Raw genomic sequence first — 137,506 nt, forward strand, 5'->3', positions numbered from 1 at the left:
GTGTGTGTGGGGGGGGGCGTTGTGGGAGGAGAGGGGTGCCCTGTGGGTGTTTACCTGAGTCCCAGTATGTGTCAGCATGTCCCCTTGGGAAAATTGGAACCCTCAGTGGCCCTGACCACTCTCTAACAGGCTGAGGCCTCATAGGATGATCGTGTGGGGGGAGCAGAGAGCAGGCCGAGTGCCTGAGGGATCTTCCAGAGAGAGCAGCAGGGCTGCTGGCAGGGGCCTCGGATGCCAGGCTGAGCACTGTTGGGAGCACAGGGTTCTGAGTGGGCTGGGTAAGCTCAGGTGAGCACCAGGATCACGTGGCAGCTGGTGAGAGGGTGCGTGGAGAGCTGAGGACCAAGGCCAGGAGACCGGTGAGGCAGTGAGGGGTGGTGGGTTGCCCCAAGTGGAGGGGCTGCAGCGGTGGGGAGCAAGTGTGTATGAGAACCCACTCATCGGTCCTAGCGGTGGGGAATTTCTGCCTCGCCTCCAGCACCCTCCTGGAGAGACCTTCCCAGGATGCCCGGGGAGCGGGCAGAAGCAGCTCTGGCCTCCCTCTCTCCGATGGAAAAGCCGGTCCTCACGCCAGGCAGCCTCTGGCACGGTCTCCCTCTGCTTGGCGCTCCACAGATGGGCAAACACGCGGGCTGTGCCGAACCCGCGGCCCCTGAGGCTGGTTCCGGGCAGCCCCGGGGCAGGACGTCCTGTTTTCCTTTGCAGGGTCTCCGAGTGCCCACGCTTTGCCAGGCACTGTCAGACGCTTGGCACGGGACTTCGTTTAACCTCAGAGAACCCCGAGGAGGCGCTATTATCCGCTTTCGATCGATAAGGAAACTGAGACTCCTCCAACGACTTGCCGAGGTCACAGGACGATTAAATGGCAGAGCTGGATCCAAGTTCAAGGCTGCCTGACCTCAGCGATGACTCTTCTCATCGTGGCCGTGAGGGCCCTGGGATCGGCAGGAAGCTGTGGGGTTCAAAAACCCCAGGCCCGGGCCCAAGGCTAAGGGGACACAGGGAGGACACAGGGCCCGCGTCACAGGGCTCCGGTAAGGCTCCACAGGGACCCCGGCCACACGGGGAGCAGACAGCCCCCGAGGACCAGACCCCAGCACCCTGGGCCCCTGTGAAACAGGCCGGTGCTGCATGGGCAGCCCATCGGCTCCCAAACACCCTGCTGCTCCAAGCAGGAGCCACAGGACTTGCTCAGCAGCCTGAGCCAATCCTGCCCCCCTCCCTCCCTCTCATTCCCCCCAGAGCTCCTCCCACCGCGGTCCTGCTCAGACCTTCCCAGAAATGCAAGCACAGCCAGCTGGCGAGAACACACACCCAGAGGCACAGAATATACACGCAAAGTGCTGTCGTCTTAACTCAAGAAAGGGCTTTTTATTGTTTTTTAAACTCACTTCCTGAGAAGTTAATTTTTAAAACACTCTTACGGAGTTTACTCATCGCTTGTGCTACATTCAAGAGCGAGGCCAGCCCGAACCCACGGCGGTGGGGTCAGTGCGCCCCCGGGGCTGTGGCCTGGCCACCGAAGCCGCCGGGCTCCCCTCGGAGCTCTGCCAGGGCAAGTCCGATGGGCGTCGCCCCCTGGAGACCCCGCCCGCCGGGCCCCAGCGCAGAGACGCTCAGAAGCAGCGTGCAGGTCGGTGACCGGCCTCCCGTGAACTCTGATAAAGTGTTCTTACAAACAGTACCGAGCCGTCTCCGTAAGCCCTGGTTGCCATGCCTTGTGGAGAGGAGCCGGGGAGGAACGTGGACCCGGTGACTATGGGCCACATGCCGCTCCGGGTCTTAAACAGACGTAGAAACTATGTTACAGATGCATGTGCCAGGGCAAGACATGCGAGTGTGCTGTGCAGCAGATGGGCGCGCACATGCGTGTGCGGAGGCGCGGCGGGCACCCACGGGCACGGAGACGCGCGGGGGAGCCTCCTCCGGCCCGGCCTCCCTTTCCTTCTGGGCACAAGTCCTCCTCCTGTGAGATGAAGCCCACGCCGGCCGCTGTCACCCTGGGTTGGCCCACGTGTGCAGGGGAGGTATCTGAGTCCTCTTTGCTTTCCTTCGGAGGTCAATCTCTGGAGCATCTCGAGGTCAATCAGCGCACACCGAGCCATCGAGTAGTCCCACGGGTGCCAGTATGTCGGCCCCCGCCTGGTCGAGTCGACACGCACACACCCTCCAGCCCTCTGGCTCGGGGCAGGCTGGATGACGACCGTCCTGGGTGAGGCAGTGGCCTGCCTCTCCATGGCCACCTGCCAGAGTGCACACCTCACCAAGGCCCCGCTCTAGGGCGGCCTTCACCACGGGCAGTTTGTCCTTCCCAGAGGGGGAAGCCGGTTCCAGGGTTGGAGACTGGGCTCCAGTTGCTTCGGCATCTGCAAGGCCACGGCCCTGGGAGTCCAGGGCTCTCGCGCCACGCTGGCCCCTGGTGTCCCTTCTGCCGCCACCGCTCCGAGGAGCCACAGAGGGAGGGATGCGGGCAGGGAAGACGCGGTGTTCCTGGCTCAGGTCTCAGCTCAGAGTCTAATTCAGCCCTTTCTCTGGCTAGTGCCGGGTGTGCCACACCATCCAGCAAGGTCAGCCCAGCTCACCTGGGTGCAGGTAAGGGTGGGGTGCACTAGGAACCGCCCACAGCTGTGGAGAGGCCGTTTGCCGTTCCCAAGCAGGTCTTGGTAGCCCCTTGCCCCCATGTTAAAAACAAAAGCAAAAGACAACAAAAGGAGAACGGGGATTCTCCAGTACCGGCCCGGGCCCCAGCGAGGCCCCGGAACACCCATCGGGGATTCAGAGACTCCACACCAGCGTTCTCAGCAGCGCCCCCCACCGCTGCCGAGGTGGCAGGGCACACCCCTCCGTGTGCGTGGCAGCCGAGCCCGGCCTGCCCAGCCCCAGCAGGGTGTCTCTGAAGCCGGGGTAAGCCAGGCCTCCTCCTGCCATCTTGGTTTCTTGCCTTCCGCCTCTGGGCCTTGCCGATGAGCCACGGGCTCCCTGGGGGGTAGCCAAGACTAGGAGGAAGGCTCGAGGGAGCCCTGCCCTCCAAACACCAGATGACACGCCTTCCCATCCTGTCTCAGACACGCGCAGAGGTCATGCAGCATGACGGGGGAGGGGAGCCAGGAGAGGGTCCACGGCCCCCAGCCCCCTGCCTGCAGGGGCGGCGGTCGGCATGAGTGCAGGGGCCTTTGGAGGCGCAGGATGAGCGTGCTGCTGGCTGGCCCTGGGCGCATGCAGGGACTCAGGACGCAGTCTCGTCTTCTTGGACGCCAGGGAGCTCCGGGCTCTTGATGCCTTCGCCACACCCGTTTTTCCTGTTCGGGGGACCCAAGGGGCAGAGGGACCTCAGGGGTCAGAACACACACTCCTAAAGGACACCCCCCCACACACACACACTCACGGGCATCCCAAGCTCACCTTCCTGCATCGTGGCCCCCTGCTGGTCTCCCTACCCCAAATCGTGGCTTACAGCACTCCATGGCTCCCTGTTGCCCAGAGATGAAGTCTGGAGCCTCACACGATCTGACCTGACTGACCTCCCTGCGCCCTCACAGGCCCTCCATGTTGGCCTAGATCAGCCCCCACAGTCTCAGGAGGGGGGCTTTGGGTGTACGTCTTCTTTGTCTTGTGCACAGATAGAGTGACCCGTCCATCTTGGGATGATGTCACACGTTCAACAGATTCCAGTATCTGACTTCCCCCTCAAGACCTCACTTTTTAAAATGACCAATGAACGGGTTTGATATCTTAAAAAAGGATCAATCCCATTTAACTTAACTGTAGAGCTTCAACAATGATCCCAAGGCATGCAAAACAGAGTCAATCAGGGGCAAATTTGGGACTCTATTAAGATGTAAAACCTGCCTTTCAAAATTAAACTTGGGTCACAGAATCATAGAATTTCATAGCTGGAGAGTATTAGGCCCAAAACTTAAGAAAGGGAACTGGTCTGTCTCCCCATTAACATGTATATAAAAGGACAATGATTCCCTTCCTCACTTGCACTCCAGCCCCGTGCCAGGCATAGACTAGGTGGGTGCAGAATGTCTTTCGCCTGTGACTGGCCTGTCCCACCACTAGGGGGCGCTGAGTCACAGGCACTGAGCTTGGCCGTCCAGATGGCCAGGTTTGCTGGCATGGCTTTGACTATGCATGTAGTCCTGGCATAGTTAGTGATAGCTTCCTCTCTCACTCTCAGAAGTGGCTGCATTGGATGCTAAGTATGTGATCCCCTGCACTAAGCCCAATTCTATCACCGAGGCTTGCAGACCTAGAGGAGTCAGGGGAGTCCCTTCCCAGCCCTGGCCAACTTACTGAAGAGACAAGGGAATGGGAAGTTCAGTGACATCGATGCCTAGCCCTGACTCTACTCCTCACCCCTCACTGACCAGAAAGTTTGTCATGAGGAGGAAAAGAGGTCGGTATATGGACATCCCTGAGGGTAAGCAGCCTCTGGCAGGGAACAGACACCAGCTTTCCATGATGAGGGGACCCGGCACTTCTAAAGGGCCCACTCATGAAAGGGCGGCCTCACAGAGTCCTTGTCTGGGCTCCTTCTTCCTGAGAGGCCGAGGTACCTGCACTGTGTCTGGCTCCCTCTCAGGGGAGCACGCTTTCCCCACACAGCAGGCTGGAGACACAGCTCCTCTTCCTGGCAGCCCCCTTCCCAGCCAGAGGAAAGCACCCGCGTCCCAGGCCAAATGCAGGCCCAGGACCCTCGCCTGGCTTTCTGTCTGCAGCTCTGTGCGCAAACTCCTTGTTGGCATCCCCAACTGGCTTTTATTTCATTTTAGTGGGAGAAGATGGACAAGCTGAAGACCAGGCTCTCGGAGGTTGGAGGAACTGCTTTTCTGACTTCTAGCAGGTGGCGACCGCACATGCCTGGCTCACAGCGGGGAGCCTTCAGCAGAGGAGGGTTCCTCTTCCCTGGCCCGGGCAGCTGGCCTGCCCATGCTCACTTGCTGAACCAGCGTTTCCAGAGCGCTGACCAGGCACAGGGCCCCAGCAATGGCTGGAGGGAGCGTGGGCCCCTCGGGAAAGCAGCCAGCACTGCCCCACGCCCGGAAGTGGGCAGAAGTGCCCTCCCTCCACAGCCGAGCCGCCCTTCTGTGAGGAGCAGACATGAGGCCTTGCTGCAAACTCCACCGTGGGCTGAGGAACGAGGTGCAAACGGGGCACCTCTGAGGCCCAGCGGAGTCTCCCGCTGAGGAGACAGAGGGAAGCGAGGTAGACAGGGACCAGGACCAGGACCAGGACCAGGACCAGGGCGGGAGAGACAGAACCAGGGAACCCAGCCAGGCGGAGTTCCTAAGACAGCCCAGGTGGGCGGGAAAGGAGGGCACATGCGGGAGACATGTATAGATATCACCAAGACAGGCAGCTTGCAAATAACCAATCACAAGGCAGCAAGGCGTACAGCTAATCCCAAGAAGATTACTAAGGCAGAAGTCTTTGAGCCAATCAGAAGCTAGCAAACATTGTACAAGAGTGTTCCCCCCCCCCCCCCCCCCTCTCTCTCTCTTGTTCTCCAGCCTGCTAGGTTCCTGGCTCCTGGGCGGTGAGCCACCTGGGACTCTACTCATAGGACTAACAGATTTTCACCCACTTGGATGCTGAACTACACCCCCCTGCCACATGGAGCAGAGGCTCTGGACCCTGGCCTGCTTTGGGGACCCCAGCTGTTCCTTTTCCAGGACTGGCTTCTCTCAATAATCTCTGCTTCCACCGACCCCTTTTGTCTGCGACTCCGTTCTTCAGTTTGGCGAGACAACAAACTTGGACTCAAACCCCACAGTTTGGTTTGAGCTCAGCCTGCACAGCCCAGGGACGGTGAGCGTGGGAGAATGTGCCCGCCCGCCCCACCCCAGGGGGTGCCCTGCAGGTCTCAGCCCATCAGTACTTACAACAGTACATTCCCTGGAGCAGACGTGGATCGCTCTTCCTTCCGTGCTTGGGGCTCAAAGGGGTTCCCAAAGGAACGCTTTCTCAGCATGGACTTAACCAGGATCTAAGGAGGGCACGTCAGTCAGCAGGAGGGACACAGGCCCCGAGCGCCAGACCCACCGGCAGCCTCTGCACGGACCCCCTGGGGGGCAGCTGCTTTCAGTGGGCAGGGAAAGGAAGAGCATTCCAGCAGAGGGAAGGACAAGGGCACGGAGGAGGATGGCTGAGGGTGAATTCCGGGATTTGGCAGGAACCCGGTGCAGCTGGCGCCTGGGGGGCTCAGAGGCCAGAAGGAGACCTTGGGGGGCCTGGGATGCCAAGCTGAAAGTGGGTGTTATCCTGAGGGCCTGGGAAATGCCTTCGAGCCAAGGCGGGAAGGACGGAGTGAGGAGTGCTAATGCCGGACAGTGAGAGGAAGCTGTGCAGCGGCCTGAGGGCCATGCGGGAGAGATGGCTGCACCCGGGCTCTCCGACTCTGTCCCTCCTCCTGCAACAAGGAGGGTTCCAGGAAAGCCAGCAGAGCAGTGGCCTCTGGCCTAGCCTCGGGCTGGCCCACCAGGCGGCCTCCTAAACCCCCACGGGGCCCAGCAGAGAGCTAGTATCAGGCGATGGAGGCCCCTCACCCTCTTACCACTGTGGTCCAGCTGGGGATGAGCTTGACTGAGTTCTTCACCTCCTCCTCGGTCACCTCCACCACACTGCAGTGCTCCTCCTCTGAGGGGAGGGGCTCCTCCCCATTCTTGGTCACCCACGGGTGCAGCTGCGAAGTCGGGAGGGTGGGGGGGGGGGTCAGGGACACACGCACAGACACCCAGTGAGCAGAGGCCCATGGGCATGCCACCAACAATAGCCTTGCGGGAGCCCAATGCCCACCCACCCACAAGGCCTGGGGTAGGGCTCTCCACAGGAGAAACGGAGGCTCATGGCTCCCCCACCTTGATGTCTGGCACCCCGATTCTCCTTTCGGGATTCTTGTCTAGCATCTTCAGGATCAGGTCCTTGAGCTCCTCGCTGACCTTTGGCCTGAAGAGAGGAAGGAAGGAGATGAGGGGGAGATGGTTGGTGAGGATCCTTTCCTTCCCACCTCTCCCTCCCCATCCTGCTTCAGGGGTTCCCTGATTAGCACCCCAGGGCGGAGACACACCCAACCCTCATTGCTCAGACAGCAGGGGGGTACCCCCTGGAATAATGTGAAAAGAGTCACTTTATAAGACACCAGGACAGCTGAAACCGGTTTGGCTCAGTGGATAGAGCCTCGGCCTGAGGACTGAAGGGCCCCAGGTTCGATTCCGGTCAAGGGCATGTACCTTGGTTGCGGGCACATCCCCAGTGTGGGGTGTTCAGGAGGCAGCTGATCAATGTTTCTCTCTCATCGATGTTTCTAGCTTTCTACCCCTCTACATTCCTCTCTGTAAAAAATCAATAAAATATATTTAAAAAAAAAAAAAAAAAAGACACCAGGACATCTTTACCGCCACTCGCCGTCTTAGCCCCTCCTCCACCTGGGAGGCGGCAGGAAAGATTCTCACATGACAGAGGAGACCGAGGCCAGAGAGGTGAGCGGGTTAGCACATGGCTACCCAGCAGAGTGAGGGCAGGGAGGAGGGACTCAGGGGCCGGGGGGCCAGGACCGTCTCTGCCCAAACTCTGGGCTTCTTTGCTCCCATTCTTGGGGAGGCCATCCCTACCAGCCAGCAGAGGGAACCCACTCTTGGGACTGCTGGCCCTGGTGCCCTCTGCTGTCCTAGGTCCTGAATCCTGGCCGGGAGGGGAGAACGCCGGCCTGGCAGGGGTGCTGCAGGAGCAGAGGCCCAGGAGACAGGCAATGGCAGGGAGCGTGGCAATGCAGCTGCCTGGGGCTGCGGGGCAAGGAGGCTGCGCGTGGCAGGACCCAGACAGCCCGGAATGCCGGGCCAGGGCGGGGCGGGGCCTCTGCCTGTGGGCTCTGGGAAGCCTCGCACAAAGCTGAACATACGGTGAGGTTTGTTGTGCTTTATCGGGGTCAACCTGGCCCAACTGTGGTGGCTGGACTGGATGGAGGCTGGCAGCCGGGAGACCTCGGCAGGAGCCCAGGTGGCAATGCAGCGAAGAGATGATAAGAGGTGGACTCCAGAGGGCCTGGGGACCAGGCAGGCAGTGGGCATGGGAGAGCAGAGGTCACTGAGGGAAACCCTAGGTTGGCTTGTGACCTGCCTTGGGCACCTTGGGCAGATGGCAGAAGGGCCCTGAAGACGGAGGCGCCTTGGTAGCCAGTGTCATTATCAGAAGAACCGTGGATGGGCGGGGTGGCCTCTCTATCCAGTCCCTCTGGAGGGAGAGAGGAGGGACTGGCTTCAAAGCCCAGGCCTCACTGATAACTTTCCCCCAGGACAGCACACTGGCATCTGGAAACCCCTGCCCCCCTGTGTGTGGGGGGGCGGTGGAGGTTCCCCATGGGTCTAGGATCTAATTGGGGGTGGTGACCTGGCCCCCCCCGGAGGCCTTCTGTGAAGGAGCAGAGTGAATGTGTGACGCAGTCGCCCTGCCCACTCCCAGCCTCAGAGCTCCCGCTGCACAGAGATCCATCCGACTCGATGTCTCAGAGGCCCTGAGCCAATCCCTCCTCTGGCTGCTCGGGGCCCTCCCAGGAGCAGCACCCCCACCTCCAGACCTGCAGGCGGGGCCGGGGCCTTCGGAGGGCAGAAGCTCTCCCAGAGACCCGCCTCCCCGGGGTGGGCAGGAGCCGGGGCAGCGGGCAGACTACTCACTCCTCGGGAAACACCACGTCCTCCTCCTTGATCTTCCTGTGCAGGGCCAGGATGTAGTCATCGATGAACGGGCACTGCGGGGGAGGGAGCGGACGAAGGGTGTAGGCCCAGAGCCTTCACTCGCGCTGGAGGCCGGCCCCCACCCTCTAGGACCCCATTCGCTGGGAGGAACCCAGTCTCCCTTGTGCAGGGCCTGGCACACAGCGGAAGCTCAACAAACACTGACTGACCAAATCAGTCACCGAGGAGACCCTGAGGCAGGGTGTCCCCACCACCGGCGTTACCGCGGCCTGCAGGGTGGCCTCCACCGCCAGGCCTGGGGTCTGGGAACATGCTCACTGAGGTTCCGCCTGCCCCGCAGGGTGGTCACTAGAGGGGGAGCACCTGGGAACGGGGATCTCGGCCGAGTCAATGTTGGGTGTTCCCGAGGCCCAGCCTGACCCAGAGCAGGAGTCGAAACCGATCGGTTGAATGAATGACTGAGTGAATGTGTGTAAATGAATGGCATCAAGGGACAGGAGCCGAAACTGGTTTGGCTCAGTGGATAGAGCGTGGGCCTGCAGACTGAAAGGTCCCGGGTTCGATTCCGGTCAAGGGCATGTACCTTGGTTGCGGGCACATCCCCAGTAGGGGGTGTGCAAAAGGCAGCTGATTGATGATTCTCTCTCATTGATGTTTCTAACTCTCTATCCCTCTCTCTTCCTCTCTGTAAAAAATCAATAAAATATTATATATTTAAAAACAAAACAAAACAGGACAGGTCACTGAGCGTTCGGCTGGAGTGGTGGTGACTCCACCGTCCGTACCTGCCATCCCGGGATGCTTCCACATGAATCCCCTCCCAAGGGAATAAGAGAGACACAGAAAAAGCCTTTTTCCCCTCGATCTTGTCTGAGACAAGTGGCCTCTTTCAAATATCATGTCACGTTAGCACACAGAGGAAGGGCCCGCTCCTGTCCGCCCTCCTGGCTCGGCCATGGCGCCAGCCCACCCAGCACTCACCTTCCCGTAGACAAAGCAGTACAGCGTGACCCCCGTGGCCCACACATCCAAGGCCTGGAAAGAAAACAGCTCCCATCAGTCCCCCCAAAACGAACCAACACCCCTTGCCTGCCAGTTCCGGTGGGCTGTGGCGGAGGGCATGCAGGGCACTTCCTTCCTCGGTCACGTGCTCACTCAGCACACACTCCCAGGCCCGGGATCCACGCCCGGCTCTGTGCTGAGCCCTGGGACCCGGGGGTGACCAGAACAGGGCCCCTGCCCTTCAGGGATTCCAGGTTTCGTTGGAACAGGCCCAAGCTAGATACACTTTCAGCTCAACAGGCACAGACCTCTTTTACCCACAGGTCACACGTGCTGTACCCGTCACACAGATTCGGCCGGAAACGATGGTGCACTGAACGTACATGTGCTAGACCAGCTCGTCATCCCTCATCCCAGTGATCCCCTGGAGAAGCGGCCATAGACCTTCTTTCGGACCCTGCCCACGCCGAGGCCTAGTCCGTACCTCCCCTGACCCCCCACGCTCTGGTTCTAGCACGTGCTCCGTTTCCCCTTCTGGAGCCCCATCTCCTCTGCTGGTATCGGCGTTATCTCGTGGGAGTATATTCTCAAACCTCTACCTACATATTCTCGCTACAGATGCCTCATCTGAATCCAATCCAGCGACACAAACAGACGCACACTGACATCATCCTACAAAGTAACAGGCCTGTTCTCTCCCAAATGTCAAGGTCAGGGAAGAGAGAGGAGCTATACTCTTCCAGATGAAAGGACACCGGAGATGTGACAAGGGGATTACGCGACGGGCGCTGGATCCGGTCCTGAACCAGAACAAGACAGGCTCTGAGGAGGCATGGGGACAAGGGGTGAGATCTGAACAAGGCTGGTTAGATAACAGTCTTCCATCAGCGATACGTTTCCTAATGTGATCACTGTACTGAGGTTATATAAGAGAATGTCCTTGTTCTTAAAAAAAAAAAAAATATTTGCTGAGGTATTAACGATAAAGGAGGAGGAGGTCTCCAACTTAGCTCTCCAGTGGTTCGGAAGAATGTCATTCACTTCCACATAACTATGGGGAGAGTGGTGAGAAGGCACATAGGTCCAAATGTCAGTAATTTGTGAATCTGGGTAAAAAATTACACACACACACACACACACACACACACACACACATATGGTATTGTTATTGTAACTTTTTTCAGTAAATTTGGAATTATATCAAAATTGAAAATTAGCCCAGCTGACATGGCTCCGTGAATCCACTGAGTGTTATCCCATGCCAAGAGGTTATTGGTTCGATTCCAGGTCAGGGCACATGCCTGGGTTGCAGGCTTGGTCCCCAGTTGGGGGCGTGCAGGAGGCAGCTGATTGATGTTCCTATCTCCTCTCCCTCTCTTCTTCTCTCTCTGAAATAAATATATGTGTGTGTGTTTAAAAATTTAAAAAAAATCTCTAACTACACCCCTGACCTCTCTCTTGAGCTCCACACCCACACCCCACACAGGCATCCAAATGCCCTGAGAACGGGCACGTTGGGGACACACGGAGCTGCAGCCCCAGCTCAGAAAGCTTTGCCCGCTGCCTCTCACTCAGGAGGAAACCTGAACTTCCAGGCCTCAGCACTGCCCAAGCCCCACGGTGCCCCAAGCCTGTGTCCCCATGTTCTCTGGGCCCCACCTCCCCCTCAAGTCCTCCCCATTCTCCAAAGCCTACTTCAAACCCTGCCACGTCCAGAAGGGCAGAGAGCTGGCTGTCTGGGCTCTGTCTGCTCCACAGCCCCGTCCAAAACTCAGCACAGAGCAGCTGGCAGGGGCGCCTTGGGGACATTTTGCTGGGACACAAGAGGAGGCCAAAGTTGGGGAGTCTGTCGGACTCTAGGATGGGGTATTTATGAAGGCAGGGACTGCGTTCGGTGTCACCCCCGAGATATAGGACCCTGGCATCCTCAGTTTGGAAACGAGGCCTCGCTGCAAGCTACCCCACCCCTTCCACTGAGCCCCACCCCAGCCCCGGCCCTGGGAGCCACCTTGCCACTGAAGCTCTGGCCGGTGTCGGAGATGGCCTCGGGGGCCATGAACGCCGGGGTGCCGGCCGTGCTGGACAGCTGGGCGTCGTTCCCCTCGAACTGGTTGCTGACGCCGAAGTCGGCGATCTTCACGTGCCCGTCGTCCCCCAGGAGCAGGTTGGATGGCTTGATGTCCCTGTGCACGATCTTCTGGCAGTGCACTGCGGAGAGAGGCAGCTGGAGCGCCGACCGGCCGCGGCCCAGGCCCACGGCCCACAAGGGAAGCCTGTCTCAAGCCAGCGAGAAGGCGCCCACACACACTCCTCTCCGGAGGACCTCAGAGGAGGACTGCAGGGCCCTCTGCTCTGCTCTGCTCTGTTCTGCAGGGAAGGCACTGAGGCCAAGCCAGGCGGTCCAGACTCAGGACTGGACTCTTAGGGGCCTTGGGACTCCAAGTCCAGTGCTCTTTCCATGGCAATCAAGGCACCTGTTACTGGGGGGCAGGTCAGAGGAAACTGGGGGAGGGGAGTTCATAGGCCATCTCTGGCTCTGTGTACTGTCTGTAGGCCCAAAGCCTACCAGTCTTTCCCAGTCCCACCCCCCACCCAGACGGTCAGAGATGCTCCCTCCTTGGACTCGGGGTGGGACTGCAGGGCATCCTGCAGAGGCACTGCCTGAGCCCTATGGACTCTGGGCTGAAGGAGATCCAGGGAAGGGGGCATCGCAGGCCTCGGGCCTGCAAGAGTGCACGTGGCTGGGGAAGAGTCAGCCTTCGCTAGTGGGCTGGGAACTCATCCTGCTTCTTGGGCTCAGCACGGCTGGGAGGAGACAGGCAGCTCAGGCTGGGAGAAGGCACTGAGCCCGCCCCACTGCCATGCACTGAAGGCTCCCTCCTCGGCGAACACTTTCCCCTGGACAGACAGACCCAGGATGCTGGGAAGGAGGAAAGATGGAAAGGAAAACAGGAGAGAGGAGTGGAGGAAGGGAGGAAGGCTGGGGGCCAAGGGACGGAGTGAGAGAGAGTTCTGTAACAACACCACCACCAGTGGTCCCCCAGTGATGGTACCAGATGAGCACAGGGATGTGACGAATACCTATCCGTCTCAGGAGGCTGTGTATTTGACCATGGAAAGTGTCTCAAATCCTTCTCTCAAACCCTGGCCTCCGCCCGGAACATCAGGCTCTCTGTCCACATGGATATCCAGTAGACACCTCAATCTTTCTCAAGAAGACGTCTGTCTGATCCAGAACTCCATTTCTCTGCCGGGAATCCCCACCAAACAAACAAAACAGAAGACCCCTGCTCCTCCTCTAGTCCTTTCCTTTCCGTTAACAGCGTATTACCCGTTGCTCAGGTCGCTCTCTCAGACCCCACAGCCAGCTCATCAGCAAGCCCCATGGAGCCAACGCTAAGATCTATTCCAGATCCAGCTGCTCTCACAGCCGCACCACCGAACGTGCTCCATCCAGAAGCACCAGGCTGGACGCTCCCGCCAGAGCCTTCCTGGGTGGCCTCAAGTCTGCCTTCGAGGGGCCAGAACCACGAGGCAGTCCTCAGCACCCCGAGGCTCCGTTCTCCTGCCTGTCCAGCCCCTGGGCTCACCCGTCCAGCCAGGAAGCCCTTCACCTCGATTAGCTGGGTGTTGATGAGGCTTTGCCTAAAAGTCCCATGGGATTAGCTTGTGTTTTTTGTTTGTTTGTTTGTTTTTGGGGAGGTTGTTGGGGGAAAAGGAGGGTGGGAGACAGATCCTCAACTGAGAAGGAAGTCCCAGGATAGGAAAGGGGTGGAGGCCAAGCTGGTGCACCCACCAATGACCACCCCCAGAGTAAAAATGCCCCCTGCCTAACCCTCAAGGCCCTTGTTAGGGACTTGCTGCAAAGCCTTCCTCTCTCGGTGCCTCAGTTTCCTCATATGCACGAAGAGAATATTAATCTGGGGGCATCTGAGTGGCCCAGATGCAATGAAGACAGTCCTGGTTCCTGTCACCTCCCCTGGGCCCTCATCCTGTCCCCCCCAGGGCAAGACCATGTTCCTGACAAAACAAGCTAAGATCTTAGAGAGACGGGCCCCACTCCTGCTCCCCAAACCAGGCCAGAAGCCCAGGTGTCTGGGGGCCCTCCCCAGGACTGGTGCTGGCCACCCCACCTCCTGCGTGTCTCCTCCCCACCGCCACTGCCCTAATCCAGGACTCACCATCTGTCACTTGGCTGTGGAAGCAGCCTTGTCCCTGACCAGCTGGCCGCCTCCTGCCCTTTTGCCAGCCACCACACAGCTGCCGGACAGAGCTTTCTGAGGTGTAACCCTATCCCGCCTCTCTGCTACTCAAAGCCTGCGAGTTCACAGCACGCCAGGATGAAGTCACGAACGTCCTCCGTGGAGGCATTCCCGGCCCTCGTGCCTCCACCAGACTGAAGTTCCCCTCTTTCTCAAAGAGTCCGCACCCACCCCCTCTGTGCCTCTGCCCACCCGGTCTCCCTGCCTCTGCCCACCCAGTCTCCCTGCCTGATGTACTTCTCCCACCCATCCCGCAAGCCTGGCCAACGAACACCTCCTCATCTTCGGGGCCCCGATCCCAATTGGCATCCTCCAGAAGCCTCCCATGCCTCCAGCTTTGGCAGGCCCTGCACTGTACCAGCTGCCTGCTTAGATTCCTGTCCCTCCTGCGAGGCCATGACATCCCCCTGCCCCAGCTGTCACTCAGCAGGTCCTCCTGAGGGAGGGAGTCAATAGGAACAAAGGGACTTGGAGTTAGAGGCTAAGACAACATCCTCCCTCCTGAGCTCTTGTCCCTCAGGGCCCTTCACCATAAACCCACCCGGCCACCGCCCACAGGCTCCATGACAGACAGGCTCGGAGCGGCTGGACGCACATCTCTTCCCTCCCACACCTCTAGAGGCCCTGCAGAGAGGCTGAGCGTGGCTAAGAACTCAGCAGCGGAGAGATGCAGACAGAACACCCGCGGCGCTGGATGACTTGAAGACGACCAGGCATCGGGAAGACCTGGCGCAAGCCACGTGAAGTCTGACGCCACCCCACTAGCCTTTAAGGAGGTTTAGGCCCCGCCCCCAGGTCCATGGCCTCACCCCCAACTGAAGCTGATTGGCAGATCAGCACTGACTGACAACACCTGCTCAGAGCCTTCTCAGCTTGGGCTCCGCCCTCTCCGGTGTCTTCCACCTCTGTCCCCTGTCCCCTGTCCCCTGTCCCCAGTCCCCTGCCCCTGTCCCCTGTCCTAGGCAGCAGGCAGGCTGCCCTCACTCACAGTACTCCAGGCCCAGGATGATGTCCCGCAGGTAGAGACGAGCTTGTTCCTCCGGGAAGGGCTTGTCGCAGGGCACCTCCATGACGGGCCTGCGGAGGGCGGGGCGAGGGGTGTTGAGCGAGGCAGACAGCAGGTGAAGGGGAACAGGGGTGGGGACATTCGGGCCACTTGAGTCCTCCCAGGAGCCCTCTATCCTCAAAAGGGTCCCCAAAACCTAAGATAGTAGCTTTTTCCTCCCACATTTAAAAATACACAGACACCAAGACCCCTTCACAGTCACTGTAATTTCAAATTAGCTTTGTCTTAATTTCTGATGGGCATATTCCTTCTTCTAAGTACTGTATTGTCTATCATCAAACAGCTGTAAAGATGCCAGAGAGAGCAACCTTTTTCAAACGGCAGGTCCAGACCCAATAGAGAGTCATGAAGTCAGTTTAGTGGGTGACTACCCCAAGCTGGACCCTGACACTGCCTTTTCCCTGATGAAGTAGAATATATCCGAGTATATCACGTGTAGTAAGGATAGGCGCTGTTTTGTAAAAACTTTGGATTCAGTTACAGATATAAATGGCATTGTGAAACATATTTATCCCTTGGAATGGAGGTCAAAAACACATGAAAGGCCCTGGGCGAGCAGCTCAGTTGTCCCGATACCCCAAGGTGGCAGGTTTGATCCCCGGGCAGGGCACATACAAGAATCAACCAATGAATGCATCAATAAGTGGAGCAACAAATTGATGTCTCTCTCTCAGATCAATAAATTACAAAAACACACACATTTGAAAGCCCCCAAGCCTTAAAGGGACACCCCTGCCTGTCTCCTCCCCAAATAGGTCTTTAGGAGTCCCCCAGCAGAGCGACAAGTGATAGCCTGGGTTCAAGGCCTCAGGAATTAGGGCTTCCAGACCACCCAGGCCACAGTTCCATGGTTGCTGCTTTGCAATTACCCTGCGGCCAAGTAAGGCAGACACGAGTTAGATCCCTGGGTTTCATCAGTGACTTGCTGGGTCTCTTGCTGGACAAGCCACTTCCCCGCTCTGAAAACCTCAGCTTCCCCTCATGTAAATGGGAGTGAACGGAGTCCCACCCACCCAGCTCACACACGTATCAAGCCGAGGAAACTGTGTGCAATTTGAATACGGGTAAGAGAGGTAAGGGTTGAGTCCCTTCTCTACACTTTTGCTTGAGAAACACTCCATTCTACTCCTCTTCCATCAGAATCTTCTTTCCAGTTCTTCCAGGCCTGCCCCCCTTCCAGAGGCTCCCTGACTATTCCGGCCTCACTGACCTCTTGGTCTCTCATCGAGCCCCCGCCCCCCTCACCCCAGAGCTTCCCAAAGCAGGGCCTGGGCCTCTGCCTTCTCCCAGAGCAGCTGACCCTGGGACTAGGGACACAGGAAGGAAAAGGAAGGCCTGGGTGAGACTTGACCTGCCTGATCGGAATGGGGAACTTACCCCTTTCTCAGGAGGTCAAACACTGGAAGAAAAGAAAAGAGAAGAAGGTAAGCTGCAGCCAGGCTGGCAGAGCAAGTGATGCCAAGGCCCCTCCCTGCTCGGGAGGGTGGGCGAGGGGGCAGGCAACCTTGAGGGAGGGACAGGATGGGGGGCCCATGGTGTGAGAGGAGGTAAACGGGTAAGAGTGCGGTCTACTATGGACCTGCCTCATCTGATACAACATGGACCCCTTTTACGGGGAAAGGGGGGTAACTGAGGCTCAGAAGGGGCAGAAACGTCCCTAAAGGTCCGAACCGATAGGCACGTAGGAGAGGGAGTGGAGACTAAAGCCCGGGCCTCTCCTTTGTAAGCCAGTGCTCATTCCTTCTGCCCCTTTTCCTGTGGCCCCTGGAGCCCAAGCATGAACCAGGCACCAGGAACTTAACAGTAACGTTAGCATTCATGGCAAGCATGTCTTCTTGCATGTAATGACCCATTCGCTCCTCGCATCAACCCCATGAGGTAGGTACCATTATTACCTACAGAGCTGTCAGACAGGGTCTGGGAGCCCACATCAGGGAGCCTGCTTCTGGAATCTACTTGGCCCATGGTCTCTCTGACCGGCAGAGCGGGGACTTGGAGATGTCAGTTGGACTGTAACCGGATAGTGTGAGCCTGGCTCAGCGGGGCTGGGCAGGGGGTCCAGGGCGGAGATGTGTGATTTCATCCCTGGCCCCCTGAAGGCCGTTTTCTCCCCGAGGAGCCCGGGGACAGACCCCAGGGAAGCTGCTTTGGGAATGAGCTGGGTCACTCACCCAAATAGAGATTGTCCTCCGCTGGGTCATCCAGGACCTGGTCAGAGGGAGCAGACATGGGGGGAGGGCCTGAGGAGGCATGGGGCGGAAGTGCCAGCCCCAGCGCCCCCAGGATACTTTGCAGCTATCCACCGACAGATGCGGCCTCAGGAATCACAGACGCTCACCCTCGGTGAGGCCTCAAGAATATTCTGGACCAGCCTGAACTGACCCCTGAAGCCTCCTTGCAGTCCCTGTCCCAAGGTTGTGGAGGCCTCAGCCACACCTGTCTCTGGGCAGGACCCCTGGGTCTGTGCCGTATGGGACTCGGCACGGGTACCCACCCGCTCACCGCCACCTCCTACCTCGATCAGCTTCACCACATTCACGTGGTCCAGCTTCTTCAGGATGGCGATCTCCTGGTACACCCGCTCCAGGGGCAGCAGCTGCTTGGCTGGTCCTCCCTGGGCAGCCTGGGACCCTCTCGGGGGAGGGCGACCTGCGGCCAGGAAGGAGAGGCAGGCCCCAGCTGCAGGAGTCTGGGCCTCACTGTCGCCCGGCAACCAGCCTCAAGCAAAAACTTGCAAGACCATGGTCTTGTCGCCAACCCACCAAGCACATGCCCGCCACCAGGCCTTTGCTCACGCTGTCCCACCTCCACTCCCAGTCGTACCAAAAACTAGCTAGGGACTGAGGTCTCCTCCTCCTCCTCTGTCACCCCTTGCCCTCCCCCACAACCCCAGCTAGGGGCCCCCAAGCACAGGACCCAATAGGTACATACGTGGAAAGCCATACTGCTTCAGTAACTTCTTTTTGGAAAGAACTTTCATGGCCTGAGGAGGGAGGGGCAGGCATGTCACTGGTGTGCAGCCACCAGGGGGCAGTCCAGGCTGGCCACATGGGGCACCTGCCGTGCCACCGAGGGTGTGGCTGGGAGTTGTGAAGCCGGGTGAGGAGGTGGCCACATCTGAGTCTGGGCCTTACCCCTCCTCTCCGAAATGCCTTCCTGGAGCTCTCCCCGCAGAGGCAGCAGCCTCTGGCTGCCTGTGACCAGGGGCAAGAAGGTCACTTCCTCTGCATGCCCCTAGGGACAGGAAGTCCACTCCCTTCACAGACAGCGTGGTCCGCTGTCTTCCCAGCACAGCTCCTGCCGTCCCCCCCCCCCCCCCCAGGTTCCTCGGGCCGGCTCGGGCGCACCTCCCTCCCGCCCCTTTACTCACGTAGTGCCTGTCTTCACTTTCGTTATAGGCCAGCCTCACCACGCCATAGGCTCCCTGCGAATAGGCCCCGGTCAGCCCCGCTGGGCGGACACCCTCCCCCAGGGCTAGCTCAGGCTAAGGGGAGCCTGAGTACCCCTGGCCCCCTCCTCCCCCGTCTCATCTCCACTCCCACCACCAATGGGCTCAAATTTCAGACAGAGAGGGGGTTCTATGCCCTGGTACCTGCCCCTGCCTGCCTCAATGCCACTCCATGCCTCCCCCAGCCCCTCTAGTCTTCCATCAAAGCTCTGGGGAGCCCTGGCCAGTGTGGCTCAGTGATTGAGCATCATCTCATGTACCGAGAGGTCGCCAGTTTGATTCCCGGTCAGGCAGGGCCATATGCCCAGGTTAAGGGCTCAATATCTGGTAGGAGGCATGCAGGAGGGAACCAATTGATGTTTTTGTTTTGTTTTGTTTTGTTTTTCTCTCTCTCCCTCTCTTTCTAAAAAAAAAAAAAAAAAAAAAAAAAATCAATACAAACATATTTAAATAAAAAAAAAACAAAAAAAACCTCAACTCTGGGGAGTCAGGAATCAGGACCCATCTCCCATCTGCCCCACCCACACCAGTCATTTCCTACGAGAGACAACACTCTCCTCACCCCCAGGCCTGGGCCTTCCTGTCTGCCTCACATTCCCAGAGGACAAGGGACTGCCCCGCGCAGAGCGTCCTGGCAGCCTGCCTTCGCAAACTCCCGAACTAAACTCCTGCCGCTCCCGGCCAGCCCCAGTCCTACCTTGCCAATCTCACTCTGCAGCTTGTACTGGTTCAACTGCACACAGTCCTGAGGGGAGAGGAAGCATCAGGTAAAGCTTGATCCAGAGGCAGCACTGTTCTCACCTCGGGATCCTGTTCAGGGATCAATCCTGGGCCCAGGCCCCAGGCGTTTTCAGCAACCTTTCCAGTTGGGAGGGCGGAAACTTGGTGGTGACAAGACCACCGAGAGGGAGAGGCAGCCTCGGGAATGGGGAGCCGTGGCTGAGGAAACACGCACGGATTCCCGCCTGGACGCCGAGGTCTGGGAGACCCGCGTCTGTAAGGAAGCCATGAGCAAGCATCCCCGGGGGCGCTGAAGGGGAGGTCTGGATTGCACGAACAAGGGTGGGAAGAGGGACAAGAGGCCAGGGCCCTCGCTCAGGCAGCAAAGGCTCAGCCCCTGGAGGATACAGATGGCTCCGTCCTCAGGTTCACGTTCAGATCTAAGTGGCAAGGACAGAGCCGGGGGGAGCCCGGAGCCTGGCGGCTTCTGAGTCAGAGTAGGCTCCAGGAGGCAGGGTTCCAGGCGGGGTTCCAGCTGGGGAAGCCTCGGGGTGGGAAGACGCTGTGTCTGTCCTCAGATCTCTCAGGGGACGTCTGGGGGGACAGGGGCGGGTTTACTCCCAGAGCCGGGACTGGGCGGGGCCGGGGAGGGTGGGGGGTATCGATTGCAGAGGTTGGCTCAGTTGGGGCTTCCCTGGGTGGGAAGAGGCCTTATTGTGAGGTAGTGAGCTCCTCCACTCTGAGGGTATGCAAAACCAAAAGCTACCCCAGGGAAAGGCATAGAGAGGGTCTTCATGGAGGGCTGCCGAAAAGCTCGTGAGCGCCCCCCGGCGCTGCCCCACCGACCTCTGCATCCGAGATGGCCACGTGGTGGGACTCGATGGTGGGCCTCCGCCAGGCCCGCGGGGAGATGTGGCTGGCAGGCCCCGTGGTGTAAGGCCCAGCCTGGGCCTCCAGGCAGCTTCCCGCCGGCCGCTCCTGCAGGGACAGCTTCCTGGTGGAGAGGCTGGGTCGGGGCAGGGGGAGTCCTGAGGCGCTGCCTGGGATCATGGAGGCCGCTCTGGGCCGTGGCGGGGGCTCCACACCGTTCCTGGCGGGCCCGGGGCCACCGTCCGCCTCCTCCAAGCGGGCCACATCGATGGCTGCCACTCGCTCCACCAGCTCTGCCCGAGGATCCTGGCAGCAGACCGCGGGCCCCCCCTCCATGGCCACGGTCAAGGGGGTCCTCCGTGCAGCCTTACTGGGAACCTGAGAAATGAGGGCGGGAAAGGCTTCAGTTCTGGCCGTGGAGCCAGGAGGTCAGATCTCTGGGCCCTTCTCCCATTGTAGCCACAACCCTAGGAGTCCCACCTCCGTGCCTTTGCCCTCTGCCTGGGTTGCCGGTAGCCAAACGTGGACCCGTCCCCACACACTGGAGGATTTCCAGGAACTCATCTGGCTCTGCTGCACACCAGCCCTCTAGACCTCGGCGTTCCCACCCGCAAAACAGGCACATTCGTGTCCGCCTTGCTGGTTCCCAGGGAAGCAGGGAGGATCTGATGGTCTGGAGTCCGGACAGACGGACGCGGGCAGAACCCCGGAGGCCCAGCAGCCTCGGGAGAAGCAGAGTGCAGGGTCAGCTGAGGCCGGCATCCAGCCGACAGCCCAGTGACTCACCAGCCTCACCCCTCGACAGTAGACAGAAGAGCATTCCAAGGCTGCTGCCCGGAAGCTGAGCTGGGCGCTGGCAAATGCAGGGGCCCCGATGCTCCGGGCCCACTCACCTCCTCCGGGGAGGCCTCCTGGATATTCGAGCCCCTCACCCTCACCCCTCACCCTGGGGCTCCGGCCTCTCTCGTTCCTGCTGAGAGGCCTCTCCAGGGCCACAGGGCAAGTCTCCCATCAGCCCCTTCTCCGGCCCCGCAGAGCCTGCGGCCCAGAACAGGGCCCCTCAGGGGAGGGGCTGCTGCTTTGGTGGCTGTCGAGAGACTTCACTTATTTTTCCCAGTTTATTTGTGTGGCCACAATGTATGCCATCTGTTCAGGCTGAGATGCTCCCCCTGGCCCGGCCTTACCCCCTCCCTGGCCCTCCTGCCGTCTGGGCCCCAAACCAGGCCAGAGGCCAAGAACCTGAACCCCGAATCAGCCTCCAACCTCCAGCCCTCGCCCTTACCCTTGACCACAGTCCTGGGCTGCAGCTGGACCCCAAGCTGAACGCCGCAGACACTCAGGCTGGGGCTCCATTTCCTCCTCAGGCCAAGCACCGGCCCCACCCCAGCTCTACGCCCCACCCCCTTCCTGGGCCAAACAGAGGCATCTTCTCAAGAATAGGAAGTGAGTGACCCCCGACCCTCTGCCCTTCCTGTTTGGCGGTAACTTCCTCTGACCCAGTAGATCAACTTGGAGAACACGGGTCTGGCTGTTTCACCCCCTCATTCTCTTCCCTCCCCCCCCCCCCCCCCCCGTCACCTTGCTTTGACAGCTGTCAAGGAGGCAGAGCTCACCGGAGTCCACTGGCCACAGAGGAGCCCGGGCTGGCTTCCAGTCCCCCTTGCCAAACTCCTATGGGGCCGTGGGCAGGCTCCCTCCTGACTCAGAGCCTCAGTCTCTCCATCTGTACCAGGGATGCAGACCTTCCCTTCCCAGATTCCCTAGGGACACAGCAAGGCTTGGGAAAGGATCGTGGGTAAGGGGGCATCCCAGAGCCCGGAGCCTGGCACACCGTGTGGGGTGAGTGGAAGCCTGGAGGAGGCGGAGCTGCTGTTGACATGCGGAAAGGAAGGGAGAAGGGAACCAGGCTGGTAACAGGCAGAGAGGAGGCTGCACTTGGAGGAGGGAGTGTGGGGAGGGGGTGCAGGGGAGGGGGTCTGGGGGGGGGTGCTGATGAGGCTAGAGGCCCAGGTCTCCCTGGAGGAGAGGAGGAAGGAGAAGAGCTGGAGCATCAGGGCGGCTCGCTGGAAGAGCAGAGAAGGAATGAGTGAGTAGTCGGGACACGAGAGGCCTCCCTGGAGGAAGGGAAGGGGGGCAGTGAATGGGGCTCCAGTATCAGGGAGGCTTTGGGAACCAGGCCCTTTACAGGAAGGAAGAAGCCAGCGTTGAAGGGAGCCCCCCAAGCCTGTCCCCCTCACTCTGCGGGCCCCCTTCCTCCCACCAGAACACAAACTCCATACGCCGAGGCTCTTGTCTGCCTCGTCTCCGTAAAACCATGGGTGTCTGCAGCAGTGCCTGGCACAGAGCGGGAGCTTGGCAAGTATCTGCTGAATGAATGAATGAATGAATGAATGAATGAATGGTTGCCATAGTGATCAAGACAGCCCCATCCCCATTGGATGGGGAAACAGCCTGGGAGAAGGGACCCCAACCAGCGAAGGCCCCAGCCCACAGCAGGGAATGAACGGGTGTCAGGAGCTCCTGCCCTCTGGCCCAGGGCAGGCACCATGGGACCGGGGCCCCCACCCACAGAGGGCAAAGGGCAGAGGGCAAAGGTGGCGCTCGCCCATACAATTTGCATGATTTTCCTGAGGAGGCTGTTGTCCCAGCCTGAGGCCATCCTGCGTCATCTTCCTTTCCCTTTTCCCGGAGGGGAAAGAGGCCCAGCCAGGGTCAGGGATGGCCCTGGGGTCGCACAGCCAGTCAGGGCAGAGCCTTCTTGCCTCAGCCTGGGGCCTGGACCCGGTTTAGGCTCCGCACCTTCTTGGCTGCAAGCCCAGGGCCCGGGGCCTGCACCATGCGCCTGGGTTTTCCTCTCCTGCAGGATGGGGGGATGCACCGTCCCAGCTCCCCGAGCCCCCCGAGCCGGAGGCTGTGAGCAGGAAGGAGTGAGCGCCATGCGGGGCTCAGAGCGGGGCCTGCCACGGAGGAAGCCCCGTAAAAGCGAGTTGTGCTGCTGCTGCTGCTGCTGTTGTGATGGCCTGGCACACGCTGTCGCCCAGATGGATGCGCGGGCGGCACGGGGCGGCTGTGAGGGCTGACGTCAGGCCCTCCACCCTCCCTCCCGCCTGGATCGCATTCAGGTGACTAAGCACGTCTGTGCAGGAGGGAGGCCCGGGAGGGAGGCCCCGGGTTCCTGCCTCGTGTCCAGGCGACAGGGCCTGGCGCCCCAGCCTGTGCATGGGAGGGCACGTGTCCACACGTGAGACGATGTGCACAAGCAGGGCTGTGGACCTGGGGCAGCGACATGTGTCTGTGTGTGTGTGTGGGGGGGAGGTTGGGGGGACCCACACGTAGGCACACATTTGCATGGAGACAGGAATCCATCCGTGCGGTCTGTATGGGTGTGTACGTGTGACCACGTGCCCCGTGGGGGCCATGGGAACCTGAGCACAGGTCACGTTTGAACTTCCCACACCGTCACCTGCTCGCCATCCTGAGGCTGCCGGCTGGGCTGGGCTGGGCTGTGTGTCTTGGGCAGGCCCCAGGTCTCACTGGGGGATCCCTAAGGGGTCTCTCCATGCCCGCCCCAACCTTGGGCCCTGAAAGATGCTTTGTAGCAACGGATTTGGCAGATAACTAGGGACACCACAGGGACACACAAGAGTGGCTGGGACCCAGGCCCAGGTCAGAGTAAAGACTCCTCTGGGTGCGCGGAACCTCCCGGGGTCCAGCCTAGGCCCGCAGCTGCGAATGGTCAGGCTCAGGCCTTCGTGCACTGGGAAAAGTTACCCCAATCCTGACCTCACAGGCTGGGGCTGTGCTGTCTTAAGTCACTGAGGGTGTTAGAGCCTCAGTTTCCTCATATGTGAACCAGATGGATGGCTCCCATCCTGCCGACTCCCACAGCTATAGAAGGACATGGAAATGAAGCAGTTTGTGCCCGGGCAACGTGGCACTGGGATGTGCTGCTGTCAGGAAGCCACCAAGCAAGAGCCTCTTCTCTGCCCCCTGGCTCTGGCAAGGCCTGGCCCATTGCCCCCATCAGGAAATGCCCCCAGCCCCCAGGTGTCTGGCTATTCCCAAGGGATGCAGACTCTGGCTCCAGATCCTGCTTGGCCAAACCTCCTCCTTAGGATGAGTCCCATCCACCCGGGTCCCCGAGAGAAGGCCCAGAGCAGGCAGCTCCCGCCCTCATCACAGCTGGGTAGGCAGCGCTGGCTGGGACGGCCTCAGTCTGAGTCCTGGAAGGCTGCGGTGGACGCCAGGGCCAGGTTGAGCAGGGGACCAGCTGCGATCCAGAGAGCACAGGGCCTTGCTGGGCAGAGGACTAGCCAGATGGGAAAGATATGAGGAGGTGGTCTAGCCACCCGGGGCCAGACACAGAAGGTGGCCCCGACCTCGTCCGCCCGAGCCGTGTTTATGCTCCTGACGAGTGTTTGGATGGCCCAGAACGGGTGCCCTTGGCGGCTCCCGTTCCCCGCCTCTGCCTGGGATGACTCACTCTCCTCGAGGGAGGCCCGGGCGTCATCGGCTGCCAAGTCATGCTTGAGGATGCCTGCGGCGAGGACACCCCCTTGCACCGTCCCCGGGGAGGCCCCACGCACCAAGGTGGGCTCTGCCCGATGCTGCACAGCAACCCTCAGCACAGCCGCAGTGCCCTCGGCTGATGGTGTCCAGACCTCACCCTCTGCCAGTGCACCTCCTCCAGCCCAGCTCTCCTCAACCAGCTGTCTCCTCCCCGCCATGCTCCTGGGCCGCTCAGACTCCACAGGGCCCCGATGTAACTCGGCATGTCCCCCAAGTCTGCCCTTTCTCCTCTGTTCCCATTGCAGTGATGGCACTGCCACCCCCCCAGTCCTCCCAGGCCAGGAGCCCAGGAGCCCTCCCCATCACCCACCTTCTTCCTTGCGCCCCCCACCCCCACTCACGCTCCACTCTGGCCGCACCATGCTACCCCCAGCTTCCTGAACGGCAGACGGGGCTCTGCTGCCAGGCCTTTGAACAAGCTGTGCCTTCTGCCAGCAGCACACCTCCCCTCCTTTGTTGCCGGAGGACAACTCGGACATGTCCCCTGGGAGTCCTCCCTCCCGAATCTCCCCACTGCGGGGGGAGGAGGTCACCAAGGTGATTCTCTCTAAAAACCCAGAGCCAGCCTCCACTTTCTTTCCCAACTGCTTCGGCCACACAGGTCTCCCCGCTCTAGGTTCACATCCTGACCGAACCCCATCCCATCCTCCACACCAGTTCCTAGAGTAGGGGTGTCGAACTCAATCAGAGAAGGGGCCAAAATCTAAAATCCAGCCTAAATCGCGGGCCGAATGGTTTACTGAACAGTCATAAACTGACAATGTCATAAACTGACAGCGGAGTGCAGTGATGACAGCGCGGTGCGGGCCACATTGCAAGGCCTGGCGGGCTGGATTTGGCCCGCGGGCCTTGTGTTTGACACATGTGTCCTAGAGGGAACATCTCTATCATGCCAATACTAGTGGCCCAGTGCACAAACGCGTGCACATTGAAAGGAAATGAATTGAAGCTATATTTTAATATCGCTATTCGCCCTTTCTCTATAAGTGTCAACCAAATTCACGATCGACAATGACAGATGGAAACACAGGCATGCTATTGGTGCCAGCAAGAGTTTTATATATGACACACATGCGCGAGTCAGCTTAGCCTTTTATAGATATAGAACTTGCTTAATTATACCTGCTTTCTGATTTAGCTAAACTTTTTCCAGCCCAGTGAAGCAACCCAACTTCTCTTTCAGGTGATTGTCCGCAACACAGCAGTAAATATCAACACGAAGCAGATTATTATTGTAGATCACACAGGGAGAACAAAGGGTGAACTATTTAACTGCAGCAGTGTTTGACCATATTCTGAACAGTGAGAAAACCCGAAGTCATTTTCAAGGTCCACCATTTCTTACCTCTTTTCAGTGGGATCAAGTTTCTAAGCTTTCTAAATCTCCATTTTCCAGCTAATGGAAAGAAAACAGGATTCCACCGAGTCTCCTATCTACCTACTCCAGGACTTCTGTGAGGATCAAATGAGATGAGGCATGGGAAGACATTTCACAGACACTTGGTTAAAGTGTAAAGTGTTTGCACCTGACTATAAAGCAAGTCGTGTTCCTGGGCTGAGGACCTGCAAGAAGCCTAGTGGTCGCTAGGGAGAGGAAGCTGGGCGTTGCTATGTGATGTCCTTTACCAGGACAGAGGGAAGGACACTTAGCCTAGGAGCCTTTTATACAGATAGATGGTCACCATACTCCTGGACCAGGAACTTGGAATCTGGAGGACAGAAGGGCAGGAGACCTACCTGCAGACATTGGGGGCTCAGAGGCTGGGGAGCAGCCAGGGACACAGACTCCTGGATGCAAATCCAGAGCCATTCATTCATGCAGCCAACACTCACTGAGCACCTGCTACACGTGCTGGGAAATAAAGCAGCGAACCAAAAAGATCAAGGCCCTGCTTCCATGCAGTTTCATTTCTACTGGAGGCAAGAAGGAACAAACAAGAAAGCCTGCCATTAACAGATGACTCGTCAAGTGGTACCTACCCGCTATGGAGAAGTACAACAGCACAAGGGAAATCGTGAGGGGCTGGGGGTGTATTTTTGCAGTGTGGTCAGGAAAGGCCTCTCTGATGTACTGTCTGAGCGGGGTCTGAAGTGAGGGACAAAGCGGTGTGGGCACCTCGGAAGGGCATTTCAGGCAGAGGAACAGCAACTACACAGGCTGTGAAGGGGGACAGAGCTCACTGTCTGAGGCCACTGAGAGAGGGGCCTGGCAGCGATCAGTTACACCTGGGTGAGAAGGCCCCGTCATTCATTCACCGTGCCTGGCCTCAGGATGGCTTCCTGGAAGAGGTGGCACTTCAGCTCTTTCATGAACACGGAGTAAGGGTTTCAGAGGGGGAGAGGATGGAAGTTCACCCTGTCCAAGACAGAGCGCCATTTCCTGGCTGGGACTCAGGGGCTGGCCTGCAGGAGGGGGAGAGGGGGGAAGACAGAAACCAGAAGGACCTCAAAGGCCAGGGGAGGATTCTGAGCAGGGCGATGACTCAGTCCAACGAGCTTCGAAATGATACCTCTGCCAGCTGTGGGGCTGAGGGTGAGAGATCAAGAGGAGGTAAGTGCCACCAGAGTCTGGGGGCCTAGGACTCCGTCTGGCACACAGTGGGTGCACAATCTTAGGTGCTGGATGAAGGAGTGCGGGCTGTGGGGGAAGCCAGTCCCTTTTCCCTGGGACCCTCAAGGACACAAGCTGTGTGCTCGCTCCTCCTGCGCTCCTCGGCCCACTGGGCAGACAGCAACCCCCCTCTGCACCCACCGAGGTGCAGTCCTAGGACCTGGGACCTAACTTTCTCTCCACACTCCTGTACCCTCAAGACACACACACCCTCACCGGGAGAAGGGGATGCCAACATCCCTGTAACCAGCCCTCACACACCACTTATCCCTGTAATCCACTACCCCTCCCCCCTCCACACAACACACACACACACACACACACAGAGGCACACTCGTGTCCACGTGACACCCGCACACCCGCCTCCAAACACCACACACAGGTCCCCGCGCACGTGTACGCCCTCCGAGCCACCGGTTCTGTGCCCATCTGGGCCCCAGAAGCCGCAGCGCCCACCCGCACCGCCCTGCTCCACCCCCTTCCACCCCGCCCTGGCCCGGGGAGGACTGCGCAGCTGAGGCCACACTCCCCAACCGCCCCACTCAGCCCCCGTCCCCTACCCTCCAGCTCTTGAACGAAGAGTCAGGGGAGGGCCGTGTGGGAGGAGCGCTCCGCGCAGATCCACACGTGGGTGCCCCGTCCAGGCCCACCCCGCGGAGACACGGCCTCCCACCAGGAACTGGGGCGGCGGCGGGTGGGGCGCCGGGCGTGCACGCAGCTCCGCAGACCTGAGCCGGGGAGAGGACGCAGATGGCGGGGCGCCCGCGTAGCTGCGGTCCTGCTGCCGGTGCAAGAGAAGCAGGTTCTGGGGGACACCGCGCAGCCACGGCCGGCCCCGCAGATAGAAGCGGGGGGTGGGGGGGACCCCGCAGGGTAGAGGTCCCAGCTGTCCTCGTAGACTCGGCCTCGCAGATACCCCCCCCCCCCCTCCTCCCGTGCAGGCTTCCAGCAGACGTCCGGGCTTCCCCTCCCCTCCCGCTCCCCGATCCAGGTCCCCCCCCTACCCCACCCCCGGCAGACCCCTACCTCGGTGCCGCCGGGCGACGGTCTCCGCGGCCCGGGGGGAGGCCAGGCTCGCTCCCGAGGCGCGCGCCCCGCCCTGCCCGCCACGCCGGGGCCGGGATCGCCCAGCTCAGACCGCCGGCGCCCCGGCTCCAGGCGGCGCTCGCTGCCCCGCCCACCGCCGCACCGGACCCACGCTCATTGGCCAGGCCGCGCGGCCTCCCCGGCGCCGCCCAATCAGAGCCCGGGATTCCCGCCCTGCTCCTGGAGGGGCGGGGCCGCGGCGGGCCGGCGGTTCCCGAGGGGCCTTTCCCCCTGCAGCGGGGCCGAGCCTTCGACGCCCCCGGCGCCCCGAAGCAGTCTGGCTGGAGTCCCCCCCAAATCCTTCCAGCCCGGGACCTGGGCTTCCTATCGGGGGCCGGTGCTTCTCCCAGAAAGCCCTTTGTCCCCTGCAGTTTCGACCTGGCCTGGGCACCAGCGCCCCTCCCTCCCGGGGGCGCGGGGCTGAAGCGAGGTGCGCACTAGGGGAGGGACCGGGAGAGGTGGGCGACCAGAACCCGGGTCGAGGTTGACAGCCGGGGAGAAAGGCCTTGAATGGCAGCCCAGGGGTTAGCCATCTGCTGGGTGCGTCAGGGACACGGAAGCAATGTCGTATTTGGGGAAGGGCTCCGAGCAGCCGGCAGGACCGGCTTCGCTGGGCCAGAAGGGGATGGAGGGGACACTCCAGGACAGCCTGAGTCTCAAGGCAGCTGTTTCTGGGGACTCTCCCTGGCGAACTCACCAGCTCTTAGATCGGTTATGCTGTTCTCCAAATGTGAATCCTCTGACACCTCACCTTGCCACTTTGTCCAAGACACAGCCCCGTATCTCCCCCAATCCTGGCTGCTTCTTGAGTTTCTGTTTCCATCTGGGAGCCAGAAACTTGGGAGTCGCTGTAGGGCTTACCCCTTTCCCGCCCAACCAGTCCATCACCAAGCCCTGCCCATGCTGCCTCTTAAGTGGCCCTGGAACCCAGCCACTTCTCCCCACCTCTCTGCCCCTCCCTCAGCTCAGGCCACCATCGCTTTGCACCTACCCGGATTGCTGCAAGCAGCATCCTCATTAGCCTCCCACCCCCGTCCAGTCTTACCGCCCCATCCCAGGAGCCTTTCTCTACCTGGCAGCCAGAGACCTCTCAGAAACACAAATCCAGCTCGTCAGCTCCCGCTTAGGAATTGCCCATGGCTCACCAATATCCCAATAGGTTCAACCAAGCGCTCCATGACCTGTCCTAACCATCTGCCTACCTCATTTCAATACCCCTCTGTCTGGAACCCTTTCCTCTGACCTCCTCACCGCCCAGGGCCCAGTGTGGGTTACCAGCCCCTGCGAGGGACTTCCTTGTATGAGCATCTGTTTATCTGCCTGTTCCCCATTTGGACTGGGAGCTTCATGGGGGGCGGGGGGGGGGGGGGCGGGCTGTGCCTGATTCAGGCAGCACTCAAAAGATGTTTGTTAAGTGAATAACTAATTAGGTATGATAATTAGGGGGAGGGATGTGTGGGTTTGGAGTTCAGGAAAGAGGGTTGGGCCAGCAGACAGCTTTGGAAGTTGTCCAAAAGGATCCATAGCTGTAAGTAGAGCAATGGGTAAAGGTGAGATAACGCAGAGCAAATAAAGCAAGGTCCAAGGACAGAATATTCACTTAAAATATATATATATATATATATATATATATATATATATATATATATAATTTCATAGAGGAAGGGAGAGGGAGAGATAGAAACATCAGCAATGAGAATCACTGATCAGCTGCCTCGTGCATGCCATCTACTGGGGATCAAGCCCGCAGCCCAGCCATGTACCCTTGACAGGAATCAAACCTGGGACCCATCAGTCCGCAGGCTGACTTTCTATCCACTGAGCCAAACCAGCGAGGGCCAGAACATTCACTTTGAAGGAGGAAAGATTCTGAACGAGTTTTGACTTAGGGAACAGACATCCCACAGAAGAACCTCAGGGAAGACAGTCCTGAGCTGGTAAGTCCGATGTGCTCCACAGGCTTCCAGACGTGGCTCCTTCCACTCACTGCTCCAGCAACCTCTGGGCATGACACTCGTCTTCATGGCTCAGGATGGTGGCTAGAGCTCCAGCCATCACACGTATGTTCCAGGCAGTGGGATGAAGACAAGGATGAGGAAGAAGAGGGTAAAGGGTTTGCACCAGCTGCTTTTCAGAAAAGTTCCCAGAAGGTGTCACTTGACACTCTCACATTTATTTCATTAGCTGAAACTTAGTTACATGACCAGACCCAGCTGCAAGAGGAGGTTGGGAAATGCAGCTTTCATTCTAGGCAGCCACAAAATCTCCAGATCCGTGCTGTATCCCTGTAGAGAGAACAGATATCTGGGGACAACTAGGCGATTCCACTATTGAAAGAGAAGATAGGGCATTACTAGTGTGCCAGGCTCTGTGCTAGGCACGTTCACATCTTATCTTATCCCAACCTGAGTAAGGGCTATTATTGTCCCTGACACACAGGCAGAGGAGGCTCGGGGTGTTAAGCAACCTGCCCAAGGGCACACAGTGACCCAGGCCAGAGCTGCAGTTGAAACCTGTACTTACCCTGCACACCAAGCTTACTGGAAAGTCAGGAGAGGGTGAGTCCTAGGAGCTGCTGGAAGGAAATCTTTTGATAAAGGAGGACTTGCTCAACAGTATCAGAGGCAGACAGGCCTTGTAGGAGACAGCTAAGTGTCTACTTGGATTTGGCAACCAAGGTGCTGCTGGTAACTTGGCAAGGGCATCTCGGAGAAGTGGGGGCGGGGACTGGAGGCCAACCTCGGAGGGTGGGACAGGGGAAACTGGTCTTTCTGGAAAGGTAGCAGTGAAGGGGCAGGCGGAGCTAGCTGCAGGGGAACATGGGCCATGGGAGGGAGGAGGCACAAGAGGGGAGCAAGTGCAGGAGTGAGAGGGGAGAGGGGGCCTCTGCTGGGAGGTCTCTGGATTGGGTTGGGTACAAAATTGGAATCCTCTACTCATCTGGGAGGGAAGGGGGCAGGAGGTGCAGAAGCAGGGAGGGCTGGAGAAGGAAGAGAGGAAAGAAGACCGAGTTCCTGTGTTACAAACTCTGACGTATGGTCCCTGGCTGGGGAAGAGAGCAGAAGGCCAATCGGCTAGACTGTCCAATGTGGTAGCCACTAGCCATGTGTGGTGATTTCAATTCATTAAAAGTGGATAAAATAAAACATTCCGTTCCTTGGTTGCACTGGCCACATTTTAAGTCCTCAATGGCCACATGGGTTGGTGACCACTGTATTGGCCTGTTGGACGGCACGGATCTAGACAAAGCATGGTGATGGGGTTCCCAGAGACCCTGCGTGGTTCTAAGTTCAGACTAGTGGCCATGCCCACAGCAGGGCCCTGGAGAATCCTTCCACACTCATGACCTTCACTCATGACCTTCCTCCCCTCGTTGGGGTTCCCTCAGCCCTCCCTCCTGAGGCAGCCAGCCCCCTCCTCACCTCTGCTTTCATGAGTCCCCTCCTGAGCCTGGTTCTCTGCTTGTCACAGTGCCAGGCCTCCTGCGCATGGGAGGGGCTTGTGCGGGGTTGGGGAGAGCTCTGATGTTCAGGGCTGTGCCAGGACAGTGGCCCTTGAACAGAGGGGAGCTAACCCCCAGCACTGACCCTGCTGGTCTCAGGGCAAAGCATCAGCTCACCACTGCCCACCGACAGACCCAGAAGGACCTCAGAGGTCACCCAGCTCCACCCACAGTGCACGGATGGGTTTCAGAGAGGGCTGAGAAGAAAGTACAGAGGCAGAGGTTCGTCCTCATTCCTTTTATTGTACTCACCCGCGCTTTCCCCAGACCTCGTGTTCAGACAGAGCCGGGCAGGCCTTGGGGGCTGGGGCTGGGCCTCGGGCAGGGAGCCCAGAGTTTGGCCAAGGCTCCCACCGGGCCAGAGGTAGCTGAGTAAGGGTTCATGGCTGAAGGGCTGTCCTGGCCTGACACGCGTGGGGCGGAGGGGACACAGTATGGACCAGGTGTCTGTGCCTGGGGATGCGGGTGTGATCAGATGGTTGTGTTTGCAAGGCCCAAGCTGTTCCAATACACAGTGTGGGCAGAAGCGGGTGTGCATCCAGGTGAGTGTGCACAGGAAGGCGTGTGCACGGCGCACTGGGGGCTTGTGAGCACACCACACACCTGCTCGCTACCGGTACCTGCCAGGTGATGCGGGCCCAGGCTACGTCTGATGCCTGATCAGGAACCTTTTAAGCGAAGGTCCTTAAAACGGCCTGGGGAGTTTGCTCGCCTTGGAGATACTGGTGCGGGGGGGGGGGGCTCTGGGATGGCCCAGGGGCCTGCCAGGTGGCTAAGCTCCCCACGGAGAACCAGGCGGTCCTAGAGAACTCTCTGTGGTGCTGAAATGTCTGTACTCTCACTCGGCAGCCACAGCCCGGGTCTCCTTGATGGTTATAATGTGGCTGGTCTGAGGAACTGCTCTTTATTTTATTCCATGTTCATTGATTTAAATTTCAATAGTCACTGTGGCTAGTGTGTGTCGTACGGGAGAGCACAGGCCTAGAGAGGGGGATGTGGACCCAGAGAGGGAAGCACGAAGCTCCAGCTGGGAAGTGTGCGAGGGCCACCCAGCGCCCGCACCCCCTCCGCGCCCGGAGAGGCTGGGGCTGGGTGGGGTGTGCTCGGCGGGGTGCAGAGGTGGAGCCAGAGCTCAGAGCTGCGCAGGTCTCTCCCGGGTCCACCCTGAGCTGCCGGCACACGGGTGTCTTTCTGGCTGGGAGGGCAGGGGAGACCCCTCTACCCTGGCTGGGGCCCCACCACGGCCCCCCTGAAGCCTCAGGCTGCGTCCAGTCAGGAGCGGGGCCGAGGTCAGGAGGTCCTCATGTTCTCCTGCAGGCCCAGGGTGGAGCTGGTGGCCGCGGGGTCCCGCTCCCGCTGTGTGGGGGAGATTGGGGGAGAGAGGGGGGGGGGAAAGTCAGCCTCAGGGGAGCGGCTGCCTCCCCACCGCAGACTTAGGGGCCGAGGCCTCTGAAGGGCCTGACTCGGGGGGAGGGGAGGCACCTCTTACCGCCTCTGGCCCCATGTCCTCCGCGTACTTGAACTTCTTCTGCTTGTAGTAGTGCCTCTTGGGCAGGATGTGGAGCAGCAGCAGGTCACAGAGAACCGTGGCCTGGGGGCAGGAAGGCGGTGGCTAGAGCATGGGAATCCCTACTGTCTGTGAGGCCCTGACCCAATCCTGTCCTATCCAGACCGGGTCCTGGAGGGGGTGAGGCCCTGACCAATCCTGTCCTATCCAGACCGGGTTCTGGAGGGGGTGAGGCCCTGACCAATCCTGTCCTATCCAGACCGGGTTCTGGAGGGGGTGAGGCCCTGACCAATCCTGTCCTATCCAGACCGGGTTCTGGAGGGGGTGAGGCCCTGAAGCCCCTCAGGGAGCCCAGACTGCCCACCCCCCTGGGTCCTGCCCACTGTGGGCCTCAGTTTCTTCAGACACATTGTGTGTCTGGCGAGGGGGGGGGGGCTCAGTAAAGATGGACAATTACAGTCAAGTTGTGGGGTGAGTGACTTGTTGCTGCCACTGAGATGTGGAAGAGGGGATCTGACCCCAGCACAGTGACCCCATGTCCCCAGCACTTACCACCCCGAAGATGCCAATCCCAGAGCCGATGGTAGTCATTGTGGGGATGATGTCAAACTTCCCAGCCTGGTGGGAGATCCGGGATGGGGGGAGGGGGAGAAGGGTTAGCAGTCAGCAGGGGCCCAGGTGGAAAGGTCTTTTCTCAGAAGCCCTAAGGCCAGGCCTGGGGTCAAGGCAGTGTCCCTTCCGCTGTCCGCTGGCCCACTGCCTGCTGCCCAGGGTCTGCCTCTACATGGCGGCTCAGAGGCTGGTCAGAGGCCTGGGGTTGACCTTGGCTCTGCCTAGCTGGACTCAGGGAGACAGTGCGGGAGGTGTGGTCACAGCCGAAGGCCACCGTCAACCGCGCCCACCCATATGCTATTGGGAGGACTGCCGAAGGCCGCCCACCACCTCCAGTTGCCTGGAACCACAGAGGCCCAGCCGGCTCTCCCAGGGCCCGGAGTGTGTCCTGGCTGTCCCTCACGCTGTCCGCCACTCACCTTGCCGTCCACGAGGATGTCGAAGCGAATCCCAAACACCTTGAAGAGGTGCCGGTGGTTGGTCCCGTTCTCCACGAAGTACCTGGCAAACCTGGGGGAGAAGGGAGGTTGCAGCGGGGATGATGGAGAAGCATCCTCGGTGGGGAGCTCCCAGAGCATCAGGGATGCAGGGCCTTCGGGGCCCATGAGGATAGTCCCCCCCACATTATAGAGAGGGGGACCCCGGGCCTCGGGCCAGGAATGCTGTACTCTCCCCTCCCCCTGGCTCCGCAGGCAGCCACTTCCCCAGCCGGTCCTGCCCAGGGGGCCTCCCAGGGAACCAAGAGCAGGGCAGGGCTCAGGCCTCCAAGGTCTTGCTCCCTGCTGGCTCCCTGCGTGGTCACCCCCCGATGACGGGAGCTCCCCGGGCTCCTGGGCCCCCCTCCTGGGGACACTTGCTTGGATCTGGGAACAGAAACGCCCTCAGGACCCCCAGGGACGTGCCCGGTGGGGGAGGGGGGCGGGCAGGCACCTGAAGTTGAAGCCCTGAGACAGGTTCTTCTCCTCGTAGAGCCCGTGGAACTGGTAGACGGGCTTGCAGTGCCGCACATGCCAGTCCAGGTCGCAGTTCCAGTCGATGGTGATGCCGATGACGCCGCCCTGCGGGGACACGGCGCTCAGCCCTGGGGGTTGGGGGCGGGACGCTGCCTCTTGAAGAGGGAGCGTGCCCGGGCTTGGCAAGAGATGCTGAGAAACGGCTTCCGTGTGAGGCCTGTCACCCTCTCTGGCCCCGCCTCCCACCCACCACCCTCCAGCTTTTCTAGAACACACGGAGTCTCCCCCACTTTGGGGCCTTTGCACAGCAGTTCCCCCAGTTTCCCACGGGACCGGCTCTTCCTCATGCTTCTCAGAGCCAGGGGTCGGTGGGGAGCTGGCCCTCTGGAATTCCCAGGGTCTCCCAGGGCCACGGGCCGTGGGATTCGAGCTGCTTTTTAAAAAAATATATTTTATTGATTTTTTAGAGAGGAAGAGAGAGGGATAGAGAGTTAGAAACATCGATGAGAGAGAGTCATCAATCAGCTGCCTCTTGCACACCCCCTACTGGGGACGTGCTCACAACCAAGGTACATGCCCTTGACCGGAATCGAACCGGGGACCCTTCAGTCCGCAGGCCGACGCTCTATCCACTGAGCCAAACCAGTTTCGGACAAGCTGCTTTTTTTTTTTTTTTTTTTTTTAAATATATTTTATTGATTTTATACAGAGAGGAAGGGAGAGAGATAGAGAGTTAGAAACATCGATGAGAGAGAGTCATCGATCAGCTGCCTCTTGCACACCCCCTACTGGAGATATGCCCGCAACCAAGGTACATGCCCTTGACCGGAATCGAACCCGGGACCCTTCAGTCCCCAAGCCGACGCTCTATCCATTGAGCCAAACCGGTCCCGGCTCAAGCTGCTTTTATCTGCTATTTTAAAAACAGCGGGACCTCAGCAGACACCCCGATGTCCACATCTGCCCAAGCCCGTTCATTCTGGGTGCCTCCTCGGTGCCACCCCACACCAGGCCCCGCTGAGGAGACAGGCCTGACCCTGCCTCCCGGCATTAGAGGATAAGCCACCATCCGCATCCCACACAGGGGGCTGGGGGCGGGTTAACTGGGCCCGAGAAGCCTCCATTGGCTGGCCGATCCCGGGCCCAGCCCTCCCCGCTCGCCTGGCACAGTACCTTCTCGGCCAGCGTGCTGAAGCTCTGGCCCGACTCGCGCGCCACGTAGCCGAGGTGGAAGATGGGGCACAGCGGGTGGGAGGTCTTGTGGTAGGAGCAGTCCTTCATGTAGGTGGCATTCACCTCCTCCACCAGGTTGCGCCTACGAGGCAGAGGGCGTTGGCAGCAGCACAGTGCCAGCTGGGAGGTGCCCACCGCTCCCCGAAGCCCCGCGGACCCCTCGTGGGCCCAGGAAAGGCCCCTGCCACCCCGGGGGCCCGGAGAGGAAGCGGCAGGGGCAGGGGTGCCAGGTGGCCGAGGCCGGCAGACGCAGCCTCCTGGAGCCCCCTGCCCGCCCCCCTCTCTCCCACGCACCTGTTGACCTGGAAGCGCGGGAAGCTGATGCTGTTCTTGATGAAGAGCGTGAAGTTCTCAGCCTCTCGGAGAAGGGCGGGGCTGAAGGAGACCACACCTACTCACCACCCCTCCCCAGCAGCACCCCCAGCGCCCAGCAGAGCTTAGCAAGGTGTGTGTGTGTGTGGGGGGGGTGCACCCTCCCATGGCTTTGGGGTGGGGTGGGTGCTGGAATGATGGACTCTCAGGCCCTCTGACCAGGGGCCAAGGGAGTCTTTGGCCTGGGCTGCACAGATGGAGAGAGGGGAGGGTTGGAAGGGGGGGGGGGGAGGCTGGTCCTCTGAAGGGTACAGATCCCCTCTGTCTGGGCTCCCAGCTCCCTGGAAGGAGCGGGCGTTACCGTGGGATGCTGTCATCCACTTCCACGGGGCACCAGCCAAAGATCTCACAGGTCTTCACGGTGTTATTGAAGGCCACGCACTTGCCTGTGCGGATGCCTGGAGGAAGGGAGAAAGTCCTGGGTGCAGCTGGGGGCAGGGGAGACCCCCCCCCCCCCGGCTCCCTCCCAAGGACTCCCCCTGGATGAGGCTCCCCAAAGCAGAAGCCCGAGGACAGGAGTGCGGCGGAGTCTGGGACAGGTCAGGCCCAGGGCAGGATGGCGGAGGGGGGACGGCGGAAAGGGCGGCCTGGTGGGGGCAGCCTGGAGCTGGAAGGGGCTGAGGAGGGGCTGGAGGAGGCTCCTTACCCTGGGCCTTCCTTTCCACCTTCCCTGACGTGCAGTTACTGTCGTTCGTGCACACGCCCACTTCCGGATGCTGGGGGAGGGGAGAGCTACTGGCTCCAGGCCCCTGGGCTGGGGTCCTGAGAAGGGCCCCTCCCACCCCCGGGGCCCTAGGGAGGGCGTGGGGCAGCGTCAAAGGTACCATTGGGGTGACCCTGGCTGATGGCCTCCATCCCCCTCCGGGCTCAGGCCCAGCTGCTGATGCCAGCTGGCAGGGGTGGGAGGTGGGGGCTTGGGGTTGGGCCGGCACAGAGGCTCAGCATCCTGCGGGGCACGCAGCTGGGAGGGGAGCCCCGGCAGGGTCAAAGGCGGCCTGTTCCTCTGTGTGAACCTGTGCCTGAGACCCCCCACCCCACTGCGGCCCCCCTCCCCCGCAGGGAGCCCCCCAGCTTCCCCTCCTCTTCCCAGTGACCTTCCCCTTGGGGCGAAGGAGGGGGGTGGTCGGCCGCCTCACCTCTGCACAGTGGCCTTGGGCCTGGTGGGGGGTCACGATGAAATTGGTCATGACCACGAAGGAGCTGTCGCCCTGGAAGGGAGCGGCAGGGCTCGGAGCTGGGAGAACGGCCCCAAGAACCAAGCACCGCCCAGAGCTCCCAGCGCCCACACCACACGCAGCACAATCCTCCATACTGCCCCCGCCCCCACCCCCGAGTCAGCGTGCGGTGAGAGGAGCAGGCTGCGTGTGCCCGGCATCCACATTAGGGACATGGAAGCCCAAGCAAGGTGGGAGCTGATGGTCCCACGGGGGGGGGGGGGGGGGAATAGGAGGGAGGTGGGGGGGGGAGAGGGAGCCCAGCCCAGCTCTGAGCCAGGACTTCTGGGCGGAAGGAGCATCCCTGGACGGACCCAGCTCACCTGGGCTGGGAAGACGTAGTCAGCCACGTCCCAGACCTGGGGGCCCAGGCCCGGGAGCTGCGTCATGGCCAGACCCTTGAGTTTCACAGACACGCTGCTGATGAGGCCACTCGAGGTCTGGTAGCCCTTCTCATAGACAAAGACCCACCTGCGGAGAGCGGGGCAAAGGGGTCGCTCGAGGATGGCATGAGCTGGCACCAGCTGGACAGGCCGAGGCCTTTCCCTTGGCCTCTCAAGATGGCCGGCAGGGCCCAGTGGTTGAGCGTCAACCTATGAACCAGGAGGGCACATCTTGGGTTGCTCAATCCCCAGTGTGAGGTGTGCGGGAGGCAGCTGATCAATGATTCTCTCATTATTGATGGTTCTCTCTCTCTCTCTCCCTCTCCCTTCCTCTCTGAAATCAATAAAAATATATTTTTAAAAAAGATGCATTTTTTTTTTTTTGAAGTTCCACCATTCTTTTCATTCTGAAAACACTTATTCCCGGGAGGAGAGCCACTGAAGGACTCTGTCAGGTCCTTTTCCAAGAGCAGAATTTGCTGGTGCCTGAAGGCCAAGCATCTTGAACCCCAGTCCTCATGAGAGTTCTCCTTCCTCCCTGAGGTCCTCCCACAGAGACAGCAGAGCGTGACGCCGGACCTCGTGGGAGGGGCTCGGGCTGGAGGCCGCCCAGCTTTCCTGGGGAATCCTGCCTTCTCTCCCTATGCATTCTCCACTTTCAATCCGGAAGGTTCTGCGGGGCCCACCTCCCTCTTAGCCCCGGGGGTAGGCACATGCCAATCCATGTTCCGTCACCCTAGCAACGGCGATGGGTCTAAGGATGAGCACATGCCCTGGGAGTGCCAGCAGGGAGGCCAGGGTTTTCCTGGGAATTATTGGGGGAAAGATCCTCTCTGCTAAGCAAGGAGGCTCCAAGAGCAAACTGTGGTGAGTTATCTCTGCTGCCTCACAGAGCAAGCGTGAGCATGAAGCCAACGTAGAGAAAGCCAGGCCAGGAGATGGTGGGGGGTGGCAGACCCCTACCAGGTTGTCTTAGCACCTGGACCCAGCCATACCTAAAGCATGAGCCATCTACCTCTGGGTTTTTCAGTTGCCCAGAGGCCCGAAGCACAAAATCCGGGTGCAAGCACAGGCCTTCCTTACTCGGCTTCCCTCCGGCCCCCCGGACCAGGGCTTCCCCCGCAGCCCCGGCTTCATCCAGAAGGACGTCCGGTCTAATCAGCATATTACGCTTTTATTATTATAAATGAGCTAATAAATCCCCTTCCTTTAGGTAAACCAGTTTGGTTTTGGCTTCTGTATCTTACAACCGACAGTCCTGGAAACACTTGTGTCCGGAGCGTGGTTCTCTTCCTCAGATTCCTGTACACGTGTGTGTGTATGTGTGTGTCTGTGTGTGTGTGTCTGTGTGTGTGTCTGTGTGTGTGTCTGTGTGTGTGTGTGTGTGTGTCTGTCTGTGTGTGTGTGTGTGTGTGTGTCTGTGTGTGTGTGTCTGTGTGTGTGTGTGTGTGTGTCTGTCTGTGTGTGTGTGTCTGTGTGTGTGTGTGTGTGTCTGTGTGTCTGTGTGTGTCTGTGTGTGTGTGTGTGTGTGTGTCTGTGTGTGTGTGTGTGTGTGTGTCTGTGTGTGTGTGCGTGTGTGTCTGTCTGTGTGTGTGTGTCTGTGTGTGTGTGTGTGTGTGTCTGTGTGTCTGTCTGTGTGTGTGTGTGTGTGTGTGTGGTGTCCATGGTGCCCATCAGAGTTTGTGGCTTCGTATCCCCAGGACAAATCTGTGAGCGCACCTATGGGCAGGTCTATTTAAGCCCCCTTCACCCCTCACTCTATCACTCTACCCTCTGTCTGCCTGCCCAAGCAGAGCTCCAAGCCCCTCTCCTGTGCCCGGTAACGGAATTCTCCAGGCCTCCTGGTCCCAGGGTCACTGCTAGCTCTCTAGGAGCTGGCTCCCTGGTCCAGGCTGCAGGAAGGCAGCCCACCAACGACCTCCTCTCTCCTCCCATAGTCCATTCCTCTCGCTGCAGGCCCCTCGCCCTGCCAGGCCCTGGAGCCAATCCCTCCTCCCCCACCCCATGCCCAAGCAGGGTCACTGCTGCCCCCTGCAGGTCCCAGGAGGCAACAGGGACATGACAAAGCCCCCCAATTCCGTGTCCTGAACCGGTCTCACTGCCTCCATCACCTAGGCCCCGCCCTCCTCTGACTGCTTCTTTCAGGATGGCCTCTGGCTTTGTGCCCACTGGCCTCTCTCTGGGCACCCCGACCCCCAGTGTCCAGCAGCATTTCTCTCTTTGCCCCACGCCACCTCCTTACAACATAGATGAGAAAATGGAGGCCCGGGGAGCATCTCCCCAGAGTCAGAGGGAGCCCCAGGCTCAGGGCCCGCAGCCCGGGACTCTGCCCCTCCGCTGAGCGTCGGGTGTGGCCAGGAGCCAGAAGTGCGGGGCTGGGGGAGGAAGCAGAAGCACAGGAGGCTGCACGACGACGGGGCTGGTGCAGACACTCTTGGTTTTATGCCCTGGGGCCGTCAGTCCTGGGGGTCAATGGGAAAGATAAAACCTGGTACCTGTGATCTCAGTTCTGAGAGCAGAAGGACCTCGGTGCCAAACCCACACCCAGCCTCGCTGTCTCCACTCTGGGAAGCCATGGGCACCTCATGCCCAAAACTCCGGCAGTTTTTGAAGCTCCTCCCCTCCCAGAAGTCCTCTTTCCTGTTCCATCTCATGCTCAGCAACACCCTGCCTCTCTCCTCCGGGGGCCGCTCATGGGAGAGGCTGCACGTGGGAACGGCCTGGAGGCCGAGGTTCCGGCACCAGCTCTGCCACTCGCCGCTGCGTGGCTTCTGGCCGCAGACGGACCCTCTCTGAGCCCCGGCTTCCTCGGTAAAACGGGGGTGGTGACACCTCCCACCGAGACGGTTCATTCAGCAAACACAAGCAGGGCCCGGCCACGCTTGAGGGGGTGGTTGTTTGATTGTTTGGGGATCCCCGTGAGTTCCGTTCGATGAGTTAGCAGGCACGGGCACACAGCAAGCCAGTCTCCCGTCTTCACGGTCCCCTCTTCCTTCACTCATTCTTTAAATGTCCACCTGCCCCATCGGCCTGGCCTCCACCCCCAGCCCAGGCAGAGTCCCCTGCGAGCTCTCACAGACCCATCGTGCCCCAGGGTTCCCGCCTCCACTTGTTTACTCTCTCCCAAAATGCAATGCCATGCATTCATTTGTCATTCGACAAATATTTACTTATCAAGCCGAGCCCCTATTACGGGGTGGGGGAGTGGGGGGGACGGACATGGAATCTCAGGCCCTCGGGCCGTGTAAGGCCGGTAAATCATTTTGTCTGGCCCTGCCACGGCATTAGGGGCGAGCTAATCAATGTCTGACCCATTATAGCAGGCTAGTTTTTGCACTGATAAATCTGCATGGCCCCCGAATGATGCTGTCAATGTCCACACGGCCCTCGGCAGGAGGAAGGACCCCCACCCCTGCCCTGCTCTGTGCCAAGCACTTCTCTGGGCACTAAACATGCAGACGTGAACAAAGCAACCCAAAAGCCTGCACTCCCTGCTGGGCGGCACACATCCCTCCCCTCTGCCCCGGCCCCACCCCAGACACCCCGCAGAGTCCTCCGACCTAAGCCGACCCTCTGGAAAAGTCAGCTTTCCCTCGTAAAGGTCGACATGGAATTTCCACCTGACCCAGCGGTTCCATTTATAGGTATCCTGACAACATATGGCCAGGCGAAAACACGCACACGAATGTTCACAGCAGCGTTCTTCACGGGAAACAAAGGGGAAACAACCCAGATGTCCTTGACCCAACGAGTGGATAAACAACGCGGGTGCATGGCACCGAGCCACAGCGGGAAGGAGTACCGACTCACCCTACAACCCGCCGGACCTCACAGAGGGTGCACGAGGCGGGAGAGCCAGCACAAAAGACCACGCATGGTATGACTGCACTTCTGGAGAAGGTCCAGGGTAGGCAAGGGGCGTGGGAGGGGAGGGGAGTGGTTGCTGAGGGGCACAGGGGTGGGGGTAGGGGGAGGTTGAATAGCGAACATGTCTGAATTAGATCGTGGTGATGGCTGCACAAACTGGTGACTACGCTAAAACCCACCAAATGGTAGAGTTTAAAATGGTGAATGTGATAGCATGTGAGTTATATCTCAAAGTAAAAATTCAACAGGACCAACCAGAATGCCTCATGCGTCCACAGAACTTGCTCCTCTGGTGCCCCGTCTCCAGGCCCAAAAACCCAGGCATCATCCTCCTGCCTTCCTGTCCTTCATGCCCATTCTCTGGTCTCTCCGGGCCGCCCCTGGCTTTCCCCTAAGGGCCCGAGGGGTTTGCTGTGGGAGCTGGGAGGAGCTGGGAGGAGCTGGGAGGAGCTGGGAGGAGATGGGCAGCTCTGGCTGTGGGCTGGGAGGGCAGGGTGTAGCTCAGCCACAGGCAGGAGCTGACCAGACCTCACAGGAGCTGTGGGGCAGAGCAGACTCTGAGCCGGGAAGGAGCTGAGTTCAGAGCTGGGGCCCGTGCTGGGGTTCAGAGGCTGATCAGCATGCAGTCGACAAGCAAGTCACGCTGATAATTTGTTTTTAATTTTTTGAATGAGTTTCCAACCTCCGAAAACAAAGAGGCTCCTTTCACCTGTAAGTTCCAGTTTCCCACTGCTCCTAAGAAGGCAGAAACTCTGGCCGTGCTGGGCACATGCCCCATGCAGCAGCGAGGGGCAGGAGCTGAGTGTGGCCACCCTGGTGTGGGGCCTGCCAGGGTGATGACCTGTTGTCCACACTCACTGCCTCTGCCTTGGCCTCATCCTCTCATCACTGCTGCCTCTTCACAGCTGTCCTGCCTCTGGCCTCCACCCGGTCCCAGCACCTGCCCACCCCAGGCCTTCCCCGTCCAGAGAAAGGTGCTGGCGGGAGAAAGCCCACACTGCTCAGCCGGGTTCAGAGGCCTGAGCCAGTGGCCCCATTTCCTCTCCCTTGGCTCATTTCTTTATTATTATTATTTTTAATCCTTACCTGAGGGTATTTTTTCCATTAATTTTTTAGAGAGAATGAAAGGGAGATAGGACGAGAGAGAGGGGAGGAGAGGAGAGGAGAGGAGAGGAGAGGAGAGGAGAGGAGAGGAGAGGAGAGGAGAGGAGAGGAGAAAGAGAAACATCGATTGGTTGCCTCCTGCTTCCTGATCACACCCCAACTGGGGCCAGGGATTGAACCTGCAGCTGAGGTAGGTGCCCTTGACTGGGAATCAAACCCCAGACCCTTCAGTCCTCCGGCTGACACTCTAGCTACTGAGCCGCACTGGCCAGGGCGGCCTCGCTCCTTTCCTGCCCCAGGACCTTTGTCACACTTCCCAGCAGCCCTGCTGGGATGCGGCGGGCACTCAGCCGGGCTCCACCCATCAGGGCATTCGCTCCCTTGGCCACCACGATTGTTTCTGAGTTGGGTCATGACCCAACCGAGGCCAGGAAGCGGAGGACCCAGGACTTGCCCTGGAACTCTGGGAAGGAGATGTGCCCCAGGGGAGGCTAAGCTGCTGGGATGTCAGCTGGGGGCCGTTCTGCCTGGAGGACAGAGAGCCGGCTGAGGCTGAAGCCTGCGGAGGGGAGCAGAGCCGGGGCCGAAGGAGCAAGTCCTGGCTAGCTTCCCTGGAGAGCCCAGGCGGGACCAGCCTGAACGCCTCGCCTCCTGGATGGGAGAGGCAGAGCCTGCTCCCCCTGGGGCCTCCATGGCGGACCCCGCAGGCCTGAAGCCCGCATCGACTTCTCAGCTACACTCATACAGCTGGATCCGTTTCGCTCTCTAGGAACCAAAGGAGTTCTGGCTAGTTCCTTTCACCCGTAAGTTCCAGTTCATCTCCTTGTTCTCCCTCTGCCTGTCCTGCCCCCACCTCCGTCCCAGGAAGCCCGACACAGCACCAGGCATGGAAAAGATGCTGCAGAAATGTCTTCAGACCTGGCTGGGTTGCTCAGTGGTTAGAGCGTTGGCCCTTGGACCGAAGGGTCCATGTTTGATTCCTGGTCAAGGGCATGTACCTGGGTTGCAGGCCTGATTCCAGCCTGGGTCAGGGTGTGTACAGGAGGCAACCTCATCACTGCTGCCTCTTCACACCTTTCTCTCTTTCTCCCCCCATCCTTCCCTTCCACTCTCTCTAAAGAACCAATAGAAAAAAATGTCCTTGGGTGAGGACTAACAACAAAAAAGAAATGTCTCCAGTCACATTTCTCCCGGGATGGGTTTGTATCTGCTCTCATCCCTGGCCGGTGTGCTCTGGGATCCATTTGGAGGTCTCAGGAGCGCTTGACTCAAGAGCTGTCTGTGGGTGCACAGGGAAGGGGTGAGGGCTGAGGTGAGAGGAGGCCCAGGGGGCGCCTGAGGAAAAGTTGAAGGCTGGTTCTACCACTGGGTCACCTCCTCCAGGAAGCCTTCCATGCTCCCCTCCCCAAGCAGCATTCACAAGTCCCCTCGGACTGTCCTGTGTGCCCCGGAAAGATCATTCTCCCCGCTTGACCAGAACACCCCGGGCGGGGACATGTCTCAGCACACCCTTTTATGGGCCTGCGAGATCGTGGACGGCAGCCGCTCTGCCTGCACACCTCCAGTTATGGAGCGCTCATTGCTGCCCAGGAGAAATGCCACGACCAATTAACCAAATTTGAGCCAAAAAAAAAAAAAAAGTCTTTGCACAGCCTATCGGGGCCTCAGGCCCACCTGCTCCCTCCTCCTGCCCCGGGCTTCCCCACCTCGGCACCCGGTCCGCTTCTCAGCACCTCCGCCTCCCTGCCTGCCTCTCAGTAACTCTCCCCGTTTCTAAGGCTCAGAGCCTCTCTCTTCATCTGAGTGGTCGTCCTCCAAGGTCCCTCTGTCTGGCTCTGTCTCTGTGGCCGCCCATCCCCCACAGGGGCTGTGTCACTGTCTCTGGTGTCCGGAGCCTGGCATTTCTCCTGCAACACCCTCAGGACCAGACACACACAGACAGGGGCCTTGGAGAGCGGTGTGTGTGTGTGTGTGTGTGTGTGTGTGTGTGTGTGTGTGATTAAAGAAAGGCCATCCTTTCTCAGGAGAGAGAAACCGTTGAACCTCAGTGCATGCCTTTAGAAGGGTTTTCCCCACCCCAGTTCCCTGGGACAGTTGGGAAATTGAAGACTGAGAGTAAAACCAAATCCAGAGCCCTCAGTCTGCAGCTGCGGGCATTGGCCAGACGAGGGCGCCAGAGACAGCAGGAGCCCCAGCCCAAGCAGGGGTGGTGGAAGGGTGGGAGGCTGGACTTCTGGACTTGAGGCTGGGGCTGAGGGGTGCAGGAGGGACCCTGCCTCCCTGCTCTGCTCTGTGACTCGGTGGTCAGTCCCTGTCCCTGAGTGGGTTTCCCTTCCAGGATATCAAGGCCGACTTTGGAGCACACAGTTGGATTCATGTCCTGGTTCAGCCCTTTCCAGCCGTGAGGTAGGTCCAGGCTAAGTCACTCAGTGTCTCTGAGCCTCACTGATGCTGAGGAGGCCACACCTATTTGGAAACGGAGTCGCCTGTCTTAGGAGGGGGAAGGGGGGGAGGGGAGAGGGAGGTGGTGAGGCCCCATCACTGGAGGTCTGTGTTCAGGACTGAGGGCGGCTTGAGGCACACGCTGCAGCGGGGATGGGGTGTGGGGTGTGGGAGGACCATCCCTTTCCCTCTGACAGTCACACCAGTGGGCCCTGGCAGACAGGGGGCGCCACAGGCCACAGAGGACAGCATTCTCCCGCCTCCGGGTGAGGTGCGGGCAAGCCACCGCTCTCCTCCCTGCGGTGGATGCTCAGGCCCGGCTTGTGCCGGGCAGCATGCCGTCAGGGCCTGTTAGAAAGGGGCCCTTGGGAGGTGGGAACGGAGAGGCAGAGCCGGGCCCGGGGTCAGGAGGCCTCAGCTCTCACAGGAAGCCCCACTGCTCCTCTCTGAGCCCTGATTTCCCCCACAAGCTGAGACGACACTGCAGATGCCAAGCTGGTGGGAACAGGAGCTAGGAGCCGGAAGTGGGCCTTCGCCAGCCCTGGCTGCACCTGACCGCTCTCAGGCCTTGGGGTCAGGTGGGGCAGAGGGAAGGCTGTTGGATGCCAGAGGCCCTGGGGGACAGGCCTCTTAAGCTTCCTGGGCTCAGTCGGCAGTCCTGGTTTGGTCCCAGCAAACATGGGGACACGGAGACCAGAGGGGCAGGGCCCTCCGGACACACAGCAAAGCCAGGCCGGGGCTGCCAGGAGCCCCCAGACTCCCCAGCAGGGGCTGAGCTCCCCTCAGAGCCCTCTGAAGACTGACAGGATGGCCACCCCCCACCCCCATCAGGGGCACATGCACCAGGCACCCAGCCACCTCAGCCTCGGGGCATGCACAGGTGGGCGCCCGGTCCCAGGGACACACCCAGCAGACACACCCATTGGGCACACACTGACACATGAGGGCACACGTACCCACACAAAGCTCTGGGTATGACACATACATCCACACACACACACCACACACACACACACGTGTGTTCACACAAGCACACATGTGTGCAAGTCCCTGCCAGCTGGCCTTGGCTCCCGGGGCAGCCAGACTGATTTCGGGAAGACAGCCATGCACGGTCCCTGGGACACCCAGGCTGCAGGGGAGGCTGCCCCTGCTTCTGCCCCTGAACTCCTGGGACGATGGACAGGCCCAAGAGGCCCAGAAAGGAGCTGCCATCCCTGGGCCAGAATGGCCTCCAACCTTTGCCTGGCATGCCCCCATTCAGGCACAGGCGTTCTCACATACCCCGGGGCCTCTCCTTGAGGCCGGGCTGGTGGGAGTGGCTCTGCCTCAGGATGGCCTGGCTCCGCTGTGGGGTCTGGGGTAGAGGGCCCTGGCCCCGAAGCCACACACACACACACACACACACACACCTCGCTTCAGGGAACCGGTCCTAGCGAGTCTGTCCCACAGAATCCAGCGGGTTTGCCCTCGTTGCCCAGATGACCCAGCACTGGGGGCCGGGGGGGGGGGCCCACTCTGTACCTCACTCCGTGTCTCCCACTGGCTCCCATTCTGTCTCACCGGCCCCAGGTTTGTCGGGAAGGATGACCACCAGTGGAAAGGACGAGGGGCTCCCGGGGGTCCCCGGGGTGGGGGGGCCTCCCGGAGCCCAGAGGGCACAGGCCTGGCACAGAGGGTGGCAGGGAGGGGCCCGGACTCACCCGACCACGTAGACCAGCACCACGAGCTGGATGAGGCGGAAGATGATGCCCACCTTCTTGTTGCGCACCAGCACCATGCGGGGCGTGTCGTACTCGAAGAAGAAGGCGGCCAGCTCGTCCTGCAGCCGCCGCGCCATGGCGGCCGGGGCGGGGGCCGGGCCCCGCGCAGCCCCGGCTCCCCGGGTGCGCAACCACCACGGCTCCCGCGGTGTCCAGGGGCTGCCCTGCCCCTGACCCGGGCCAGGCCGGGCAGGTGGGGCCGGAGGTCAGGAGTCAGAGGTCAGCGGCAGGCGCTTGGGCTGGGAGGGAGGACCCTTGGGTGACCAGCGCAGCTTTGGGTCCCTGGCAGGCAATGGACTGAGGGACAGCCGAGCCTGTGGACAAATAAATTCCCAAAGATGGACGGGGGCGGAGCTGGCAGGGTCACCAGGCCCAGCGCTGCCCCGCTGGCTCCGCCCTGGCCCGCCGGGCCCCGCGGGGCCTCCGGAAACAGAAGCTGCTGGCAGGAAACCACGGCCACCCATCACAAGGCACAGATAAGCCGTCAGCCCCCCGCGAGCCGGGCTGGGCGGAGTGGCTGCAGGCCGAGCCCTCCCCACACCGGGGACCCAGCCCCAGAGCCAAATATCCTCCCCACCTTCAGCCCCGGGGCCTGTAGGCAGGACCGCAGACAAGGAAGGGGCCCTTCCGGTCCAGCGGCCGGACACTTCCTGCGCCCCCAGCAGGACCCCCGACCCCTGTCCTCGGCTACCCATCCACCCGTCCCTGCATCCAAGCCCGGCCCGGCCCAGGCACCCTCAGCGTCAGGCTGGCATCTCTACCCCTGGCCCCTTCCGCCGTCGGTCCCGCCCCAGCCACACCTCCCCCTCCCGGATGAGCAGAGGGGGGCAGGGGCAGGGGCCAGGCCAGGCCAGGCGAGGGCCACATCTGGTGCACATCGCCATGGGCGCCCTGAGACCCAGCCAGAAAGCCTGGCATCAAACGGGCTCGGTTACCATCCCTGGCTCTGCCACGTGTTGCCTGGGAGGCTTGGGGGGCTTGCCCGTCCTCTCTGAGCCCGCTTCCTTATCTGAGAAAGGGGGACCATGACGGGATTTCCCAGCAGGGATTTGTCCTGATGACACTGAGTTCAGAGAGCCTGAGGCCACTGTGGAGTTTGGGGTGCAGCCCCTCTTCAGCTCCCGCCCTTCACCCCAGTGCAGGCCCTGAAGGCAGGGGCCCCCAGGATTGGGTTAGGGTGGGGGATCCCCGTTAGCTCTGAGTCCTTAGAACCGGAGGCCTTCCTCATCCCCACCTCCTGATGCAGATGAAGAATGTGGAGCTGCCCTGGTCGGGGTGGCTGGGCTGGCCGGGCATCACCCTGGGCCCCCAAGTGCTGCTGGTTCAATTCCCCGCCAGGCCCATGAACGCATAAATAAGTGAAACCACAAACAGGCCTTCCTCCGTCTCTAACGCTAATAAATACACATTTTAAGAACAAGAAGCAAAGAGCAAGGAACTCAGAGAGGACACGGGAGTTGCCCAGGCTCACCCCGGGCTGTGCTGAAGGACCCGGCTGGAAGCAAGAAAGCCTCCAGGCCAGCCTGCAATCCCCGCTGCCTGCCCCGCAGCTCCCCGGGCTCCCTCCATGGAAGCTGGGAGGTGAGGCTGGGTGTCCTCGGAGCCGCTGTGTCCTCCACGTCCGAGCTGCCTCGGCCTGAAGGCTGATAGGAGTCTTCTTCCTGGCAGGCCTGGAGCCGGGAAATTGCTCTGGGCGAGGAGCCAGGCCCGGGCTGGGAACCCCAGCTGCCTGTCTGAGCTGAGCCACTTTCTGGACGACAAGGGGCCCCATCCCGCACCCCAGGCCAGTCACCCTGTCCAATAGCTCCGCCTCACCCCACACCGAGTTCCTGCCCATCTCAAGCTCCACAGTCTGCGGGACGCCATCTCCAAGAGGGCCGGCGAGAACCACATCCTGGGGTTTTTTTTTCCTAAGAAAAAATCCAGAGATGCTGGGAGTCAGAGCTGTGGCGGTCGCATCCCCTTGGACCGGTCATGACCCCGGACAGAAGGGCCCGTCGCCTTCCCAGCTGACCCTATGGCGCTGGGAGGAGCAGGCTCAGGACACGAACTGCTTGCAAAGGGGGGTGGGGAGGACACTGACACTGTGTCTGAGCCATCTGTGTCCCACTCCACTCACGTCCCCACTGGCACACCACGCTCAGGAGGGCGGCGGGTGCTCAACAAGGGAGGAAGGGCCAAAGGGGAGGGGGAGAGGGAGGGAAGTCAGGCAGTCATCCTCCAATCTGTGCCTGTCCCTTTCATACCATTACCTTGGCCTCCTCCCCCTCCTCCTCCTCCCCTTCCTCCTCCTCCTCCTCTTCCTCCTCCTCCTCCTCCCCCTCCTCCTTCTCCCCCTCCTCCTCCTCCTCTTCCTCTTTCTCCTCCTCCTCTTCCTCCATTACCTCCACCTCCTGCTCCTTCTCCTCTATCACCTTCTCCTCCTTCTTCTCTACCACCTCCTCCTCCCTCCCCCCTTCCTCCTCTGCCCCCCTCCTCCCTCCCCTCCTTCTCCCCCTTCTCCTTCTCCTCCAAGGATCCAGGCTTGCTGATGGGCAGATGGACAAATGGGCTGACGGCCGCCCTGCCTGGCTAAATTTAACAGCGCTGCGGAGTGTGGAGGGACCTGTGCCCTTCTTGGAGGCCAGCCCAGGCCTTTAAGGGGGGTGGGCTCCAGGGGGGCCCCATAGCCACTCAGACATATTTGCTTGAGGCACACACACATGCTGCTGTTATGGCCTCAGTTCTGACCCTGACACTCAGAAAACAGATTAGCAAGGCCCTAGCTGGTTTGGCTTAGTGGATAGAGTATCGGCATGCGGACTGAAGGGTCCTGGGTTCAATTCTGTTCAAGGGCACGTACCCTGGCTGCAGGCTCAATCCCAGTCCTGGTTGAGATGTTGTGTGGGAGGCAAACAATTGATATGTGTCTCTCTCTGTCTCTCCATCTCCCCTCCACTCTCTCTTTAAATCAATGAAAATATTCTCAGGTGAGGATTAACAAAAAACAACCCACAACAGACTGGTAAGGACTGTCTCATCCGGGATGTTATCACATCCGAAGGACGCCCAAAAGAAAAAGAAAGAAAAGCAATAACTTTTCTCTCCCCAAATTAATTTTCTTTTAAAATTTTTTTAAATATATTTTTTAAATGTTTGTTATTGTTGTTAATCCTCACCCAAGGATATATTTTCCTTGGTTTTTAGAGAGAGTGGAAGGGAGAGGTTCATTAATGTGAGAGAGACACATTGATTGGTTACCTCCCACACCCAGCCTGATCCAGACCAAGGGTTGAGCCACAACTTAGGTACCTGGAGTGGAACCCGAGACCCTTCAGTCTGCGGGCTGATGCTAAAACCACTGAGCAAACCAGCTGGGGACAAACTAATTTTCTTGCTAATAAGTCTCAAGAGTCACTGGTGAGATCAGTGTCAATCTTTAATGGTTCTTTTCTTTTTCTTTCTTTTTTTTTTTTTTTAAATATATTTTATTGATTTTTTACAGAGAGGAAGGGAGAAGGAGAGAGAGTTAGAAACATTGATGAGAGAGTAACATCCATCAGCTGCCCCCTGCACATCCCCTACTGGGGATGTGCCCACAACCAAGGTACATGCCCTTAACAGGAATTGAACCTGGGACCCTTCAGTCCGCAGGCCGATGCTCTATCCACTGAGCCACACCGGTTTCGGCTATCTTCGCTGGTTCTACGATGCATGTTTCCGTCTGAGGCCTGTGCTTTCCTGCCTCTGGCCCCGGCCCCAGCCTCCCCAGGTCAGACACCTGTGCTTATTCTGGGCGTGGGGAAGAGCAGCCTGGGCAGGGGTTAGAGTTTATGGGGACACGGTTCCTTCACCACCAGTAGGTGTTGTAAAACCAGCCCTGGGAGGCAGGCACGAGGACCCTCGTTTCACAGACGGGGAAACCGAGGCTCTGCAAGCCGAGTGCCTGGCCCACGAACACGCAGCAAGCAGCTCCCGTGTCCGCTGGTCGCCGGGAAGGAGGCTCCCCAAAGTCTGAGAGCTTGGCCCGGAGCCCACCCCAAGACTCTGGCACTTGGGTGTCTCCAGACCAGCCTTATAAGCCCAAAGGCTGGGTGTCCGGCTTGGGCACCGGCCAGGCCTTGTAGGGAGACAAGGCTGTGCTGCCAAGCGCTCGGCCGCAGGACAGCCTCCCCTGCCTGGCTAAATTTAGCGGCTCCGGAGCGTGGATGGGCCGTGTGCCCCTCCTGGAGGCCGGCCCGGGCCCTCGGGGGTCAGCACCGGCTCCACCGGGTCTCCTTAGCCACGGAGAGCTCCATCGCTGCAGGGGCCACACCTCTGTCCGCAGAATTCAGTGCAACGACCCCCCCACCACCACCACCACCACCTGGACCTCCCCTGGTGTCCCAGGGAGCCACCTCATAGATCCTCCCTTCCTCCAATTGATGGACAGACGTAAACTGCACCTGCAGCCAGACATTCCTGAGCACTGAACCACCAATCAGCACCTGCCAAATACCCTAAGCCCCCCCCCACCCCCCTCATTACTAAGTCCCTAGGTCCCTAATCACCAATCAGCGTGTGCTGAGTGCCCTAAGCCCCTTCCCCTGTCCTTAAAGGTGCTTGTATCCCGGCCCTCGTTCTCTTCCGCCCCTCTCTGTGGAAGCAGCCGGCAGGGGTCCTCTTCTCTTCTATAAAGCCTGTGTCCTGGCATCCCGGTCTCCGGCCCTCTTTATTTCCTCTGTTACCACCCAGTGCCGCACCCCTCAGCCTGGAGCAGGACCCCGAGCCGGCCTCACAGAGACTGCGGGGCGGTGGGGGAGTGGGCGCCTGGGCGGTGTGGCTGCAGCGCGGGTCCCCACGGTTGACTTCTCTCCGTTGCTCAGACCTTGTACTGCTTCTCTGGCTTCCTTTGTGCCCCCACCATGACCAGGGCCGGCGGGAGCCTCTCCTCCTGAGTGTCTGAGGCAGGGGTCCTCAAACTTTTTAAAGTGGGGGCCAGATCACGGTCCCTCAGAGAACTGGAGGGCCGGACTATATGAACTACTAATTCCTACTGTAACACCTCGGCTGCGCTCACTGCCCAAAAAACCTGGCGGGCCGGATCAGACTCCTCTGCGGGCCGCATGTGGCCCGCGGGCCGTAGTTTGAAGACCCCTGGCTGAGGCATCGCCCCCCCCACAGCCCTGGAATGCTCCTCCTCCTGGTCCCGTCCCAGCCTCTTCCCGCCCCTGGGTGTGGGTTCCTCACTGCCCCTCACACACCGAGCGCCCTCGGGGGTTGGTGGCCTCCCCATTGACTGAGGATGCCAGCTCCCCGGCACCCACAGGCCTCCCCCACCTTCCCCTCTTCCTCTTGTTTTTTTTTCCAAACCAAACTGTCTGAAGGGATACTTCCCATGCAGCTTAAAAGTGCACATTTCAGACACAAGGCATGAGTTTTTTTGTGTGTGTTTTTAAAAAATATATTTCATTGATTTTTTTACAGAGAGGAAGGGAGAGAGATGGAGAGTTAGAAACATCGATGAGAGAGTCATCGATCAGCTGCCTCTTGCATGCCCCCCACTGGGGACATGCCCGCAACCCAGGTACATGTCCTTGACCGGAATCGAACCGGGGACCCTTCAGTCCCCAACCTGAACTCTATCCACTGAGCCAAATCGGTTTTGACACAAGGCATGAGTTTTGACAAATGCATGTGACCCCCCTACTCGTCTCCTGGATGCTCCCTCTGCCCCGCCAGCCCCTCTCCAGTCCCAGCCCCCGGGGTCTGCGTGCTCCTGCAGGCTGCTCTGGACCCTCAGGGAGGTGGACTCGCACAGGATCCGCTCTCCCGGTGCCTGGCTTCTCTTACTCAGCACCAGGGTTTTCGGCGCCCTCCGTGCCGCTGCATATATGGGCATGCTCCTTTTTATTGCCGCCCGTTCCGTGGCATGGACACGCGGCTGTCCGTCTGTCCTTCCCCTGCGGACGGACAGCTAGGCTGTTTCCAGATTGGGGCTGCGGTGAAGAAAGCTGCTAGGTCACCTGGATTTGGATCTAGTCTGGGCATAGATCTTCATTTTCTGTTTTTTTTGTTTTGTTTTAAAAAATATATATATATATTTTATTGATTTTTTACAGAGAGGAAGAGAAAGGGATAGAGAGTTAGAAACATCGATGAGAATCAGATCAGCTGCCTCTTGCACACCCCCCACTGGGGATGTGCCTGCAACCAAGGTACATGCCCTTGACCGGAATAGAACCCGGGACCTTTCAGTCCGCAGGCCCACGCTCTTTCCACTGAGCCAAACCGGTTTCGGCCATCTTCTGTTTTTGTCCCTTCATCGCTCCCAGTGCAGCGCCACCTGGGGTCCCTCCCAGCTGTGAGGGAGCAGCGTAGGGACATGGGAGCACCAGGTCCTGGCGGCCGAGGGGGTCGGGGGAGGCCACGAGCGATTTGGCAGCTGCACCTCTGAGCCTGCGGGAGCGTGCCGGGCCTGCTCCGGAATTCCCTCCTGCCCCTGGCTCGGCGGTGAGGTGGGGAGCCTCTGTTTACCTTGGCTGCTCAGTCCCGGCCAGTAGGGCTCTGGGCTGGGGCTGGACAAGGCCAGACCCAGGCGGCCTGGCCCAGAGCCCCGGCGGCTGCTGGGAGCGCCCGAGGGGGCCCACCGCCTCCAAAAGCCCTCAGGGATCCTCTCACCTCCACGCCCCGCCTGTGCCCTCCGAGTGGCCGGCCAGCGCCAGGCTCTCAGGGGGCCTCGGGCTCCTGACCCTGCCTGGCCCGTCGCGTGGAGCTGGACGAGGAGGGTGGAGAGGTGTTGTGGTTGGAGAGGTCTGGAGGGCCCTTCTGCCCGCCCCCCCCAACAAAACCCTGGGCACCCCCGAGGGCCGGCCTGTCTCCTGCGGGCACAGCTGGCCTGGTGGGCGTGTGGCCTCTGGGACCCCGTGCTCAGAAGGGCCTGCGCCTGGCTGGCTGGCTGCCGTCAGTCATGGGATTCCTCCTCTCGGAGCAAGGGGCCCCCCATTCTCAGTGGGCACTGAGCCCAGCACATCCTGTGGTCCGTCTGCACCTGCATCCCCTTCCCAGGGCAGTTGAAAAGGTCTGGAACTTTCCCTAGTGAGTCCTCCCGGCAGCGGGTCCCAGGGGGTGGGAGGCAGGCGGTTTGCAGGCCCCGCGAAGTCAGGAGTGGGCCTCCCGCAGTGGGAGCTGAGGCTCCAGACTCTGAGCGGACAAGGCCTCAGGCAGGAGGCGCCATGGAGCTGGCTCAGAAGGGCAAGGAGCCGATGGCATCCGGGGCTCGAGGAGGAGGAGGAGGAGGAGGAGGAGGAGGAGGAGGAGGAGGAGGAGGAGGAGGAGGGGGAGGAGGGCAAGGAAACCGAGCGAGAGAAAACCCAGGGAGTCACAGGCCGACAGAGCAGCCAAGCCTGGGGCCCTCTGTGTCCCCGATAGTCAGGCTCCAGGCCCAGCCCCGCCCCAGGCAAGCTGTGAGCGCCTCCCAGCCTCAGGCTCCCCCGTGGTGACCTGGGAACGGTCCTCTGTGCGAAGGGCTTTGGACACACTGGGCAGGTGCGGCCCCAGGGAGGAGCAGGCCTCTCCTGGGCCTGGTTTCCGAGGAAGACAAGGATCCCTGCTGTCGACGGGGGCGCCTCCGACCTTCGCTGAGGCTTTCTGGGGGTGGGGGTGGGGGTGGGTACAGGAGGGGGACCCTGGGTAGATGAGGGCAGATGGTGGGACCACTTTCCGGGAACACAGACGTCCTCCTGTGTCCCAGGCACTCAACCTTTATTTCACCAAACTGCACGTCAGCAGGCAGGTGAGGTCCTGCCCCCTCCCTCCTCCCGCTAAGATCTCCCTCACCACCTCCACCTCCCCCCCGCCCGCCCCGCACCAGGGGGGCCCACCCAGCTCTGCCTCTCTCGCCCCGCCAGAACCTGGGAGCGAGGGGAGGGGTGGGGAAGGGGCCACAGAACCTGCAGCCCACTAGTCATCAAGGCCGGCAAGGGGCTGGATTGGGGTTGGGGGCGGTGAGCGGGCAGGACAGGAATGTGAGTCTCGATTGCACATGAATAATCACTTTGTACAGGCGTGGGGAGAGGACACAGCCATTTACTCAGGGCTTTCTTCTACAACTAATTCTTGCCAGAGGGGCACAAGCTGGGTTACAGGAACACTCTGTCCGTCCGAGGCTCTCCCTCGCCCGATCTCAGAGGGAGAGAAGGGCCTTGCTCAGAGCCATTCGGAGCCACGTCGTGTGGGGTTGGGGGCCAAGAGCCCAGGGACTCAGGATCGCCCAGCCAAGCGGACCACGAGATGGGCCTGGCGTGGGCCTGGGTGGGAGGGCCTGGCTGCCAGGGACCCGGGCATCCGAGGTCTCCGCTGCCAGGCACACAGAGGGCGGGCCCGGGCCCTGCTTGGTAGGCAAGGCAGCAGCGAGAGGACCCGCGTCGTCTGCTGAGGACAGAGAACCTGAGTCCAGGAGGGAGCCGAGCAGAGGCGGGCAGGCTGGCCGTCTCCCAGGAGAGGTCCAGGCCTGGCCTCCTGCCCCCACTCCTGTCTCTCTCTGACCCCTCGGCTCCCGGCGCCATAAACAGAGAGAGGCCCGCGCTCTCAGGAGCCGACTTGGTGGAAGCGGAGCCGAGTGTGTGTGGGGGTGGCCTGTGCACAGCTGGGCCCAGATGTCCCCCCTCCCCCTCCAGCTGACCAGCTCCCAGGCCAGGCACTGAGGGAGAGGTCACGGCAAGGGCGGGGCCTGGAGGAGTCCTCTCCGTCCGTCTGGAGAGCCTGGCACCACGGAAAGCCCAGCCGCTAAGCAAGGAGGTGCTCATGGGTTTGGGGGTGCGGGGCTCTGCGTCTCAGGACTGGCCACCAGCTCTGGCTTCTGTGCACTCTGGGCAGGCCCCTCCCAGGCCAGAGCTTCAGGGGCAGACGGAGAGGGGACAGCGGCCACGGGGACGGGACCTGGCCCTCGCAGCCTCGGCCCGTGGGGCTCATGAGCGTGGTGGCCGGCGTGGTGCAGGCGGGAGCGGGCGAATGCTTGGGCGCCGTCAGTCTGAGGTCCGCGCTGGAGTTCCCCACTCTGCCCCGGGCTCACTGCCGGCCCTTCTCTTCTGGAAGACAAGCCGGAGAGCGCGTTAGGCTGCGCGGTGAGAGCATACATCCAGCTGGTTCTTTCTGCCTTTCCGCCACCACCCTTCCGCCACCACCCCCACCACCGCCGATTCCCCCACACCACCCCGCTCAGCAGCCCCCGCCCCTGCGTCTCCTGAGCTGCAGCCCACGCTCCCCCGGACGCCCGGGCGCCTGCACGCCACGTGTCCCATCAACCCCAGCCCACCCCCAGGCCACCCTGGTGCGTCGCTTCTTGTTTTTAATTTTTTTAATTATTATTTTTTTCGCTTCTTGGTTTTAATTTTAAGAACCACAGTCCAGCATCATGACAGCTAGACACCATGGCGGCCTTGACCCTCCCTAGCTCATAAAGCCAGACCTGCTGATTTCCCCACCCTCATCTCACCTCCTCTCTCTCTCTCTCTCTCTCTCTCTCTCTCTGTCTCTCTCTCTCTCTCTCTCTTTCTCTTTCTCTCAATCTCTCTCAGCTGCCCCAGGTGCAAGGCCTCTCAGCCTGCCCTCAGCTGCCATCTTACCTCACCCCTACCCCCCACCCCCCCCACCCCTGGCGTCACACCTCAGGTTCACCCCATCAGCCCCTTGGGGTTCCCCACGGCCCTCAGAGCAAAGGCCAGGCTGCTGGGACCTCCCAGGTGGGACCCACTCGGCCTCTCAGGCGTTCCCTCCCCTCAGCCCCACCCCTGGCCTCTGCCTGACAGCTGCTCAGCCACACCTGGGAGAGCCAGTGGGTGGGGCAAGAACCCCCGCCCCCCCGCCCCCACAACCCCTGGTGCTGACCCAGGGTCCACAGTTCTCCCCAGGACACACCCCACAAACCACGGGAAGCCATGAGCATCGGGCCTCAGCAAAACTTCCCTAAAAGGCCACCAGCCTGGCTTGGGAACGTAACAGGGTCCCCTCTCTCACCCCCGCCCCGTCGGCTTGAGGAGGCCCCAGGGACCGCAGCCGCCCAAGGAGAGCGGTCTGGGCTTCCAGCGACAGCAGGCACCACCTTTTAAAGCCAAACCTCTCGGGGACCGGGGCCAGCATCTCAGGTTAACGGTGGACGTGGGGCTGTGGCCTGGGACTAGCTCGTCCTGGGCTGGGCCTGGCCTTGTCCCCTGACCGACCCCTCCTGCCTTTGGTTTCACCATCTGTCCGCCCACCCTCCATGCTCGCCCCATCCCTCCCGTGCTGCCCCCCTCGTGGCTCCCAGGGCCCAGAGGACAATGTCCAGGGCCCTCCCCTTGGCACTGGAGGCCGTGTCTCACCTCTGGCCTCACCTCTCTCCCCTGCTCTCCAAGCTCCAGCCCCACGAGGGACGCCGACCTGCTCCTCCCGCCCTCCCCCAGCTCCGTCCTTCCCAGCCCGTCCCCTCGGCCAGGGCCCCGCTCCCTGCGCCTGTGCCCAGCGTCCGTCCTCCAGCAGCCCGCGCTGGGCAGTGCCCAGGACCCCGGCTGTCTGTCCCTGTCGGCCGAGGCGTGTTCTCACCTTTGAGTTTTGTCAAGAAAACGTGCCGAGCCCCTGGGCCGCGGTGGCCGCGTCGGGGAGGCTCTTGAGGAAGACAGAGAAGCTGCCCGGGCCGGCCACAGGCCCAGGATGAGAGGCTTCACGGGGGGAGTCCGCGGTCCAGGTGGCCCGAGGGTCTCCTGGTGAGACCGCCCTGTGCTGCGGCCAGAGCCGGGGAGCCGTGGGCTCCCGCGGACGGGGTTTTAGGCCACAGTCCCGTCCCCTATCTGCACCCTCCCCCCCAGGAGCGCCCTCGGAGGGTGGGTGGGCCAGAAAGACCCACCCCAGGCGCAGAATGCCTCGTACGGCTCCTCTCACCGCAGACACGGCTTCCACTCCCCCACCCGCGGGCTCCAATAGGCCCTGCTTTGTCTGAGCACCCGCGGGCCCCCCCACCCCCCACAGGCCGGGCCCCCCTCTGCCCAGATCTGCGGGGGGCCAGCGTCTCCGGAGAGGAGGACAGCGTGTCTCAGCCTTTCTAATAAAACGAAGTATGTGCGGCACCCAGGAGGGCGGGCGGCGCGGGAGACGGGGGATCGGCCGTGACAGCACAGCTCTATTTCCAGCCTCCCGGCTCCCTCCCCTGGGGCCGGGGCACATTCCTGCCGGGTGGCCCCAGGGACCCAGCTGCCAGCCAGGCCTGGCCACTGCCATCGCGGGGTCTAACCCCGGCTTCCAGCGGCCTGGCCTCCTTGGCTCCGGGTCCCGGGAACCAGGAATTTCTCGCTCCAGCTTCCTCGCGCTCCAGGCCGGCTGACGGCAGCGAGGCGATGCCCGGAGCAGAGCCACCCCCTCGGCGGCCCTCAGGCTCCGGGCTGCTCCTCTACTCGCTGCCCCCACCCCCACCGTGCCAGCCTGCCCTCCATTCAGAGGCGAAGGCAGACCGAGAGCTGTAAGTTCAGAAATAGAGAGCCACCCTCTGCCCGCCCACAAGGTGGCACCCGAGAGGCCAGCCCGGCAGCTGCCCACAGAGGCCGGGAGGCTGTCCTGAGAGAGCGAGGCCATGTCCAGAGACGTCGGAGGCCCGGCCAGGGAGGGCCCAGTGAGCCCGGCGGGGCAGGGCTGGCGGCCGGAAGGTGAGCGAGGCAGCGTGGCCCTGAGCAGCCCTCCCGCTGGCTCCCAGGGTCCCTCCCCCTGCAGACACCTCGGGCCCCGGCCATCAGAGCCCCTCACGTCCCCCACAGCCACAGCGGCTGACGCTGGCACCGCTCGCGGCACCCGGCTGGCCGAGGAGGGCAGGGAGGGGGGCTGGGCTCCGCTCACCGTCCACGTGGTGCCGGGACAGGTACTTGAGGGCCTCGTCCAGCAGGATGACGGGCAGAGATATCTGGAGCACCACGCCCCACTGGCGCCCGCTCAGGGGGGTCACCTGGAAAATGAGCTGCGGGGGAGGCTGGTTAGAGGAGGGCTCACCCCCCAGGCCGCGGGCGGGGACTCCCTGAGGACGCCCAGGACTCCCTCCCCCCGAGGCCCCGCCCCAGACCCCCGTGGACCCGCTTTCTCTGCTGGAAGTGCCTTCCCAGCCTCCTCCCCCCCAGGACCGACCCCCCTGGGCGTGTGGGCAGTGAGAGGGATTCCGCACCAGGGAAGAGTGTAATCTGCCTTCCTGTCCCTCCCTCGGGGGACCCCACCCCTTCTGTTCCCCGAGTCTGTGGCCCCCGATGTGGGGACCTTTCTGGAGGGCGGGGGCTTGTCCTGGGCTGAGACAGGCCCTGTGGGGTGACCCTCTCAGACCAACCCCCCCCCCCCAGTCCTCCCGGCCCCCGGCCCGGGGCTGGAGTCAGAGGACGTGGGCCTGGTCACCCCGGGAGCCGCAGAAGGGAGCCGGGGGGCACCCCACTCACCGGCAGGGGCGGCACGAGCAGGATGAGGAAGTGCAGGGCCATGGACATGATCACAGCTGCCAGCAGCCAGGGGTTCAGCCAGGGCGGCATCCGCAGCAGCGACTGGTTCTCCGAGACGCTGCCGAGGACACGGGCGCTCACCTGGGGCCAGGATGCAGGCAGCCCCGCCGAGGGCACCGTCCACCCGGGAGGGGGGGGGGAGAGGGGGGTGCAGGGGTGGCTGAGCCTCCGAGCGCCCCTAACGGGGTCTGAGGACGTAGCACTTCTGGGCGGTCAGTTCGCCTGCAGGGTGAGTCACTGCTGCCCGCTCAGCCCACAGGGGCCTGGACCCCCCTTTCTGTCCCTCAAACCCAATTCCGGCCCCTCTGTTTCTTCAGACCCCAGACTTGTTCTCTGGGTCCCAATTGCGGCCCTGTTGACTCGTAGAACCCTCTTCTGGATCCCTCGGACTCCCAGGCCCCAATCCTGGACAAATCTGACCCTCAGACCCAATCCTGGGCAAATCTGACCCTCAGGCCCCAATCCTGGGCAAATCTGACCCTCAGACCCAATCCTGGGCAAATCTGACCCTCAGACCCCAATCCTGGGCAAATCTGACCCTCAGACCCAATCCTGGGCCCCCTAGCCCTCACGCTACAATCCTGGACACCTCTGACCCCAATCCTGGGCCTCACCTGACCCTCAGCCCCCTCGTCTGAAGCCTCGGCCGCCACACCCTCACCCTCAGCCCCCTCGTCTGAAGCCTCGGCCGCCACACCCTCACCCCCAGCCCCGGGCCCCTCTGCCCCACTCACCTGTTGAGGGCATTGCACATCTCGATGGTCACCAGCACAGACAAGGCCATGGTCGTGGGGAAGCGGGACTCGAAAACCTCGCAGTCGATGCCGGCGAAGAGCGGGTTGTCCTCAGAGCACTTCAGGAAGTTCCGCTGGGGGAGCGGGGGTGGGGTCAGGCGGGATCAGGTGAGGTCAGGCGGGGTCGGGTGAGGTCAGGCGGGGTCGGGTGAGGTCAGGCAGGGTCAGGTGAGGTCAGGCGGGGTCGGGTGAGGTCAGGCGGGGTTGGGTGAGGTCAGGAGGGGTCAGTTGGGGTCAGGCGGGGTCAGTGAGGTCAGGCGGGGTCGGGTGAGGTCAGGCAGGGTCAGGTGAGGTCAGGCGGGGTCGGGTGAGGTCAGGCGGGGTCGGGTGAGGCCAGGCGGGGTCGGGTGATGTCAGGCGGGGTTGGGGAGAACAGCGGTCAGGGACGGACGGCGCTGGTGGTGGGGAGAAGGAAGCCTCACCCACTTCTCGCCCACATCTGAGGGCTGAGTCCACACCACCAGGGAGGAAGGGCTGCCCCGGGGCTGCTCAGGGAGGGGGGCTGGCCAGGGGGGTGGGGGGAAGACGGCCAGCACTGTGCCAGGGAGAAGGGCAGACCGTCTGGGACAGAGAGAGTGGGTGGCATGAAGCTGGGAGGACAGAGGGGGAGGGGAGCTGGGCTCAGGGGGAGGAGGTCCGGGAGCGGGGCTGGTGATGAACTGAGAACACCGAACACGTCAACATTCGGAAAATGAGTAAAATGATGCTTGAACGGAGCCCACCTTTGGTGGGTAGAAACGAGTGCACATGCCCTGTTCAGCACTGATCCGTTCGATTCCGTCCATCCCTCCTCCATGTATGCCACTGGCATTGGGCCCCGCCTGCCCTGCCCTTGGCTTTTGAACTAAGGAATCGGCTCGCTGTCTGCCTCCCTCGTCATCGGCAAGAAGCGCTCAGGGTCGCTAAGGAAGTGGCCCTGGCCCGCGCGGCCCCCGGGGGGTTTCCTCCACCGGAAACCTCGCTCACGGAGCCGCTGTGACAGGTGCAGAACCGAGGCGCCCCCCCACACACCTTCCTACACCCCCCCACCCCCGTGAGAGCCTGGCTCGCTCCCCTCCGCGTCACGGGATGCGTGTGAACAAGCGTGTCCTGTAACGTAAGTCTGTCCTCCAGAGCTTCATCTGAATGCAGGTCTTTGGAGCTAAGGGTTTAGAAACTGGGGCCATGGCTGTGAGAGTAACCCTCAGAGAGAAAGAGAAACCGGTGAGATGGCAGCCGTCTGACCTCCACTTTCCCACACTGCGCGACCGCGGGGGAGCTGACTCAGCCGGCACGGGCTGCCGCGGGTGAGAAATGACAGACGTCTGTGGCCTGGCTAGGTGTCTTAGTTTAGTAGAAAGAGGTAGCCCTGGCTGGTGTGGGTAAGTGGTTAGGGCGTGGTCTTGCTCACCAAAGGGTCAAGGGTTGGATATCCGGTCAAGAGCATGTACCTGGGTTACAGGTTCGATCCCCACCCCATTCAGGGCTCGTGCGGGAGGCAACCGATTCACGTGCCTCTCTTACAACAATGTTTCTCTCTCTGCCCCTCCTCCACTTCTACTCTCTCTCTCTCTCAAAAAAAAAAAAAAAAAAAAAAAAAAAAAGCTCAATGGAAAAAATATCCTTGGGAGAGGATTAACAATTTTTTTTTTTAAATAAAATAAATAAGTAAAAAGAGAGTCTTATGTCAAAAGTGATTTTCCCAAAAAGCTAGCTCCGGGATTTGGGACAAGTGCGTGTTTTCCTTGCTTTGAACATATAGTACCTTAACCCACCCCAGACGCTCCGGCCACCGCAGTGGCCCAGGGGCACACGTGCACGCGAGCAGGGCACACCTCCCTCTTGGCCCTTCTGAGCGTGCACAGGGAGGAAACCTGAACAGTCACAGCACACGTTTCAATGAATCTGTTGCTCTTGCCTTAAGTACAGGGGAGGTACTTAAGGCAAGAGCAACAGGGTGGGGTGCAGACCTGCTGGGTTTCACCTGCAAGCACTTGCCACACACGACGGGACCGGGTCATGGGTCACAGGAAGGCCTCCAAACCGTTTCTCAGAAGGTGCTCGGGCCCGGCACTCTCACACAGGCTCACGGGGAGCCCCTGGGGAAGGGGGGCCCGTTTCTTTGGGTGAAGCCACTGCCCTGCGTCCCCCTTGCCTTTGCCTCTATTTCCCTTTTGCCTTGCCCTGCGAGGCTCCTCTGGGCTTCATAAATGTAATCAACACGTATGTATATATGTGCTCTGTGGGTCTAAACACTTTGCCATCCATCCTCTCCACGCTGTGAGACAGGGACGGTTCTCCCCTTCACAGACGAGGAAGGCAGCTGGAGGCTAAGGAGCTGTCAGTCCACGTCACACAGCCAGCCTGTGGGAGCACTGCCTCCAGCTCCGCACTCTGCACTCCGTGCTCCATGCTCTGTGCTCCGTGCTCCGCGCTCCGAACCACCCTGCTGCCTTTGGGCGGCTTATTCCAGGAAGTCGGGGGCTCTGAGCTCCTCTCCCGAACCTCCAACAACCAGAGCTGAGAGTTCTAGCTTAGGTCTAACCCCGGGCCGCCTCTCAGTCCCACTGCCACTGCCTTGTCTCTGCTGCAGGGCTTCCTGCCCTGACACGTGACTGCCCGTTTCCAAGGCTCTCCGGCTGCAGGCAGGAGCTCTCTGCAGACGCCGCCTGCGCGGGCACCGCCACGGCCCCGGGCCTCTGTGCCCGGCACAGGCGGCGCCCACCAGCCATTAACTGGCCACGTGGGTAAGGGAGAACCGGGGTGGCGGGAGGACTGTGGGGAAGGTGGCACCGAGAAGACGGGAGGCCGATGGGTAATTAACATGTGCCTGGCGTGACTCCCAGGTGTCTGGCTTGGGTGACAGGCAGAGAGGGAACCCGAGATGGGGAGGGAGGAGAGAGATTATTTGGGGGAGGATAACAGATCTGGTTTTGGAAGTGGCGAGCGTCATGGGTCTGTGGGGTATCCTGGAGGAGACAGCCAGCTGGACATGTGGGTCTGGGTCAGGAGGTGGGGAGGGGTGATGTAGGTCCTTGGAGATTTGGGGTCCGCAGTATAAAGGGTGGTAATAAAGACGGGGCTCCGTCTTTATTACCACCCTTTATACTGCGGACCCCAAATCTCCAAGGACCTACATCTCTCTCTGGGAGATGTAGGACCCCAAATCTCTCTCTGGGAGAAGGCAGCTGAGGGGTGGTCAGCACAGCCCCATCTCCACCCTGGAGCTCCCACTGGCTGAGGTGCCCGAGTATCTGCCACCTCCTGAGGGCTGGGGGCACCAGCCTCTGGGTGAGAGCCGGGCCCATGCCCTACACTGCTGCCCACATGTCCCTGGGCTGCCTCAACCTGGGTGGGGACAGCGGAGAGCCCCTGAAATCACAGGCTCCCCACAGAGGGCCGTGATGGTGGCCCAGCCCTGGCACTGCCCTCGGGGCGATCCACTGCCACTCCAGGGATGGGGCCGGAGTCAGGGCCCCTCCCGCAGGATCTTCTGTCTGCAGGGAAGTAGCACAGGCGGCACTCCGGAGGAAATCCCGCGTGCCTGCGGATCGCGACTTTCAACGACAAACCCACAGAACCGCCGGAACGCTCTCGCAAGCAGAGGAGATACCCTGGCCGCTCAGACAGAGGGACAGACTGACGGACAAAGGCTGAGGTGTCTCCTTGCCTGCTTCCAGAACTGTGCTGAGCTAAGAGAGCCCTGTGAGTGCACCTGCCAGCCAGGGGGCTTCGAGAGGTCAGGGGGTCCCTTCTCTGAGAAATAGGTTGGGGGGCAGGAACCCGGCAGGCTCCTGGCCTCCTCAGTTTGACCCTCTGCCTGAAGTTGCATCCTTTAGGGGCTCATCTTTCTGAGCCTTCACTACTTTGGGGGGCTCCTCAATAAAGGTAAGACACTCATGGGCAGTCGTGCCCCCGGTCCCCCCCAACTGAAAGCCTGAGAGAGGGAACAGCCTCGTGTCCACTCGGGGGCCGGGCTGCCCTCCGAGCTTCGCTCCCCAGCTCTGAGCGTGGCTCCCCAGGTGGTGAATGTCTGACTGTGTGAATGGGGGTGGGAAGGGACAGCCGTGGGCCATCCCGGGGTTCTGGACCCCCTTCCCCTGAAACTCCAACTCGGAAATCCCCCCAACAGGCTCCCTGGCTGTCACTCACCAGCTGGTAGAAGGTGATGTGAGGTCCGTCGGCATCATACAGGAACCACCAGGTGGCGGCGGCCACAGTGGCCAGGCCCACGTACACTGCAGGGAAGGAGGGAGGAAACCAGCTACAACGGACAGCTGTGGTTTTCCGGCATCCCTGTCCCCTCCCCAGTAACTTCCCGTCACCATCTCCCCCTCTCTAGGCCACAGGAGCCAGCAGTGGGCCCTGACTGGCAATCGGCGTGTCACAGCCCTGGCCACAGGACTGGCTAGGAGATAAGCAGGTGAGACAACGTGAACCAATGAGAACAGGCCAGACTTTTATCCTGCTACCGAGGGAGTGGTATGATAACGAGCTCTTTCTCCTATTGAATTTGGGGTTGCAATGGAGCAAGCACGAGGGCTGGAGCTGCCATAGCCATTCTGCCAACCACAGAGGTACCTGCCTGAGAGTGGAGCTGAGGCAGAGCCAAAATATGCCAGTGCTGCTACAATCTGAGGCCTGGGTGCAGCCATGCCTGAAGCAGGCTTTTCAGTTAGATGAGCTCACACAGTTTCTTTTGGTACAAGCCAGGCTGAGTCACACTGTCTGCAGTTTGCAAGCCTTCCTGATAAAGGGTCTTAGGAGACTCCCGGAACCCCACTGCGAGCTGGGGTCCCCCCATTTACCTCCAATAGCCAGATACCGGAAGAAGAGCCAGCCGCTGATGAGGGCCTCGCGGGGGTTGCGGGGCAGCTTCTCCATGATGTCCAGGTCTGGAGGGTTGAAGCCCAGGGCGGTGGCAGGCAAGCCGTCCGTCACCAGGTTCACCCAGAGCAGCTGCACGGGGATCAGGGCTTCGGGCAGGCCCAGGATGGCCGTGAGGAAGATGCTGGAACCAGAGTCGTAGGCTCCAGCCCCCGCCAATGGAGTGCCCAGCTCCCGCCCTCCTCAGCAGCCTAGCCTCGCCCTGCTAGTGCTGACGTGTGTGTGTGTGCATATGTGTGTGTGTATGTGCATGTGTGTGTGTGTGTGTGTTAGTGAGAGGGGTGTGTGCACAGCTCTGCCTCGCACTGGGCCCCCTGGCTCCCCCCGTCCCAGCTCTGGAGCTGAGGCATAGCTGCTCCTCAGGCCTCTTCTGCTAGGACAGAGTCCTCTTTGGGGCATACACAGGTGGTCGGTGATGCCCACGCATAGACACATTTGTCCACAGACACGAGCAAACACCCAGCACAGGCTATAGAGCCCCACAAACACAAGCATACACCTATACGCTTGCCCCACGTACAGAGATGCAGAATTCACGTGTCCAGGCAAACATGAGCTCCCATTCTCCACAGCCATCTCTCACATGCTAACCTAAGCGTGTACACAGCTATACACCCGCACAAGTCCCTGTGCCTGTACTCACCCCAAAGATGCAACAGAACACAGGTGCACACACACACACACACACACACACACACTTCTCACTAAGGCACACACAGCATGCGCACTCACCACGGACACACACAAACACATCACTGCCCAGAGGTGGGGCTAGTTCTCCCATTTGCATGACTCTGAACGTGGGAAGGCTAGGGCTGGAGGGATGACAGAGGACTTTTCAGGCACCTCCTTGGGGGGCTGGGTACACCAGGGCCTCGAGTGACACGGTGTCCCCATCCTGGCCCACCTGAAGGGAGACCCGGAAGGCCCCAGCCAGGGCAAGTCACATGCTCCTCCGTCCCAGCAGCCCCATCCCAGGAACAGGCGCTTCCCAGGTCCAGAGGGCTGGGAAGAGGGGGCGGAGCCTCACCAGACGACCTCGCCCACGTTGGAGGAGATGAGGTAGCGGATGAATTGCTTCATGTTGCTGTAGATGGCCCGGCCCTCCTCCACCGCAGCCACAATGGAGGCGAAGTTGTCATCTGATAGGACCATCTCTGCTGCCGACTTGGCCACGGCTGTGCCGGAGCCCATGGCGATGCCGATCTCTGCTTTCTTCAGGGCTGGGGCGTCGTTCACCCCATCTCCAGTCTGGAGACCAGGTTAGGGGGGTTCACATCTGAAACCGCTCCCTTCTATCTCCCCAACTCCCTTCCACTCAGCCTATCCCCAAGCTCAGAGGATGTCCCCACGGAAGCGGACAGCTGGACGGAACAAATGTGGGGTCACGAGCTTAGAAACGGGGCTGAGGATGAGGCTGAAGGGACGGGAAGGACAAAGTTGGGGAGCAGACCAGGTCTAAGGCCAGAGGAGATGGTGAGGTGGGGATGGGCAGGAGCGTGGGTCAACAATGAGGGTGGGGATGAAATTTAGTTTGGATGGAGAGCAGAAGATAAAGTTTCTGTTAAGGACAAAGTTAAGGGCAAGTCAGAAATGAGGTCAAGGTTGTGGCTCAGGTCAAGGACCAGGTAAGTACTGTAGTCAAGGGGAAGGTCAGGGTCAAGACTGGACTCAGGCTCAAGATTAAAAATTAGATTAAGGTAGAGGTCAAGTCAAAGTTAGAGGCCAAATCAAGGCTATGGCCCATATCAGGAGTGATGTGATGGTCGAAGTTGGCATTTAGTCAAAGTCAAGATTGGAAGCCAGATCAAAGTGGAAGTCAACATGAAGTATTGGGTTGGGGAAATCAAGATCAATGTCAGGGATCAGGTCAGGGTCCAAGTAAAAACTGAAACACATACCAGGGTTGAGCTAAAAGTAAAGAATCAAATTCAGATGGTCAAGGTCAAGGTCAAGAATTCAGTCAAGAATAAGGCTTCAAGTAATCAAGTCAAGGTTGGTGCCCAGTTCAATATCCAAGTCCAGGCTGAGCCACAGGTCAGGATTAAGGTGAAAGTAAAGGACTGGGTTAGGCTGAGGTCAAAATTAATAGCAGAGGCTAGGTCAGGGACGAGGTCTCAGTCAAAAGTGATACAGGGTTGATGAATGGGTCAGCAATTAAGAATGAGAGGGGCACATGCCCAGGTTGCAGGCTCGATCTCCAGTAGGGGGCGTGCAGGAGGCAGCTGGTCAATGATTCTCTCTCATCACTGCTGTTTCTATCTCTCTCCCCCTCTCCCTTTTCCTTCCTCTCTGAAATCAATAAAAACACATATTAAAAAAAAATGAGAGAGAAAACTGGGCTCACACCCCATGTCCATGCACAGGGGAACGAATAAACTGTGGTGTAGTCACACAATGGAATGCTACTCAACAATTTAAAAAGCAATCATTGCCCTAACCAGTTTGGCTCAGTGGATAGAGCATCGGCCTGCAGACTCAAGGATCCCAGGTTCGATTCCGGTCAAGGGCATGTACCTTGGTTTCGGGCACATCCCCAGTAGGGGGCGTGCAGGAGGCAGCTGATAGATGTTTCTCTCTCATCCATGTTTCTGAATCTCTCCCTCTCTTTTCCCCTCTGTAAAAAAAAAAATCAATAATTTTTTAAAAAGCAATCATCTACTGTAACCTCAGCAACACGGATACATCTCCAGAGGAAGAAGCCAGACACAGAGGGGTCCATGCTGTGTGACTCCATTCCTGTGAAAATCCAGGGCGGGCAGAACTGCCTTGGAGAAGAAATCAGCGCAGCGGCTGCCTGTTGCTTGTTTCGGGCGAGGGGCCTGCAGGAGGAGCACTGATGGCAGTGCTCCCCGGACGGGTTTGGATGACACGGGCGTGTCATTTGCCAGCACTCACCAAAGGAACGGCATGCCTAACACGTGTGCATTTCCCTGCATGCACGTTTTACCTTAAAAAGGAGAAAGAGCTGAGACCGGTTTGGCTCAATGGATAGAGCGTCGGCTTGGGGACTGAAGGGAGCCGGGTTCGATTCTGGTCAAAGGCATGTACCTTGGTTGCGGGCACATCCCCAGTAGGAGGTGTGCAAGAGGCAGCTGATCGATGACTCTCTCTCATCGATGTTTCTAGCTCTCTATCTCTCTCCCTTCCTCTCTGTACAAAATCAATAAAATATATTTAAAAAAAAAAAAAAAAAGGAGAAAGATGGAGCCGCAAGCACTGCTCTCTGAGCATGCGTTCTGAAGCACGTGAGGGCGAAGGGTGCGGATGCCTACAACTCAGAAAGGCATCTAACCAAGATGGGCTGAGGAGGGACCAACGGACAGGTACGCGCCAAAGCCACGACAGCAGAAGGTGACTGGCAGCACCTGGATGGCGGGCAGAGGAGCTCCGCGGTCCCGTCACCTCCATGTGCCTTGGTGTGGAGATGTGTGGGTCAGACTACGCCGGGGAAAGTAAGAATGGAGCCGAGGCAGGGGTTCACGGTGGCTCCCTCCGGCCGCGTGGCCTGTGCCCCCCCCGCCCAGCCCGCCCCCCGCAGCCCCCCTCCCCCGGCGCCCGCGGAGGCCTCACCATGGCGGTGATCTCGTTGAAGGACTGCAGGAACTCCACGATGCGGGACTTGTGCGCGGGCTCCACGCGGGCGAAGCAGCGGGCGGTGCGGCAGGCCTGGCGCTGCTGCTCGGGGCCGAGGTCGTCGAACTCTCGGCCTGTGTAGGCCTTGCCCACCACGTCCTCCGCGGCCTGGAAGATGCCCAGCCGGCGGCAGATGGCCACGGCCGTGCCCTTGTTGTCCCCCGTGATCATGACCACGCGGATGCCCGCCCGGCGGCAGCGCTCGATGCAGGCGGCCACCTCCGGCCTCGGAGGGTCCAGCATGCCCACGCAGCCCACGAAGGTCAGGTCCGTCTGCAGGGAGGGGCAGAGGCCGGTGGGGCCGGGCCCCTCCTCCCCTGGCTGCCCGCGCAGCTGCTGCGGGCAGACGCCTGCCCCCCCCTTTGCACACACACACACACACACACACACACACACACATGCTCCGGGCCGCGGGCACGCACCTCGTACTGCACGAACTTGCTGCAGTCGTCCAGCTGCATGTCTTCCCTCCTCGGGGGCGCGTCCCGCGTGGCCAGCGCCAGGCAGCGCAGCGTGTCCGAGCCCGAGCCCCAGTCCCGGATCTTGGCCAGAATCTGCTCCCTGGAGGTGGCGCTCAGGGGTACTGTGCGGCTCCCCACTCGGACTGAGGAGCAGCGTTCGATCACACTCTCCGGAGCCCCCTGCAGCATGGGGAGGGGCAGCTCTGTCAGTCAGGACCCCGCTCCTCCCTCCCTCCCGACCGAGGAAACAGAGGCCCCGATATGGGGAGAGGCCACCCGAGGGGACACACAGCCAAGCAAGGCCCAGAATCTCCTCTGGAAGCTCAGGGTGGGGACCGAGGGGCCCCTGGTGAGAAGACCCCAAGGGGATGGGCGGGTCATGGCCGCCATGGGCCTGCGCTGACGGCAGCATTTTGGGAGAAAGGGGGACCCCAATTCTGTAGGGGGTTCAGCAGCAGGAGGCAGGCTGGGCCCTGCTCGGGCCAGAATGGAGCCACGCTGAGGGTGTGGAGGGCTGGCTCTGAGAAGGTGACCTGGGGGTGGCAGGCTCCTCAGTGACCCCGAGGTTGCACCTCAGACCTCCCCCCACGCCTGGGAATCGCCCTGAACATTCCATCAGTGCTTCTCCCTCTCCCCAAAGGCGGGCTGCGCTCTCCAAGACGCCCACAGAGGCCTTTTGTCCCCACAGGGGCCGAGCGCCACCGCAGGGAATGTCAGGGCTGCGATTCCTCCTCCAGGCTCCGAAGCAGCGGCAGGAGGTGCTGCGGCAGACGTCTGGGTGGGATGGGGCGGGTTCCTCTCTCTCTGGGAAGGAGCACCACCCACCTCCACACCCCAGTCAGAGGCACGGGGCTTCCAGCCCAGCCCTGCTATTCAGATGGGGAGACCGAGCTCCACAGCACAGCCTGGGTGACCCCAAGGTCGTGTGGCCAAACGGTGCCTCTCAGCCCAGAGCTGGGACCATGGGGAGGGGCACGCCTCAGCCCCATCCCTGGCTGCACCTCCACCACGTCTGGATCCGCTCCCAGCACCGCCCCCCCCTTCCCGCCCCAGGCAGGCAGCCACCCTGGTCCCGGGGCCATTGCTGGACGGTGGGCCTCACGCCTCCCTTAGTCCCCCTCAGCTGCAGCCTGTGCTCTTCAGAGGACGGGAGACCAGGGCCCCCAGGGCCCCCAGCACAGAGAGGCCCCCGCCAGGGGGAAGCTCGCACCTTCACAAACATCTTGCTGCCCTGGGCCGCTGGGCCGGGGCGGGTGGGCGTGCAGTACACCGACATGGACTTGCGGTCTCGGGAGAACTCCAGGGTGAACTCCTTCCGCATCAGCTGGCGGATGACCTGTGGGGCCCGGGCGGGTCAGGGCTGGAGGGCAGAGCCAGCGACGTTCCCGCCTTCTCGCCAGCTGCTCAGCCCCCTACGGAGCCCCTTGCAGTGGAGGGACGGCGGCGTCTCTCCTCTGACCGGGCGTCGGAGGCCTCCCTCTCCCTCTCCAGCCCCAGAAGTGCCATCGAGTGGCCACTTCCCCGCCAGGCTGTGCGCCTCCCAACCCCGAGTCTCTGGCCTCACTCGGCGTTTTCCTCCATTTTCTTCCCGGCCAAGCAGCACGAGGGTCTGAGGTCCTTCCTCCTCCCAGAAGCCTCCCGGGGCTGTGTCCGCCTCTCACCCCTCCCCGGGTGCCCAGGAGGCCCACCCCACCCGCTCACCGCGTTGCAGGCGCCGGCTCGCTCCACCCGGGACAGGCCCTGCAGGCTGGTGTCAAACACGTTCATCTTCTCCACCAGGCAGGTCAGCGCCGTCTCCGTGGCCTCCCCCACCTTCTCATACACGCCCTTGGCCTGGCGGGGCCGGGGCACAGGGGTAAGGGAAGAGGTAAGGTAAGGTAAGGGGCCAGGGGCACAGGGGTAAGGCCCCCAGAGGGCTCCCAGCCTCACCTCCCCTACGCCCCCCCCCTTCCTGCCCCTGGAGCTCCCTCTGCCCGTTTACCTGTGGCCTCTTTGGCATCAGACCTGTGGGCCCTCCCCAGCCCAGCTAGCCTGGGGTCTGAGTGGGATCTGGCGCTGACTCTCACCTTCCCTTCTGACCCTCCCTTCTCCGGCACCAAGACCTCTCCCCTGAGCTCTAAGCCCGCCTTGTAACCTCCCTGCCCTCCGCCCCTTTCTCCTGGCTCCTCCTCAGCCTCCTTCCCAACTCCTTCCTCCTTGTAAATACTGCTCCTTCCCTCTCACTTCTTCCAGAGGTCTCACGTGGCCCTGCCTCCACCACCCTTCACGTGATCTCAAATGCTGGAGCCCAGCCAGCCGAGACCGCCTCCAACCTCTCAGCCCCCCCTGAGCTCCCAGCCCCCCTGAGCTCCCAGCCCACCTGTCCAGGTGCTGCCCGCTGGACTTAGCCCTTCGGGGACCGTCAGGCCACCTCTCCTCTCCCTGGAGATGCTGCCTTAGTCACTATAGTTACAGTCCCAGCCGGGAAGCTGCCCTGACTTCCACCTCTTGTTCATCGAGCCAGTGACCAAGTCCCAGGACCTTGGCTCCTCAGTCTCTCTCCGGCCCTCCCTCTTCCCTGAGGCCACGGCCAGCAGCTCCCTGGCCTGGGTGACCACCTCAGGCTCCCTGGCTCCAGTCCTGCCCTGCCTGTTCTATCTTCAACACAGAAGCCTGGGTGGCATTTGTAAAGGCAAATCTGACCCTGCCACTCCCCTGGCGAAAGCCCTTCGGTGGCTACCGACTGGCCTCAGCCTGGCATCGGGCCTGGCCTGGTGTGGCCATGTCCCTCCCCGCACACAGGAGCAGCCGCCTGCCAGCCACCGGGAGGGGCACTCACGCTACATCTCTCCAGGCTGGTGTGGTCAGTCTGTTCGCCTTCCCTGGGCCGTGCCTTCTGCTTTAGACACCCTCCCTGGCCCTGCAGCCCATGACATTACAGACCCCCACAGTCCAAGAGGCCCAGGGTTCCACATCCAGTCGAGAAAGCAGTTGGTGTGTGTGTGTGTGTGTGTGTGTGTGTGTGTGTGTGTGTAGGGGTGGCAGTGCTCCTGGGCAGGTGCCACCCGCCCTGGGAGCGCTGAGACCCTGGGAGGAGGTCTGTCCCGGGGAGACGGTAACACGGAGCAGCGGCCCACCTCGTTGTAGTCCAGGGCGGAGTCGTTGCACAGGGCACAGATGGTCGCCAGCTCCACCAGCCCATCGAACTGCCCGCAGCGCACCGGCTGCTCCCCCTGCAGCCTGAGGAGCCGGGCGGTCAGCACCAGGGCAGGCCTGGCCCTGCGCCGGGAAGCCCCGCCCCCACGGCCCCTCGCCCGGCACTCACACTTGGCCCTCCGGGGTGTAGGTGGTGCCGGAGATGGTGAACTCGTGCAGGCGGCACGCGCCAGCTTCTGCCTCAGCGACCACGAACATCTGAGGACGGGAGCACAGGAGCCTGCTGAGAGGGGCCCTCACCTCCCTCCTCCCTCTTCCCTCCTCCCCGGCAGCCAGTCTGAACAAAGCCTGGCCCCAGGCTGGGGTCCTGTGGGCCCCCATGGGAGCCACCGCCTCCCCCCCCCCCCCACAGGCTTACAGGCTGCGTGTAGTACAGAGCCCAGGCTGAGGCGGGAACCTCTGCTCTGCCCAGCTGTGTCCAGAGCAGTGGTCGACAAACTGCGGCTCCAGAGCCACATGCGGCTTGCGAGCCGCAGTTTGCCTCTCTGTTGACTAATGAGTTTGCCCGCCACTGACCTAGACCCTTGATTCCAATCATTACAGGCTGTTGTTGTTCCTTGTGATTAAGCCCCTATCCCAGGGGTCGGCAAACTCATTAGTCAACAGAGTGGCACACCGTGGCTCTAGACCCCTGAGGGGTTTACAGCAGACTCCTCAATGTTCTGGGGGCCGCTGGGAGCCTGATATGCCCTGAGCTGGGGCAGGAGGCCCGGGTCCTGCCGTCTTGCAGGGTGACCCCTGGCTGAGCCCTGAGCCTGTCCCTCCACGGGTGACTTGGAGAGGAAGTGGGACCAGCATCCAGCTGCCTCTTCTTTCCCCTCAAGGGGATGGGTTCCTGGCCTCCAAGAGAGAAACCCCACAGCCTGTTCTGGGGCACAGACCCTCTGCCCAATGGTGTCCACACACAGTGAGCTCCGCCCAGAGGGCCTGCTGGGTCCCCCAGCCCCTGCCTGTGCCTCGCGGAGACGGGCCCCTCCCGGCCCTGGGCAGCCCATGTCCTGCCTGCCAGCCGGCTCAGCCAGGGCGACAGTTCCTGCTTCCTGGAGACCGCCTGGCCGCACATTCCCACACCAATGGCCAGCCGGCATCCAGCAGGTGCTCCATCAATGCCCCTTCCTTCACACGCCCCTCCCTGCTCCCGGGCAGCCCTCCAGCCACAGCCAGCAGAGCCCTACGAAGTCGGGGTTCTCAGCCCGTAAGGCCTCTACACCTGTCCTGCCCTGTGCTTCTCAGTCGAGGACACCGTTCCAATGAAGTCCCACTAGGGAGTTTAGCGGGTCAGGTGGCCCCTCCCCTGCGGCGGCCTCCGATGGGCTTCCATAGGGCTCTGAAGTCTCAGACCCAGAGCCCGGGTGGCCAAGGCCCAGTGGGCAGGCTGTGGGAGCAGAGGGGGGGCAGGAGTGTTGGGGGAGGAAGGGGGGCGGACCTGAGACAGGTGGGAAACCCACAACCTTCACCATCACCTCACCCACCCGTCTGCCCTCTGCACCTGCCAGAGCCCCAGCCGGAATCCCGGGAGCATGTGGGCAGCAGGGCCGGGATCTGGGATCGGGTTGCAGGGAATGAATAATTCCTGCTCTGGCTCTTCCCGGGACAGTGGAGCCGGCGGATCTGATGACGGGCGTTGCCCATAGCGAGTCACGGGAGAACAGGATAGAGCCTGGGTCCGGGCCCAGCCTGGCTCAGACGCCTCAAGGCTGTACTTGACCCTGGCCTGGGTCCTTGATGGCGACCGGGCAGGGCTGACATACCCAGGCTTCAGATGAGGAAACTGAGGTTCCCAGGTGGGCAATGACCTGCCTGGTGACACGAGTCCGGCCAGACGATGCTACTCTGCCTCTCGAAGACCTGACTCTGTTCCCCACCAGGGGGCATCCTACAGGCTCTGTCCTCCACCCCCGGCCAACAAGGAGCCAGGGCAAGACCCAGAGAGGAGCCAAATGGCGCCCGCCGAACACCAGAGGGCAGCACCGGTGGGACCCCCCGCCGGCGGGGGACACTCACCCGGCAGACGGACATCTGGTTGGTGGTGAGCGTGCCCGTCTTGTCGGAGCAGATGACGGAGGTGCAGCCCAGCGTCTCCACGGAGGGCAGGCTCCGCACGATGGCGTGCTTGCGTGCCATGCGCCGCGTGCCCAGCGCCAGGCACGTGGTGATGACGGCCGGGAGGCCCTCGGGGATGGCGGCCACGGCCAGGGCCACGGCGATCTTGAAGTAGTACACGGCGCCCCGGAGCCAGGAGCCGCCATGCGCCGGGTCGGCGAAGTGGCCGATGTTGATGACCCACACGGCCACGCAGATGACGGAGATGGCGTGGGACAGCTGCCGCCCGAACTCGTCCAGTTTCTGCTGCAGCGGCGTCCGCTCGGGCTCCACGGCCGCCATCTGGCTCCGGATCTTCCCCAGCTCCGTGCTCAGGCCCGTGGCCACGGCCACACCCACGGCCTTGCCCGAGGCGATGTTGGTGCCCTGCCAGGGAGGAGGGGGGCGCTGGTTAGCCCCGGGAAAGGGCCCAGCACCCCTGCCCCTGCAGGGTGGGACTCTTATCCCCCGAGTGGCTCTCTTTCTCCCTGTCGCTCAGCGCTCCTGGACGTACGCAGCTATACAGTGCCATTACTGCTGCCACCTCCCCTCCGTGACAGTGCCAGCTCCACGATGCCAGGGGTTTTGTTCAGCGCCATATCCCTAGTGCCTACCCTGGGGCCTGGCACAGAGGAAGCTCCAGGCCAATATTGTTAACGCTATGCTTTTATTTATTTCAGAGAGAGGAAGGGAGAGGGAGAGAGAGAGATGGAAACATCAATGATGAGAGAAAATCATCGATCACCTGCCTCCTGCACACCCTCTACTGGGGATCACTCTGACCGGGAATCGAACCATGGCCTCCTGGGTTACGGGTCGGCGCTCGGCCACTGAGCCACACCTCCCGGGCGCCAGGCCAATGTTGACCGTATGATCAACCAGCACAGCACCGCACCAGCCCATCAAAGTAAGATCCATACACAACCAAGCGGCCACGCGGGAATGTGACGGACTGTGGTCACAGGTGAACCTCCCGTACACGTTTACGAAAGAACCCGGAAAACTTGGCCGTACGTCCACCCATTTCCAAGGCCCAAGTCAAATCCTGGGCAGCCAGGACTTCAGGGGCCGGTGCCAGGGCGGCCGGCCTTGACCTTCCATGTCCTCTCCTGGAAAATGGTCCGGCAGAGGCCCACGGCGGCTGCTCCCGGAGGCCCAGGGCTCAGTACCCCTCAGGCGGGCGGCTGCGCGGAGGACGGAGCGAGGGGGTGCTGGCGGCAGCCTCGGCCCCTCTTCTGCCCGGAGCCTGCAGCCCCTCCCCCACGGGCAGGCCCTCCGCTGAGGGAATGGCCTCAGTGAGCCAGAGCGACCTGCTTAACACTCAACACTTAACACCCTCAGAGTCCCCTCCCACTCCAAGGCTTCACTGCCTCGAGGCGGGGCACTGTCCTCCGGAGAGCGCTGGGTGAAGGTCATTCTCCGGCTTCTGCCACTTGATGCCCTGGGCCTGCCCACCGACCTGAGCCATCCCTGCCCTGTGGCTTCTGTGCTCGGCCTCAGGCTGTTTCTGGGCAGCCCAGGAGCATCACTAGTTAGGTCCCTCTGAGCCCCAAGGGAAGGCCACTCCCCAGAGTTGAATCCATCAATCTCCCTGAAAAGAGCAGGGGCGGGGGCTAACATCGTGACGTGGGGGGTTGGTTTGCCCCGAGAAGAAATGACTATTCCTGCCATCCTCCACCATTTAGCAACCCTCTTCCTCTAGAATAGGGGTGTCGAAATCAATCAGAGAAGGGGCCAAAATCTAAAATCCAGCCTAAATCGCGGGCCGAATGGTTTACTGAACAGTCATAAACTGACAATGTCATAAACTGACAGCGGAGTGCAGTGATGACAGCGCGGTGCGGGCCACATTGCAAGGCCTGGCGGGCTGGATTTGGCCCGCGGGCCTTGTGTTTGACACATGTGCTCTAGAAGATTCTCCGTTGAATGACTATAGGCAAACTCGACCCCTCTCCCGTTTAAGGCAGGATAAACCTAGCAGGTGAGAGGAAACACTCTGGAGTTGGAAATGTCTAAGTTCACATCCCAGCCCTGCCAGTCACTGGCTGTGTGACCTTGGGCCACTTACCTAACATCTCTGTGCCTGTTTCCTTGCTGGAAAATGCAGATAACAAAGGTGGTGTCTTGTGAAGATTAAATAAACTAACACAGGCACAGCTATTATTTCACTACAAACTTATCTGTGTTGTTGATAATCAATGAGGGTTTTAACTGATTCATCTAAATGTTATTCTTTCTATTATCACTAGTGGCCCAGTGCATGAAATTTGTGCATTGGGGGGTGGGGGGTTGGTTGTCCCTCTGCCTGGCCTGCACTCTCTCCAATCTGGGACCCCTTGGGGGATGTCTGACTGCCGGTTTAGTTGGACATCCCTCTCACAATTCAGAACTAACTGCTCACCTGCCTGCCTGCCTGCCTGATCGCCCCTAACCACTCTACCTGCCAGCCTGCTCACCCCCAACTGCCCCCTCACCAGCCTTCTCACCCCCAACCTCCCCCTGTTGCCGACCTGCTTGCCCCCAACTGCCCTCCCTGCTGGCATGCTCACCCCAACTGCCCCTCCACCAGCCTGATCACCCCCAATTGCCCTCCCCTCCTGGCCTGATCACCCCTAACCTCCTTGGCCTCGGTCCTGCCACCGTGGCTTTGTCCGGAAGGATGTCCGGAAGGTCTCCTGCAAGGTCTCCCAGTCTCATTAGTATATTACCCTTTCATTAGTATAGACTGTCCAGGCAGAGGGCCGCGGACTTACAGAAAACAGCATGTTCTTCTTGTCCTGGTTCACAGCCCTGGGGTCCGGGATGGCATCTGTGTGCTTGGTCACGGACACGGACTCACCTGCTCATGGAGTCAGAGATGAGAAGCCCCACGTGCAGACACCCACGCCCCCTGACCCAGCCCCGCTCGGCACAGCCCCCGGCCTCACCTGTCAGGATGGACTGGTCCACTCTCAGCGCGGTGGACTTGATCTCCACCAGGCGGAGGTCGGCAGGCACTTTGTCTCCCACTGCGGAGGGAGAAGGGCTGGGCTGAGGGTGGCTTTGGGCACCCCCCCCCCCGAAAGCCAGGAGGGCGCCCAGGACCCAAGGCTGGGGCTGGGAGGCAGGATCCCAGCTGGGATTCCTCAGGGAGGGAGGCCCTGGCCTCTGGCCTCTGGCCTCACCTGTCCAGCAGGTTTGGGCCAAGAGCTGAGGAGAGAGCTACATACACAGCAAGAGACGGGAGCGCAGAGAGGGATGGGCTCACGGCCTCGCCCCTGAGGCAGAGGGGCCCCAACGCACCCGCCACCTCCACGATGTCCCCGGGCACAATGTCCCGCGCGCGGATCCTCTGCACGCCGGCGCGGTCCGAGCGCAGCACCTTGCCCATCTCGGGCTCGTACTCCTTCAGGGCCTCGATGGCACTCTCGGCGTTGCGCTCCTGCAGCACGAGGGGGGGGGGGGGCAGGCGCGGTCTGTACTCCCGGCCTCAGCAGGCCCCCCTCCTGGAGGGACATCCTCGGGGCTCGGGATGGAGCTGGAGAGGTCACCCCCAGCAGCCCAGCCCCACCCCCGTGGCTCCCACCTGCCACACGCCCACGACCGCGTTGGCCACCAGGATCAGCACGATGACCAGCGGCTCCACGAAGGCCGTCATGGTCTCCTCGCCCTCCTCGAACCAGGCCAGCACCTGCCGGGACCCAAGCTGGTGAGCGGGGGCTCTGCTGTGGGCCAGGCTCTGCTGACCACCTCCTCTGTGCGCGGGTGTCCTGTCTGCTCCCCGCTTTGGGGGAAGATGCCGGGGGGGGGGGGGGGGGGGGGGGGGGGGGGGGGCTGGGGGGGAGGACCTGGGAGAGGGCCGCTGGGAGAAGGCGTGGCTTCGGGCGCGCAGCCTCTGTGGGTAGCGACCACCACAGCCCAGTCCCACCGCCAGCTCTCAGGGCCGTGGGCCCACTGCACAGCTGACAGCGGCGGGCCTCACTGTCTGCCTCGCTGCGGTTTTCCAAGCGTGGCCCCCCCCCCCCCCACCCCTACAAGCAGCAGCACCACCTGGGAACTTGCTAGAAACGCGATTCTCGGGGCCCACCCCAGACCTCCGGAGTCAGAAACCCCCCCGTCTGTTTGAGCAAGCCCAGCTGACCCCGCTTCAGGCTCCCACCCACCCAGAGGCCGGTGGCCAGACACAGATCCCAGCCAGAGCCCGGGCCTGAAGCAGGAGGCCCGGTTCACGTCTCACTCCCACATCCTCGGCCTAACTGGGACCTGGTCACTCCCCTCCACTGCCTCAGGGGGTCCGTCGGTACCAGCGCCCTTTCAGCTCAGCCGTTTTAGGGTAGACTTTCTCCTCGGTAAGAGTCCTCAGTCTCCACAGGCACAGGGAGCGGCCAGGAGAGCCAGACACAGCTGGCTGGAGGGGAAGGGTCAGTCCCACAGGGCCCCTGCTGCTCCTCCTCTCCCAGTCACAGGGCCAGGTCTCCCTCCGGGCAGCCATGTGCCTGCACCAGCCTCGGGTCTCTGCTGCTCAGTCCCCAGTGACAGCCACTGTCCCCTCCCCACTCCATCCCGACCCCATGGCCCCCTGGGTCCAGGAGGGGCCCGGGCAGCGGGCAGGGGCAAGAGCAAAGGGAGGCAGCAGCCCCGGGGGGTGGCAAGAGGTTCCGGCCTGAAGACCTCTGAGGGCACAGGGAGCCAGAGGGGCTCTCAACCAGGGTGACGGTGTCTCCTGGGGACATTTGGCAACCTCTGGGGACCTGCTTGTCACAACAGAGGGTGCCACTGGACCTGGTGGGTGGAGGCCAGGGGTGCCTAAGACCGCCCCCAAGCAAAGATCAGCTGGTCCAGATGTCCGTATTGCTGAGGCTGAGGAACCTGAGCTAAAGTGGGCAGGGGCAGGGGCTGGCAGCCGGGGGGACAGATGGGAGTGGGGTGCAGTGGGGGCTGCGAGGGTTCACAGGGGAAGTGACCTCTGAGCAGGGCAGGCGGGCAGGGGCCCAGGGGTGCCAGCGGCGGGGAGGACAGCCCTGTGTTCGGAGCCTGGGACTCTGGGCACTGCTCCGCCCAGGCTCCCCGCCTCCCACGGGCTGCCTGAGGCTGGGGGACGGGGCCCCACTTACAAAGGAGACCAGGGCGGCCAGCAGCAGGATCCGCACCAGCAGGTCCTCGAACTGCTCCAGCACCAGTTCCCACAGGGACTTCCCTGGGACAGGAACACGTGTGAGGCCCAGGCCCTGACCAGCTGGCCTGCCCCCACGCGGAGCTGGGACAGCCTCGGAGACCGCCGGGCCTGCTCTCCCGCCCCCACCCCCACCCTCACCATTCCGAGGCAGAGCCCGAGGCCGGGAGAGGCGCAGGTGGGCGATGCCCGGGGGCTCGGCAGGGCCTCACTGTGCCCGGGGAGGGGAGGACACACGTGACCACGAACGGCCCAAGGATGTCACCCACAAATGCCCTGGCGCACGCCTCACCTTCCTCGGTCGGGAGCTCTGCAGGATCCAGCAGCCGTGGGAGCCATGTGGAGACAAGAGACATTGGGTTAAGCAGTGGGGCCCCTCCCTCTGTGCCCACCTGGACCCCCACGATGGTTGAGACATGCCCACAGCTCTCTGGAGTCACAGAATGGACTCCACAACCCCCACACCACGTCCCCCCATCACCTCCCACCCCCCCATCCCCCCTCTGAGCACAGTCTGGTGTGGCCTGGCTCCCCCAGGACAAGACCAGCCAGGAGAGTCCCTCCAGAGCCTCCAGGCTAGAGCCCCTCCCCCAGTCACAGAGGGACCCCGAGGTGGCTCCTTCTCCATGGCTGCCCAGTCCTGATCAATGTCCCCCACCCCGACTCCTCGAATTTTGAACATGGACTTGGGCTGCCTCTGATGCACCTGCTGCACCAGGACGAGGTCTGAGCCCCACACCCCCCAGGGCTTCCCTTGGACAAGGCACAGCAGCCAGGCAGGGGGGACCCTGCACGCTCAGCTCCCGGAGGCCCAGCCTGCCTAAGCCCTGCCTCCCTGTCCCTGCTCCTTGGAGGACAGGCTGGGCCAGCAGCACCGGCATCGCTCAGGAGCTGGGTCAGACTCTGAGGCCCCACCCCAGGCTGGCTCTCCTCCTCCTCTCCCCCTTCCTCTTCCTCCCCCTCCCTCCTCCTGGACACCGGTCTTTGCATTGTCCACCTGTTTTGGGCTCAAGTGCCCGCCCATCATTTTCCTCGCGGACCACCTGTTTGGAAGATCCGGGGCCTGCACCTGGCAGCCAGACCGTGAAGAGTATCAGGCAGCCCCGGATGGTTTGGCTGCAGGAACCCAGGAGGGAAACATAGAACCTAAAAATACACTTTCTAGCATTTTCGCCGAAGTCCTATTTTAGGCAGCGGCTGACATTTTCCGTGGAAAATGTAATCTCCAGTGTCCTGCGTTGAGATTAAAATCAAACAGACGTTTTCCTTCTGATCCATTTAGCTGGAGTGGACAGGAAAGGCGGGGGAGGGCGAGCAGGTTTCTGGGCCAAGTCCCTCATGGACGAGGGTCCTTGAGAGGTCAGCTCAGCCATGCCCACCTCAGCCCAGCACAGTGCCAGCCTTGGGCACACATCAGCCTGCCTCTCCGCGCTCCGCCCAGGGGAGTCCCAGCCCTCACCTCCGGGGGGTCTTCAGGGCCCCTGACCAGAGGGAGCTCGCCTGGAAGTCTCCCCTGAACCCCTCCGCTGCCTCCCTCACCCTTCCACTAGGCCCTCGGCGCCTCGGCCACCATATTCCTCAGGGGCAAGGCCTGGGCTTGGGAAGCTAGTTCCTCTCTAGTTCTCTCTCTCCCCTCCATGGGGGTCCCCCCTTCTGCTCTCTGACCCAGGACCCACTCTTTGGCGGTCGTTATGCTGTCCCCCAACTACAGCAGGCCCTCAACTAACGTTTCATTCATTTTTCATTTCTTTATAATGTTGATGAGATGCCGCGGGAACCTAACCAGTTCCTATCCATGAGCCTCTAATTCGTTTTGTTATAAATCGTTTTGCAACTGTTTCAAGAACCCGTATCGTTAGGTGAGAACTCATTTCCGATTCTCCCACCTGTAGGCATTCCCGGCTTCCATGGGACGTGGGAAAAGAGGGACCTGAGTCAGTGCCAGGCTGCGGCACTGAACGGTGGTGAGGGACTTGGGAAGCGTGCACTCCCAGAACTTCTCTGAGACCGAGTGTCCTGCAGCTGCTGTCCCGCTCAGCAGCCGCCAGCCACCAGCCACAGGCAGCTCTGAGCACTGGGAGGGAACGCGGCTGGCGGCTGGCTAGCGTGACTGAGGAGCTAACTTTTAAATTTTACCTAATTTTCATTCATTTACATTTCAGTAGCCACAGAGGCCAGGGGTTGCCGTACTGGACGGCACAGGTCAGGAGCTCTTTGTCCCTCTGCTGCAGAAACCAGCAATCGGCAAGATGTGTCTGGTGTGTGCCCCCGAGTCCCGGGGTGCAGGAGACACAGCCCCAGGTGGCCTGCCGCTGACATACACATGTTCAGAGTGGGCGAGACAGGACCCCCATTGTTTTAAGCCACTGAGATCTGGGGGTGGTTACAGCCGCATAGTCAGCCTGACTGATACCCTCTTCCCCCCAAACCTGGCTTCTACCACAGGCTCCCCTTCCACCCCCACTCACTGGCCCTGGGGGAGGCCCAGCCCGCCACGCAATCACAGCGGACAACCTGCCCACCCTGCACATGCACATACGTGTGCTTCTGTCCCGCCTGAGCAGCTGGCTCCCCGGGGGCTCCGAGTAAGTTTGGAGGATGGGGTCCACCCTACCCTGAAGGGCTGCTGTGGAGACCATCGCTAATGTTAATAAGAGCCCCACTTACTGGGCACCTACTGTGTACCAAGCAGCGTGCCAGGTGCTTTACCCCCATTATCTCCCCAGGTCAGTGGGAGGGCACTGTGTGCCGAGCACAGCGAGGAGGCTCGCCATGGCGATAAATCACCGCAGGACCATTAGAGTTGAGTGCGCCAGCGTGGAGAGCAGCCACAGTGTTTGGACAACAGGCTCAAGCCTCGGACTAATGAGAGGGCACAGTCCTCTCATGGCCACGGGCAGTCCCAGCCTGGAGGGCAGAGCCCTCTGGCACAATCAGAGCCAAAGGCTATCGCTGTAAGCTTGAACCTATGGTCCGAATCTGAGGCCCCACGTGGCTGAGTGACGTGGGCTTGATAGAATTCAGGTGCATGTCATTGAGCAGATTCTCAAAACCCACGAGAGTGTTGTAAACATCTTGACCACTTGCCTTTACGTACTTTGCCTCGGAATCTGGCTGTAAAATAAAGACACGGCTTCCGGGCTGTGGCGCTGTCGCTAGCTCTCCATCAGAGAGGACAGCGACCCGCCGAGACCCAGCTTTCTTCTCTTGTCTGTCTTTTCTCAATCCTTCACCGCCCCCTCTCAGGCTCACCGAGCCTGGCGGAGCTAGCTGGCTCGGCACACGCCGGATGCCATGCTAACGCCTCATGTGCGTTACTCCTGTGACTCTCTAACAACCTGAGGAGGAGCATTCAGTGATTATTCCCGTTTTACAGAGGGACAACGGGAGCCCAGAGAGGTTGGGTGACCAGTCTATGGCCACACAGCAGGAAGTGGGAGTGGCAAGAAGGGTTTTGAGCTCAGGTAGTCTGGTTCTCAACCCTCTGCTCAGGACCTCCTGCACTAACTCCTAGGCTGTCCTGCCTTCGTGGGCCCTCTGCCTCTCCCAGCCAAGGTCACCTGGGAAAACTTGGTGTCTCATGTCCTTCTATCATGAGGCCTCATCCCTCTACTGTGGCCCCAGAGCCACCAGCCAAAACCATCCCTGTCCCAAGGCTTTGCTGTCCTTCCTCACAGGGGTTGTCTGGGGTTACTAGGTTCTGCCAGCTCAGGCCTGGTCTGTTTCAAACTCCAATCCTGCCAAAACCCTAGACCAGTGGTCGGCAAACTCATTAGTCAACAGAGCCAAGTATCAACAACGATTGAAATTTCTTTGGAGAGTCAAATCTTTTAAACTTAAATTTCTTCTAACGCTACTTCTTCAGCATAGACTCTCCCAGGCCGTGGTATTTTGTGGAAGAGCCACCCTCAAGGGGCCAAAGAGCCACATGTGGCTCTCGAGCCGCAGTTTGGTGACCACTGCCTTAGACGACCAATTCTCCTCTCGCGTGACTGAGTCCAGGGGCCATGGAGCACCCTCTAGCCCCTCCCCAGGCATCCCTGCATGATGCTGGCTCCCTGTTGCTGTCCGACCAGGCTGCACATAGTGGGGGAGGGCTGAACCAGTTCTCCCTGAGATGGCGGCATTGGGCTCTCGGCAGAGCCAGATGCCCATTTGTTAAGTGAGGAGAATGCCCCACCCTGCCCACCTGGAGGTGCCCCCCGCCAGGCTGCACAGGAGGAGTGCTCCCTCCAAGGCCCCCGGCTGGGCCAGCCTGGGGCAGGTAGCCCCACTGCCCTTCTGGAATGGACCTCTGGTCCGCCCACTGACGGCCTCCTCACCGACCTCTGCTCTGGCCCATGCCCACAGGTGCCTGATGTGGGGCTGGGCTGCCGGAGGAGGCGGGGGTAGGGGGGTGAAGGAGCTGTCGGGAGTTAGCTGTGGGTCCTAGGGGGCAAAAGAGAATGTGATCAGAGAAACGTCAGGGTTAGAGCAAGGAGTCTGGTCCAGAGGACTTGACTTCAAATCCTGTTCTATCTCTTGGCAGTTCTGTGACCCCTTCTGTGCCTCAGTTTCACCATCTGCACAATGGGAATGGATCATCGCAGTAGCTATGTCCGAGGGGTGGTGTGGAGATGAAATGGCATGCTATGCATGAAATACTTAGACTATGCACGGCGCACAGTACATGCTCAGGAAACATCAGCCGTAATAGGTATTAGAATGTAGGCTTCATGACGGACTGTGTTACGTGCTGTGTCCCCAGCACCGGAATAATGTGTCGGGGCTCCATTAACTTCTATAAACGAATGGATGACCCCGTCTCTGCCTGGTTTATAGGTCAGTGGCTCTCCCTGGCCTGCAGAACAAAGACCACCCTGAGCCTGGTCTTCAAGGCCTGCCTCGATCTGCCCAGCCAGCTTCCGGAATCACCCCGTATCTTAGACACCCATCCGCCAGCCAAGGGAGGCACCTCGGCATTGCCGCCACCTCCCCTGGGGCCGCCTCCAAGATGTTGCTGGGGCCGTTCCTTCTGTGCAGGGTGCCCTTCCCGTCTCCTCATCTGAACGCGGCCTCCCAGGAGGGCTTCCAGGGAAAAGTCCCCTCCCGGGATCACCCTGCCCTGGCCAGTCCTCGGTGAGGGAGCCGCGCCGCCTGGCCGGGCCTGGCCGAGCACCTTCAGGGCCCCGGGCGCTGAGTCACCCCTGCGTCCACACAGCTGTCAGACTGTTTACTCAGTTGCCCACAGCCCAGAGCCCGGGAGAAGGGGGTACAGGGCCAGGGCTGCCCCCAGGCCCCAAGCACCACCTGCTCCCCTCATCGCCACCCTCTGGACTCCTTCCTTCTCACAACATTGGAAACTGGTATTTCAGCTTCTAAATGTCAGTTCCAGCCGGGAGAGGCCAGTGCTCACCGAGGTCTTCCTCAAAGGTAAATTTACAGAGCAATTAAATTGTCACCTGCAGAATAAAGGAGAGGCTTGCCTGGGCCGCCCCGCCCAGCCCACCTGGCCCTGCCCGGTCTCCAGGGCCCCCCTAGAGAGGGCAGCCTGGCCCTGCACTGCGGGGGGCCTGGGTGCGCGGCCTGCTCTCCGGGGGCCCACGCCCGCCAGGCTGACCTGGCACTACCGTACCGGGAAGGCTTTGCTCAGCATCGGGCGCCAGCTGTGCTGTGGGCAGACCTGGCCCCGCCTCGGCAGCTCCTGGTGCAGGGGGCTGGGGAGCTCGGAGGGGACTGGGCCTGAGGCCGGCCCTGGAAGGGGGCACTGAGTTTGCCCAATGAGGCTGTGGAAACCAGAGTGAAGCCCGAGAGACTTGGAGCTTGTAAATCCCTGCAGAGCCGCGCCCCTCAGATCCAGGAGTCCTGCCCCCCACCCCCCACCCCGCCAGGCCCTGAGGGGGTCTCAGAGTCCATCTCCGCTCTGCCTCTGACGCGGAGGCCACGGAGGACATGTCTGCGGGAGGCTGGCAACTCGGATCTCCCTCCCTCCTCCTCCTGCCTGGCCCCAGCCCTCCTGGCCTGGTTTCTGCGGGTTTCCGAAAAACTCCGGCGGCCACCTGGGGCCTGGGCTCGGGGCAGGAGATAAGGCCGCAGCTGACACCGCAGGCGGGAATCTGACTCGGAACCGGCCCTTCCATCTGGCAGCACACCCACCGCACAGATGGCTGCCTGCACCCAGGAAGTTAGCGCCCCTAAAAAGACACCAACCCTGGGACCAGGACCCCTCCCGACGCCCACGTCACCGGGCTTTCCCGGGACCTTGGGGGTTGGCCCACGTAACAGGACATGCCCAGCCTTGGCTCCTGCCTCCTGCCTCCTGTGGCCCACGCCCAGAAAGGCGATGGGCAGCGGGTTCATGGACATAAGGAAATCAGGTGGCTCCTACATCTCCGGAGAAAACGCCCACGCGGACTCGGAAGCAGAGACATGTAATGTGAGGCCACGAGAGGACCCGTTTTCCAGCGGGCTGGCGCGGCGGCAATGGCCAGCAGCACGCCGCCGCCTCGGGGAGGTGGCAGCCGGCGGGTCAGCCGGAGCGACTCTACGGAGAACCGTTTGGCAACAACCGACGAACGAACGTTAAACCCACGCGCCATCCGACCCAGCAGTTCCACTTCTAGGAACCTGTCCTTGGGTGATGTTCACAGGAGGGAAATGACACGGGGTCAAGGATACGCCTTGTGCCGAAACCAGTTTGGCTCAATGGATAGAGTGTCGGCTTGGGGACTGAAGGGACCCGGGTTCGATTCCGGTCAAGGGCATGTACCTTGGTTGCGGGCACATCCCCAGTGGGGGGTGTGCAAGAGGCAGCTGATCGATGACTCTCTCTCATCGATGTTTCTAGCTCTCTATCTCTCTCCCATCCTCTCTGTACAAAATCAATAAAATATATTTTAAAAAAAAAAAAAAAGGATACGCCTTGGAACATGTGTGACGGCAGAGGTTGCGGACAGCCCTAGCTCCCGTCATGGGCCGGACAGGAGGCGCTGGTACGGCCACACGATAAAGCCACGGGGACCCCGAGGAAGCTCCGCGCGGCACGGCCCCGGGGGAAGCAGGGGCGAAGCAGCCGGAGCAATGGCTCTTCCGTGTAAAAAGACATGGACCGCAGGTCTAGATGTGCAGAATTTCCTGGGAAGGAGGCCCGAGACCCGTGTCCCCGGGTCTCGGGGAGTTCCTGTGTGCGGACAGGGCCTGGGAGGCCATGACGGTGTATCCTTTTCCCCCTCTGAGCATGGCCCTCCTGTGTGCACACTTTCATTTCTATTCAACAAGTAAGCTGAGAGGATGTAGAAAACCCTTCCCCTGAGGACGCCGAGTCCTGAGCACCCCTGGGACCTGCAGAGAGAGGCCGTGGGCAGGGAGCCTGCCGCTCACCGCCCGGCTGGGCCTCAGAGGACACCCCGCCAGGCTGCGGTCGGTCGGGACAGGCGGTGTTTGTGTGCATGGCAGGCTCCTGGCTGGTGTGCTCGCTGAGGGCCCAGCGGAGGCCCCCTCCCCCAGCTCTGAGGCGGGAGGGCGGGATCCTCAGGCCCTGCCTCCCGCTGGCAGAATTTGCAAACTTCGGGACGTAAGCAAATGACTTCCTTGTGGTTTCTAGCGCTAACGACCTTGCAGGTGCATAGATTCCTGGGGCTGTGGGGACGCTAGTCCCCCGGGTGTTCCCCTCCACCAGCAGGCTCAGCCCCGACCCCCCGCCCCGCCCCGCCCCCGCCATCCAGTTTCTGGCCCAAAGCCAGGCAGTCCAGCCTCTTCTGCTACAAGGAGGGATGGTTTGGTGTAACGAACACCCACAAACAACGCCGAGACGTGGAGCCCAGTGCAGCCTCACTCAGGATGAAGAAAGGGAGGCACCGAGAGGCAGAGTCTTACCCAGGGTCCCCCAGCTATGAAGGGGCAGAGACAGGGTCCAAGCCCCTAGCAGTCCCCCTTCAGAGGCTGTGCCGGGAGAGGCAGCAGGACACCTGCTCAGGCGGCAGCTGGGCAGGGAAAGCAGGAGGCGGGAAGGGGCGGCTGGCTCTCCGCTCCTCACCTGACCACGTCCAGGGCCCTGAGGCCTCCTGGGAAAAGCCATCAGAAGAGCCCTCTGGGGCTGGGGGCCAAGCTGGAATAGCTCCTGCCTAAGTGACGCCAACTCCTAGCACAGGCACCCCCGCCAGGTCCCAGAAACTGTGAGCCCCTTGTACAGACAGGGAAAGCCAGGCCCGCCGACGGGGACAAGCACCCAGTCCCAGCTCCAGCACTGCTCCGTGGCCTGGGGCAAGCGGACTGCGCTCCTGGTGCCTCAGCTGCTCCTCGGTGGCATGCGGGTGGCAACAGCTGTTCTCAGGAAGAAATGGGAGCGGCAAGTCCTGAGGACAGAGCCTGGCACCTAGGAGTGCTCAGCGAACATTAGCTTTCCCCGGGACTGCTGTCCACGCACAGAAGAAGCAGGGGAGCCCTCGGTGGCCCCCCAAATTTCCCTAATGCATATACCGCGGGAGGCACCCACACACCCCTGCCCCCAGTGCACACCCTCCTCTGCCAACAAAGCCATGGGGTCAGAAAGGAGAGGGGTAGCGGCCAGGGTCCCACCGGACAGAATCTGTGCGACTCTGGAGGCAGAACCAAGGGCTGGGTCTCCAGTTTCCCCTGGGACTCGGGACTCGCTCTCGGGGGCCACGGCAGCACAGAAGAGGCTGTGGACCCCCGGACCCCACCTCCGCCTCCACCTCCACCCCGACCCCAGGGCCGGGAAGCAGGCCCTGCCGCCCTCCGTCCCGCGGCAGCCGACACCCTCCCTGCCAAGTCACTAATGGGGGCATTAAATAATATTTATCTCCCCAGTTCCTCCCACAGCGCCACTAAATATAGCAACTAATTTTTTTGAAAAAGGATTTCTGCTCCAGAAAGATAATATTTATGTAAGAGGTGGTTTCTATAAACCAATACAAAACCCCCAGCTCCCTTCCTGACAGCTCTTCTTAATCTGCAGCCAGTTGGGAGCAGCGAGGCACTCAGGCCGGGGCTGGGAACCCCGGGAGGGCGAGGGGAGTCCCGGGAGGGCGAGGGAACCCCGGGAGGGCGAGCCCCAAGCCCTGAGGGGCTCCAGCACGAGCTTTGGGGTCGGGGCCATGTCCACATGGGCCTCCAGCAGCCTGCGGGGAAGGTGTGCACAGCCCTGCCCGGCAGGCACCTGCCACCTGTCCCCAGGCCTCCGAGGGCGGGGGCACGCCGCCCCTGGCACTTGCTGTGCCTTGGGGTAGAAGGAGAACCCCACATTCCTTTGAAGACGAGGAAGAAATGATACCTCTCCCCCCACGCCACCCCCCTGCAGACAGCAACAGCGGAAGGCTCCCTCCGTGCCCAGCGGTGGGCAGCACGGCTTGGGGTCCCGGAGGCGGGAAAGGCTCCAGGCAGCTCCCTGAAGTGAGGACTGGAACCTGCCACCCTAAGGGGGAGGGTCTCGCCTCGGCAGTTCAAAGCCCCCACCGCTCCCGCCAGCCACATCCGCCTCGGGTGCAGAAAGAGGAAGACCTGGGTGTGGGGGTGGGGGTGGCGTGGGGGCGGGGGCCCCGCGGCCGCCAGCTGACATGCTGCACCCTCTGGGCACTTTACGGAGCCTCGGAGGCCCTGGGGACGCTGGGCGGCGGCAGGCTGAGTCCCCGCGGGCCCCTCGCCCCGGTCTGGGGGTGCACCTGCACTATGGGGGGGGTGCCCTGCTGCACGGGACCGTCGCTGGCGGCCGGCGGGGTGAGCGTGCAGGGGCGCACGGGGCTGGGGGCTGGCGGGGAGGACGGTGCGGGTCCAGGGCTGCAGGGAGGGGGACGCGGAGGGAGGGGAGCCTGGCGTCCGGGCTCCAGACCCGGAACCCGCCGCGAAGGTGGCCTCGCAGCCCCGCCGGGCGCCCCAAGAACATCTGCAGGGGTTTCCGGAGCCCTCGCTTCCTGCCCGCCCGCGGGGGCCGAGAGCTGGGGGTGGGGTGGGGTGGGGTGGGGGCCCCCGCGGCCGCCACGGGGCTGAGGAGACCTGGGCTGCCCCGGCCCCGGCCCCCCGGCCCCGGCCCCGGCCCCGGCCCGCGCTCACCGTTGGGGCCGTAGCGCTCCCGCGCGCTGGTCACCTGCGCGGGGCTCAGGCCGCCCTCCGCGGTCACCGAGAAGCGGCGCAGCACGTCGGCGGCCGGGAGCAGGTGCGCCGCCTCCATGCCGCCCGCCCGCCCGGCCGTCCGCGCCGCGGGCTCCGTCGAGGCGGCCTCCGTGCGGGGCTGCGGGGCTACTGCGCGGAGCAGCGGCGGCTGCGGCCCGGGCGGCCGCCGCGAAGGGCCATGTCCGCGCCGGGACCTTCCCCGACGGCAGTGACAGCGGCCGCCGAGGCCGCGCCAGGATGCTGCGCCCGGGGCTGGGCTGCCTCCCTCCCGGGGCGGGGCGGCGCGGGGCCCGCCCCCGCACTGACACCCCTTCCGGCCGCCCGCCGAGCCCGCGCCCCGCCCCCGCGGCGCCCAGGGGCGCCCAGGCCCCTGCCCGCCCATTCCGCAGAAGAGGGAACCGAGGCCGCCGCAGGGGAGCGCCCGAGCGTGGCCCGAGGGACCCTGGCCCAAGTCGTAGGGCTCAGGGCGCCTCCAAGGGCCAAACGCCGGGGGGCTTCGGAGCACGGGGCTCTGAGTCCTCTGGGCCCCGGGAGGTTGCCAAATGGAGTTGTCCTTAGAGGGGTCCCCTCCCCCCTCTCCCCCACCCCGAACTCTGCAGGCAGGTCTGGAGGAAACCCAGAGGCCGAGAACAAGCCGGTCTCCTCCTCCTTGGTGTTTGTGCTTTCCCCTTCTTCTCCAAACGTCCAGTGATTGGCGGGTACCCCTACAAGCAGACCTCTAACAATGAGCCAGGACATGAGAATGCAGACCAGTCTTGTCACCCCAGACACACACCCTCACCCCAGCAGGAAATGTGGCTGCGGGTGGGTGGGGCTCCCTGGAGAGCTGAGGGCGGGTGGAGGCCTCTGGCCGGGAGAGGGGGGCCAGCAGGACCTCCGGCGCCCCTGAGCTCCTAGGTCCGGGGCTGCAGGTCAGGGAAGCAGAGAACAGTCTGCTTGGCACCCCTCCAGGGTGAGAGACCCAGCCCTCACCCAGGGGCAGTCTTACCCCCACCAGCTGGCCTCTGCTGTCCGCCCTGGCCGCACAGGGTCAGAGATTCCAGGACTGAGCCCACCCGGCCAGCTGTTCAAAACCCCAAACCCTTCAGTGCCTCTGCAGCCAGAAAGCCTTCCCCGACACAGCAACTACACACACCACATACACACACCACACATGCACAACATACACACACACACAATATGCACCCACCTCACACACACATCCCACACACCTCATGCACACACATATGACACACACACAACACATACTTCATGCACACCACATACACACCTCCCCCCCACACACACACACGTGTCAGCCTGGCTCAGTTGCTGACTGCCCAGCCATGGGTGCCCCGATTCTGACCTCCTCCTTGCAGGCCAGGGCTGCAGGGCTCACTGTGTCCCCCTGGCCACGCCTCCTTGAGCACAGACACTCCATGGGGCTAGTGGACAGAATGGCCCGGCCTTTCGCTCTGCCTTGGTGGGGTCACCCAGACTGACTCCCAGGGCCCCGCTGGGTGTCGGCCTGCGCCTGGGAGGTAGGGAAATGCTGGTTTTTTAGCCGAGGCTCCTTCCAGCCTGACATGTTAGATCTCGAGTCCAATATCCCTGTCATTTCCCCCCTGTCCCTTTCTTCTCCCCGCCCCCCCCCCTCAGTCCCTACAGACCGCCCCACCTGCATTCCTCAGTTGCCAGGAAAAACCTTTAGCCAGGGCTGGGTGAGGACAGGGCCCTGTGGCTCCCACCAGAGTCTCTGTCCCAGGAAATTCAAGCAGGTGGGAGCCCAATGCCCCTCCCCCAGACACATCCTGGGGCCCAGGAACCTTAACCCTAAGCCTTTCCCATACTCTCCTCCGCTCAGGTGTGAGGGTGTGTGCTAGAAGGTAGGGCCGGTCGGCTGCCTGTTTGCTCTGGCAGGCTAGCCTACGTTCCCTTTCTCCGGCCCACCCCACCCCAGCCCACCCCATCCCACTCTGCCTCCAAACCACCACACGCAGGGCAAACGGTAGCCCCCGCCTGGCAGGCTCACACACCTGTCAGCATGCCCACCTGCTTGGCTGCCCTCACGACGACACCTGGGCGTGCCTCCAAGCTCCACAGAATCACACACGGTCATGTCACACTCAAGCCACCTGTCTGGTTGCTGGTGGCCTCTCTCTGTACTTGGACACATAGTTGGTGGCCAGCGTGACACGGCCCCGGACGTGCTGTCCAAAGGGCATTCTATCCTTCCCCCTCCCCACTAAAATATACAGAGGGCTGCAGGCTTGAAACCCCGTCCCAGCTCTTTCCAACTTCCTCACAGAACAGGTGCTGGTGAAACTTACCCTCTCTCTGGCATAGGGCACCTCACCTGAGGGGGCCAGGGTGGAGAATGGGGGCACAGCTAGCTAGCTCTTCCCTGGAAAGATTGGGACGCAGGAAGATGAAGGGGTTGCAGGCAGAAAAGGCAGCCTGAGTTGAAAGTGGGAAACCTCAGCTATATGCCAGGGACAGTGATTCAATTCCTCAGCACGGCTGGATCATAAGGAGCATGAGCACAGGATCAGGAGCAGATCAGAGAGGCAGGGCTAGGGCACTGAGAACTTGATTGCTCTATAGTAGCCTGGATTTTGTACTGAAGGCTTTCTGAGTAATGAAGAGATGGGGTCAGATTTGCCTTAAAGAGAAGCTTCCTGGCCCAGCTTGCATGGCTCAGTGGTTGAGCATCGACCTATGAACCAGGAGGTCACGGTTCAATTCCCGGTCAGGGAACACCCAGGTTGTGGACTTGATCCCCAGTGTGGAGCGTATAGGAGGCAGCTGATCAATGATTCTCTGTCATTATTGATGTTTCTATGTCTCTCTCCCTCTCCCTTCCTCTCTGAAATCAATATATATATATATATATATATGCACACAAATCAATATATATAAATATTTATGCATATATATTTCATGCACTGGGCTCTAGTATGTATACACACACATATGCATATATATGCATGTGTGTGTGTGTGTCTATATATACCTACTAGAGGCCCAGTGCATGAAATTTGTGCACTCAGGAGAGGGGGGGCCTCAACCCAGATTGCAAGAGAGTGAAGGCCAGATCAAGGGACCCCAATGGTGCAGGACCAGGGCTGGGGAGGGATTCTGGAGATTGGCCAGCTGGGGAGGGATAGCAGGAGGGCTCTAGGCCATCTCACTCAGTCCTGATTGGCTGGACCCCAGCAGCAAGCTAACCTACCGGTCGGAGCATCTACCCCCTGATGGTCAGTGCACATCATAGCAACTGGTCAACCAGTCAACCCGTGGTGGTCAATGCACATCATAGCGAGTGGTTGAGCGGCCTTAGCATATCATTAGCATATTACACTTTGATTGGTTGAATGGCTAACCAGACACTTAGCCTATTAGGCTTTTATTATATAGATAGGATATATTTTTTGAAAGAAAGGCTTCCTGCTGGAAGATTGTGTGGGGAAGAAATTGAAGGGGATAACAGGTTGAAAGAACCCCAAAATAGTTCCAAAGAAAAATGAGGTCTAGACCAAGGCCCAGTGGGGACGCAATGGATAAGACTTGGAACTGGATTAGATTCAGAGATGAGAGACCATAAGGAGTCACAGCCAACTCTTGAATTTCTGGCTTCCATAGTGGGAAGATGAGGGGGATAGCCCTGAGGTGGGCAAGCAGCAGGTTGAGGTCAGGAGGAGAGTCAGGGAGTGACCTGGGGGCCACGCGGAGTGTGGGGGGTGAGGGAGACTCTAGCCGGAGATGTCTTAGGGCAGCCGTGTGTTTGGGGTGAAGAGAGAAGGCTGGGAGGAGCCTGAGCTGCCCGTGGACCCCCCGTTCCCCAGCTGAGTGGACAGGGAGGGCCCTGACCCAAGAGTCCTCAGCCAGAGGCAGGCGAGCAGAGCCAACCTAACTCTCTCTTGAGAGTTCCAGCAGTGATCCAGGGATGATATCGGAGGGCCGTGGGTGCTGAGAGCAGCATTAGAACGCTAACATCATCTGAAATATAGCCGTGGGAGGGCAGGGAGGAAAACCAAGTCCTGTGAAACGAGAAATTGAGACAAGATAACACGTGGTGTCAGAGCGAGAAAGAGAGACACAGAGACTCCCTAATGGCACTCGAGTTCCTCAAGAGCCTCTACTTCTGCCCTCGGCTCCCCCAGATTCCAGAGGCCACAGTTCAGTGTCTTTCCATAGACCTGCCTTCCTTTGTTACCGTTCAGACACGCTTCTGTCTTTTGCTGCCACAGGGTTGTGACGAGGGTCAGACCTCGCTTTGAATCTGGGCTCAGCCCCTTACAGGATGTGTGGCCTTGGGCAAGGCCTGGCACCCACCCCTCTGAGCCTCACCTGTTCATTAGTGAGGGTAAGCCAGCTGCTGTAACGGTCACCCCAAAAACACGTAAGGACTTGAGCGTCATAGAAGTTTATTTCTCGGTCACGGAAAGTCCAAAGCAGGTGCTCTGCTTGGCAGTACTCAGTGTTGTTGGCGATATGAGACCCACACTCCTTCTGTTTGGTGGCTCTGCCATCTCCAGCATGGTCCCTAGGTCACCAGACTCATCTGCATCCTCCCAGCCCAAGGACAGAGAGCATGGACGGCGGCAATACGCACGTGAAACGGTCCAGCCAGCTAGGACATCCCTTCCTCTCCAATCCCATTGGTTAGGATTTGGTCACATGGCCACGCCTACTGCAAAGGAAGTTGGAGGACAGAGTCCAGCTGTGCTGGGAAAGAAGGGGAAGCCGGCCTGGGGAGCATGGAGTCTTCGAGATGATAAAGGACCTCTCCCGGGGTTGATGAAGTGGGTTGCACAGTCAGCATCCATCCTCCTCGCTTGGTTTTCTTTATGAGAATCTTCCCTGCCTCTCCCTCCATCCTTTTTGTTCCCACAGAACTGACCTCATAGCCGAAACCAGTTTGGCTCAGTGGATAGAGCGTCCGTCTGTGGACTGAAGGGTCCAAGATTCGATTCCGGTCAAGGGCATGTACATTGGTTGTGGGCATGTCCCTGGTGGGGGGTGTGCAGGAGGCAGCTGGTCGATGTTTCTCTCTCATTGATGTTTCTGGCTCTCTGTCCCTCTCCCTTCCTCTCTGTAAAAAAATCAATAAAATATATTTTTAAAAAAGAGCTGACCTCCTCCCCTAGATCCAGGGGCGGGCCTAGGACTCTTTCCTAGCCAATGAGGGGCCTACAACCCGTTGGCCATAGAGACTGATTGGTTCCAGATGAGCATGTGACCAGAAGTCAGCTGCTCAGCACCACAGAATTGGATTTTTTTTTGTTGGAAGATTGGGGAAAATATCCCATTCCGAAAGTTGGGGTGGAGAGGAAGCTGGTGTGGTGTAAGCGTGGCGCTGCAGGAGGCCACCTCGCCAGCGCCAGCGGGAGGGCGGCTTCTGGCTGCCAGGGAAGCGGCCACAAAGAGAAGCAGCGATGGGAGCGGCGGGTTTCTGATGACGTCTGCCTGAAATGGGTCCATCCCCAGGCTTTTCAGTTATGTGAGTCCGCACCTTCCCGTTTTGGTTGGGTTTCTGCCATTGGAAAATGGGAGAGTTGGCTCTTAGAAAGCTGTTGCGGGAACTTGCTGAGGGATGTGAAGGGTCTAGACGTGGTGCCTGACCCACCAATGGTTTCTGGTGCTATTGCTGTTTGGGGTCTGGGGGAGGGACCTGCCGTGGAGACTGAGAAGCAGCAGCCAGCCAGGGGGTTGGAGGAAGAAAGGAAGTCTCCCAGAAACCCCTGCTCTGGGCCTTGTCCTGGAGCCCCATTGGCTGGCACTGGGGCTCTGCCCAGCACCCTGATTGGCCCACAGCTGAGTTAGCACTCACCAGGCGCCCAGCCCTGTGCTCCTTTCATTCAGGCCTCGTGGCTCTGGCCCCTCACAAAGACGAGGGATACATCGATGGAGCCTGTGCCGGGCTGGCTCCGTGGACGTGCAAGCTGTGCACTCACCCAGACCCAGGAGAAGGCCCTGCACTTGGTTTAATGCGGCCGCTGTCTTGAAATTCATACTCATTTTCTCCCTGAACTTGGGCTTTGCAAGCGAAGTTGGCTGTGCGTGTGCCAGCAAGGAGGACGTGGGTAGTATGCCGCCCCATTCGGAGTGTCCGCTCCGCTCCGATGCTGTGAGCGCGGGATTCTCGGGGGCTCAGGATGCGTGGGACTCGGTGAGACTCAGTTAGCACAAGGCAGTGGTCGGCAAACTGCGGCTCACGAGCCACATGCGGCTCGCCCGGTTTGCCACTCTGTTGACTGATGAGTTTGCCGACCACTGGCATAAGGGAAGCAGGACAGGCCTGCAGCTGAGTAAGTGGAGGAGGACATGCCTTCCCTTCGAACCAGGACTTGCTTCAAACGCCCACGGAAGGCAGTGGTGTTCTAGGAAGCCAGAGGATCTGGAGCCCTGCCTCGCCTTTCTTGCTCACGTTACTTCCCTGCCTTCGCCAGCCACGTAGACTAAAAATGATGCCCCAAACAGGGAGGGCCACCCAGAGCCTTGCCTTTCAGTGCGTCCTGCCTCAGCCGGGAGCCACGGTGGCGAGTGCGGGTGGGACGTGTGTGTATCAAGAAGTGACATTGGGCAGCATCCGCCCGGTTCTGGCAGAACTCAATACACACGTGTAACGAGCTATGAAATGCAACCTGGGTACCTTTAGTGACCGCACAGATGAGTGACGTGCTCCTCATTTTGCATTTAAAACTGGCATTCCAGCCCTAGCTGGCCTGGTTCCGTGGGTAGAGTGTCAGCCTGTGAACTGAAGGGTCTCGGGTTCAATTCCAATCAAGGACACATGCCCGGGTTGTGGGCTCAATCCCCAGTAGGGGGTGTGCAGGAGGCAGCCGGTCAATGATTCTCACTCATCATTGATGTTTTCCTCTCTCTTTCCCTCTCTCTTCCTCTCTGAAATCAATAAAATAAAAAAAAATGTATATTTTTAAAAATTAAAACAAAGCTGAATGGGGAAATCCGTGTTAGTAATTTAAATTTTGAATTTTTTCTGTACTTGGAAAATGAAATAGGAAATAATGAAAAGCACAGGAGCAGCACAGGAGAGACTGCGGAAGAAAGGAAAAGCTTGGTTTTAGTCCCTTTAGTAGCACTTTTTCATAGACAGGGGCCCCACCTTGCCATTTTGCCCGGGGCCCTGCAAGGTATGTAGCCAGCCCTGTTCTTTCTTTCTCTCTCTCTCTCCCTCCCTCTCTCTCTCTCTCTCTCTCTCTCTCTAATGTAAGATTTTTTTAGATATATATATTTTATTGATTTTTTACAGAGAGGAAGGGAGAGAGATAGTTAGAAACATCGCTGAGAGTCATTGATCAGCTGCCTCTTGCACACCTTCCACTGGGGATGTGCCCTCAACCAAGGTACTGTACATGCCCTTGATCGGAATCGAACCTGGTACCCTTCAGTCTACAGGCTGATGCTCTATTGAGCCAAACCGGTTTCGGCCAGTCCTGTTCTCCGTCGCAGAAGAAGCAAGGTTCTGTGAGGCTTCGGGGGCCAGGCGACTTGTCCAAGGGCACTCCGCTGGGGGTCAGACCCAGCTGCTCTGACTCCAGAGTCAGCTCCTAAGGACCCCCTCCCCCAGCTGGCCTGTCTGGGAGCCCCTCCCTAAGTCAGGTCACTGGAACACTGACTGAGCAGAGAAGGCTGGTCTGCACGCTCCACCGCCCTGCCTCCGGCCTCATATCACTGCCCAAGCTCAGGCCCCAGCTTCTCTCTGGAGCCCGACCTTTTCCCCCCCAGACCTCCCTCCCTCCGTACACCAGACTGCCTGCCCGAGCTGCTGCCTGCACCGCTTCCCGCTCTGCTCAGGAGCCCTCCTCAGCCCGGCGTGGCTCAGCGGCTGACCGTCCACCCAGGAGCCAAGAGGATGCTGGTTGGATTCCTGGTCAGGGCGCATGCCCAGGTTGCAGGCTCGATCCCAGGAGGGGGCGTGCAGGAGGCAGCTGATGGATGATTCCCTGTCATCATGGAGGTTTCTATCTCTCTCTCTCTCTCTGAGGTTTCTATGTCACCCTTCTGAGCCTCACCTGTTCATTGGTTAGGGTAAGCCAACTGCTGTAACAGTCACCCCCAAAATATGTAAGGACTTCAGTGCCCTAGAAGTTTATTATTCCTCTCTGAAATCCATTCTATATGTATCTCCTCCTTAGCTCCCAACTATCAGCAGGATAAAGCCCAGACTCTTCAATCCGGCAACCCCAGCTTCTCCAGTTGGCTCCTGCTCATACGCAGACAAACTGGTCTCAGATGCCCCCAACCCGCCTTGCATTTTCTCGCTTCACCCCTTCGATCATGCTGGTCCCGGCCCAGACTCCTCTCCCAGCTCCTCTCCCAGTTTCTCCCACCTTGGGGACTTGTTTCCTTGGCCCCCCAATCCTGTGTCTGCACACTCTTCCCTGCACACCTGGGACTGGCTCTGGACGAAGCCCCACAGATCCAAGCCTACCTCCCCATTGTGCACAAGGGGAAACTGAGGCCCAGGGAGAGGATGGGACTCCAGCCGGGACCAGGAGCCAGGGAGGCCACAGCCGTGCTTCCGCTGGGACTCCTTGGCCGTGACTCCTGTCCTGGAGGCCAGGGCCAGGGCCAGGGCAGTCTCCTCCAAGACCAGCGAGTGACCCTGGGATAGCCTGGCCTCACGGGGACTCCACCCCCACTCTGGGGAAGGGTCTCGAGCGATAGTTCAGGGGGCAGGTGGCAGGAGGATTGGGTTCTAACCTGTTATCACAGATTCCTTCCTCCCTCCCTCCCTCCCTCCCTCCCTCCCTCCCTCCTTTCCCTCCTTCCTTCCCAGGTGTTTATCGAGGGCCCAGCCTGCCCCGGGCACAGGTCAGGCCTGGAGAGCTGGTCCCGGTTCTCCCTGAGCTCACAGCCACAGGAGGAACAGGCTGCAGGGAGGTCGGTGGAGGACAGGGCGGTGAGGGGTCTCCTCAGGGAGGTCAGGGGCGGGCTCCCGGGGCACTGATGCTTTTGCTGAGATCAGAAGGAACGGGGCAGGGAAAGATGTTCACGCCCAGGGTCCCGCCTGCGCAGAGCCAGCTTCGCCTGAGGCCTTGGAGGAGCCTGCCCGGCTCTGGGCCTCGGTTTCCCCATTGGGTCATTGCGAGCAGTGGGCGTGGCCCAGGCCGTGGCCATCCTTAAACAAGACACAGAGGCCGAGGTGCCTTCCCGCCTTCCCGCTGGCCACTTTGGCTTGTAAATGGGTTTGACGCGAAATGCAAATGGCCTTAGAGACCCGGGACTCTCCCTTCCTCCTCCCAGCCCCCGGGTCCCAGGCTCCCCAAGGCCCTGATGTCCACGGCCTTAGCCCCCACGCCCACCCACCTTGGCAGCCTGCCTCTGGAGGGGCACAGAAGGCTGGCTACCAGCTGTTCAGGGTGGGAGACCGCAACCCCGAGTACTTTTATTTTGGTATTTCGGGCTTGGGGACCCCTGTGCCCGTCCCTGATGCACCCCCATCAGTCCTCCTGGGGCTGCTGCCCCACCTAGTCTGGGCCTCCCTCCAACCCCGCAGCCCCAGCCCCTCCCTGTCCTCTAAGATGGGGACCGCCGTGTCCCCTCCCCTCAGCCCTGGCCCTCAGGCCTCCAGCTTCCTCACCCACCATCATCCTCACCTCTTCCTGCCTCCAGGGGCCATGCCCAGCTCCCTGCACACAGTGGGAAGGTCTTTGCAAGGTTGCCTCCTCCGCTTGAAACACCTCTGCCTTTCGGGAGCACGTGTGTGCTCAGTGCTGCTGGCCCCGAAGGCCCGGAGCTCACCCTCATCCCTCAGGCCAACAGGGCCCCCATCGCCCTCAGGGCCCCATGGAGCCCACGGCACCCCGAGTTCACTGTCCGCAGACACCCTCGAGGGCAGGCACCGGCCCCCACTCACCGGGTCCCAGCGGGTGTCGGGGAGGGCGTTTAAATGGCAGGAACACCCGGAGCCTCGAGGGCCGGGAGGGAGAGGCTGTGGGCAGCAGCACAGAGGGTGCCCGGGCCCCTCTGCGGGCCAGGACAGCCGGACCGCTGCTGCATTTTGGCCTGACGGCCTCCTTCCCTTCGCATCCACCTCCTCGGGAACGCCCTGGCCGGGCTGGGGCGGGGGCCCTGGGCCGGGCTGCTCAGTCCTCAGCGCCTTGAGGCAGCTTCCTGGCCTCACCCCCTTATCTCCCGGGCCAGGCCGGAGAGAGGAAGCAGTGCTCTCCTCCGCGCGGTGGACAGAGACACCCCCGGGCCGCAGGAAGGGGGGAGCATGTCATGGGAGGGTGTGCCTGCCTCTCCCGGGCCTGCCTCCCCTTCTGCGGCTGCCAGAGTCCTCTTCCTAACGCGGCCATGTCGCCGCTCTGCTGCTCCGGAGCCTTCCATGGCTCCCTGTGGTCTTCACGACAGAGAGCACATTCTCAGCTCGCCAGCCGGATCTGGCGGCCCTCCCCCTCGGCGCCTTCGCCTTCAGTCACTGTGACTGTTTTCTTCATCCCCGCTCCAGATCCCCTCCCTGCCTGCCTTCGCTCTCGTCCTTACTGGTACTCGCTCTTCTCATCTTTTCCTGTCTCAACCCTGCTCACTCTTTAATTTTTTTTTAAGATATATTTTATTGATTTTCCACAGAGAGGAAGGGAGAAGGATAGAGAGCTAGAAACATCGATGAGAGAGAAACATCGACCAGCTACCTCCTGCACACTCCCTACCGGAATGTGCCTGCCACCAAGGTACATGTCCTTGACCGGACTCGAACCTGGGACCTTTTTCAGTCCGCAGACCGACGCTCTATCCACTGAGCCAAACCGGTTTCAGCAGTCCTGCTCCCTCTTCAAAGCCAGGTTCAGGTGCTGCCTCCTCCCAAAAGTCCTCTCTGGCGCCTTCACAGGGTGGAATGCTTGCTTCCTCTGGCTCTGTCTTGCGGGTGATTCTAGCCAGCATTTCTCCCTCTGCCTTTGGGGGAGTAGCTTTGGGGGAGCAGCTCCCGCTGAAGAGGAACTCTGCGTGAGGCTTGAGCTTTTGGCAAAGATTTACAGGAGCCTCCACTCCGATCAGCAGAGGTCAACGGACAGGGGGTGGGGTAGGGGGGCAGGGGAGGCAGGAAACAAAGAGATTTAGAGACCCCCCTGTCCCCACCCCTCTTCCTCGGATCCCTGTGGGTGCCCAGGCGGCACACACCTCTTGCCCTAGCCTTTCTCCCTTCCCTGACATAAAAGAAGCCTGAACTCCGGCCCGTTAAGATGGATTCCAGGAAGCTTTACGGTCTCATCTTTAGGAAGAGTCCTCGGCGTTTTAAAAAAGTCCCTATTTTGGGAAAGAATCTTTCCAAAAATCTTTCCCAAAATCGGGACTTTTTAAAAACGCCTCGGGATGCCGGACAAATTGTTAAAAATCGGGACTGTCCCGCCAAAAGCGGGACGTCTGGTCACCTTAGTGTAGGGGTGTCAAACTCAATCAGAGAAGGGGCCAAAATCTAAAATCCAGCCTAAATCGCGGGCCGAATGGTTTACTGAACAGTCATAAACTGACAATGTCATAAACTGACAGCAGAGTGCAGTGATGACAGTGCGGTGCGGGCCACATTGCAAGGCCTGGCAGGCTGGATTTGGCCCGCGGGCCTTGTGTTTGACACGTGTGCCTTAGTGTAATCGCATCCATGATCGGGAACACCCTCACTCCGGATACATCCGTCAGCCCTCCTGTTGTGGGGCCAGAGGGCGAAGACCCAGCAAGGGGCTGGGATTGGCCCAGGGTCGTGCGGTGGGCGGGGTCTCCTCCCAGCCCTGTGCTTCTTTCTCCGCTGCCATGTCTGGCACAAAAGCACAGTCTCTGTGAGCCGGGGCTGGGCCCATCAGCACTTGGTCAGTGGGGCCAGGGCCCTGCCTGCCAGGGAGGGTGCTTTGCTCCGGGCCATGCCTGGCGGTCTGCCCACGGGGCCTCCTCCGCTGGTAGTGGGCTGTAAGGCGATAAAACACAAAACCCCATTTGCCTTGTAAATGGTTACACCAGACCAGCTCGTAAACCCTGGGCTTGACTTGAAAAGGAATGTGAGATCTGGGGCTGGCTTCCTGGTTCAGGGAACGGCCTTTAGCCCGGGGGCACCTGAGGCGAGGCTGGTCTTGGTCAGTCCTCAGCCCTCCTGTGTGACAGCAGGGGCAGCTGGCTCAGCCTCGCCCACAGGGTGCCTGAGGCCCGGGGCTGGGCTCTGGGGGCCTGTCCAGTCCTCAGCAAGGCTGGGTCCTTCTGCTGGCCACGGGAGTCAGAGAGACCTCTGTGCTCTGGGCGCAGGTCTCTGTGTAGCAGGGAGGGGCGGTTGGTGTCTTGAACTCACAGGGCCCTGGTAGGAACTTGCTCACACTGCCCACACAGGAGCAAAACCCAGGTGAAGTGGCCGCAGACCCGGGCTGCCCCTGGCTCCCAGGCGGGAGGCAGAGGGAAAGCTCAGTCTGGTTGTGGGCCCCTCACGGCCCCTAGCGACAGCCCCGGCCCGCTCTGACTCCCAGGCCCGCCGTCCTGACGTCCCCCGCTCCGTGCCCTTTCGGGCCTCTCGTCGGCGGTGCCAGGTCTCCGCCCGGTGTTCCCTGCGTGGCGGCCAGCCCAGCTCCCTGGGGATATCCTGTCATTGTGGCCCGGAGCCCGGCGCTGCCTCTTTCCAGGTCAGCCCCGGCACTCTGGGTCTGTCCGCGTCCCCAGGTGGGGCCGAGAGAGGTCAGGGGAGTTGGCAAAGGTACCCCGATCCCGGGGTGGCAGAGCTGGGCGCTGTGCCCGCGACACCTGACACCCGGGCCGGGGGCAGCCCCCGGGGAAGACACGCAGGCGGGGCGCCCTGCCTGCTGCCAGCCCTAGGGGTGACCTTGGCATGTCCTCGGGGCGCCCTCCCCAAGGCCCTGACTTCGGGCAGAGCCAGCCGTGGCCCAGCGGACGGAGGGATCTGGGTGACCAGTGAGTGCGGGCCTGCCGGAGGCTGGCCGTGCTGGGGCCTCTGCACAGGGCGCGGGGATGGGGCCGGTGGGGAGCTCCATCCCCTCCCACCAGCAGCCCCACATGAAAATGCCCAGATTTGCAAGTTGGCTTCCATTTGCCCTTAATTCCCTGGAGTCACCCCACGTCATTTGTGTACCCAAATCAGCCCAGGCCCTGCGGGGGCCCCCCCGCTCACAGCTCCAGCTGCTGGTTCCGAGGGAGGGTGATACCCTGAAGGGGGTCTGCCTTGGGACCCTCACAGTGCGGTCTGCGCTGAGGATCCAAGAGCAGCCAGGAGGCGCAGTGCCTGCTAAGGGCCGGGCGCCAGGCCTGTTGAATCTTTTTTTTTTTTTTTTTAATAAATCTTTATTGTTCATATTATTAAAAATGTTCCTCTCCTCCCCCACCCCCCCTCTATTGCTCCCCTCCGGCCTATTGAATCTTTATGAGCAGCCTGTGAGCGGACTCCCTACGCTCCTGCCTGACAGAGCTGCCCAGTGAGCGAAGGGCCACACAGCTGGCACCCGGGAGAGCAGGGCGTTGAACCCGGGCCATCTGGCCCCAGAGCCCAGACCTTTAACCACTGTGCTCGGAGCAGAAAGAAGAGTAGGAGAGAACTTGTCCCAGGTCCCTAAACGGTTCAAGGCCAAGAGCCTAACTTGGCTCTGACTCAAGGCTCCTGCTTGTGATCCCTGAGTTAAACGGCCTGGTGAGAGCTCTGAGGATGGGCCAGGGACCCCCTCAGCCCCCAACCTGCCCTCAGTGTCCTCTTCAAGAACCCTGAGACAGTGGCCACTCTTGACTAGGGAGAGAGCCCCACCTGAGAAGCCAGTCCATGGGCTTTAGTTTTTGGTTTTTTGTTTTTTTTATTGTTTTTTATTTTTATTTTTATTGATTTTGTAGTACAGAGAGGAAGGGAGAGAGATAGAGAGTTAGAAACACCGATGAGAGAGAGTCATCGATCAGCTGCCTCTTGCACACCCCCTACTGGGGATGTGCCCGCAACCAAGGTACATGCCCTTGACCGGAATCGAACCCGGGACCTTTCAGTCCCCTAGCCGACGCTCTAGCCACTGAGCCAAACCGGTTTCGGCTGTGGGCTTTAGTTTTTAAGCTCCGGTCTGCTGTGTGACCTTGGACAAGTGGCTTCGCCTCTCTGAACCCCCGTTCTCTCGGCCATAAAGTGGGAAACACAGCAGCCCCAGTCCCTCTGGTCACTGTGAGTGCTGAGTGAGCTGGTGTGTGCAGCGTGGTCCAGGTGGGCCTGCTGGGCCACAGGGGCCCACTATTCTCCTTCATCCACTCCCAGGGTCCCGGCCTGGCTCTGCCCTCTGTTCCCCACACACACGCCCTCCGACAAGCCTGTCTGTGACCCGACCAGGAAGCTGGCCAAGGGCAATACCCTCCCAGATCCTGGAGGCAAGGAGCCAGCAGGCGGGAACAAAGGATTTTCCGAGGCTCCCAGCTAATGCGGAACGGACGCTCTCGGGGCCTCAGTTGCCCCCCCCTCCCGCCTCCCCCCACATTTCCATCACTGGTGATATTTACATTGGAACTCTTCCCAGGACTTGAGGAGCCCGGCATGGGTGAGCGGAGAGCCACACGGAAGAGGAGATAGGTGTGCTTTTAGAAGGCAGAGCTGGCCGGTTTGCACCCTCGGTTTTAAAATACGTTACAGAGCAGCAAGTATCAAAACGGGAGTACATGTGTGCTCAAATCTCAACGGAGGTTCTGTCAACGGGAAGACACAGTCCTCCCCCTACGAGGCGCAGGCCTGGGCGGGCACCCCTGGGCGGCGGGCACCCCTGGGCGGCGGGCACCCCTGGGCAGCGGGGACCTGGGGGCATGGGCCGGGGAAGAGCGCACTTTCAAAGACAGACCGGGGGTAAAATCCCTACGCGTTGCCGGTTGCGTGGCCTCGGGCGCGGTACTGAATGGCTCTGAGCCCCGTTTCCTCCTTTGTGGAGTGGGAATAAGGACCAGCCGCGCCTCAGCGGACTGTTCTGAGTGTGACTGGCGAACGCACGGCGCTGTTACCTGGCTGCCCCTCGGCAGGGCCGCCTTTTGGCTAACGGAGCCCCGACGCTGCTCCAGGTAGCAACCTGCCCTGGCCCAGTGCGTGGGCCACCACCAGGGAGAGCCGACCACCGCAGGGCCCGTCCTCTCCCCGGTTCCCTGGCTGCCGAGGACGCGATGGCCCACCTATGGCCAATGGCGTGCAGGGGGGCGGTGGGAGGGGGGGGTTCCGAATAAAACACGGAGGACGAGGCCGCCCACCTCCTGCTCCTGCCCCTGGAGAGCTGTGCTACCCGGAGCTGCAGCGGCCGCTCTGTGGCCAGGAGGCATCCCGCCTAGGATGTGAAGCCTGTGTCCTGAGGAGGCCCGAGGGGAGGGAGGGGGGCAGAGGAGGGTGGCTAAGCCGCAGGACAGCCTGGGTGACCTCTCTCCAGGCTTTACAAGCTTTCACTCAAAGCACCTGGGAGAGGGGCTGTCGGCGCGCCTCTGCCGGCCGCACCCTGCGGTACGGTCCCCGGCACCACGCTCACTTAGCCCGGGTCCGTGCCCGTGAGTGCCGGCTGCGCCCTTTGGGAGAGGTCACGGCACGCTCCACGGTCACCGGGCGCACCGTGCAGACGGACAGGGGAGGGGAGGGGAGCGTATAAATGCTGTGGGTCCCCCATTCGCCTTGACACTCCGTGGGTCAGCCTGCTGCCCCGAGCCTCTCTCGGGACCTCGGGTGTGAAGATGGCCTTGGGTGTGGGCTCCGCTGGAGCAGCGGTCGGCAAAGCCATTTGTCCGCAGAGCCAGATATCAACAGCGCTACCAGTGAAATTTCTTTTGACGCCACTTCTTCAAAATAGACTCGCCCAGGCCGTGGTATTTTGTGGAAGAGCCACAGTCAAGGGGCCAAAGAGCCGCATGTGGCTCCGAGCCGCAGTTTGCCGACCGCGGCACTGGAGGAACCCAGGCTGCCCCGGGCCCGGCAGGAGAGCCGGCCGTCTGGGACCACGGACAGCGAGGGCATCTGGCTCCACCCCTCCCTGGAGGAGGGCGGGGGTACCTCCCTCCTCCTCCCCGGGCTCTGGCTTGGAGGGGCGGGAGGGGCACACCTGGCGGGTGTTTGCATCTGACCAGCCTGGTCACCCAGCTGCACGGGAGCTGGACAGCAGCCCGCAGACCGAGGGGCTGCCCCGCCCCCCAGTTTTCCAGAGAGAACAAAGAAAGGAAAAGGGAGAAACACAGCTCACTTCGAACCTCAGTGATTCATTTCGGTCTTAATTTACCAACGACAGACTCTGTTCCCTACACCAGGCCCTCCTGTGCCTTCTGCGATGTCCCAGCCGGAGGGGATGTCTCAGGAGCTGGCTGAATTCTCCATTAACAGTCAGGGGAGGCGGGGAGGGGCTGGGACTGTGGTAAAGGACACGTTCCAATCAGGATGAATCCCATTTGGGGTCCCTCCCCCCAGGCTTTCTGATTAGCTCTGGGTCATACATATTCCCAATTGGGTTTTTTGTTTGCTTATTTTTAATATTTTTATTGTTGAGAGAGAGGGGAAGGGAGAGGGGGAGAGAGAAACATCAAAGTCAGAGCGAAACATCCATCAGCTGCCTCTTGCATGCCTCCTACCTGGGACTGAGCCCACAACCTGGTCCTGTGCCCTGACTGGGAATCCAACCAGCACGGAAGACGCCCCACCAGCTGAGCCACACCGGCCAGGGCTGGTTGCTGTGCTGTTGTTTTAAGTTGCTTTATTGTTGTTTTCATTTTTTGTTAATCCTCACCCGGGGTATTTTTCCATTGATTTTTTTTTTTTTTTTTTTTTTTTGAGAGCATGGAAGGGAGAGGGAAAGAGAGAGAGAGAGAAACATCAGTCTGAGAGAGACACATCAATTGGTTGCCTCCAGCACACACCCTGACCAGCCAGGGATTGAGCCTGCAACTGAGGCACCTGCCCTTGACCGGAATCAAACCCAGGACCCTTCAGTCCGCAGGCCAACACTCTGTCCACTGAGCCAATCCAGGGAGGGTGTTTGCTGTTTGGTTAATCAGGAAGCGGTGTGGTGTGGTGTGAAGCGTGCGGGCTGATGGACTGCCGCCTTGGGGAGCGGTGGGGGAGGAGGCTGGGGCTGTGCCCCTCACCCCACAAATGATAGGACAGGGAACCCCGGTGTCTGACCTGGAACCAGCCCCTGAGCGACCACCTCCTGCCTCTGCTTGCCCAGACGGACACAAAGCCGGGAGGGAGGCGGGGGCGATCTGAGAGGAAAGGACACGGGAGCTGACGGAACGGAGGGTGCTGTCCCAGAGAAGATGAGTGAGGGGAGTGAAGACGATGCCGTTCGTGTGGTGACATTTTCTGCCGTAAATGCCGAGAGGACAGCTACCGAGTGGGAGCCACCTGGGAGGGGCCGCTGTGGGCAGCAGCCACGCTCTGGCTCACGTCGGGCAGGTGGGGCCGGCCCCAGCCGGCCCGGTGTCCCCAGGTGCACACGGAATCTCCCTGGCAAGAGGAACACAAATGCGGACGGCATGAGGGTTTCCTTGCAGGCCTCTGACACTAACACAGATCAGGTGAGGCCAGGGCTGGGTGGAAGCAGGTGCGTTGCTGGGCTAGGGGGTGTGTCATTGGACACGGCCTTGTCTTTCTGGAAAGAGTCTAGCCCACTGGTCAGCAAACTCATTAGACAACAGAGCCAAATAGCAACAGTAAAACGGCTGACATTCCTTTTGAGAGCCGAAAACCGACTTCTGCGAATGGGCCACCAAGTTTCAATCGCACTGTGCATGCGCGTGGCATTTTGTGGAAGAGCCGCACTCAAGGGGCCAAAGAGCCGCATGTGGCTCATGAGCCGCAGTTTGCTCCCGACCACTGGGCTAGCCCCATTCAGCATGGTCTGTGCTCTTTGATCTGATGGTTGTAAACGGATCATATATGACCTCTCTCCACCTCTCCCCGCCCCCACCACGCCCTCCGCAGCCATCACCTGCCCAGGAAGACCCCGTTCCAGCACGCCGACGCTCTAGCCACCGAACCAAACCGGCCGGGGCGGGAAATGTTTTTGACCCTTATTCTTAGAAACAGGAAGTGGTAGCTTCCTGAGACCAAACCGACCTCCTCCCCGAGCCCTGAGAGGGCTCAGGGTCCAGCGCCTTCCGAAGGGCTGTGGCTGCAGCTCGGCCGAGGAAGCACCGAGAGCGAAGCCACAGCTGGCCCCTCTCCCCACGTGTCATCGCGGAGTGAACCAGCCTCCACTTGGAGGGGGTGACCCTCAGGCCCCTAGCAAGGGGGGCAGGTGGCGTGCCATCTGTCTTCTCTGTCCACGGAGTCTCTCTGAGCCACGCCTTCCAGGCGCAGGGCCCTCCCGGGTGCCAGCACGGCCCACAGGCGCAGGCGAGCTGCTGCCCGTGTTTTCCAGGCGCTCACCTCCTGCTGGGGGTCCTGAGGAGCTTTAGCGGACAGCACAGGGCAGTGCGTGGGGCTCCTGGCGTCCCTGGCTCCCCGGCCCCAGCCCCGCAGAGGCCAGGCCCCCGGGGCTCCTCTGAGTGACAGTTCAAAAGCAGGTCCCTCTGCTTCTCTGCCCGCTCCTCAGGCTGGAGCAGGGAGCGGAGCGCGGGGCTGCCCTGGCCCTGGCCCCCGCTCACTGGGTGACCTTGGGGAATCCTTGTGCTTTGGACCTCCCCAAGCCACCCTCAGTCCTCTGGGTCTGTGCTGGCAGATTCCCGGCTCCAAGGTGAGTCTCGGCCAAGCCACAGCCTCCTCCCCGGCCTGCCCTCCTCCCCGGCCTGCCCTGCCCTGCCTCCTCCCCAGCCTGCCCTCCTCCCTGGCCTGCCCTCCTCCCCGGCCTGCCCTCCTCCCCGGCCTGCCCTCCTCCTCCCCAGCCTGCCCTCCTCCTCCACCCCACCCCCTGCCTGCCCTCCTCCCCGGCCTGCCCTCCTCCCCGGCCTGCCCTCCTCCTCCCCGGCCTGCCCTCCTCCTCCCCAGCCTGCCCTCCTCCTCCCCAGCCTGCCCGGCCTCCTCACCCCGCGGTTCCCATGGCGGCGGCCCCCGGTCTCTGTTTACTCGGCTGTGTGTGTGTGTGATTTTTCCACCACGGGCCGCTGAGAACACAATGCCAGCTTCCCCCCAAGGAGGCCAAACAGCGGACGTGACCGGGGCGGGGGCCGGGGTGGGGCAGACGCCGACGACACCAGGCGTCTCAGACTCCGGGGTCCCGGGCCCCAGGCCCCGGCCTCCGGTGAGGGCGCGGGGCCAGGTCCGAACGGGCCTCTGCCCCCGGAGACAGGCGGGAAGCCCTGAGCGGGCCCCTCCCCGCGGGGATGGCTCCTGGCGGGGATCCGGGCCGGGTGCCAGCCTGGAGGCGGCGGTGAGGCTCCCGGCACCCACACCTGAGCCGGGTCTGCCTGGGCTCCTCCCAGACAGGCAGCCCCAGGGTCAAGGGCCAGGGAGTCCCGGCAGCAGCCGCTTCCTGCTGCAGCGGGTCAAACTGATAGCGTGGCCTTCGCCCTGGGCTCCGTCCCAGCCAGGAGCGGGCCCGGCTGAAACACCAAGACACAGCCCCGACCGGTTTGGCTCAGCCTGAAAGGTCCCAGGTTCGATTCCGGTCAAGGGCATGTACCTTGGTTGTGGGCACATCTCCAGTGGGGGGTGTGCAGGAGGCAGATTACCGATGTCTCTCTCTCATCGATGTTTCTAACTCTCTATCCCTTTCCCTTCCTCTCTGTAAAAAATCAATAAAATATTTATTTAAAAAACAACAGCACCAAGACACAAACCCGACTCTTCAGGAGTGTATACGCCAGCCTCGTACAAGCTCGACGTGTGGAAATGACGAGGAAGGAAGTGCCATTACACAGCCCGGTGCCTGCTCCTCCATTTCCCTCAGACGAGATACGAACGGATCCGTGGCATGCGACCCGGATCCTAGGCCCTCTGCATGACTCGGCTCCCTGTTCCTCCTGAGGGTGTCATCCTCTGACAGTCCATCGGGGCTCAGAGGCTCAGAGAGCCTAAGTGACTTCCCCAAGGTCACGCATGTGTCTGGGGTAGATCCAGGAGCTGAATGAACCCTGTCAGGTGGGGCCCCGAACTCACCAGCTTGGCCACTGCACCTGCTGCCGGGAAATGCTGACGTCATTGTGGGGGGGGGGGTAAAATCGATGGGGGAGGGGGGCGCGTCGGGACCAATTGCTTTTCCAGGAGCTGAGAACAGTCAGCAAGGTGCTCTACGCCTTGGTCACCCTCTGAGGGTCCTTCTCCAGGGCCAGGCGGGGTGAGTGAGAGCCCTCGGCTCCAGCCCACCTCCTGTCTCCTGTCCCCGCCTCACCCCAACCCCAGGCTCTGGGCCCTGGGCTCAGCTGACTGCCCCCTGGTCAGGGTGGGCTCCCCCTCCCGCAGCTGGCCCCCTCATTTCAGGCCCCTCCCCCTCCCAGCTCCTCCCCCCCGGCTGTGTCCCCTGGTCCTGTCATACTATTCCCTTCTCTTAGTCTGTCCCCCATCCTCTCAGTCCCCAGCCCTCCCGGCTTGCACCGGGCCTGGCATTGACTAGGCCCTCTTTCCCAAACCGCTGTGTGTGCCCCCTTCAAGGTTCTGAGGGAACTGGCAGACACGCACCCTAGGGTCTGTGTGTCTGACAACTGGCTACCCACATGCAGGCCAGGGGAGTTGAACCCTTGCCTCATTCCACATACAAAGTGAACTGTCTTCCTAACCTTGAACTTGACCATAGTTTCTTAGCTATGACAGTACGAGCAGAAACAACCAAAGAAAGCAATACATTGGGTTTTACCAAGAAGATAAGCTTTTGTGCATCAAAGAAACGATGAAGGGAGTGAAAGGTCAACTGACAGAACGGGAGAAACTATTCCCAAGTCATGTATCTATAATAGTAAGGGCCCCGCGTCCAAGTCACGGGACACGCGTGAGAGAGAACATGCCTTTGGTGTGCAGACGTACTGGCAGAGAATGAAAAATTCACACGGAGTGGAAGCTGCGGTGGAGACATTAAGAATTTGGATCCCCAAAGTCAAGCCTTTGGGGGATGTGGGTCCAGGAGGGGGTCGTGCAGCAGAGTTTCCCAGCTGCCCCGCTTCGCTGGGAGGACCCAGAGGGCCGGCCGGTGGGGGGACCGCGGGCCAGGCCGGCCTCCGGAGGAAGGACGCGCTGGGCTGTGGGCGACGAGGCAGAGGCTGCGTCTGCCCATCACCACCGTGTCTCTGGGCCTCGCCCAGCACCGCTCCTCGTTAGTCTCTGGGTTCCATCTCCGAGTGGTTGTGCAAAAAAGGGGAATTCTTGGCGTACGGGGCTGACGGGTCCAGGCGAGCCGGCCTCAGGCCGGCTGTCCAAGGGGACAAACCGTCCGTCACCGCAAAGTCCTGGGGCAGTTCCCCTGGGGTGACTGGGGTCCCATGCCCAGCCCCGGACCCATCAGAAGGCGCTGATGGGCCAGGCCTGCGTCCAGGCCTCGTCCTGCTGAGCCCCAGGGAGAGAGGAACCTCCGAGAGGAGGGGGAATGGCCAGGGCAGGCTCGGGCGGTGCTCACCTGCACGCAGGTGAAGGGAAGGCTAGGCCTGGTGCTGGCTCTGGGAGAGGGGCTGGAGGCCTGGCCGGGCAGGGGGCGGCGTGTGGGGCTGTGTCCGGGGGTGTGGGGACGCAGGCCAGGGAGCTGCTCAGGGTCAGGGCTCTGTGCGAACTCCTCTTTGTTCCCAATCCCCAGTGCCTCTCGGCAACCTGGAAAAACACAATTCCCCCAGCAGGAAACCCAGAAAGCCAAGCCCTGGGACACATTTAAAAACAAAACTTGAAAAAGCAAACTCTCACAATAGAATTAAAAAAAAAAAAAAAAAAAAACCCACAAAAAACACCACCCTTTCCCCCTTTTTTATTATATAGTACTACACATTTAATGCAGAAATTTTTCAAAATTCAGATAAGCAGAAAGAAAGTTTCCCGTAATCTGGCCCCCCATGGTGATGAACGTTAAGACTTTTCTGCAGATGTTGTCAGACTTTTCCCTACCGGCAGCAAATGTTACCTTCCACCCTGGCTGGGTGCTCAGTTGGGTAGAGCGTTGTCCTGGTAAGTGAAGGTTTCGAGTTCAATCCCAGGTCGGTCCCATGCAAGAATCAACCAATAAATGCACTGGGAAGTGGAACAACCAACGGGTTAAAAAAATTGCTAAAAAAAAAAAAATACGTTTTTCTTATATAATCGGGACTGTTGACATTATTTATATCTTTTTCCACTTAGTAATATATTTCGCACTTAGTAATGTATCTTTTTTACATGTTAATACAGATACATGCACCGTTTTATTTAAAGCGCCTACGTGGTATTTCATTTTATTCACTACATTTTCTAATGTAGTTGTTTTGTGCCATAAAAGACGCATCTGAGCACGTTTGCCAGTTGATTCTGGCTGAGTCTCTAGAGGGGACATTGGGAGCTAACGGTCTGCTCCTTTACAGCTCTGACCTGCTGCCGAGGCCGCTGAGGAGACTCCGCTGTCTCTCCCAGCACCCACCCCCGTGCAGCTTCACCCATTTTTCAAATCCTCAGGCCAATCTGGTAAGTGAACATTTGCATCTTCTTTTCTTTTTTGCATTTATTTGATTGCTCATGCAGACGAACATTTATCATTTGCTTATTGGTCATTTTGTGTGTGTGTGGTTTTTTTTTCCAGTTTCAGGTTCTTGGCCATTTTTCTGTTGGTGGGTTGGTCTTTATCTTATTGATTTGTAAGGGCTCCTATTGGATTATGGAAAACAACCCTTTGTTGTATGTGTTGTGGCTATTTTTCCAGTTTATTATTATTCTGCATGTCTGTCTTTAGGCCAGTATCACCCTGTCCTGAAATTCTGTTGCTTCATAGTCAGTTCTGAAGTTGAGAGTCCTCCAGCATTGTTCTTTTTCAAATTGTTTTGCTGTGCAGGGTCCGGTGTGATCCCAGGTGAATTTTAGAATCAGTGCACCAGTTCTTGAAAGAAGTGGCATGGAGTTCAGGGATTATTGCCATCTTAAGTCTTCTGATCTACAATTTCCATTTATCTAGATCTTTAATTTATTTCAACAATGTTTACTGTTGAAATTACAAAACAATAAGCTTTGGCCTCCTTTTGTTAAATTTAGTTCTGAGCATTTTATTCTTTTGGTGCTGTTGTTATTGGAATTGTTTTCTTAATTTCATTCTCAGATTGTTCAATGCAAATGTATAGAAATCCAATTGATTTTGTACATTGACCTTGCATGCTGCAACCTTTCTGAATTAATGCAGTAGCTCTCTCTGTATTTCTATTCTCTATTTCATTTGTTTCCTCTAATATTTATTTTGCTTTCTTTAGGCTTAATTTTCTCTTATCATTGTCATATTGATTTGAAATCATTCTTCTGTTATTGTCAGCGTTCACAGCCGCAAAATGTTCTCTCAGCACTGCTTTAGCTTCTCATTGGTTGTTGTTTTTTGTATCTTCATTTTATTCACTTAATGTTCTAATTTTCCTTTTTCTTTTTTTATTTGACCCATTGTTTATTTAGGAATATGTTATTTATTTTACATATATTTGTGAATTTTCTAAATTTCTTTAAAGGAAATAACAATTTATTTCTCATTTAGTTTCACTGTAGTTGGAGAACATAGTGTTATTTCTATCCGTTTAAATTTATCGGTATTTGTTTTATGGTCTGGCATAGGTCTGTACTGAAGAATGTCCCACATGCATGTCAAAACCGTACGTGCTGCTGTTGGGTGAGTGTCGTATAAATGTCTGATGGGTGAAGTTACCTTACAGTACTGTTCAAGTCTTTTCTCATTCCTTGCTGATCTCCTGTGCCATTTTTCTATCCATGATTGAAAATGGAGTCTTCAAGTCTCCAACTATTGCTGCATTATCTATTTATTCCTTCATTTCCCTCAGTTTTTGCTTTATGTATTTTAGTTTTCTGTTATTAGGTGCATATATGTTTATAGTTGTTATATCTTTCTGATGGACTGACCCTTTTATCATTATAAAATGTCCCTCTTTCTCTCCAGTAGCATTTTTTGGTTTTAAAGTCCATTTTGTCTGTTAGGATAGCCCACTCCAGTTTTCTTTTTGTGTTTGCTGTTTGTGTGACATGTCCTCATCAATCCCTTTACTTTCAATCTATTTGTATTTTAAAAATCTAAAGTGTTCCTAAAACAGCATAAAGTTGAATCTTTTTTTTTTTTTAATATATTTTATTGATTTTTTACAGAGAGGAAGGGAGAGACAGAGAGGTAAAAACATCGATGAGAGAGAAACATCGGCCAGCTGCCCCCTGCACACCCCCCACCGGGGATGTGCCCGCAACCAAAGTACGTGGCCCTGACCGGAATCGAACCTGGGACCTTCCAGTCCGCAGACCAAAGCTCTACCACTGAGCCAAACCGGCTTCGGCTGAATCTTCTTTTTATTTTTTTATTTTATTTTATTTTATTTATTTATTTATTTTTAAAATATATTTTATTGATTTTGTACAGAGAGGAAGAGAGAGAGATAGAGAGTTAGAAACATCGATGAGAAAGAGTCATCGATCAGCTGCCTCTTGCACACCCCCCACTGGGGATGTGCCCGTAACCAAGGTACATGCCCTTGACCGGAATCGAACCCGGGTCCTTCAGTCCCCAAGCCGACGCTCTATCCATTGAGCCAAACCGGTTTTGGCTGAATCTTCTTTTTATATAGTCTGATAATATCTCCTTTGATTGCATTATTTGATTCATTTGCATTTAATGTTATTATTGATCTATTAATAGTTGAATTTATGTCTGCCAATTTACTTTTTGTTTTCAAATGTTTTGTGTCTTCTTTGATTCTCTATTCTCTTTCATTGCTTTCTTTTGCATTAAGTAAATATTTTTAATGTAGCATTTATGTTTCTTTAATGATTTTTTTTTCACTCTATATATTCTGCATTGTTTTCTTCATTGTTGTTCTAGGGCTTATTTCATCTATCTTAACTGAGAATCGTTTCAGATTTATAATAACATTAATGCAAGTGAAAAATATAGAAACATGACTCCTCTATAGCTGTCCCTCCCCTTTTTGTGGCATTATTGTTATACAGATTGCATCTATAAACGTCACAAACCCAACAACAGATTGTTATAATTATTGTTTTACATAATTTTATGACTTTTAAGGATGCAGAGAGAAGAGGAGAGCAGGTATATATTTATAGCTTTTGTTATCTTAATCTTTTATTTATAATTTCTGGTTCTATTCATTTGTTCCTGTGGGTTTGAGTTACCATCTGGAGTTATTTCCTTAGCCCAATACAGCTGTGCTCCCACCCATCTCCTTTCCTATTGTTGGTAAATATATGACATTTCTATATGAAATAGGCACTACAATACATTATCACATATTGTTTCATAGAATTGATTTTTAAGGGAGTTAAGAAAAGAGACAAAAATTCATCTCTATTGTCTTATGATCACATTATTGCCTATACCACTTCTCTTTGTCTTTTCATATGGATTCAAATTATTGTCCAGGGTCACTTGTTTTTCAGCTGTTAATTTTTGGGGGGTTCCCTTGTAAGTGATGCATAATTTTTTTCTTACTGCTTTTAAGATTCTCTCCTTGACTTTCAGCTTGTTTCTGTTATGTGTCTTTTGTCAATTTTTTTGTGTGCATACTACTTGGACTTCATTAAGCTTCCTGAATATGTAGAGCTTTTAAAACTTGTGACGTGCCAAAACCGGTTTGGCTCAATGGATAGAGCATTGGCTTGGGGACTGAAAGGTCTCGGGTTCGATTCCAGTCAAGGGCATGTACCTGGGTTGTGGGCACATCCCCAGTAGGGGTGTGCAAGAGGCAGCTGATCGATGACTCTCTCTCATTGATGTTTCTAACTCTCTGTCTCTCTCCCTCCCTCTCTGTACAAAATCAATAAAATATATATTTTTTAAACTTGTGAAGTTTTTAACCATTCTTTCTTAGAAATTTTTCTTCCCCTTTCTCTCACTTCTCTCCTTCTTCCCACTTCACATATGCAGGTAGGTGTCCCACGTTTTTTCTGAGGTTCTCTTTATTTTCCTTTATTCTTTTTCTCTCTGTTCTTCAAGCTGCATAGTCTCTATCAATCTGTCTTCAAACGCACTATTTATTTCTTCAGCTGTGTCACATCTGCTACTGAGCCCCTTGAGTGAATGTTTCATTTCAGCTACTGTACTTACCAACTCTAGAATTTCCCATAGCTTCTTTTAAAAGGAAGTCTATTTATTGATTTTCTCTATCTCTCACTGCTCTTACCAAATTTCAATAGAGTTTCTCAAGTAAATGTTTCATCAATTGCTGCACATTCTTTTTTCTTTTTTTAATAAATCTTTATTATTCATATTATTACAAATGTTCCTCATTTTTTTTTCTCTCCATTGCTCCCCTCCACCAGGTTCCCACCCCACCCCCTGCCCTTTCCCCACCCCCCATTGTCCTCATCCATAGGTGCACAGTTTATGTTCAGTCTCTTCCTGCACCCCCACGCCCCTTTCCCCCGAGAATCCTTAGTCCACTCCCCTTCCATACTTCTGATTCTATTATATTCACCAGTTAATATTGTTTATCACTGCACATTCTTAAGACTATTTCTGGAAAGTCTAAAATGGTTGGGTTGCCCTGACCGGTTTGGCTCAGTGGATAGAGCGTCGGCCTGTGGACTCAGGGGTCCCGGGTTCAATTCTGGTCAAGGGCATGTGCCTTGGTTGAGGGCACATCCCCAGTGGGGGTGTGCAGGAGGCAGCTGGTCGATATTTCTCTCTCTCATTGATGTTTCTAGCACTCTAACCCTCTCCCTTCCTCTCTGTGGAAAATGAATAAAAAATATTTTTTAAAAATAAAAGTAAAATAAATAAAATGGTTGGGTTTATAAAACATATCAATAGTTGTACCAGCTTCACTGGGGATGGTCTGTGGAGCTCTTCCCGTTGTCAGGCTAGGAGAATTCCCATAGCTTATTTAGCGGACCCTCCATTCGGGGCTCCCTGTGCCAGGAGCAGCGCGGCCGCGGCCTGAGGACAGGGCGAGCTGCTGTCGACGGGAATGACAGTGGACCTGTTCGCTCTGCGGATGCTGAGGGCCCACATTCATCCACTTTGCTTTTTATTTTTTCTAATTAAATATACTTTCATTTTTGTTTGTTATCATGGCTACATTAATTTTGTGGGGTTTTTGTTGTTGTTGTTTCTAACCTCTTGATATAAAATGTTAGTCCTTTTAATTTTGCTTTCTTTATGTTAAAAAAAATGCACTTATAGTTATGATTTCCTTGAATAAAACTCTGCCCACCCCCACTACACACACACACACACACACACACACACACACGCACGCACACGCACGCACACGCACACATACACACAGTTTATGTTTTCTCACTGTCGTTAACTTCAAAATAGTGTGTCATTGCAGTTTGGACTTTCTCTTGTCACCGAAGAAAGACCGAGACTCCCCTTTTCCTGGTGGTTGGGTTTCTAAACCTTCTGTTAATAACATCTGTTAACAACAGCCATTAATAAACATATGGCATGTCATTTCTGCTTTAAGCTTGTCACTGAGATATAATTCAGGTGACATAAAATTTACCATTTTAAATAAAAGGAAACACAATTCAGTAATTTTTAGTATCCTCAGCATGCTGCCCCTCCATCCCCATTATCTATTTCAGAATGTTTCCATGATCAAATTCCGGCTTTAAAAATTTCATTGAGCCAAAACCGGTTTGGCTCAGTGGATAGAGCGTCGGCCTGCGGACTCAAGGGTCCCAGGTTCGATTCCGGTCAAGGGCATGTACCTTGGTTGCGGGCACATCCCCAGTGGGGGGTGTGCAGGAGGCAGCTGGTGGATGTTTCTCTCTCATCGACGTTTCTAACTCTCTATCCCTCTCCCTTCTTCTCTGTAAAAAAATCAATAAAATATATTTTTAAACATATATATTCATTGACAGCCCACTCACATCGACAGGTAAACAGGGGGCTCTCCCAGCAGTGAGTGCAGGAGCCGGCGCTGGGCTGGGAAGGAAGAAGGAAGTCACAGGAAGCTCCTCTGTGCCGGCAGGTGTGTTGTCCCTCTCTCCTCATCCCCAACATCCGCTCCGCGCTGAGCACCCTTTGCTAAACCCTGGCTCAGCATGACCACCAGCCCCAACTTCCATCATTCCTGAGGCCCAGGGGCGCCACAGCCTGGGGCTCCTAAAACCCCAATCTCCGAAATGACCCGATTGCCTGACTCGGGTCAGGTGTTCACGCCTGCGCCCATCACCTGCGTGGCCATGAGGGACGGTTACTTGCTCGCCCCTCCGGCTGGAGAGATGGGGAGCTTTGTCATAAAGGCTTCCTTACAGCTCTGCTGCTCTTTCTTTCAAATAACCTGCTAGCCACCGAGAAAGATGCTACTTCCCATTGCTATTGAGTTTGCCCAATTCTCCACACATTTCCGGCCGTTTCTGCTTTATATAACTTCTTGTGGGATTCAGGGCAGAAAAGTGGTTTTTGTTTGTTTGTTTATTTTTTAATCCTCACCTGAGGTTATTTTGTCCATTGATTTTTAGAGAGAGTGAGAGGGAGGGAGGGAAGAGGGAGACAGAGAGAAACATCAATCTGAGAGAGACACAGCAATTGGTTGCCACCTGGATGTGCCCGACCTGGACTGGGATTGAACCTGCAATCCAGGTACATGCGGGAATCGAACCCACAACCCTCTGGTGTGCAGGCCAGCATTCTAATTCCTGTGATCACTGACCAGGGTGGAAATTGTTGTGTGTGTTTTTAAAATATATTTTATTGATTTTTTTTTTCTGCCTCCTACACCCACCTCCCCGCCGCTGGGGATGTGCCCTCAACCAAGGTACATGCCCTTGACTGGAATCGAACCTGGGACCTTTCAGTCTGCAGGCCTACACTCTATCCACTAAGCCAAACAAGTTAGGGCAGGAAAGTGTTGTTTTTTTTAATTGCAAAGTATACTCTTTATAGAAAATATTGATACATAAAATGACTTTTGGTCTAGTGTAATTTTTTGTTCTGGAATTGCCTGGCCTGATACTAATGGGCCTGCTTGTCTTTTGCATCTGCTCAGTACACTGTGCGCACTCTTTTCCATGTAACCTTTCTGGTTTGGAATTGGTGGTCTGGGATGTTTCGCTCCACTCCCGCGTGGGTGAGCTGCCCCCACCTTCGGGGTATCTCGCCCAGCAGGGCAGTCGGGTGGTGGAGCAGATGGTGCTGTGACTCACAGGGGTGCGTGGGGATCTCCCAGGCACATCGTCTGCCCCGTTGTCATGGATGTTGTGTTGCTCAGCAGTCTGGGGATGACAACCTGAAAATTCATGGGTCTCCCAAGTCGTTTGTAAAACATTACGTTCAGTCATAGCTAGGAAACGTCCGTTACGGCCTTAGCGAAGCCTCACGGGGCTGTGGGGTCAGCAGTCAGGCGGAAAGGGAGGAGAGGCCCGTCACCTTCGTGAAAGCCCAACGGGGAAGCAGAGCCGAGGGGGTGGGGTGGGGGGAGTGGTGGGGAGAGGAGAGAGATGGGAGGAAGAGACAGACTGACCTGGCATCGCCAGCCCCCGGATCTGGAACCAGACGCAACTCTTGGGATTTCAGCTTTGGAAGTCAATGAATTCTCCTTTCAAATTCAGTTCGTTTGGGGTGGAAGAACACCCAGGGAATCGGGGCACTGCCTCCGAAACGAGGGCAGAACTCACGGAACGGGAGCAGAGCTGTGTGTGCAAGAATCCCTAGAAAGGAGAAGAATGACGCAGATGTGGAAACGCCAGTCTGCTGAAGGCATACAGTCAAGATAAGACATTACAACACAACGTACCATGTGGTCACTTTGTGAAATTAAGCTGCTATAGGGACTCTGAACTCGTATCCATAAGTTATAAACTGGTTTTAAAGAAGGACAACCTGGTCATGCCTGCAGCTTATTGCCATCAGTGGTTTGATGCTTCAGAGGCTTTTTTATTCACTTCAGGAATTTTTACATGTTTGCTTTTCCATTTGCTGTTCATAGTGATGTGATGATACAGGGAACTAGGACATTTTTTCAGCCTTTTGGAGTCAAATTGTTGCATAAATTTGGGTTAGAAATACTTTCAGCTGTAAGAAATCACCCAACAACATAGACTCTCTCTCTCTCTCTCTCTCTCTCTCTCTCTCTCTCTCTCTCTCACACACACACACACACACACACACACACACACACAAAACACCTGGAGGTGGATAGTTCTAGGAGCCATCCATTGCTCAAATGTCATAATTAAGGAATCAGACTCTCTGCCCTGGCTGGTTTGGCTCAGTGGATAGAGCGTCGGCCTGCGGACTGAAAGGTCCCAAGTTCGATTCCAGTCAAGGGCATGTACCTTGGTTGCGGGCACATCCCCAGTGGGGGATGTGCAGGAGGCAGCTGATTGATGTTTCTCTCTCATCAGTGTTTCTGGCTCTCTATCGCTCTCCTTTCCTCTCTGTAAAAAAATCAATAAAATATTAAAAAAAAAAAAAAAAAAAAAAAAAGGAATCAGACTCTCTTCCTCCTGCTCCCACACCCTCACAGTTTCCCGCGATGGTGGCAAGATTGCAGTGGGAGTGACAAGCATCCCGCTCTCTCTCAGTGGCCAAAGGGAGCCGCTGGGGCGGGGCAAACCCCCTTCTCCAAAGCCTTCCCTCCCTGGGGCCTCGGCTTAGCTCTCCTTCCAGAACTGGGCCCCGGAGGCGTGATGATGGCAGGGGGGCGGGGGCGGGGAAAGTGGGCATCTGGCAAGGAGAAAGTATTCCCGAGGGGGACTTACGGCAATCGTGACTTTCCTCATGAGCAAGTAGGTCCTCCCTTTCCTGGAATTAAAGTGCCTGCAGGGACCACCTGCAGAGCTCTGGGTCTGCTAGCAGGGGAGAAGGGGCGTGGGCGGGAAAGGACAGGTGGGTGAGACAGGGTCCCCTGCCGGCACCCTGGGCCACGTTTAGGTCTGTGAGGCTCCACCCTCACTCTGAGAGCCGGGCGGTTTGACCAGGTGGTTTCCAGGGAACCCCAACACCGCGCACACTGCTGACCTGTTGAGTGAACGGGCAGGGGCACGCAGGGGTGACAGCCTTGTGGCTGGGCCTCGGCTGTCTGGCTCTGCCACCCCTTCTTGTGCATTTTCCAAGCTGGCCTCTCACAGCTGCCACCTCTCAAGTGAGGAGGCTTGGCTGGTTGAACGGTTGGTTTCCCTTCCGTTGCTCGAGTTCAAATTGCCTTTGACCTCTGCGGCCTTCTATTGCCTGTTTGTGGGTCAGTCTCGGCAGGTGACCTTCAGCAGCTCTGGCCCTGCCTTCTAGCCACGCAGAGAGCCAGTCATGCCAGAAGCACAGGGCTCAAAGCAAACAGCCTGCTTCTCCAGACCAGCTTTTCGGACAGCAGGCCCAGTGTGCTCAGGCCCGTGGTGCGGCAGGGGAGGGGGAAAAGTCACCAAGTCCCACAGCAGAGGTGGGGACACCAGGCCCCAGGCCCTGCGTAACACACGCAAAATCATCTGGTCAGGCTCTGCCAAGACATCGGGAGTGAGTTAATTAAATGTCCAAACAGGCAGGCTAATTTGTAAGCTGATAATCTTGTATGGCCCACGAATGATGTTCTAGATCACATATGTCAAACACAAGGCCCGCGGGCCAAATCCAGCCCGCCAGGCCTTGCAATGTGGCCCGCACCGCGCTGTCATCACTGCACTCTGCTGTCAGTTTATGACATTGTCAGTTTATGACTGTTCAGTAAACCATTCGGCCCGCGATTTAGGCTGGATTTTAGATTTTGGCCCCTTCTCTGAGTTCGACACCCCTATTCTAGATATTCAAATGGCCCTTGACAGGAAAAAGGTTCCCCACTCCTGTCCTAGGGGGAGCCCTGGGGGTTGCACAGGCCTTGGTTTAGCTAGACATTCATGAAGGAAGGGGGCAAAAGGAATCAACATGATTAAACATCAACTGAGGACCTGAATCAGACACCGAGCCTGCTTCACTAGGAAACGGCGGCCTTCACCGGCCTTTGCGAAGGGAAAGATAAAAAACAGCAGGGGAAGTTCCTCTGTTGAGCTCATGCCCAGTAGAAGCCAAGCTGGCACAGGGGGAGGTCCCTCCACTCTGAGGCACAGAGCAGTAGGAGAAAAGACGGTGAAAAGATAAAGGCCTGTCGGTTTAGCCTGGGGGAAAGGGTTGGATTGGGTAAGGGACACAGAACCCCGGAAGACCTAGAACATGGATTGGTTAGAGCAGTGGTCGGCAAACTCATTAGTCAACAGAGCCAAATATCAACAGGACAACGATTGAAATTTCTTTGGAGAGCCAAATTTTTTAAACTTAAACTTCTTCTAAGGCCACTTCTTCAAAATAGGCTCGCCCGGGCCGTGGTATTTTGTGGAAGGGCCACACTCAAGGGGCCAAAGAGCCACATGTGGCTCACGAGCCACTGTTTGCCGACCACTGGGTTAGGGGAAGGACCCCCCAAGAGTCTGGAAGAGACTGGGAAGGTGATGGGTTGGTTTGAAAAAGTGCCTAGTTCTGCCCAAGCTGGAGCTAGTAAAATCAGCCTATCAATGGGAAGGGCCCCTTTTTCTCCGTCAGTAACAGTCACACCCGCTTCATTCACACGTTCTCTCCACAGCAGCCACACAGACAGCAAGTGCGGGCCCAGAGCACCCGCTGAGGGGCAGCCGGGAACGGACTCAGCAGCAGGATGGGGAGAGGGGCTGCCTGGCCTGAACGACACAGAATCCCCGGGAGCGGGCCGTTTCTGGGCCTGGTGAGAACAAGGCTGGACTTCTCTCGCAGCGGGACAAAGCTGAGCCCAGGACCGTCCTTCAATCTTGCTTCTACCATAAACCTAATGTCAAACCCTACCCACCCCCACGTGGGTCCCTGGAATGCTTTCCTTGTGTCTCTGTGAGAGGGTCTCATTCCACCGGCACCACTGGGAGCACCCGGCTCTGCTGTGTCTCACACTCAGCCAGCCCTCTCTCCGGCCTCGGGGTGGAGAGGGCTGAGCCTGGCCGGCCCCTGCCCAGGATCCCTCGGAAGGCAGTCTGGGAGCTTCAGGAGGACGTGGCTGGCAGACGATGCCAGGCCATGAGGTTAAGCCCAGCCCCAGGCCCCCACTACAAAGTGTATCTTCTCTAACTTCCAAGGCACGGCCCTCAGCATCAGGAACATGGCTGAGAAGGGAGCAGAGCGGTGACGGACCGGAGATGTGAACGAGGAGTAAGCGCGAGGCTCAAGGGGAGGCAGACGCCAGCCCTGTGGTTAGTGAGAAGGTCAGAGGCAGACATTGGCCCCGTCTGCCTCCTCCGCTGCAGGCTGTCAGTTGCTCCGAGAGGTGGAGGGTGGGTGGTGGGGATGGGCTGGGGGAAGCTGCTTGTGGGGGAGGGGGAGGGCGCAAGGGCGTGAACCTGAGTGGCAGTGCAGACAGGACCGGCCAGGAAGTGGGGTGCCTCCTGCAGAGCCGCGGACAAGGCTGAGTGAGGTGCGGTGGGAGGTGCAGCCCAGAGCCTAGAACTTTTTTATTTCTTTCAACCCCAGGCCTTGAGATTCCGGAAATCCCGTCAGTTGGGGCTTGGTAGAAACTAATGTTGGATAATGTTCACAGAGGGGCAGACGGAGGGGAAGGAGAAAAAAGGCCCACACACAATTTTACTTTTTTATATAGAATTTGTACAATATATTTATCTTCATTTGCATATTTTACCCACAACTTAACATCCTTTTTACAGGCTGAACTTAGCTGATATAATCAACATTCTTTCTTTCAACCAAATAGGAAAAATTCAAAATCGTAAACCCGTAAGAAAACAAATTAAAAACGATGATGAAAATAAGTCACTCCTCATTAGGAACAGTATCTGTTTGTTCATTATACATGATTTGGAGCAGAAATTTTCTTGTAGATTAGGCACATGTTTCCACAACACCTTCCTTCCTGCCAGACAACTCATTCCAGGCAGTCAGAGGGGTGTCGTCTTCATGGGAACTGTTCTCTCAGATGCTGCTGGCACCGCCTGGGGACCAGGAGCTGAGGGACGAGGGCTCGGCAGCGCCACCCATTGGCTGGAAGCAGAGGCAGGGCGGGATGCGGGGATGCTGGGCCAGGCAGGCCCTGCCAGGAGAGAGCAGCAGTTGTGTCTGAAGGGAAAACTTAGGCTTGTTCTATGCAAATTAGAGAGAGACCAGAATAGCAAAGGCGGTGTATAGAGAGAAGCTATGAGGAGTCCAGTGCTTATTTACAATTTATCTTCCTGACGGGAGCAAGGGGGTAAAGCTGGTGGCAACTGCCATGAGGGTGTGACACCTGCCAGCCCGTCTCCACTTCACCATGAGCCGGTGGGAGGTGTGGAGGGTGTGGGTGGCGTGGCGAGGTTAGGCGGTGAGTTGCACCATCTGCTTGTCTGTCTTCCAGGCAGGCAGTCCGTCAGTGAGTCTGAGCCCACGGTGGGGACCTCTTTGTCCCTGTGCCTTCCCTCCTCACTGTGACTCCTACGTGGGTCTGGGTGTATGGAGCGTGGGGCCTCCTCCGGGAAAGCAGGCAGAGCGAACAAGAAGAAAGGGGTTTCTACCAAGCGGGCAGCGCCTGTCTCACCACTTCCCACCACCGCGGGAGACCAGGCCAGGGTGATGAGCCTCAGGTCACCAAGTTCGGGACCTGCCCCATCTGTTTGTGTCTCCTTTGAATTCTCCCTTCCACGCAGCTGGGCCTGGCTGAGGATCGAGAGCTGGGCTGCAGAAGGTCACTACGCCTGGGCCCCCAGAGCCGGAAGGCAGCAGGGGCCTTGCAGCAAGGCCCTCCCGGGACCCGCAGCCGTGGCCTCTCCGGTCCGGACACCTATGGAGCCTGCAGAGGGGCTGTGGAGGCCACGGCCGTGCTGACCTGCTCGCTGTGGCCGGGCTACAAGCAGCCTGCCTGGGGGCTGGTCCCACATGTGGGCCGTGCGCAGGCCCGGCACCAGCCCTTAAATGGCAGCAGCCTCAGGCATTCCTTATGCCCACAAGTCCCACTGAGGCTTACATACGTTCCGCATGCCAATCTGGCTTCACACTCCAGAGCGTGGCTTTGGAAAGAGTAATAATCAGCACTTCAGGGCAAGACTACAGCCATAAAAAGAAAAATGGAAAAGCATTCACTGGAACGAATGTAGTTATTGCTGGACAAGTGACAGCCAAGTGACTGCGTGGAGCTCCGAGGGGGCGTGAGGAGTTACTGTGACCGTGGGGCAGAGAGATATCATGGGTCTGCATGTTTGTGTGACTTCCAAAGTAAGGTCTCCCCTGATGGCATTTCAGGGCTTTTCAGGCACAGGAACTAAAGAGATTCCTTAGTTCTGCTGCTTTCACACAAACCAGTTTGCCTGAGTGACTGGGCCACTGGCCATTCTCCTGGTGTCCTCTCAGGGAGGCAGTGCAGTTCTGTTCTAAAAACGAAAATATGTTAAAACAACAACTGAAAAGGCCTGGATGTGTTGGGAGCACGAGCAGACACCCGCGGGTGGCCTGCTGATCCCAGGGCACGTGTTCTCACGTGTTCCCACCGAGGATTTCTCTGGGGCGGCTGTGGCTAGGGAGCTGGGGGGCACCTGGCCCCGCACTGAATGCTGGGAGCCAGGTGGAGGCAGGCGGCTCTCACTGGTTTCAGGTGGGACTGCCCAGTCTCAGGAAGCTAAAGCAAGAGGCGCCCGTAGGCCGGCTGCTGCGGCGCTGCCGAGAAAGGCGGCTCTGCAGACTGGTCTTCCCCCGGAGGGCGTGTGCAGGCAGCTCCAGCTCGGCCGAGACAGACGTCCTCTCTGGGTAATGCTGCGCTGCTCTGCTCAGCCTCACATGCTATGGGACGTGTCGGTGTCCAGCCTGCTGGGCATTCTGATCGGAGTGGAAGTGAGAGCTCAGGGAAGCCAGGTGCTGGCGCCGCAGGGATGTTCCTGAATGCGTTTAGATTTCTGCTGTAAAACCCCTGGGCCAGATTCGCTGGTTCCATGCAGGCCTCCCCGGAGCTAGCAGTCGGGGTTCCAGAGGCAGGTTGCCTTGTTTGGGTAGTTGATGGCAAGGCTGATAGCAGCGATGTTCTGCAGAGCCTGTGGAGAGAGTCAGTGCCAGTGTCAAGAACCACCCCTGCTCGGTTCGCTGGGTGCTGGCGAACAAGACCCTCCGCTGAGCTTCTGAGGGGCGGGGTGAGAAAGACATGAGCCAGACATGGTTCTCCTCAGCGGAAGGACTGCAGTCTGGAGCAACGGACAAAAGCTATTGAGACCACATGAGAACTCCAAATGTAAGGTAGAAATCATCACTGCCCTGAGGGGCAGGGGGAACTCGGGGCGGGAGTGGGGGCAGGCCTCAGGGGATACAGAGGACACTGTCTGCAGGGCCCTGGGAAAGTAAGAGGGAAGGGAACAGCACAAAAGAGCAAAAGGGAAGAAGCAGTGCTGGGGACCCAGGAAGCAGTGTTGGGGAGGGGTTTAGGGGAGGGGCTGGAAGGTGGAAGCTGGAGAGCCAGGTCAGGCTGGTCTTCAAGCTCAGGGAGCAGGAGTGGAGGACTGACCAGGAGAGGAAGAGGCGGCAGGCAGGGGGAGGAGGCAGCATTGGTCCAGCCAAGCGGATGGGCTATGGGAAGGTGAGAAATAGGGTGAGGAGATGGGACATGGGCACAGGCAAGAGGGAGGAGCCCACAGAGATATGCAATGTCAAAACTTAATTTTGTGTCATGCAGCCGGAGGTGGCGGTGGCAGTGCAGTCTGTTAGGAGACCTCACTCTGCCTGCAGGTCTCAGGAGAATTCACACAAACTCTTCCACAGTGGACGGGGGATCCCTGCTTCTAAGCAGGCATCTGGCCCTTCCTGCAGGAGGAAGGTTCCCTGGAAAACATGGCGGGGCAGCGGGAAGCTCTGGTTGGGGGTCCCAGCTACGGCCCCTCCAGGGGGAGCCTGGGCATCTCCCTTCCCCTGTCCCCTGCGGGGCTGGGCACACGCTCTGTGAGGCTCCAGGAGTCTGAGCCTGGGGCTCTCAGAGGGGATGTGGGGCCTGCGGGGACCTGAGGCCCTGTCCGGGCTCCACACAGGAGAAACTATTTCTGCAGGGACACTAAGACATGGTTTGGCCTTTTTCACTTTCGTACTCTGACAAGTACACTGTGGAGTTTTCCAGAGGCTGATGTGTGGTGATATAACAGGTGGACGCAGAAGCAGACTGGACTCCAGCTGTCTTCCGTTAAGGCAGATGTTAAAGAGCTTTTCAGACATGGAACACAATGCCTCCCTCCGATTTCCACCAAACATGCCACTCATGTGAACATGGAATGGTTTATTATTTTTTAAATTAATTGATGATAAATTAAAATTTTTGTCTTAATTTCTAAATTTCAAATCTAATTTAATGTCCAATGGTATATGTCAATATATACATAATGCACATAAACAAAAGCTGTTTCAGATCCTCCATAATTTAAAAGTGAAAAGGGGTCCTGAGACCAAACAGCTGCCAGAGAGAGCTCTACGAGGGGAGAAAGTTACATCCCAAAATATCTGCAATCTGGCTCTATGGAAACTTCAGGGACCGGCCAAACTGTAAATTTAAGGCATTGGTTGTTTTGGTTTAAAAGACACAAATTCTTGCTAGTGTCTTCTGACCCCACAGTTTAACACGGATGACAATGATAAATGGGGCTGGACTGCTCTCTCAGACACTGAAGGAAGTGACTGAGTGGGAACAGAGCTCCGTGTAAACCCTGAGTGGATTCTGTACGCGGGCCACAAGCACAGGCTCCGTCCTGGCCACGGGGGCGGGGGCAGCCGCCCCGAGCAGGCAGCGCGAGGGCCAGCGCGAGGCGGGAGTACCTGAGCCGCACAGCGGAGAAGGTGGTCGTCGGTGGTTAAGGCCAGCAGGTAATCCTGCAGCACGCCGAGCTCCTGTAGGAGAGCAGGGTGCGCGTTAACAGACACCCACGTAGGAGGCACCCACCCCAACCACAGAAGCCTCGAGTGAGAGATCAGCACCCGCGCTGCTGGCACCTCCCCAAGAGCCATGGAAGGAGCTGGACCGGGAGGAGCCAGGTGGCTTGTTCCAGGGGCTCTGCCCAGGGTGATGGGTGGGGCAAGGCCCTCCCTCCCCCAAGTCCGCTTCCTCATGTATAAAATGAGGGGGATAAGCTCAAGAACTCTGAAAGGCCCTTTCATCTCCCCATTAATAAGCCCATTGTGCTGAGTAGAGGGAAAGAAAAAAGAGGAAGAGGAACGAACCCATCCGTTTTATTTTCCAAAACTCAATGTTGTCAAGGGCTGATCCAAGCCAGTTTCCCTTGGCCTTCGGCCTAGTAAAATAAGCAGTCTCAGTGCTGCCTGGACTGAGGTGGTGAGGGCCTCCGACTTAGGCCACTCGCACCTCCGTGTGCAGGTCAGCTGAGACCAGGGCTTGGAATAGGCTGTTTCTGAGTCCCACCCTCCTGCCCTGGGCAGCAGAGGGAGAAAAGCAGCTGGCAGCGCTGTGCCAGGGGAGGGGGCAGGGCAGGGCCCTCACCTGGGCGCGGTTCTCGGCGACGAAGAAGAGCTCGGTGAGGGCGCGGTGCAGGGGGAGGAGGATGCCCGGCTGAGTCACGTCCTCAAACAGGCTGTACTCCATGTGGGTGAAGAGCTGCCACAGGGGCTTTAACAGCGAGAGGTCACAGAGGTCGCTGTGGGAGGAGGGGGGGTAGGTTTACTGAGCACCACGTCGGACAGATGGCAGGTGACAGGAACTGCAACTCTGACTCTCACTTTCCCCACATCTAGTAAAATCATTACAGGATAGTCCCACTCCCCTCCCCCCTAAAAAAGAGCCAAAAATATTCACCAGCAAATAAGGAAAGGGGCAGAACCTAAACTTCAAAACAAGACACCACGGAAACAGGAGATCCTGAAGCACATTCATGTAAATCAACTGCACACCTTTAAAAATGGCTGTTACAGAGAACTTCCAATGACTGAAAAAAATCTCAAGTGAAATGTTAGGTGGAGCCCCTGGCCGGTGTGGCTCTGGGTTGGAGTGTCATCCTAATACACCAAAGTTGTGGGTTCGATTTCTGGACAGGGCACATACAAGAACCAATCAATAAATGCATCAATTAGTGGAACAATAAATTGATGTTTCTCTCCCTCTCTTTTGCTCTAAAATAAAAACAAAAATAAATAAAACCTTCCCTCTGAGATGAAGAATAAGACAATTATATCTTCAATCCCCACTTGTATTCAACATTCTAATGAAAGTCCTGGCTAGTACAAAAAGGCAAAGAGTTTCTACAGACTGAGAGGAAGAAATAAAACTCATTATTTATAAATAACATGGCCGTGTGCTAAATAACCTACATATACACTCATGGAATTAACAAATAGAACAAGGTCACTACACAAAGATAATACATGAAAATTAATTATATAGCAGCAAAAATATTTAAAAATAAAAATTTTAAAATAACAATTATAATACCATCAAAAATATTAAATACCTAGGAATAAATCTAATAAAATGTGTACAAGTCCTCTACATAGGAAACTATAAAACATTACTAAGATCTAAATAATAGAGGATTAGAGAATTCAATGGTATGAAAATCTTAATTCTCTCAAACTGATCTAGAATCTAGATTATCAGTCAAAATTCCATCAGATGAGAAGGGTATGTGTGCATGCTTGTGAGTTGTCTATAAAAATAAAATAACCAGGCCCTAGTTGGTAGAGCATCGGCCTGTGGACTGAAGGGTCCCAGATTCGATTCTGATCAGGGTACATGCCCAGGTTGCGGGTTTGATCCCCAGAAGGAAGTGTGTAGGAGTCAGCCAATCAATGGTTCTCTCTCATCAGTGATGTTTCTATTTCTCCCTCTCCCTTCCTTTCTGAAATCAATAAAAATATATTTAAAAATAAGTAAATAAAATAAAATAATCAGGATCAAGACAAGGATGCCCATCTCACCAGTTCTATTCAACACAATACTAGAAGTCATAGCCTAAGGCAGTGGTTGGCAAACCACGGTTCGCAAACCACAAGCGGCTCTTTGGCCCCTTGAGTGTGGCTCAGCGTTAGAACCACTTCTTCAAAATAGACTCACCCAGGCCGAAAACAGACTTCTGCGAATGGACCAATGGAACAAAAGAAACAGACACAGGTCCAAGCACATATGGAGGCCTACTCTATGACAGCGAGGGCCCTGGAATGCGGTGAGGGAAAAGGTGGTCCTTATAGTCAAATAGAGATCCACGTGAGAAAAAACTATCTGCCCCTACACTTCATATCACTCTCTAAAATTCATTCCATGTTGGCTGTAGATCTAACTGTGAAAAAGCAACAACTAAGCTTCAAGAAGATAACATATAGGACCCCATTGCCAAATAAGGCAAAAATGTCCTAAACAGCATAACAAAAGCTCTACCATTATGGAAATGATCAGTAAAGTGGAAGACATTAAAATTAGAACCCTCTGCCCACCCAGCATGGCTCAGTGGTTGAGCATCAACCTATGAACCAGGAGGTCATGGATCGGCACATGCCCAGGCTCAATCCCTAGAAGGGGGTATGCAGGAGGCAGCTGATCAATGATCCTCTCTCATCATTGATGTTTCTATCTCTCTCTCCCTCTCCCTTCCTCTCTGAAATCAATAAAAACATACTTTAAGAATATATTAAAAATAAAATTAGAAACTTCTTTTCACCAAAGACACCACTAAATGAGTGAAAGGGCAAGCCACAGAGTGGGAGAAGATATTTGTAAAACAAACACCCAGCAAGAGACTCAGCTCCAGAAGGCAGCTTACCTGTGGCTGCAGCACAGCACAATCCTCAGAAGTAGGTGAATAGCTTTTAGTCGCTGATGACCAGTCTGGCGACAGGCCACGCCTACCAGCCATTCCCAAATTTTGGCCAAGGGGAGGTGCGGCACAACTCTTTCTTCTGACAACATTTGCTTCAAAATCTCAAATCCTGGGCAACCCCGACAAAACACAGACATTTTAATAAATATGATGAAACAATTCATCATTTAAATTTTCCCTGAAATTAGGCCTTTTGTAAAAACAACATAGGGACATTTTCATTTCCCCTTTTTTGCAAAAATGCCCTGGAAATTCTAAGAAAACAAACATCTTTTTTTAGGTGTCTCTTCTCTCTGGCCATTCAGGTTTACAACGAACCAACTGTATAGCATATTCAAGAATGACACATGTAGGGTTTGTGAGACAAATGTGTGGAAGTCTTAGAGAAAAGTACCTGCTTTGATTTTTAATAAAGATCAATGACATAATGGCACTTACACCCACAGAGTGTCCCTGGCAGGGGATGATCAGGGGAAGAGAAGAGCACACACCTGTCTGGAATCGCCCCAGGTGTCCAGCCGTCACAGTGAACTTGTAGCCCCACTCAGTGTTGCTCATGTCAGAGGTGAAGCGGTAATACAGAGTGTCTCCTGTGTCACACAAGAACCAGACAGTCAGAACACTGCAGGGAGAGGGATAGCAAGGGAGGGGTTCCTGATGAAATGTAATAAACCCCACTTTAAGTCCTCCAATCATTTCCCTTCTTAGTATTAAGTTTAAAGGCTTAATGTTAAGAGTTGATAAAACCAAGTATTTATATACCTGGAAGCTCAAAATCTTTCCATTTCTGTTGAGACCCGCTGAAATTATGTCGATCCTGCTGAAAGTCACTGCTGCTGGACATGGCTAATTCGTCACAGCCTTCCTCTGTATTGCACTGAGAATCGAATTTGATGGAGAGGTAGATTGCACCAGGAATGTGAACTTTATCCTACGGAGGGGAAATGAGAACACTTGTCGTTACTGGTCAGTTCCTGAGGGCTTACCTCATGCCAAGTCCTGGAACGGGGAATGTAGGAATGAGTAAGTCAGAGCCCTGCTTCTGGGAGCTCCCAGGCTAGCGGGACGGAAGCACCCACAGGCTGCGAGCACAGCAGGCACACCTGTGCAGACTGGGCATATAGACAGCCTTCACCTGGAGAAGGCGGAGGGCAGAAAAGAGTCCAATGAAGGGATGTTTGGGTTGTTGCCAAGAACGAAAAGGAGAGGAGGGGCTGCCAGAAGGAACGAATGGCAGGAGACAAGGTGAGGGGGATGTGACTGTATCGGGGGTACATTTCAGGCAAATACTAGTAGCTCTGGAAAGTCTGGCAGGTTCAGGGAACAGAGGAGCTTGCTGTGTCTCGGGTAAAGGGTGAACTTTGTGAGGACATCTGCTTGGGAGGTAAGGACGGAGGACGGGGTGACATGTGAGCCCGGAGAGGCTGGCAGGAACAGAAGTGAAAGCCTGCTGTTCAGGCTTTGGACGGCAGGGGGAGCCCTGGAAAGGTTGTAAGCAGGAGAAAGCCTTAGTTTGTGTTGTGCAAGGATCACTCTGAGAGCTGGTGTGACCAAGGCCAGGTGAGGCAAGGCCAGCAGTGAGAAGGAAGCCAGAGAAGGGGAGAGTTGGGTGATGAAGATAGGCAATCCCCTTTGAGGTGTGCCTACACGAAGCTGGGGGAGTGGGATTAGTGGAGAAGGGCTGGACCCAAGAACATACGAAGAGAAGAGGCTTAGAAGGAAGAGAGCGAGGAGGTTTACATTTCTGCAAAATGACATCTCAGTTGAGCAATACCCAAGTTCTGCATCCATAGATGACAGATAAACTCATGGTGCTAGAGTGTGCTGGCCCCTCAGAAGCTTATGTCTTGCAGCTCCAACGTTTTGAAAGGGCTAAAGCAATGCAGGGACATTTTTAAGTCAGTGAGACTAACAGGACTTCCCACATGTGCCTCATCCAAACTCCTACCTCCCCCGGCCTGGGTACGAAGTTAAGAGGGGAACCAACAAGGCTTTTCTGTTCTGTGTCATTACACGAAGGGGTGGGAGTGTCCAAGGTGTGGCCAGGTCATCCGGAGACAGGCAGTGAGGCGTGAACCAGACTCACTGCTGGAAAACACCAAGAATGCGCTGCAAGAAGCTTGCTGCAGGGAAATAAACTCTTCCCAGGGCCAGATGGCCTATCGTTTTCTATAAAAACAAGGTCAGGAGAAGGGAAGACTTGGTTGTGCAGAATCTCTGACTGCAGCTGAGACTAAGGAAGCACTTTCTTGGCCGGGGCTGTCGGGAGAGGAAAGAGCTGCTGTGGGAGTTGATGAGATTCTTGCTACTCCTGCCGGCTGCATGCCCTGAGGCTGGGCGAGCCTGGCCAACCCTGGATCGTACCTCAAAGTTGGTGTTGTTGTTATATGGGTGTTTCGACTCTCTCACTTGCACTTCCATTCCTGGCTCCTCCATGAACTGGCAGGCGGCCAGGGCCATGGTCCCCAGCATGTTCTCTCGGCAGCCTTGGAGCACCTTCTGCAGGATCTGGCAGGACACAAGGCAGGCAACGTCAAGGCCTACCAGTGGCAGGGCCATGGAGCTGCTCCCTCAGGAAGAAGGGAGGGGCTATGTCAACCCAACGCCCACCCGAAGGGCTGGCATCATCCTGGCCCCTGGCCCCAACCCCTCAAGCCACCCAGCGGCCCCCTCGCCCTGAAGGAGCTCTTGCTGAAAATTAGGACATGCAGTGCCTTCGGAGCAATACTACTTGAAGGGAGCCTGAAAGAACCAACAGAACCCATCAGAGGTGGCCTGGCCTCTGAGGAGCCCCGAGCCCAGCAGGGGGATGGACATGCAAACAATTACAGCACAACGGGATAAATGACCAGAGGGAGAATGAGCAGAATGAGCAGCTCCATGGAGTAGGAACGGGAAGGGCATGTTCAAGACCGGGACTACCAGAAGCAAAACGCCCCCTTTTATCACTTCCAAATGAGAAACGTGGCTACAGCAAACATGCCAGTAACCCTAAGGCTCTGAGGTTGGGAAAGGATCTAGAGGACTTAGAAATGGGTGGCAAATTAGGGATTAGACTAGAGGATAAATGCACATCCTAAGGAATCTTCACATACAGCGTATGTGTGTATGAGGATAGGGAGGAAGAAGACGGCAGCAAATGTGACTAAAGATTTTTGCATTTGGAAACTGGGAAGGTGGTGATAAAACTTTCTAGTTCAGCGACAGACAGTACCTGGGCCTCCTGAGTAAACAGACCATTTTCTGCTATGTGAACTCTTCATTTCTACCCAACAGGAGGCGGAAGAAATGCTTTTAGGCCTCTGAGGATTGCTAACCCAGCACTCCTTTAAAAAACCAGGTTGAGCCCGGCTGGTGTGGCTCAGTTGGCTGGAGCATTGTCCTGTCCACCAGAAGGTGGTGGCTCAATTCCAAGTCAGGGCACACACCCAGGTTGTGGGTCCAATCCCTGGTTGAGGTGTGTGCGGGAGACAGCCAATCCATGTTCCTTTCTCACATCAATGTTTTCTCTCTCTCTCCCCTTCCCTCTCTCTAAAATAAAAAAATAATGACCTAGTTGAAGATTTGCTTTAAAAAGAAAGTTAAAAATGGCCTCCACCTGTCACAACTGAACTTTAAATGAGAGCACAGACAGACCTGGTGAGCCCGTCTGCCCCCCAGAAGCTGGAAGCCTTGGAGAGGCCTCCCGGCTGGTTTCCTCCCTCTGGGTCAGGGTGTAATGCAGGTATAATTGCTGGCAGAGGGTCTGACCTGGGGTAGACATCCTAGAAACAATGGTTAAAAAGACAAGACACAAACCGCCCTGGGAGGCTTCTGTATGAGGGGAACAAGCCACCACACTTGTAATGAACCCTGGGCCCTGGGCTCACTGAGATGACGCTAGGAACACGAGAACAGACAGGCTAGCAAAGAGAGCTAGATTTGAAAATGTGAGAACAAAAAGGGAAAACGACAAAGACAAGTTTAATGGGATATTTCTCCAAACACTCTGAGCACCAAGTCTATCGTGGGCTATGAGCTCAGCTCTAGATCCAGTAGTTGGGAGAATTCAACAGTGACCCTCCCTGCCTGTGTTGCATTCACACCTGCCGGGGAGTCCTCCAGCCACACGTGCGCTCATCCCAGGAAGGCACTTGCTGGAGGAAGACCATTCAAACACTTGGGGTCTGGGGTGGGGAGAGGACAGAGGAGAAGTGAGAGGGGTGAGTGCCCAGCTTGGCCTGCTTAATTACCTTCTCCCACCGGTGCTTTTCCTCCAGCTGCATGAACATGTCAAAAATGTAGGTCATATGCGCAGGACCACTGAGCTCCAGAATGTCCTCGCTCACCGGCACGTGCCCGGGCCACTCGGCAAGCAAGGATGCAAGCACGTGGCGGGCATACAGGATTGCTGTGGCCTCGTTCACCCGGAAAAGGTAGTCCCGGACTGCCCTCTTGCTCTTGCAGTTCAGTTCCTTGTGCAGGAGGGCGGCGCTCTTAGTACGCCGCTGCTTGGCGTAGCTCTGCTGCAGCTCACTCTCCGTGCTGGAGATCAGCTTCTGGGTCACGGGGTTTGACTCAGCAGTGGCCTTGTCACAGTGAGTGGGCCGGGACTGCAAACCCAAAGACCACGTTACTGAGGCCTGCCTTTTCACAAGTAGGGGTGAGGAGGGAGTCAGGGAGAGACCATTTTTTCCAAGTGGAGGCAACATACCAAGCACGGTAAGATAATCATGTCTGTGTCCACGGCTTTGGCACTCTGCTCCTCCAGTCTCAGGCTCCTACTGGGCTGCCACTTCTGCGCCAGGGCCCGTATCCTTTCATCCGTGGTGAGCTCATCACCATCAAACCTGAAGAGAAGGAGCACAACGTTGGGTACGTAAGTTATAGCAAAGCAAGAGTTTACCCTGCAGTGAAACTTGTCAGAAATGTTACTTCACAATTATATGATTTTCCATATTTTGCAAACTAGATTCACAGTGTTCATTTATTCATGCATGCAGATGTGCATGTCTTCCTTGTGGCAGAGAATCCAAACTGTCCCTCAGGATCCATCTTTCCATTCTTTTAGAACAAAGTTCCTGGGAGTTTCAGCAAGTTACAGAATCATCTAGCTGGAGACATGGTTTCCAGGATCCCTTGCAGTCAGATGGGGGGATGCAATTAGGTTCTTAGCAACAGGAGGGCAGTGAGGTGATGTGTGCCACTTTGGAAGCCCACAGTCAGAAACAGCACTAAGAATGATGTGCTCCTGCTGAAACCGGTTTGGCTCAATGGATAGAGCGTCAGCCTGTGGACTGAAAGGTCCCGGGTTTGATTCCAGTCAAGCTAATCAATGGTTGTGGCAGCTGATCAATGTTTCTCTCATTGATGTTTCTAACTCTCTATCCCTCTCTCCTCCTCTCTGTAAAGAATCAATAAGATATATTAAAAAAAAGAAAAAAAAAAAAGAAAAGAAAAAAGAATGTGTTCCTTTCCCTACCTTGCCCCTTCCCTCTGGGCTGGGACAGAGAGGTGGTGTGGGTGAGCCAGCTTGGACTACACGGATGAGAACCAAGGAGGGTCATGTGGAGCAGGGCTGCCCACTCACCCCGGACTGCTGCCCACCTCTGGGCTGTTCCATGACAGCAAAAACAAATCCTATCTTTCTGGACCTATGATATTTCTGGGTGTCTCAGTTACAACAGCTTAGGCTATGCCCTACATGATGCAAGCCTGCTGCATCTCACAAGAGATTTGAGGCCATATGGAAGAAATACATATAGAAACACAGAAATATGAAATAAAAATTAAAAGAAATATTAAACTGGAATTGGGTGTAAATTAGAATAGGGAGTCAAAACTAGAATAAGGGGACAGAGGAGGGAATTAGTTGCAGATAGGCAAAGTTCTACACAAATTTAAGAGCTGGGCCCAAGAACCAGCTCTGAACTCCCTATCCAAGAGAAAGGGATCTGTTGTTAATTGTATAATAATTCTTTTAAAAAAAAAAAAAAAGAACACAAACAGGAGTATAATATGCAGTGGTGAGAAACAAACAAACAAAACAACACTTTTGATAAGAGTGTTCCCTGGGATGTCATAAAAGAGAAACCTCAGTGTCTGTCTCCATTCCTGCATCCATAATGAGTTCCCTCTAAGAAACGTTTTTCCAGAGGAACACACAATGAGGCACAGCCAGCTTTCAGATCCCTTTACGAAGCACTAACAACCAGGTCCACACCAGCTCGGGGCCTGTCGGGCGCTTTTCTCCAGATCCTGCTGGCAGGCGGGTAGCGCAGTCCCGCCTCGAGTGTTCTCACACTCACATACTTCCGCTGCACCCGACAGCCCTTACCTCTTCTGGACCTCCAGGAAGAACGAATCGGTCCTTTTCATCTGTAGCTCGTATATGGCCCGGAGAATGTGCAGAGGGGCATTGAGGGCATCGTGAGCCATCTGAGGGCCATGGGGAGGAGGTAGGAGAGAGACAATTTAATGTGCTTTAACACATTATTGATCATCTAAACTCAAAAGTGATAAAACAATTATGTTCTAAAGTTATCACAGGTAATAATTTAAAAACACCATATGGGTACTTAAAGTATATAAAGTTATAAGCCCTAAAACATGGATTTGTAAAATTTGCATTACTATTATAAATTCAAAGGAAAATCTAAAACACAGAAACACCAAAAGAAATGTTATGTCAGCAGAATGCAATGCTAATAGTCAATA

The 137,506-nt window shown here is 58.5% G+C and overlaps 4 protein-coding genes across 7 annotated transcripts in view; all 4 read right to left on the reverse strand.

The window, feature by feature from the left end:
* Positions 1–1,348: 1,348 nt before the first annotated feature.
* On the reverse strand, positions 1,349–28,428 carry CAMKK1 (calcium/calmodulin dependent protein kinase kinase 1). Of its 2 annotated transcripts, none has more exons than XM_084862972.1 (16): positions 28,271–28,428; positions 20,041–20,442; positions 19,172–19,219; positions 18,397–18,450; positions 17,958–18,009; positions 17,542–17,675; positions 17,198–17,234; positions 16,404–16,425; positions 14,949–15,037; positions 11,707–11,906; positions 9,678–9,731; positions 8,676–8,749; positions 6,864–6,951; positions 6,560–6,688; positions 5,889–5,992; positions 1,349–3,299 (listed from the first exon to the last, which is right to left on the reverse strand). In XM_084862972.1, the coding sequence occupies exons 2-16, from the start codon at positions 20,398–20,400 to the stop codon at positions 3,227–3,229; spliced, it is 1,518 nt and encodes a 505-aa protein (XP_084719098.1). In that variant the 5' UTR covers positions 20,401–20,442; positions 28,271–28,428; the 3' UTR covers positions 1,349–3,226. The 2 variants fall into 2 exon arrangements, with proteins under 2 accessions (XP_084719098.1, XP_084719099.1); XM_084862973.1 differs by lacking the exon at positions 28,271–28,428 and adding an exon at positions 21,347–21,450.
* A 2,450-nt stretch (positions 28,429–30,878) lies between these two features.
* On the reverse strand, positions 30,879–48,843 carry P2RX1 (purinergic receptor P2X 1). 2 transcript variants are annotated; one of them, XM_084862986.1, is made up of 13 exons: positions 48,751–48,843; positions 47,220–47,593; positions 38,047–38,194; positions 37,646–37,717; positions 37,156–37,225; positions 36,811–36,907; positions 36,432–36,512; positions 36,078–36,219; positions 34,882–35,009; positions 34,371–34,461; positions 33,892–33,957; positions 33,322–33,423; positions 30,879–33,188 (listed from the first exon to the last, which is right to left on the reverse strand). In XM_084862986.1, exons 2-13 carry the CDS (start codon positions 47,354–47,356, stop codon positions 33,123–33,125), a joined length of 1,200 nt encoding a protein of 399 aa, XP_084719112.1. In that variant the 5' UTR covers positions 47,357–47,593; positions 48,751–48,843; the 3' UTR covers positions 30,879–33,122. The 2 variants fall into 2 exon arrangements, with proteins under 2 accessions (XP_084719112.1, XP_084719111.1); XM_084862985.1 differs by lacking the exon at positions 48,751–48,843 and having other exon boundaries at positions 33,315–33,423; positions 47,220–47,668.
* A 6,466-nt stretch (positions 48,844–55,309) lies between these two features.
* ATP2A3 (ATPase sarcoplasmic/endoplasmic reticulum Ca2+ transporting 3) lies at positions 55,310–90,237 on the reverse strand. Its single transcript, XM_084862277.1, has 21 exons — positions 89,974–90,237; positions 80,219–80,236; positions 79,868–79,950; positions 78,340–78,444; positions 78,057–78,195; positions 77,702–77,782; positions 77,528–77,613; positions 74,697–75,161; positions 72,802–72,890; positions 72,614–72,716; positions 71,199–71,330; positions 70,708–70,833; positions 69,459–69,677; positions 68,974–69,309; positions 66,431–66,651; positions 65,322–65,524; positions 64,666–64,751; positions 60,475–60,608; positions 59,681–59,798; positions 59,100–59,217; positions 55,310–56,326 (listed from the first exon to the last, which is right to left on the reverse strand). Exons 1-21 carry the CDS (start codon positions 90,089–90,091, stop codon positions 56,307–56,309), a joined length of 3,000 nt encoding a protein of 999 aa, XP_084718403.1. The 5' UTR covers positions 90,092–90,237; the 3' UTR covers positions 55,310–56,306.
* Positions 90,238–123,621: 33,384 nt separating this feature from the next.
* Positions 123,622–137,506, reverse strand: part of ZZEF1 (zinc finger ZZ-type and EF-hand domain containing 1) — a 109,857-nt gene continuing 95,972 nt past the window's right edge. For both annotated transcript variants that reach the window (XM_084862799.1, XM_084862798.1), the window contains exons 46-55: positions 137,127–137,227; positions 135,504–135,639; positions 135,043–135,402; positions 133,175–133,318; positions 131,573–131,741; positions 131,302–131,400; positions 130,754–130,919; positions 128,485–128,638; positions 127,806–127,877; positions 123,622–126,049 (exon numbers count right to left, since the gene is read on the reverse strand). In XM_084862799.1, the coding sequence (XP_084718925.1) occupies positions 125,969–126,049; positions 127,806–127,877; positions 128,485–128,638; positions 130,754–130,919; positions 131,302–131,400; positions 131,573–131,741; positions 133,175–133,318; positions 135,043–135,402; positions 135,504–135,639; positions 137,127–137,227 (1,482 nt within the window). In that variant the 3' untranslated portion in view covers positions 123,622–125,968. The remainder of the gene's footprint in view (positions 126,050–127,805; positions 127,878–128,484; positions 128,639–130,753; positions 130,920–131,301; positions 131,401–131,572; positions 131,742–133,174; positions 133,319–135,042; positions 135,403–135,503; positions 135,640–137,126; positions 137,228–137,506) is intronic.

Source organism: Pipistrellus hanaki, assembly GCF_964339955.1.
Source record: "Pipistrellus hanaki genome assembly, chromosome: 16".
NCBI lineage: Eukaryota > Metazoa > Chordata > Mammalia > Chiroptera > Vespertilionidae > Pipistrellus > Pipistrellus hanaki.

Excerpts from the sequence above, each read along its gene's own strand:
- CAMKK1 (XM_084862972.1), bottom strand. The coding sequence starts at position 20,400 with ATGGAGGGGGGGCCCGCGGTCTGCTGCCAGGATCCTCGGGCAGAGCTG. Across the intron at positions 17,235-17,541 it reads ATGTGGTGAAGCTGATCGAG|GTCCTGGATGACCCAGCGGA; the intron begins GTAGGAGGTGGC and ends CCCTCTGACCAG. Across the intron at positions 5,993-6,559 it reads TCCCCAGCTGGACCACAGTG|ATCCTGGTTAAGTCCATGCT; the intron begins GTAAGAGGGTGA and ends TGCCCTCCTTAG.
- P2RX1 (XM_084862985.1), bottom strand. The coding sequence starts at position 47,356 with ATGGCGCGGCGGCTGCAGGACGAGCTGGCCGCCTTCTTCTTCGAGTAC. Across the intron at positions 36,220-36,431 it reads CCGCGCTTCCAGGTCAACAG|GCGCAACCTGGTGGAGGAGG; the intron begins GTGCGTGGGAGA and ends TCTGCCTCGTAG. Across the intron at positions 33,424-33,891 it reads GGATTGGCATCTTCGGGGTG|GCCACGGTTCTCTGTGACCT; the intron begins GTAAGTGCTGGG and ends TCCTGCCCCCAG.
- ATP2A3 (XM_084862277.1), bottom strand. The coding sequence starts at position 90,091 with ATGGAGGCGGCGCACCTGCTCCCGGCCGCCGACGTGCTGCGCCGCTTC. Across the intron at positions 78,196-78,339 it reads CGGTCGTGGGCGTGTGGCAG|GAGCGCAACGCCGAGAGTGC; the intron begins GTGGGAGCCACG and ends CTCGTGCTGCAG. Across the intron at positions 69,310-69,458 it reads GCAAGTTCGTGCAGTACGAG|ACGGACCTGACCTTCGTGGG; the intron begins GTGCGTGCCCGC and ends CCCTCCCTGCAG.